Source organism: Lethenteron reissneri, chromosome 21, assembly GCF_015708825.2.
Source record: "Lethenteron reissneri isolate LAM-NWPU_2019-01 chromosome 21, ASM1570882v1, whole genome shotgun sequence".
Classification (NCBI taxonomy): domain Eukaryota; kingdom Metazoa; phylum Chordata; class Hyperoartia; order Petromyzontiformes; family Petromyzontidae; genus Lethenteron; species Lethenteron reissneri.
In genome coordinates, this window is record NC_083799.1 from 15,538,006 (window position 1) to 15,660,329 (window position 122,324).

The 122,324-nt window shown below is 53.5% G+C and overlaps 4 protein-coding genes across 11 annotated transcripts; 1 reads left to right on the forward strand and 3 right to left on the reverse strand.

The window, feature by feature from the left end:
• Positions 1 to 4,977: 4,977 nt before the first annotated feature.
• Positions 4,978 to 51,957, reverse strand: LOC133345304 (catenin delta-2-like). 2 transcript variants are annotated; one of them, XM_061555946.1, is made up of 21 exons: positions 51,812 to 51,957; positions 47,103 to 47,235; positions 28,642 to 28,754; positions 25,511 to 25,545; positions 25,000 to 25,379; positions 22,272 to 23,931; positions 20,498 to 20,728; positions 19,226 to 19,736; positions 18,119 to 18,251; positions 16,531 to 16,744; positions 15,792 to 15,954; positions 14,949 to 15,066; positions 14,184 to 14,372; positions 12,795 to 12,968; positions 12,003 to 12,153; positions 10,415 to 10,640; positions 8,774 to 8,858; positions 7,468 to 7,591; positions 6,646 to 6,786; positions 6,301 to 6,389; positions 4,978 to 5,614 (listed from the first exon to the last, which is right to left on the reverse strand). In XM_061555946.1, the coding sequence occupies exons 2-21, from the start codon at positions 47,223 to 47,225 to the stop codon at positions 5,399 to 5,401; spliced, it is 5,076 nt and encodes a 1,691-aa protein (XP_061411930.1). In that variant the 5' UTR covers positions 47,226 to 47,235; positions 51,812 to 51,957; the 3' UTR covers positions 4,978 to 5,398. The 2 variants fall into 2 exon arrangements, with proteins under 2 accessions (XP_061411930.1, XP_061411928.1); XM_061555944.1 differs by lacking the exon at positions 51,812 to 51,957 and adding an exon at positions 51,106 to 51,361.
• A 2,929-nt stretch (positions 51,958 to 54,886) lies between these two features.
• On the forward strand, positions 54,887 to 63,922 carry LOC133345305 (uncharacterized). Its single transcript, XM_061555947.1, is given in 10 exon segments — positions 54,887 to 54,958; positions 56,361 to 56,815; positions 57,798 to 58,031; positions 59,209 to 59,243; positions 59,734 to 59,825; positions 59,949 to 60,089; positions 60,183 to 60,308; positions 60,554 to 60,706; positions 60,708 to 60,824; positions 61,372 to 63,922. Coding segments are annotated over 9 exon segments (3,006 nt in total). The 5' UTR covers positions 54,887 to 54,958; positions 56,361 to 56,375; the 3' UTR covers positions 63,040 to 63,922.
• A 1,851-nt stretch (positions 63,923 to 65,773) lies between these two features.
• LOC133345306 (uncharacterized) lies at positions 65,774 to 84,334 on the reverse strand. Of its 2 annotated transcripts, none has more exons than XM_061555949.1 (5): positions 83,953 to 84,334; positions 81,235 to 81,479; positions 73,303 to 80,920; positions 70,715 to 70,818; positions 65,774 to 69,592 (listed from the first exon to the last, which is right to left on the reverse strand). In XM_061555949.1, exons 2-4 carry the CDS (start codon positions 81,331 to 81,333, stop codon positions 70,733 to 70,735), a joined length of 7,803 nt encoding a protein of 2,600 aa, XP_061411933.1. In that variant the 5' UTR covers positions 81,334 to 81,479; positions 83,953 to 84,334; the 3' UTR covers positions 65,774 to 69,592; positions 70,715 to 70,732. The 2 variants fall into 2 exon arrangements, with proteins under 2 accessions (XP_061411933.1, XP_061411932.1); XM_061555948.1 differs by having other exon boundaries at positions 81,235 to 81,513.
• Positions 84,335 to 91,022: 6,688 nt separating this feature from the next.
• Positions 91,023 to 108,844, reverse strand: LOC133345307 (cysteine/serine-rich nuclear protein 2-like). 6 transcript variants are annotated; one of them, XM_061555953.1, is made up of 7 exons: positions 108,703 to 108,825; positions 107,871 to 108,067; positions 100,517 to 100,706; positions 98,381 to 98,640; positions 95,869 to 96,165; positions 94,061 to 94,323; positions 91,026 to 93,241 (listed from the first exon to the last, which is right to left on the reverse strand). In XM_061555953.1, exons 3-7 carry the CDS (start codon positions 100,662 to 100,664, stop codon positions 92,011 to 92,013), a joined length of 2,199 nt encoding a protein of 732 aa, XP_061411937.1. In that variant the 5' UTR covers positions 100,665 to 100,706; positions 107,871 to 108,067; positions 108,703 to 108,825; the 3' UTR covers positions 91,026 to 92,010. The 6 variants fall into 6 exon arrangements, with proteins under 6 accessions (XP_061411939.1, XP_061411937.1, XP_061411936.1 ...); XM_061555952.1 differs by lacking the exon at positions 108,703 to 108,825 and having other exon boundaries at positions 107,871 to 108,596; XM_061555951.1 differs by lacking the exons at positions 107,871 to 108,067; positions 108,703 to 108,825 and adding an exon at positions 102,719 to 107,864.
• Positions 108,845 to 122,324: the final 13,480 nt, after the last annotated feature.

The following is a 122,324-nucleotide window of genomic DNA, read 5'->3' on the forward strand; positions in this document are numbered from 1 at the left end:
CATATGTCCCACGTGTGTCATTGTGCACGTTATATTTAATAGCTTCTTACCTTGCTGTTCTGTATTTACGAGTGCCATTAATATAATCCACTTGTCACTGCAACTTGAAAATGGCAAGCATGTTCGCTCAAAAAGAGGAAATGAAAGTGTCATTCTTGCTGTGAGAGATGTCATTTGAAAAATGCCACGCGGGTTCCTCTCAGTAGTATCATGCGGAATATGTTTTATTACTTACTAGATATCCATTGTTCATTGCTCTGATCTTTTTGTATTAATTCGTCACGTTTGTAAAATATACTTTGTGTTCTATACAACCCAGATAAACCCTCCTTCCCCATGTCACGTGTGTTTCCACCTTGGCCACTTCGCCATTGAAAAGGAGCTTCTTAGAAAGTCGCTTATATCCCTATAGAGTCTATCATCCTCCATATTCTCATGTGTAACTCATAGCTTGGGAAACATTTAAAGCTAAATATTGCGAAAGAAAGAATCGCAAAATATGCTCAACTGCCGTTTCGAGTATCGGGCTGCTGCAGATTTCCACACCAGCCACTTTGTTGAGCTGTATTGCTTAGTGGGGCCTGACCTAGTAAAAAAAAACCCCTTTAGTTTAGTCTCACAGCAAAGAGATGATGGGGTTGATTCCCAACTCCGGTGCCTCTCTACGTGGAGCTTGTATGGGCAACCTCCGGGCATTCCAGTTATCTCCCCATAGCTAAAACAAAAACCATACCATGTACAGTAACCAGTTATTGGCCAAATATCTCAATGCTGACAGCTTACACCGCAAATGAACTCAATTGAGATCACGGAGCAACAGCATCGGCCCCCTTATTGCAAACACTTGGCATTGGCATTGTTGCTGCATTGGCATTGTTGCTGCATTGGCATTGTTGCTGCATTGGCATTGTTGCTGCATTGGTATTGTTACTGCATTGGCATTGTTGCTGCATTGGCATTGTTGCTGCATTGGCACTCGTGCACCGCCCGTGTTTCCGAGTTAACCCCCCGCACCCCCAGCTCTCTCGGCCTCCCACTTCCAGCCCCCCCCCCCCCCCCACTTCTCTCCGTCCAGCTTCACGTCCCCTCTCCTCGCGTCCACGCAGCGCCCCCCCCCTCTCTCTCTCCCCCCTTGCCCCCTCCCCCCTCTCTTACCTATGTAACTTCTTATCACGCCATCTCTCTCCCACTTCAGCAAAACAAATTCTTGCTGTGGTTTTCCCACCTGATGATGATTTCTTGTGTTGCAATCGAAACGTCGTGATTTATTTTATATTTTATTTTATGTCTAACTACGTGACTTTACCGAAAGAACCAAAGAGTAGAGTATTGAGACTCAGGCAGGGCTTTGCTGATTCAATAAAGCATAGTGATACATTCGTGGTATAGCAAAGCGCATACTGAGGATAGTTAAGGTTAGGAAAGTGCACTCTTCCTGGTATTGTGTATAAGCATGTAATGAACATACATGTGTTAAGGTGTTATTGGGCGAAGATGCGATATTCCCATGCAGTTAGCCGGTAGTACCGGCCCCATGCCAATAGGGGGCAGAAGAGGGTCTGAGCCCCAGTGCTAAGAGACCATGGCCCAACGGTTAACCCCTATGGAACGGCAAGTCCAGAGGTACAGACTCCTGACCCCAGGAGGGGGCTGGGTGATGACATCACCCCCAGGTCCTTCTGGAAGGTTCAGGAAGGAAGCTGTGGCCGGGGCGGAGCGAGCCACGGCCCTGCATCAAAGCCACAACCTCTGAACGGTCCCGGCAGTCGTCGTTCACCCGAAGGATCGAAAAGCCTCCAGGAGAGAGGAGCCCAACAGGTAGAGCCGTAGCCCTGGCTAGGGTCGGCTCTAGCTTATACCAGTGAAGACCCAAGCTTCACTCAACACGTTGTTAGGTTAGCCAGTTAGAGGCGTATGGGTCCGGAGGGGCTCCCTCCTGAGCGTATCGGGTGTGAGGGGCCGTGCCCCCTCTGTGTTAAGGATTCATTGTTAAATAAATTCGGTGTTTGCCTCAGAGAACTCTCCTCTACTTATTTAACCCACTACACAGGTAAATCCAATCATATTGTTGTAGCTTAGATAGAAGTGAAACAGCCTTTAAATACTTTTGGTATTTAAAATGTCAACTCGTGCCTGTAGATAAACATGGCATTCCACTCGACTTTAGTTACGTCTCTCTGTTGGGTCAATGGTTGGTTCAAGGTCACCCCCCCCCCCCGACACCCCTCCCCTCCACCCCCCCATTGCTTTACCGCACTCGTGGTATGTGTAAGGATTACCCAAAAGTCCTTCAACTAGAATACACTCGCCATCAGCCTGCCACGACTGTTTCTCATCACTACAATCAATAATGATTAGTTGATGACCCCTACATTATGCCTGGGAAAGCAGGAAACCCCGTGCAAGCCACGCCCAGTGCGACGTGCCTGATGACTCCGATTACATCAACAAGCTCCACCCATCACCTCCCGTTCAGCAACACATCGGGGCATTCTTTTCCGCCTCTATTTTTCAAGTGAACGGACCGAAAATCGGGAGCGTAATTGGTTACTTAAATTATCGAATAGCCCAGCTCTATGCTCAGATATATATATCAATAGACAAGTTACTGTTGTAAATTCCCTTGATTGTAGCACAGGGCGCCACGGTGGCGAGATGTTAACTACCTCGCTTGGTCTACAGGTGGTCGTGAGTTTGATCCCAACCCTAACGCCTGCTGCTGTATATTTAGAGTTTGCGTGTCGTTCTCCATTTGGTAGCATGGATTTTTCTCCAGGTCCTCGGGTTTTCCCCTCCATATTAAGAACCAACGTGCATTTAGTGCATTTGTCTGCAATAAATTTCCACACGATGAGCCACTTCGTTGAGCTATCATTTGTGGCCGGGTCTCTTCTGAAAAAGAGCTACATAACTCAGTGGGCCTGGTAAAATAAAACAGGTAATAAATAAACAGGGCTACTCAGAACCCCTGGACTCCATAAAAGTGTTGCCACCGGCCTTAAAAGGTCATTATGGGGTCACGGGTGGCACAAGTTTCCTCAAGGGGCCAGAGGCTTCATATTGGACAACTGGACTCGATGCACTTGTCTCTCCCAGAGCCAACAATGTCTGCTTTTAAAAATTAAAGCAACGTGTGACGGGTGACTGCTCAGCGCTTGAATGGAAGTTTCACGCCTTGCAAGGGCAGGGAGCGCTCTCTGCATGCCATTGTTTGACTTGCATCCCACTGGGATTTTTGCACACATCGTTGGAATGCGGTGTTTTTTCTGGAAGACTTTTGCTGTTTTTTCATGGATGTTTCTGTTGCGTGTAGTCACTTTAAGATGTTTCTTGTTCGTGTTTTTGTTTGTTGCACCCAAGTCAAGAGCCGCATGGCTCACAGGGCTATGCCTAATAAATGAAACTGAAACGAGACGGCATTCGCGGCATATGATGCACGCGTGCGTGGAGAACATTGATCAACGTTGATGCGATTAGGGAGAGGCACGTGAATTGGGAGTCTTGAGAATCGTGGGTGCACGCTGCGTGGATTCCCCAAAGCGCAGTTACTCATCCACGCTGCCGCCCCCCTATAAGCGACGACAACAAAAGAGCGCACGCGTGCACACGGCAGGCATTTCAAAGTGTTATTGGAATCCAGACAAGAGCGCCGCAGGTACAGCTTCCGTCCAGAGTGGAGCGTCGTGCCCTGCCGTGGCGTCGCGGGCGGGAGAACGTTGACAGACTTGCCGCCGCCCGGGATGGCACGCTCGAGACACGACGCATGAAACCGCACACAAACACGACGAAGTTATGCCCGCTGGTAAAAGAGCATGCATTCACGGTTTGTCAGAATGAACACCACGACGGATGGCAGTGGCTAAACATCTAAACGGATTCTCATGACACGGCACTAAGTTCACTTGAATTAGATTCTGTTGGAATATATATTTAATTACAGTCTGTTCAGCCAATTTAAATGAGAACCGTGCAGTGTGCACTCTACAGACCCACGTCAAGGCGGGCCACACCGATGCTTTATGATATTCAAGGCAGAGGGTCATGCACAATAGTGTACCCATTAGCCGTGACAATGTACAACACCGTTGCTTGATTGATGACATGATCAAAGTACCGTACAACACTGTTGAGGCTCCATTTTATGGTACCACTTTGGCTGCATACATTTCTGAGGGTAAAACACAGGCTGGCAATGTTTGCCAACTAACACCGCCGTAAAACGAATTCGTTATAAGAGCGCAAATTCGACAGCTCGGAGGCAGATGTCTGTTAAATGATGACCGTGGCAAGTCGCCGGACCTCCGGCCTGTGTTTTGACTCCACTGCTAAACGCAGTTCCTGAAGTTTTCTTGTTTTCCAAAAAGGCCTCAACGAGTACAGAATAAATGCAGATTATAAGAGGAATGAGATTTAAGACAGTTACATAGTTATCTTTGCTTACGGATGTAGATCAGTCTAAGAACATTTAAAGTCTCCACTATTTCAGTCACAAGTCTTTGTTTAAAATTACAATAAAGTACAGCGCTGCAATTAGCAAGCTGTATTACTGCGTAATAGCTTTCGATAGATGTCCGAAACATAAAATGACTGTGATGTTTTTTTTTAGTCCAGAATGGCAGTTCAGGAGATAACTGTGGTTATCGCTGCTAGAGGCCGATGACTGCAGGCTCAACTGCGAAGGAAGGAGCACATCGCCTTCGAATGGGGGAAGTAAACTCAGGGGGAATTAATGCCAGCTGTGTGAGCACAGCTGGCGCGTAGCGCGCACTGCGACGCTTTGGCACGCCCAGTGCACACCGACTGTGCATCGTCGTGCATAGATTGCCAGTGCCTCAGCCGCACTGCGGAGTGATCTTTCACGAGTGGATGGTCCTCGTCGCAAACAGCCCAACACGCAACCCTAACCCCCCCCCCCCCGAGCCCTGACCCAACCCGCCAGCCATCCTCGACGGCACAGCGCCAACCGACGCTCATCCCGGAACCCAAGGCGTGCCGTAGCGCACGGCTCAGACGTCCCCAAATATGTGTACACGTCGGCATCGACGTGTACACATATTTACCTCCGATTACTAAGACACACGTACACACATTCACACGTGGGACAACCTTCAACGTTGACGGTTTAACAAGGGACTCCAGACAAGTCCGTCCTCAAGCACAGCGTCCTGTCGCCGGCTCGCCGTGTTTTGGTGCACGGTTGCGTGTCCGCCTCCGACACGGCCAGGAGTCGAGCTCTTAACCGGGCTGGCAGACAACTCCCACAACTCCCCCACCGTGGGCTCCACCAGCTGTTCCGATGCGTCCCCTTCGCGGTAGCGTCAGCGAGCCCCGGGGGCCACCGAGCGAGAGGCGCCGCGCCTGCGGGAAGCCCCAAGTCGTCGTCGCGAGGCCGCCGCCTTCACACCCACGAGTCGGGCGAGTGCTGAACGTGGCCGGCCTCGTACGGGGACGCGCCGCAGGAAGGCTGCGCCGCCGGGTAGCGGTCGATGCGTCTCTCCGACCTGGCGTCCCTGCGGGCGGGGCGGTGCGCGTGGCCCACGACGCCGCCGCCGTGCGCGCGCTGCGGGGAGTCGCGGAGCCCCGGCGCGACGGGCGGCGCGGGGGGAGGCGGCAGCTGCGGGGGGAACAAAAAAGACCACGCGCGGCGGTCGTTACGCCGCGCGTTACCTGCTTGGCGCGTGCTCGGCACGCGAAGGGGCGTGCTGCCCACGTGAACACGCGGTGCCTGTCATGTGAACGTGCGGTGTGTGTCACGTGAACGTGCGGTGCCTGTCACATGAACGTGCGGTGTGTGTCGTGTGAACACGCGGTGTGTGTCACGTGAACGTGCGGTGCGTGTCACGTGAACACACGGTGCGTGTCACGTGAACGTGCGGTGCCTGTCACGTGAACGTGCGGTGTGTGTCACGTGAACGTGCGGTGCGTGTCACGTGAACGTGCGGTGCCTGTCACGTGAACGTGCGGTGTGTGTCACGTGAACGTGCGGTGCGTGTCACGTGAACGTGCGGTGCCTGTCACGTGAACGTGCGGTGTGTGTCACGTGAACGTGCGGTGCGTGTCACGTGAACGTGCGGTGCGTGTCACGTGAACGTGCGGTGTGTGTCACGTGAACGTGCGGTGCGTGTCACGTGAACGTGCGGTGCGTGTCACGTGAACGCGCGGTGTGTGTCACATGAACGTGCGGTGCGTGTCACGTGAACGCGCGGTGTGTGTCACGTGAACGCGCGGTGCCTGTCACGTGAACGTGCGGTGCGTGTCACGTGAACGTGCGGTGCGTGTCGCGAGCTGGGCGCGCCCCACCTGTGGGGCGCTGTTTTCCGTGGCTGTCCGCATGGAGGTCGACTTGTACGAAGTCGTTGAGGGGAGTCGGGATGTGGAATGGCTCCTACCTGAGGTACACAAAGCAGTAAATGGTGAGGTCCGTCAACCCCACTGTGCGAGAGACAAATGTGACGCATTGGAAACGAGGCAATAATTATCCACGATCTTCCCTCTGAATTGCTCTGAGGGTACCAGACTTTTAAATGCGCTCTGTAGTGATTATGTGGCTCCGGTCGCTTCTACAACATAAACCAGAGGCGTACTCCAGAGGTGCGCGCGCGCCTTGCGTGACTGCACGTGACGGAACGCGCCCCCCCCTCTCACCTCCGTTGGCGCCACCGTGCACGGCATTGCCTGTGTGAGCGACGTCGTAACGCGACGTAGAGATGCTTCTCTTCTTCTCCGACTCCTGGGACCTCCTCTCCTCCGTCTTGAGGAGCTCGCGAGAGGACGCGATGCTCCCAACTTCACAAACCACCGCAAGAGCATTGCCCAGATTAACACCAGAGCGTCTGTGGGACCTTTTTTTATTTTGACAGTATCTCAAATGATTAAAAAAATTTAAAGAGGTCTTACCCCTCGTGGTAATAGAACAGGCGTTAAGATGTTAAAACACCAAGTAGATACGTTTTGCGAGGCATCAAGTCTGCATTAATTCATGTTTTTTCCAACAAATATGTGTGGTCAGGGCAGAATTGATGCCTCCCGAAAGGCATCTGTTTGGTGTTTGAACATGTTAACGCCTCGATTTAAAACTTTCGTGACTGCAGGGATTCATCTTCTTGGTTCTTTCGGTAAAGTCACGTAGAAGGGAAGTAATAAAATAATAAAAATAAAACATAATAAAATAATATAATTATAAAACATAATAAAATAATATAATTATTTTATTATGTTTTATTTTTATTATTTTATTACTTCCCTTCTACGTGACTTTACCGAAAGAACCAAGAAGATGTTAACGCCTGTTTCATCGCCACGAGGAGTAAGACCTCTTCTTATTTTTCACCAGAGTGCATTCTTCACACCGATGCACCTCTCAAGCCATTGCTCAGCGGTGGCTGCCCGAACGTGCGACCGGGGTCGTCACGCCAAACGGGGCGGTCGTTCGGCAAGTTCCAGGGTCCTCAGAGGAGCGCCCCTCACCTGACTGGGTGGTGGGCGAGGGTCTCCTGTTCGCCGGCGAAGACGAGGGAGTCTCGTACAATTTCACCTTGTCCCAGTCAGAGGACGACAGCGGCGGTGTGAAGTCACCCTGAACCCAGCCATCCTGCAGGGCAACCGTCCACAGCTCACGCCACGGCTCAGGAGGCGGGAGACACGTGCGGGGGGAGATGCACTGCAGCCCCAACAACGTAGTCGACGCTTCGTGGACATTTAAATGGTGGTTCGTCTCACGGAAGGGGGCCTGTCCTCGTCGCAGGAATGTGGAATTTTGATCGCTGACTGATTGAGAAAGGGCGCTGAGCACGTGCGCATGGAGACACCGAAGTTGTGTTGAGAGTGTACATTTTGAAACGGTTTAACTTTTACCATCAGGCACAAAGGCATCTTTACATTCGTGGAGACATAGGTCATCCGAAGGTAACGGGTATACAGCGCTTGCCAGCTGCTATAACTACAGAGTGGGAGTGACAGTCGACGGACATGCATAAGTGGACGCCGAGGGGATTTAACATCCATAATAGAGGGTTTTTTTCGGGGGGGGGGGGGGTTAGATCGCGTAAATATATAAATGTGTCGTTAATTTTATATTTACGCGATATCTAACCCCTCCCTCTATTATGGATGATATTGGTCGCGAAAGTAGGATCAGAGCGAGGTGCTCACGGCTTGGACGGCCCTTCACCCGGCAGCGAATCGATTATTACATGCCGACACAATGGGAGAGTCGGGAAGTCGGTGCAGCTCCACACCCTCTCTCTCCCCTTCTACAACAGCAGCTTCGTATATGGGGTGGTGCCTTACCTGGCTAACAAGCGCCATGACCTCGCCAACTTCGCCTGTGCTCAGGCGAAGATGGCGGTGTACAGAACGAGAAAAAAGATGCTGGAAGGTGACACTGACGGCTGCTCTGTGCTTCCAGTGTTCAGAGGCCTGCTTAAGGCACGGCTCCGGCTGGAGCACGTATACCACACACATGCCGGTGATATGCACGTCTTTTTCGAATGCTGGGGAGACAGACAAGCCCCTCTCTGTACCAGCGTGGACGGCACCCTCGTGTTCACCTTCTGAAGCGCTCGCTCGTCACCGTGGCATGCGCGATGACCACCACCACCACGTGGCTTTTCTTTCGTGTTGTGCGCGGTGCTTTTAGCGCCACAGCGCGTGGATTTGTAGCGTTTATTTTCATTTGTTTGCTGGTGACTTTGCGTATTTCATATCGAAATCGCCTCCAGTGCTGTTGCTGCTGGCGGCAATAAAAGTTGTTTGAAAGTCAAAAGTCTCTCACCTTCTTGTAGAGGCCCCGCAGCTCGCGGTGCTGCCACAGCAGAGTCAGCACCTGTGCCGCCGCACGCACCACCTTCTGCGAGTGCCTGGGGAGGCACAGACAACACGAGGGTGTCACGTGGGTGTCACGTGGGTTGCACGTGGGTGGCACGTGAGTCGCTCGGGCACTCGGGTGAGGCACCGCTCCGGCAAGTGCACACCGCCAAGGTGAGCACCAGAACACGACGCCAAAAGGCGCACCTGGTTCAACACCATGTGAGACTAGGCTCTAAAGAAAGCTGTCGGGTGTGGACCAATCAATTTCAAGGACAGTGCATACATTGTCAGAGATATGTTTTTTGTTTGCATTCCGACTGCAGGTATTGTGGTCAATGCAAAAATGACTCCTTGTAAAAAAAGGTGTCAGTTTTGTTGCCAGATAAAAGGGTTAAAACAATTATCATATTTTGTTACTGGCAAATGAGGTTCCAATGGTGTAAATTTCTTTCCTTGTCCTAGCAACCAGCAGAAAGCATTGCAGCGCGTTCACAGTCCTGTTGCACGTGTGTTCATTGCACGCGTGTTCATGGCACATTCGTGTGTTCATGACACGTGTGTTCATGACACATTCGTGTGTTCATTGCACGTGTGTTCATGGCACGTGTGTTCATTTCACGTGTGTTCATGACACATTCGTGTGTTCATGGCACGTGTGTTCATGGCACGTGTGTTCATGGCACGTGTGTTCATGGCACGTGTGTTCATTGCACGTGTGTTCATTGCACGCTGCCAATGCAGCAGCATATTTTTTTTTGCGAGTTACACTTCCAGTCAGAGGTTGATTCAACCCAGAATTTCTCTGGGGGACAACATAATGAATTGAACGTCAACAATGATCACTCTGTGGAGAAATTCACTCCTTATCTAGGAACGTGTAAATTTATATTATTGTGAAATGGGAACAAATTATTAGAGGAACGCATAAATGATTCCCCCCACCACCAACTAGATCTGAGGAGGAGATGGAGGGTCTCTGTACGTGTCTGTGGGTCTCTGTGTGTGTCTGTGGGTCTCTGTGTGTGTCTGTAGGTCTATGTGCGTGTCTGTGGGTCTCAGATCGTGTATGTGGGTCTATATGCGTGTCTGTGGGTCTCTGTGCGTGTCTGTGGGTCTCATATCGTGTCTGTGGGTCTCTGTCCGTGTCTGTGGGTCTCTGTGCGTGTCTGTGGGTCTCTGAGCGTGTCTGTGGGTCTCTGTGCGTGTCTGTGGGTCTCAGAGTGTGTATGCGGGTCTCTATGCGTGTCTGTGGGTCTCTGTGCGTGTCTGTGGGTCTCTGTGCGTGTCTGTGGGTCTATGTGTGTGTCTGTGGGTCTCTGTGCATGTCTGTGGGTCTCTGTGCGTGTCTATGGGTCTCTCTGTCAGTCTGGGTGATCTACATGTGAGTCAAATAAAAAAAATGAACCCTTGATTCCTTCCGGAACGATTTCAAAGGGTTCAAATTTCCACTCCCACCGAGGCTTTCCAGGGGGTTTCCGGGGCAACATTTCCACCGTCGACCAAAAGGGCACTGGGACTGTCGACTCGTTCCCCAAGGCGAGTCGAGGGCAGGAGGGGGGGTGGGGGGGGGTGAGGCGACCGAGGCGAGGGCGCGAGCAGCACGTGCCTGCCGGCCTTGGCGCGGGTCACTCCCACGAGCCTCTCGATGCCTCCGGCGTCGCGCAGAGCCCTGGCGTTCTCCGCGTTCTTGTTCACCACCTCGTGCAGGGTGCAGCACACGGCCGCCGTGCTCACGTCGCACGCCGAGACGTCCGTGCCGTCTCCCGGCACCGCCGTCACGGCCCCCGGGGGTGGCGGCAGTCGCTGCACCAGGTCTCGCAGCGCGTACTTGCCTGGCACGCGCACATAGACAAAGGCAAAGATCCCCCACGTAGCCTCAACAGACTGTTGGGGCAAGTGCTGTTAGCGAACACTAATGAAGGTTAGAACGGAACACGAGGGGGTGGGTGGCCAGCACCACGCCCGACCGCCTTTGTCTCCCTAGTGGCAATGTTTTTACGCACCGCACCAGGTACTTATTCGAGGCTGAGTCGACCTAGGGGAGGCCCAGGACCGTTTCAGATAATCTTCACCGATTTTGGCCGTGAGCGAGAATCGAACTCGGGTCGCCGGGTTCGTAGCGGAACGTAGCGCTAACCGCTGCACCACCGCTCCATGCGTCATGCACTCGTGCACCAACACATGAGGAATGTTACCCCTCGTATCCCGACTCAATAGACAACAAGGCGCTGTGGTGACAGCACATGTGGACGTATGTGGCCTTGTTAAAGGCAAATCAAACATCACGTGAAGCTTATCTTCCCTGGCGGGTGACATGACAATATTTCGATAACTGCGTGTGGGGCAGTGGGCCGCGATTTACCCGAACCGAGCTCACGACAAGTTGGGGAGAAGGGCTTGGAGGTGACCGATAGGAAGGGGAGATCCGGGAGTTTTAGACTCCACCCAGACAAATTAGGAATATATTTGATGATCATGATGGCAGGAGCCATTGTGTGTGTACGTTGGACTTCTTTCACACCGTACGTAGCCAACTGTGCTGATCGGAGGACAAAAACACTAAACACGAACAGCGCTCGGGGCTATAAAAGTGCGTCAGAGAAAGAGAGAGAGCGGGGCTCACGACGAGAGAATGAAGACCAAGATCCTGAGCAACGTGGCTAGAATAGAAGGACTCCTCGTAGCGCAGGGATCAGTTTCAACTAATTTTGCGAACGCCTACTGATTGCCACGTGTTGTTGTTTTGTAATACGAGTTACCGAATAAAAGTTGTGCCCAGTAGAGTCCCAATCGAGAAAGAGAGAGAATCCATGGCGATGGCTCCATCTTGGCCGGAATATCGCACGTCCGGTGGCCGCTCACAACCGCGGCAACTTTGGCTCCAGGAGCACCCACGGCTAACGGGACATGAGCTGAGAAAGCGGCTGTCATGAACCAGTCTAAAGAAAAACCCCTCGAGGGCTTCCAGCTGCCTCGTTATGAATACCAATAATCACGCCACCCGGCACAACGCTCCAACAGCGAGATGACTCCATCTCTCTCTCTCCCTTCAGCTGCGTGCCACATTTCGGTATCCCGAGCAAGCTCCCTTGGTGCTGACATTCGCGGCGGTGGGTGGCTATCTGAAGTTGCGTGTGCGAGCCCCGCCACCCCCGTGACCCCCGTGACCCCCGTGACCCCGTGACCCCGCACACCGATGAGCTCCTTGTTGCGCGCGTCCAGGGCCATGTTGCGCAGGGCGGTGGCGACGGCGCAGACGACGCGCTCGCTCTGCACGCGCAGCAGCTCCACCAGGATGGGCAGCCCCTTCTCCTTGCGCACGGCGGAGCGCACGTACGCAGCCCACTGCGCGGGAAACACGCAAAACACTTCGGAATCATCAGCATCTTAAATATCCATTTGTACCGCGGGAATCCGATGAGCTGTCAAATCTCTTTTGCACAGATGTCTAGCAGTTTCACAGATGTCCATTTAAGTATCAATGATCCTGTATTATCAGTTAACTGTGATTCATATGGTACTTGATAACTGTCCAGGGTTACGATTATAAACGATCCTACCACGACAACACGGGGGCATCCACCCACCCACCGTGGTAGCTTCAACAGACCATTGGGGCGAGTGCTGTCAGAGAGCGCCGATGAAGGAGTCCAGCATGACGGCCGCACGTACACAAAGATCCCTCTCGTGTGACCGTTGGGGAAAGTGCTGAACATCTACGAAGGCCGGCACGGCACACAAGAGGGCGGGCCGCCTTCGTCTCCCCAGCGGTGATGCTTACACACCAGGTACTCATTTGAGGCTGAGTAGACCTAGGCGAGGCCCAGGACCGGTTCAGATAATCGTCACCGGTGTTGGCCATGAGCGGGAATCGAACTCGGGTGGCCTGGTTCATAGCGTAGCTACGCTACCGCTCCGCACACACATGCACACGGATCCACAAGGACGTACGGCCACGCGGTAGAAGGTGCAACTGTGCTCCCCACCTTCCAGGATCCGGCTGCCAGGTTTTGGAGAGCGCCAGCCGCCCCCTCCAGCGTGTCGGGGTTGGAGCACTGTGCCAGCAGCGCCAGGTAGGGCTTCACCACGGACGGGTGCCACAGCAGCTCCACTCCGCGCGGCGGCTCGGCCCAGTCCGGCAGTGGCCCCGAGCCGTCCCACTGCGGCACCACAGCGGCCGCGTGCATTCATGACGCTGTCGCTAGACAGATCTGGCGGCGTCTTGAAGCTATGAACTGGAAACTAATTTTTTTTATTTCAACAGGTAAGGCCCACTGAGATGTATATCTCTTTTTCATGAGCGACATGGCCACGAATGATAGCTCAACAAAGTGGCTTATCACGTGGAAATTTATAGCAGCCGAATTTCTCTCAACGCATTTTTGTAAATGCGGAGGCATAAAACCGGAGGACCCAGAGAAAAATCCACACGACCACGGGGAGAACATGCAAACTCAAGGCCATCAGGGTCGGGATCGAACCCACGACCTCCTGTATACCAGGTGAGGTAGTTAACATCTCGCCACCGTTTCCCCTCGTGACAAAATTTTGTTAAATCGATGAGCGCCAAATCGAGCGCCTTTCTGAGAAGCGGACATTAAGCAGATTTGGGATGTTTGTACGAAGGATCCAGTATTATCAGTTAACACTGTTTACTACAGTTCTTGATAAATGCCCAGTGTCATTATTACGGGTATAGTATTATAAACGAGCCTCTATTAGCTGACTATGTGTAATACAGTTTGGTAAATGTTCTAGTGATATGGTTCCAAGGATGAATAAAGCATTTGTGAACAATGTATAATACTTCGTAAATTGTCAAGTTGTTTTTTTTGACAACTTTAAGAGGTCTGTCTCGTGACATCTATGGACTTGTTGAGGTTCGTTTGGCTACTTGCCAACCACCCACCACCAGACTGTCCACTTGAGAGCCGGGAACACAACATCAGGCAAGGAAATCTGATGACCAGTAAATTCCACACGGCTGATGTCTGCTTCTCTGGATCCAGGTCTCCCTCGATGGCCTCTCTGGGCTTACACTTTGTTATTAATTCGTTTGTATGTTGAACTTCTTTTGCTCTGTACGTAGCCAACCACGCTTATCGGAGGTGCGGGGAAAGGATAACAAATTCGCCGCAAAAAGCAGTTCGAAAGAAATCAGTTTTCAATCTAGATGATTTCTAAGTGCACATATCCAGTGGCTTTTTAACATTGGTGGGAAGAGCGTTCCAGACGGCTGCACAAGCGCATCTGATAGCGCCACGCGATGCGGTGACTACCATCTTTGTTCGATGGCGAGCCAAAAGCCGCTGCCGCTGCGAGGATAAAGGGATATCTGATCACGGCTGAGACCTCCCCTCTCCTCTGCGCCTCACCTCGAGGTCCAAGTGCTTCCTCCGTGCACGCTTTCCCCAGCAGCTCCCGTTCTCGTCTCGCGACGAGGTCATCCCGGCCCCCGTGGCATCGCCGCCGCGCCACGACGCCCGCAGCTGCTGCCCCTGCCGCGTCTCGGCCTCCAGGCGGTAGGAGAGGTTCCGCATGACGCACACCGCGTTCTCAACCACCTGGGAAAACACAGCAGCAGCAGCAGTGGTGGTATCAGCAGCAGGCGACATTCACCACTGATATAAACTAAACTATACACTTTTTTATTTTATTTGACCCGGTAAGGCCCACTGAGCTGTACAGACAGCTCCGTTTCAGAAGCGACCCAGCCACAAATGATAGCTCAACGAAGTGGCTTATCATATGCACATTTATAGCAGCCAAATACTCTCAATGCCCATTGCTAAACGTGGAGGGGGAAAACCCCGAGGACCCAGAGAAAAATCCACACGACCACGGGGAGAAGATGCAAATGATGCACTAATTGCATGTGACATCATACACTACACTTTAAGGATACATCGTCATCTAACATGAATCTCCACTCGTTCATTGTGTGTGACGTCAGCGGCATGGCTCGGCTTGTGCAGTGGAAAAGCCACATGGTGCGTCCTTAGCTACGCCTGGCTGGATCGGCACGGCCCCAGGGTAGCGAGGTGTAAGTGGCAGTGAGGTCACCACGTAATTGGTCCACTTCTCCAGGAGCAGGGCACAACGGAGGTACCTCTCTGCGCGTGCCGCTCGTGTGAACGCACCTTGCCGTTGATGCTGCTGGAGCCCAGGGCCGCACGCACCATGGACAGCAGCGACTCGAGGAGGCCGTCGCACTCGCGCATCCTCCGGCGAGCCTCCTCGCCCGCGGAGCTCACGTTGCTGCACGGAGGTGGTCGTCGCACACGGGCAGCCGAGCGTCGCACACGTGAATGGCAGCAAACGACCCACGCACGCAAATAAAAACACGCACACCGAGCAACACGCACACACACCGCACCAGATGCTCATTTGTGACTGAGCCGACCTAGGGGAGGCCCATGACCGGTTACGATGATTGTCACCGGTGTTGGACATGAGCAGAAATTGACACTCCGGTCGCCGGGTTTGTAGCACAGCGCGCTAACTACTGCTCCACCGCCCCCCTTAACACGGAGCACCGCACACACCGCACACACACACTGCACACACATACACCGCACACACACACACCGCACACACACACTGCACACACACACACGGCACACACACCGCACACACACACTGCACACACACACACACACACCGCACACACACACACCGCACACACACACACGGCACACACACCGCACACACACACACTGCACACACACACACACACACCGCACACACCGCACATCACACACACACCTCACACACCGCACACACACACCGCACACACACACACATACCGCACACACACACCGCACACACACACACACCACACACACACACACCGCACATCACACGGCAATGCTGTCACCATGCCGTTGTTGAAATCCGCGCGATGTGACCAGCCTGACGACTCGAGATGGCCGCTCACAGTTCACAGGAAGACGATTCCCAAGTGGGAAGTGGCAGGAGCTCACCGCAGGCAGCCCGTGGTGTTGGCCAGGATTTGGCTGTCGACTCCCATCTCCTTGAGGCTGTCCATGTCCTGGGGCACGAGCACCGTGTTGGTGAGCACGGTGAGCGCGTCCTGGATGATCGGCATCTTCAGGGAGTCGCAGGACGACAGGTTCCACAGCACCCCTGAACCGAGGGGCAGAAATTCCTACGGTCAGCGCTTCGGCCACAGACGCGTAGGACTCGTACCCACCGCTCTGTACCCAGCACAGATGCCCGGCGTCGGCAAGTCTGTCACCTGCCCTAGTTGTCCCAGGATTCCTGTTTTTGAGGTGGCTCTCCGGGGACACGTGTAGAGTCGCGTGCGCTCCTCCAACAGAGGAGGAGTAGATTTCGATGTAAAGCTTTCGTGACTGCAGAGAGTCATCTTCTTGGTTCTTTCGGTAAAGAGGAAGAGTAGCAAAACTACGCGAAGCCCTCTCGCGGAAAGCAAACCTCAACATTGTCATTTAGCTCCCGAACCATCCTGCCATACGCAACAATAGAATGTAATTCTTCCCGGGACTTGAAAGAATCCCCAATTTCGTCACGCGCGTAACAACGAACACTGCTCAGGACAATGCAATTTGCACGCAGCTCCCTCTGCTCTTCCATCACCGCGAGATAGACTGCTATTCTCGCGATACACCCGGGGAGGCGGCAGCCCGAGCGACGCATCGCACCGACAGTGACGACCGTCCGACGCCGCGAGCGCCGACCCACCGGTGGCGAGCTCGCGGGTCTCGGCGTCGGTGGCGCGGCGCAGGAGGCGGGCCAGGGCCGCGACGGCGGCGCAGCTGCGCGCCGCCAGCTTGTTGTCGTCGTTGGCGCGGCCGAAGACCAGGTTGCGCAGGGCGCCGCAGGCGGCGCGGCGAACGTCGCGCGCGCGGTGGTCCAGCAGGTCCACCAGCAGCTGCACGCCGCCCAGACGGCGAACCTGCACCTCGGCGCAGACGCGCGGCCCTCTCCGCTCAGCCGCCGGGGGACGACGCGCGAGGTCGCGGCGAACCCTGACGCCGGCGGCGATCACCGCCGCAACCGGTCACGCGCTCTCACTCTCTCTCCTTTCTCTCTCTATTTGCGTCCGTCTGGAACGTGCGGGAAGCCGCTCATCCGCGGGGGCTCCGGTTAATGCCAGCCGGGGGTTGACGTTGTTCAAACAAATTTCACCGTCGGCTTCACGGTGGATGCCTGTGACGCCGCTTGAAGAGAAGCCATTGCGTGCTGGCTGGCGTCGTGGGCCCAATTTGGCAATATTTGAAACACATTCCTGCGGAGGGAGCTGGTAGGAACGTTGGGTTGCTCGGTCAATGGCCAGGGTCAATAGCGGCGTGGTGTATTCCGCAAATATGGCCGACTGTGAGGGCGGGCACAAGCCGGCGTGAGTAGGTTAAACGTTGAGTTTTATAAGGGCACCACGGGGTAACCAGCCCCTCCCCACCCAGCCACACCCCTCCCACCCCCCACCCAGCCCCACCCTCCCCACTCAGCCCTCCCCACTCAGTCCCCCCCACCCTCCCCACCCAGCCCCTCCCCACCCTCCCCTCTCCACCCAGCCCCACCCCTCCCATTTTTGGATTCACGACGCACAGACGGACACAATAATCCCGTGTGGGCTGGTGTAACCAGGAGGTTCCTACCAGTAAAATGACTCTCAAATTACTCACTGAAGACAAACATAGCAATAGCTCAGCAGGGCACTTATAAAAACAAGTCCTGAGGCTTAGTGAAAGGTTCCTTGAAAACAAGCATAATATTAACAAAATATAGTAATAATGATCGCACTGTTATTGCAAAGTCAACACCTCCTGCATACCATCAGCTCCACTGCATACAATATCACGGTCTCCACCACAGGTACGACATCAACACCACCCTCACCATCATACGCCAAAGCCAGCACACACCACGACAACCTAACACCTATTATACACCACGCATCTCACTCACCAAGACACTCCATTGACTACAGTAGAAAATAAATATATTTTTGATTAAAATCATTATCCAGAATCATGAGAATCCATCGGCTAGGACACTGTGAGTGAGTGTCGCTCACGGCCAACACAAGTGACAATTATTTGAACCGGTCCTGGGACTCCCCTAGGTCAACTCAGACTCAAATGAGTACCCGGTGCAGTGTGTAGTAAACATCGCCACTGGGGAGACAAAGGCGGTCGGACGTGGTGCTGGCCACCCACCCCCTCGTGTGCAGTGCCGGGCTTCATAGGTGCGCGCTAACAGCACTTGCCCCAACAGTCTGTTTAGGCTACACGGGGGATCTTTGTCTTGTCGCACCAGGCCTCCTCACCTCCGCCTTGATGCCGTCGTCCCCGTAGCACACGTGCTGCAGGTACGCGGCGGCGTTGGTCTGCACGGAGGGGAACTCGTGCTGCAGCATCTGGATGACCTCCGGCAGGTCCGGGTCTCGCCACGCCGTCTCCCTGCACCCGCAAACCCCGCACCCCGCACGGAGTGAGCGTCCCGGGGCAGCTCCCCCCGTCTCCCGGTGTCCGTTTAGAGGAAATCCCAGGCGGGGGCAGCTCAGGCAGAACCTCCCCCCTACAGCAGCAGATACTGCTCATGGAACCCCTGCAGGATTAATTGCGAGAGCACCAGATATTGCCATTCGGTCCCCTCTGTTCATGCGAATGAGGCCGGCATGAGCCTCCATATGGCTGTCATGCAGATGGTGATCAGGAGCTGAGTAGAAAATAATTCTACTGATCACCTGCTGATCACCATCTCTACCTCTGATTAGAACGGTTGGCTACACATGGCGCAAAATAAATTCAACATATCTGAGTTAAGTCACAGCGCTGCTGATCTCAGCGGCAACAATCCATCACAGTAGCTCGTCTTTAGGCACTACTACAAAGCCTGCAGTGACTAGACTATGAATATATATGCAACTAAACACATATTTTAAAATATTTCTGTTTGGTGTTTGAACATCTTAACACCTGTTTTATCGCCAGGAAGGGTAAAACCTATTCTGATTTTTTCATACGAATATTTAAATTTAATTCCGCACACTGCCCCGATACTTTCTGCGTGTTAGAATTCAAACAGGTGTTGCATCGCCAGCTCACTCTTGGCCAAGACCTCGCCGCATCCAACGTTGAGCCTCCTCTCGTTGGACGTGGTTTATTCCTCGCAGAACTGGGGTTGTGGGATAGCGCTTGGGATACATTTACAAAGCTCTGCGGGGATCCCTCTATCCACTGTTATTAGATCACGCGAAGTAAAGTTGACACGTTATTATCTGCGCGTTTTTCATTGACTCAATTCCGCTCGGCGCATCAAGCCAGAAAGTGGTTCGTAACGTGAGCCCAGCTTCGTCGCGTTCCATTTGCCCTCACTCCGAGACGGGCCCGCGGCACGGCGAGGGGGAGGCACCGTCGAGGAGGGTCCTCACCTGGGGGTGCCGCTCTCTGTCTCGCACGGCACCAGCGCCGTCCCCGCCCGAGCGTAAATCGTGTCCAGCTGGGCGGGAGCGCCAGCCGGGGGCCACCGGAAGGCGTCGTCCCCGTCGCCCGCTCGATCCTCGGGGTCGGCGTCCTCCATCCGGAAGGCCGCATCCGCCTCGTCGTAGCCGCCCCGTCCCAGGGACGCGCCGTAGGGCCCGTCGGAGACCGCGTACGCCCTCCTCGCGTCCGTGACGGGAGAGCCCTGGCGACTGCCGCCGCCGCCGGACTCCGCGCGTCGGCTCGCGAAACCCGAGGGGGTGTCGGGCCGCGGGGGCGGCCTCGCGCCGCCGTGCGCCGGGGGGCCGTAGGGATCGGCGGGGGGCGCCGCGTACTGCCGGCGCGACGAGTAGACGTCCCCCGGCGTCCCGTAGGCCGGCCCGTCCGCGGTGTAACCGCGTGCCTGGTAGAGCGGATGCGCCGGCGGGCTGGCCTGCCGGCTCCCCGGCTGCTTGCATGGAACTGGCGAGCGAAAAGAGAGGGCGATGGTCCGGTGGTGAAGGTGGCGCCGGAGCTGCTCGCTGCTCGTTGAGGCTCGGCTGCAAGGGAGTCGAGCCCCGTGTAATCTACTGCGAGGTTTCCGTGGAGTGTGTAAATAATGTTAAAATCATGTGATTCAAATTACGGTATATTATTGCACGCACTGTTTCTCTACTTAAATAAGCACCTACCGTGCCTCTAGCCTGTGGCAGCCTTGAATTATTGGTGGGCAAAAGGACAACTGCTACTGACCTCCAACAAAGTGGGAATGTTAATTCTGGAGAAGTCAACCACCAACAGGAATGTAAACACTAAAGTTTGGATTTAATAAGCATTTAAATACAACGGTGTCTTACAGATTACAAATTCTACAAAGGATATATATATCATAATCTAACAACATTCAAATCTTGTTTGTTTACCAAGCATACAAATATGACTGGGAGCCGCTGTGAGCAGTCAACGTGAAACGATAGTCATTCAAATCCCGGTGGGAGGTTAACTCCACTCAATCCACCATCCCTCAGGGGGTCCAAAAATGAGTACGATTTCATGAGGCGTCAGCAGTGGCCGTCCTGTTCGAGAGACCGGCCCCCGCCACCACAACAACAAGGATTTAGGATTTGCACCACTTTGCCAATGGAGACGTTGGCTTGCGCAGGCAGACAACCTGACACGACCTGAAGGGCGCAATGCACGCGGTGCGAACGAGCCAATCGCCGGAGGGGTGAGGTCGCCCTCACTCGCACTGCTTGGGTATCCGGGGCTGCCGGGCGGCGAGGACGCTGGCATGGGGCTGGCGTAACCATGGGTGTCTCCGCCGTCCATCAGCTGCCGCTGCTGCTGCTGCTGATGATGATAATGCTGCTGCTGATGATGATGATGATGATGCTGTTGCTGTGGCGCCGGTGGTGTGGGAAGGTCTGCCCTGCACGCTGTTGCGTCTCCCCAGCCATCGAAGCTTCCTTGCCCATCTGTAAGAAAATCGCCGATACCAGCCACAATCACGCCTTGCCACGAGGCACCGTGGCTAGTGTTCGGGCGAGGTTCAGGGTTAGTGGCCGCGTTAAGGTTGGAGCTAGAGACTGGGATGTCGTCGGTGCGGTGCGATGGCTATAGCTGCATGGGAGACACTGCGATCCATCCTCTAATAGCCAAAACAGATGAGGCTCAACCCCAGATCCTGCCCATACAGCAAGGCAATAATAACATGAACAATGTTGACGACTCTTTGTGTATGCAGTCATAGAGGGTCTGAATTAAATGTGCGGACATTTCACACAATTGGAGGGCTGTGGTGCCACGTCCTCGAAGCAACTCTGCAAGCGCCGCGACTCCCCCCTGGCCCCCATACTAAGCACACACGCAGCGCACACACGTAGTAGTGTCCTGGCGGGGGATTGCTTGGCACAACGGGTTTTAATCCGAAGGTTCCCTAAGAGGAAAGTCCCACGGTTTCCCGGTGCCAGGAGATTGACCGACCCTCGCAGTGCCCCTGAGTTGGCTTAACATTGTATGGGCGCAAAAAAGTTCACCATGCCAGCCGCAATGAGTCATTCACGACATCGGTAGGGGCTGGAGTGGATTATTAAGCGAGAAGAGCAGACCATGAGGTCAGGGGATCGCAGCGCTACGATTGGCCGTGCGGTACAACGAGACCCCGGGTTTTTGAAGTGAGGGTAATAAAAGGGGAGCCTGATGCGATTCAAAGGAGAACTCTTCTTCAACATCTTGGTCGCCAAGACCCCCCTCCTCCCTGGCATCCTGTGAGTGCTGCTACGAGGCAGTGATGGGCAAGGTTTTTTCGTCCTCTTCCCTCCGACTCTCACAGCATCCCTGCAACGCCGTGAGTAAAGCTACGAGGTACGTGGTAGGGCGTTTGAGCATCTGGGGACGGGGGCAACAGTAGGCTCGGCTCTTCTCGCGAAATATTCCCTCTGAGTAGTGTGGGGTTTGCGCCAAGAATGAAAGTTAGTACAGAGCATCGGTGTGGAATCTGTGATTTGTGTGTGGAGCGACTGCATGGGGGAACGCGCGGCGAGGGTGAACGCGGAGCCCCAGCGTGTGCGCGCGTTCAGAGTGTGGCTACGAGCCAGCAGCACGAGCGTGTCCCTCAGAGAGGGCGCTAGCGCGGGGAGCCCAATCACTCGGTCGGCGGGGGCCCAGTGGGAGCCGACCGACGCGGTGGAGGAGGGAGCGGAACGGGCAGACGTCGCTCCCCCACCTGCCTCGCGAGGGCGGTGGGGTGGACGTCGGGCCCCACAGGGCCACTCCGCTACAGGTTGCACGCATTTCCCACGATTGACACGCGTTACATTTACACGAGCATCATGTTATTATGAATTGACTCATCCGAGGCATTTGCAGTGCTTAACTCTTTGGTTCGCCCGCAGCTCTGCGGCGACCGGGAACGTTAAACCCCTGACCTTGGGGCGCGCACCGAAATCGGCGCTCTCCTCCGGTGCCGACTCGGCACACACAGGGGGGTGCATGGGGGGGGAGACGACGCCTCCTCACCTGCGAGCTGCCCCAGGAACTCGGCCCCGCGCCGCTCGTACAGGCAGCGAGACGCTCGCCACGCCGGCGGCGAGCCCCGAGTGTCCCCCGGCTCGTCGTCGTCGTCGTACGCGGCTCCCCCCGGCTGCAGGCTGCCCCTGCGCCCGCTCGGCCACGCGTGTGGGAACGCCTCCCCGCGGCCGTGGCGGCTCGTGCCGACCCGCCCGTTCTCCGCCTCCCGGCTCATCGACCCGCCGAGCGCGATCTCCTGATGGCTCAGCCTCCTGCCGGACGAGTGGGTGGCGTCGTGCGGGGAGCGGCGCGCCGCGCTTTGTCGATCGTCCCGCTGCGCGCACGCGTCCGCGTAGACACCCTGGCCGTACAGGCTGACGCTGTGCCGGCTGCCGCTCCAAGCTCGGTTGAGCGTGGAGCAGCGCCGCTCCGACTGACCGTCCGCGTACGCGCCGAGGGCGGGCCGCACGCGCGCCGCGGGATCCTCGTAAGGTCCCTCCGTCTGCTGGCCGTAACGTCGTCCGCTCGATTGCCACTGCTGCTCCGGGCCTGCCGGCGGGCTTTCTTCCCCGCGGTGGCCGTAGCCGCCACCCCCCCTGGCCGCCCTCACGAGCTGCTCGCTCGGCGAGGGCGGGTACGGCGGGTACGGCGAGCCGCCCGCGGGCTCGGCGAACGCCTCGGCGGACTCGTGGCCGTATCGGTCCCCGGGCAGCCACCTGTCAGGAGTCGTTTGCCGCTCCCGGCTCTGCTCGCCCGCATCATTAAAGGGACTCTGCTCCCCGTAGCCCAGATGGTCGGCAGTGCATTGCAGAGGCAGTGAGTCACTCTGACAGCTCCGCTCTGCACGCACGCCACGCCGATCGCTCCCCGGGTGGCCATACCCCTTGGCGGGCTCCGCTCCGTAACCCTGGTCCAGACTGTACCGCTCCCTGCCGTCGGGCGGGCGGTGGCGGGTGGACGAGTCGGCATAGGAGCTGCGGAGGGGGCTCACGGATGCGACATCCGTGTAGAACGCGGCGCCCACTCGCGACGCTTCCGGAGGGGTGGCCGGGCGGGAGACGAATCCCCGCGAGCTGTCCTTGTCATAGGCCGTGCGCTCGCCGGCGTGCCCCGCGTAGGAGGAGCTCGCCCGCCGCGGCGACGCCGCCCAACCGTACACCCCGGGCAGCTCGGGCAGAGCGGCGGAGCTTTTGCTGTTCTTAAAAGGCGACGTCTGCGCGCCGGCGGCTGGGCCGTCCCCGTAGGCGCGGTCGCTCTCTCGCGACGGAACCTCGCTGCCGGGGAGGCTCACCCGCTTGCCGAGCAGAGACTCCCTGCAGAGGTACTTGCCGGTGAGGCCGAAGATCGACTCCTCCTTCCCCAGGCTGCTTCTCCTGGTTACGGCAAACCTCATTCCGCCGAGGCTGTTCTCCGGATCCTCCGGCGGCCGCTGTTGAGGCGCCGAGTCGGCGATGGCGCCCGGTGACGAGCGGGCCGCGGGGCCGTCGGCGGAGAAGGGAGGGACTCTGGCCCCCGGGGGCGATGCGTGGGTCGCCCGGCGGGAAGAGGGCGAGCAGAAGGCGCTGGAGCGCGACGCTGGGAAAGGGCGCGGCGGCGGTGGCGGCGGCGGCGGCGACGGCTCCGTGGATTCGAGGTCATTCGGTCGCCCCGCCGCATTGTCTGATGTTGCCTGCGAATGGGCGGAGGTGGGGTGAAGGGTCGCGTTGTCCGGCGGACTTGTGTGCGTGTGCGCTGCGGCACAAAGCTTCCCGCGTGGCCGTTTGTGTTGCAAATAAAAACTGGCGAGCACTACGGACCGTAATTGTGTTTCTTGCTTCCGACGCGCGCGTGCGAAAAATGTCCTCCCGTGCACAAACAAGCACTTGGCCAGAGCTGATCTCCACTGGTACCTCCTAGTCAATGGTGGAAAATCCACATTCCCATTACAAGGATCGGTCTCTCATCGAACAGCCATTGTCGACTTCCCACTAAGTGGTAGTAACTTTATCCACCCCCAGAGGATTGATATACTGAGTCGACCCCTGGGATTTCAATATAAAATCTTAAACGGTCATCTTAATTTAACATTATGGCTGAATAGCGCATTGTGCTATATCTCCCTCGCACACTCATCGCACCTCCGATTCGCGCGGTTGGCTGTGTACGGTGCGAAATAAGTTCAACATACGTACATATCATTCTTGAGCATGGCTAGCTGAGCGACAGGACCCATTTCAGTTGTGCGTACAATTCTGGGCTAACATACTCTTTGGTTCTTTCGGTAAAAGTCACGTAGGTATAAAATCAAATAAATCACGATGTTTCGGGCGCAACACAAGCGTCCGCCATGAGGTGGGAAAGGTGGGCTAACAGTGACGTCCCGAACAAACACCCGATATCGAACCCGGCCCTGAACCAGCCGGTGCCGACTTTCCCCAAACACACAAACGCAGCACGCGACTCAATCGAATCGGCCCGGACCGACGCCAGAATGTGACTGCGGAGCCCCTGGCCAAGCCGCGGAGCGGACCGTGCACCACTTGCCCACTTTGCGCATTCAAATGGAGGAAAAGCAGCAGCAGCAGCAGCGGTTCACTCAGTCTCAGCTCGGTCCGCTTTGCACGTATGCATGCTGAACCTTCTTTCGCACCGTACGTAGCCAATCGGAGGTGCTTTCACACTTGGATTCACTCAGCCGCGCGCGACGGTTCGCGAGCGGGCCGCGCGTGTGTCAAGGAGGCCATTGCCGTCCCCTCACCTGGCTGTGCCTCCAGCCGCCGGGGAGGCGCCATGCCCCCGGTGGAACGGCGCCTCCGCTCACGCCTCCCTTGCGGCCGCAGAAGCCTCCGACGTCGGCAGCCGCGTCGGCACCGCCGCCGCCGCCGTTGTTGTTGCCGTAGCGGCCGCTCGTTCCGTCGTCACCGCCGGTGGCAGCGTCGCCCCGGTCCCCCGCTGTCCCGGAGTCCCGGGAGCCGCACCGCGCAAGCGGAAAATCGGCCGCGTCTTGACAGGCGACGCCGCTGGTCAGCGAGCGGGTGACGGCGGGGCCTCTGGATGCCCCCGAGCCCCTGTCGCTGGCCCCCGCCTCGGCGAACGAGGCGGCGCGCGGGGAACCGTAGGGGCGGCCCGCGGGCGCGGCTGAGGCCCCCCCATGCAGTGGTGCGCAGACACGAGTCGCCGTTACGTGAGCCGTGGAAAGAGGCTTGAACTACCACAAGGCGATAACAATAAAACACTGCAAGAAATAAAAACAAATGCAATCTGCTCACCTGTCGACCGCCAGTGGAAAGCCTCTTCATTGGAACTGCAAATAGCAAGATTTCGTGTTCACAGCTGTTTTGACCCATTCTCATTCATTAAAAACACACATTCATTTCCTGCTGCAGGGCATTTTGCATGACATTACCGAGGTTTGTTTATCTATAAATAAAACAAAACAACACACGGTGCCAACATGCGCCAGCCACGACATCAACTCGCGGCCGCCAAACCGAGTGCAGGGCTCCATCTCGCAGCACACTCAGAATGATTCACCAGCTCGGTACATCTGAGTTTGCCGCGAGAGCAGAGAGAGAGAGCGAGAGAAAGCGAGAGCCGGTTTACGTGCTGCCAACGGAGCGAAGTGGCGTGGGGCGTGCACGTGCCTGGCAGGCATTCAGGCGGAGGGCGTCAGCCGCGGGAGCTTTGCTCGCGACTAGGGATTGAGGGCCACTGGGCTGCTTGTGTCCCAGTCGCAGTGGTGGGAGGAGGGAACTTTCGTGGTACTGATTTATTGACACGGACAATAAATGTGAATCGTGCGATAACGTTTTCGAATACGGTGAATGGTGTGATAACGCTGTTTAATAATGGCAAATTGTAACTCACTTTTTATTGGTCGTATAAAGAAGTCTGTCCCAGTAAAGTTTTCATACCTCAAGTGGTATAAATGTTTGCTATGGCCCGCTAACTATTACCAATTGTGGTGCCCTTTGAAAACCTATTAATTGGATTTATAATTAAATCTATACGTATAGTACTGTATCTGCATTTATTTACTGGACAACCAGCAGTTGTTATCTCTCTGATCTATCAGCTAAATAAAAAATAAAACATATATTTTATGTTTCTGCCCTCTTAATTTACTGCCACAAAATGTTTACCCAATGAAGCTGGCCCTGGCTGCTGCCTCTGTCTTATTATCGCCCCATAAATTCTGCGGCCGAAAGGAGATGTTCTCCTTTGACTTTGCTCGCTCTCAGCAGCCAGGCTCACAGTCCACCATGGGTGGGCCAGTGACACGGCGCAGTTTGCTGCTCGTTGCAGAGGTTCGCGGTTCTAGCCCAGAAGGCCGCCCTGCATATCCCTTCGGGCGTATTAACCGTGACACACGTGCCGTCTGCGTCACTGGACTTCAACGATCACCTGATATTGTTCAAAGAAGAGCAGGCCATTGTGTGCTGGCATCACGAAAAAAAATTGACAAATTTTGAAATAGTACAATTTTACACATTTTTGGGAAACACGTAGCAAAAACTTGACAGAACAAAGGCAAACGAGTTGAGACTCGCTGAGGCTATCCTGTAAGGCAGAACATCCTGGTCAGGGTTCCCCGTGGCACTGCCCTCGCTGTCTGTCCATGGATGTAATGAGGGCGCATGCCGCATGCACGGCGTTGCTGTTCTTGCAGGACACAGGCCGGAGCATTAAAAAAACCACGAGTTACCACAGCCTCCATCGCAACAGAAATCTGGCAAGTTGCAGTGTTTGTAGAAGGAAGGGAGGAAGGAGGGGAGGCAGCCGTGAACATGGTTTAAGAATAAAGCATCATGATGTTAAGCGCTGTGTAATGATCAACTACACTGCGGCAATTTACGAAAAGCCTGGCTATCGGCTCTCGATCAAAATAAAGCGTCTTTTTTTATCATCCTGCGCCAATAACATACGATATGCATCGTGCGCATTTCACAGCCTCCAATACGTTTAAATATGATCAACATTGCAGTAACACAAGATTGTGGAATTATCGTACGCGTAGCACACCCCAACTGCAGGGCTGCGAGGTAGCCACCACGTGCATGACAGGAGAGCGATTGGGTGAACGGACAGATATTTGTTTGAGCTTTTTCTCCACGTATCCCAGTCTTTCGTAACGGGGAGACACGAAATAACAGGGGAAACGTGCCAATGCATGACGCTCCAGTGAAGAGTCTTTGGGACTCCTAGTGAGGCTTTCCTGGATAATTAAAGTTACGATTTACAAGGCTTTGGTGCTGCCGAAAACCAGGGGTGCTGGCACACTTGAAAAGCTGGGGTTTGTCCTACTCGTGTGCGTGTGTCAGATGGCTGTGTGAACCGGTCTGGGGCGTCCCGTAGGTCAACTCAGCCTCAAATGAGAACCCGGTGCGGCGGTGTGTAAACATCGCCACTTGGGAGACAAAGGCGGCCGGGCGTGGTGCAGGGCCACCGACCCCCTCGTGTGCCGTGCCAGTCTTGTACGTACGTTGAACTTCTTTCGCACCGTACGTAGCGGACCGTGCTAATCGGAGATGCGGGGAAGAACAACAAGGTGATCGCTAACGGGTGACCTTGTGTGTTGGCCACGTGTGCGTGTGTGTGTGCCGAATGTCGTCGTGGGTGTCTCTTAGCCCCGTAGCACACAAACATCGTTGTCGCGGGTGTTTGGACAACGCCCAGGAGGGCGTGTGGCACAGAGGGTGAGGACGAGCTACGCGGCACGGTGGGGAGTGGGTGGTGGTGGTGTGGAGGGGTAGTGTTGGTGGTGGGGGGTAGTGGTGGGGGGTAGTGGTGGGGGGTAGTGGTGGGGAGTGGGTGGTGGTGGGGGAGGGGTAGTGGTGGTGGGAAGGGGGTAGTGGTGGTGGTGGGGGGGTAGTGGTGGTGGTGGGGGGGTAGTGGTGGTGGGGGGTCAGTGGTGGTGGTGGGGGGGTAGTAGTGGTGGGGGGGGGTAGTGGTGGTGGGGGGTAGTGGTGGAGGGGGTAGTTGTGGTGGAGGGGGTAGTTGTGGTGGGGGGGGTAGTGGTGGTGGGGGGGGATAGTGGTGGGGAGTAGTGGTGGGGGGGTAGTGGTGGTAGTGGGGGGGTACTGGTGGTGGTGGGGGGGTAGTGGTACTGGTGGGGGGGGGTGGTGGTGTGGGTAGTGGTGGGGGGGTACTAGTGGTGGTGGTGGGGGGGTAGTAGTAGTAGTGGTGGTGGTGAGGGGGTAGTGGTGGTGGGGGGTAGTAGTAGTGGTGGGGGGTAGTGGTGGTGGGGGGTAGTGGTGGTGGGGGGTAGTGGTGGGGGGGTAGTAGTAGTGGTGGTGGGGGGTAGTGGTGGGGAGGTAGTAGTAGTAGTGGTGGGGAGGTAGTAGTAGTGGTGGGGGGGGGTAGTTGTGGTGGTGGGGGGGTAGTAGTCGCCGCCCCTCACCTGACGCTGCTCGCGCTGCCGGCCTCCGAGTCGAGGCGGCAGCGCTGCAGCTGCGAGGCGACGCTGTGGTGCTCCGCCTCCAGCTCGCGCGTCAGGCGCTCGAACTGCAGCTCCTGCGCACAAAGACAAAGGGTCGGTGGCCCGTTGTATAGCCCTCAGCAGGCTGTTGGGGCAAGTGCTGCTTAGCGAGCGGCAACCGATGAAGGCCGGCACCGTGGCACACGTGGGGGGGGGGGGGGTGGCCGGTAGCCTGGCCCGGCCGCCTTTGTCTCCCTCGTGGCGATGTTTACTACACACCGCACCAGGTGCTCATTTGAGGTATGAATCGACCTGGTGGGAAGCCCAGGACCCGTTCAGATAATCGTCACCGGTGTTGGCCATGAGCGGGAATCGAACTCGGGTGGCTGAGTTCGTAGCGCACGCACACAAGACACAAAGACAAAGATCCCCCGTGTAGCCTGCACACACTGTTGGGGACGACACGTGCTGTTAGCGAGCAGCTATGAAGGCCGGAACGGCACGCGATGGGGTGGTAAAGTCCATGCAGATTGTATTTGAGCTTTAAATGAAAGGTGCAGGCCAGGGTCGGATACCGCGTGCCACTGATCAGCGATATCAGGAATCGATACGGACGGGTGCCCGTCGTGCAGTGGATACCCTGCTATGGTTACCGCTGCCCATCGATAGCAAAGGCAACAACAGCAGCCTCAGTTCATCACTCAATGACGGTGATGTCACCAGAGCGATTGTGCTCAGCTTGAACCTGCTGGCTTCAACGGATATTCCAAGCAAATAGTTTTTTTAAAATGAGTTGTTGTTACCTTTGATGTAATGTTTTATTTAAATATCGGGATGCAGCCGAAGGGCCGCATGTCACTTCGTTCACAGTAGCGTTGGCATCGTCCTCCAGCACACCACTCAGAATTAGAATCTTTACTTAGAGGAATCCAATGAGCCCTGAAGCTCTTTTTCACAAACGTCTAGTAAGGTCGGGTCAGCGAGTTATAACACCAAACAGTACAAACACATATGATAGGGAGGTCAAAATAGGGAAACGGCTAAGCAAGGCGCTAAATATAAATACTTATACATAAATAAACACATTGATTATATAAGTTCAATTTGTCAAGCTTGGGCAAGGCCGCACAAAACATCAAAACAGTCCCAAGACCACACCAAGATAACGCCACACATCAGCAGTAGCCAGCCCCTCAATAAAACGGGCACATTAACATTGAATATACGACGACCGTCATCTGCACACAGCAATCGAATCTCAAACCGAGTGTTGTATATCCATGGCCAGCCTGAAACAAAATAAAGTCATGTTATGACCCCATATTGTATATGTAAACCACAAATATAATTGCGGAGCGAACTTAGGCCGCATTTGGATTATTTTCAACAACAAAAAATTTGCGGTGACGTGCTTAAACGCGTGCAGCACGGAATAAATTAATTAATAAACGCAGAAAGGAGGGGCGTTGTAATTGTCCTGTTTGGAGGTTGTGGCTACTGAGCGCCTCTCCGTCGGAGCACGGTGATGGATCACTGTTTTCCCTTGGCCTGTCGGCCCCGTGAAATGCAGCCTGGCGAAGGCACGGGTGTCGGCATGAGAGGGCAAGCACCAAAGCACCGCCAGCCAGAATCGGAAGTTTGATTTATACTGGAGGAATCCCATGAGCTGTAAAGCTCTTGTTTTCGTCTTCACAGATGTCCAGTAGAGGGCACGGGGTCAGAGCGTTTCGACGACAAATAATACACAAACACGATCGTAGTGCAAAGTATAGGGAAGGTAAGCAGATCACTCACAAAAAAATATTCAAATATAACTCAACAATATGAGACCTCCTTTACCAGTGGCAAAATATAGTAATAGGTTTTTACCCTTTCAACTGGTACAACAACTGACTAAAGGTGTCCGTTTTTGTACCAGTTGAAAGGGTAGAAATCTATTACAATAACTCAACAATGTTTTATTTTACCAGGTAAAGCCAATCACGGATAATGGCTTATTTTTCAGAAGCGACCTGGCCACAAATGACTGCGCAACGAAGTGGCTCATCCCGTGGAAGTGTACAGCAACACACTGGATGCACAACACTTCCCATGGCGCCCAGGGGAGGTGATGGCGATGAAGCTCCCTGATTATTGACTCGGTGGTGCGTGGGTCGAAGTTCCCGAATGATGAATACGAGGTGCTCGATATAATCTCAGTCGTGGTCTGACTCAGCCCATAATCCCACTGGGGTTGAATACAATGAATAACCATTTTGTCTGTGCTTCGCTGGTCGCCTGGCCATACTCATCTCGAAGTTCCAACATTGCTCCGGTCCACCAGCAGAGATGCACATCACCTAAAGCTTACTTCAGCACAGGCACACTTTGAACTGTCCTTGTGGTTGCATGCATCTCTATCGCGATAACTTATGCGCATGAATGTTGGTATCGATCTTGCTTCGGTCATTAGCAGCTCACCCCCTCCGACAGCTCCTGGCCAACCTGCAGCTCACTCCGACCCCCTTGAAATATGGCAAACCTCATCACTGACACCACCACCACCGCCACCACTGCACATCCATCAACAGGCGAAGCGACGCCTGCCACGGGGCGTTCTACTCATTATCACGGGGGGGGGGCGGTCACAGTCCCTGGGGGGGCACGTGCCCCCCTCCTTCACGCCACTACACCCCCCCCCACAAGGTCAGATGTTTTAAAACAAGGTCTACCTTTCACATTTAACACAAGCTTGGTGTATGTAAATTTACACACACACACACACGGGCGCACAATGTATGTTGGCGTCTATATATAGAACGCAGATTTGCATATCCTGCAATAGTGTGTGGAGAGCACACCACACGCACACCGCGCACGAAGAGCACGGAGATTCGTCCTTGCCGATCTGCCCCCCCCCCCACACTCAACTCGATCATGAAGGGCTCCTCCTCTCTCTCTCTCTCGCTCTCTCTGCACCCAGGGGAGCGCTCCACGCTGCACAGAGCACGGCGGTGGTAAAATCTGAAATTGACTGCCACCGTCAGATGCAGTCGCCACTTCTCGCGTCCACGTCACTCCTCGTTGCAGTGGTTCGAGGCGGGCGAGAGGTCTCCGCGCGAGGTTTTACGCAGCCCCGCCGAACGCGCAAATCCGCCGGTACGGTTCTAGATTTGAAGCTTTCGTGACTGCAAGGATTCATACTGTTAGGTTTTTTTCGGTAAAGTCACGTAGATAAAAATAAATAAATAATAAGATTTCTTCGAGAAATAATATTAGAAATAAAATTTAAAAATCACGACGTTTCGGAGGCAACACACGTCTCCGTCATCAGGTGGGACCTCCACAGCTAAATTTACTGTATCAAGTGAGGCAATATTCCAAGAGACAAGTTCTTAAATACAAGTTGAGGGGGGAGGGGCTTATCTGAATGTGGTAGCCAATGAATGGAACGTGTTGGGGGGGATGTGCGGGGCTGAAAGAGAAGAATAGGTGTACAAGTTGTCGTTATACCCCGTGTTGGTTGACAATCCAAATACAAAAAGGAGAGTACTGTTAAACGCTGGGGATGTCAACACTCGGTAAAGTAGAATAGTACCTGTCAAATAAGATGGTCCAAATATGGGTAGTTAAAACGTTTTTGTGCCGGTACGGGTCGCAGCGGCCCCGTGTCGCTGTACGCAATTCCAGGGGCTGAGCTGTAACACTTCCTAGGGACCCCGGGGGGGCGGGGGGGCAGAAATGCCACACGCGTGGTGGCCTCCCACAGCCTTTTGTTAATTCAGCGACAAAGCGACAAATGAGGGCAGATTGTGGAGGCCCTGCTTTGTGTGAGGTCTGGGGAAATGTTTTCTCCTCCATCACCACCACAACCACCCCCCAGCAGTGAGGCGCTGATTGCATCAGTACTACTCAGTGACGTTCACGCACTGGGTGACGTTCACTCGTTTTCTCCGATAAGACATCGTCAGTGTGAGAGCCGCCACACGTGTGACACCTCTCCTTCCATCTTACAGTTACATGCTAATTTCTCATATTAACATCACTAGCCCCGGCCACTTCTTTATGACCCTTGGGCTACACCCATTTCAAACCTTTTTAAACAGTCTGCCTCAGCAGCAGACCATGCTTTCCCACCTGATGACGGACGCTTGTGTCGCGCCCGAAACGTCGTGATTTCGTTTTTATTTTATACCTACGTGACTTTACCGAAACAACCAAAGAGTACGTTTGAAAGCTTTGGGGGTTTTGACAGCAGCACGTGTGGTGTGTGTGTGGTGTGTGTGTGGTGTGTGTGTGGGGTGTGTGTGGGGTGTGTGTGTGGTGTGTGTGGTGTGTGTGGTATGTGTGTGTGGTGTGTGTGGTGTGGTGTTCGTGTTGTGTGTGTGGTGTGTGTGGTGTGTGTGGTGTGGTGTGGTGTGTGTGGTGTGGTGTGCGTGTTGTGTGTGGTGTGTGTGTGGTGTGTGTGGTGTGTGTGGTGTGGTGTGTGTGTGGTGTGTGTGGTGTGGTGTGTGTGCTGTGTGTGCTGTGGTCTGTGTGGTGTGTGTGGTGTGTGTGGTGTGTGAGTGATGTGTGTGGTGTGTGTGGTGTGGTGTGTGTGGCGTGTGTGGTGTGTGAGTGATGTGTATGGTGTGTGTGGTGTGTGTGTGGTGTGTGAGTGATGTGTGTGGTGTGTGGTGTGGTGTGTGAGTGATGTGTGTGGTGTGTGGGGTGGTCTGTGTGGTGTGTGAGTGATGTGTGTGTGGTGTGGTGTGTGCGGTGTGTGTGGTGTGTGTGTGGTGTGTGGTGTGGTGTGTGTGGTGTGTGTGTGTGGGTGTGGTGTGTGTGTGTGTGTGCTGGTGTGGGTGTGTGGTGTGTGTGGTGGTGTGTGTGGTGTGTGGGTTGTGTGGTGTGTGGTGTGTGTGGTGTGTGTGGTGTGTGTGGTGTGTGTGGTGGTGTGTGTGTGTGGTGTGGTGTGTGTGGCGTGTGTGGTGTGGTGGTGTGTGTGGTGTGGTGTGGTGTGTGTGGTGTGTGTGGTGTGGTGTGTGGCGTGTGTGGTGTGGTGTGTGTGGTGTGTTGGGGTGTGTGTGGTGTGCTGGTGTGTGGTGTGTGTGGTGTGTGTGGTGTTGTGTGGTGTGTGTGTGTGTGCGTGTGGTGTGGTGGTGTGTTGTGTGTGGTGTGTGGTGTGTTGTGGTGTGTGTGGGTGTGTGTGGTGTTGTGTGTGGTGTGTGGTGGTGTGTGTGGTGTGTGTGGTGTGTGTGGTGTGGTGTGTGTGGTGTGTGTGGTGTGGTGTGTGTGTGTGTGGTGTGTGTGGTGTGTGTGGTGTGTGTGGTGTTGTGTGGTGTGTGTGGTGTGTGTGTGGTGTGTGGTTGTGTGGTGGTGTGTGGTGTGTGTGGTGTGTGTGGTGTGTGTGGTGTGTGTGGTGGGTGTGGTGTGTGTGGTGTGTGTGGTGTGTGTGGTGTGTGTGGTGTGTGTGGTGTGTGTGGTGTGTGGTGTGGTGTGGTGTGTGCGGTGTGTGTACTCATTCAGACTGCCCATCGACTACCTCGTGTCCCCATTGAGACTACTGGGTGGTGAGTGGCGGAAGGAGGAGGAGGCGATTGAGCAACTTGCCAGATTCTTTGAGCTGCCGAGCCGGGAGATGGTAATTATCGAACCGGAGACCTCCGTGTTGCAAGTCCAGTGTGCTCACGTGTGTATGTATGTTGAACTTCTTTCGCGCCGTACGTCGCCAAACGTGCTAATAACCAGTACACCACAGTGGCAGTTCTCTGCATTTCTCGTTTAAAGTTGTAAACGTGCGATGTTTGGTGTCGGAACAATGCCACGTACGTGTGCGCGGCAGACTGGAAACAGGTTTTTATTTTACTGTGTTTAAAAACGATGTTACCGGTACTGTAATACCATAACTAAGGTTTTAAGAGCCCACGTAAAAAAAACCCGTGATCACCAATCAGTGGGCGACGTCATCAAGACAGCGCTTCAGCTCAAGTTGCACGCGAAGCTGCAACCGATTGCTTGCGCTGGAGAACCCCGATGGATCGAAGCGGCGACCAACACTGATTGCACAATGTGCCCCTCTAGAGAGCGGAGAGATCGGCTCATGGAGGGATCGATCCCTCTCCTCGGTAACCCCCTAGATCTCTCAGAACGAACTGTTTTAACTATTTTGATTTAAAGCTTTCGTGACTGCAGGAATTCATATTCTTGGTTCTTTCGGTAAAGTCACGTAGAAGGGAAACAATACAATTATAAAACAATACAATTCTCACGAGGTTTCGATTGCAACACAAGCAATCATCATCAAGTGTGTTGCAATCGAAACGTCGTGAACATTTTATTGTTTTATTGTTTCCCTTCTACGTGACTTTACCGAAAGAACCAATAATATGTTTAAACTACGTTTTATGTTACCAGGTAAGGCCCACTAAACTATATATATGGAGAGCTGTTTTTCAAGAAGCGAGCTGGCCACAAATGATAGCTCAACGAAGCGGCTTATCACGTCCAAATTGATAGCAGACAAATACTCTAAACGCGTGTTTCTAAATGAGGAGGAGGAAAACCGGAGACAAATCCACGTGACCACAGGGACGTCCAAATATACAGCAGCAGGCGTCAGGGTCGGGGTCGAACCCACGACCCCCTGCACACCAGGCGAGGTAGTTAACATCTCCTAGCCACCGTGGTGATGATGATGATAAGAGAGACACAAACTCCAAATATACAGCAACAGGCATCATGGTCGGGATCGAACCCACGACCTCCTGCACAGCAGGCGAGGTAGTTGACATCTCCTAGCCACCGTGATGATGATGATAAGAGAAACACACAAACTCCAAATATACAGCAGCAGGCGTCAGGGTCGGGATCTAACCCACGACCTCCTGCACACCAGGCGAGGTAGTTAACATCTCCTAGCCACCGTGATGATGATAAGAGAGACACACAAACTCAAAATATACAGCAGCAGGCGTCAGGGTCGGGGTCGAACCCACGACCTCCTGCACACCAGGCGAGGTAGTTAACATCTCCTAGCCACCACAGCGCCCCGTGGGCTCGTGGTCACCGCATCGCAAGCGATCGCTCACAAGCAAAGCGCAGCTTAATGGAACTCCCAACCCCACGCCGTCCCAGGGCCACTGTAGCATCCAGCGTAGTCGTGTTCATGCGCTTCACTGTGAATTTCCGTAATTGGATTTGTCATACATCAGATACAGGGCCTAGATGTGTGTAAGTTTAGCTTCGTTCGCACCTAGCATAGCCAACCATCCTAATCGGAGCTGCGGGGGGGAAAGGACAACAAACTAAACACAAAAAGCGGTTCTAAAGAAATGAGTTTTCAATCGAGGTGATTTAAAAGTGCACAGGTCCAGTGGCTTGCTAATGTATACGGGAAGGAAGAGCGATGGCTGAGCGTGAGTGTCGAGCGAGGCTGCATTCATATCACACGCAGCCTCCCTCCGCCTGCTCGTCCGAGGCGCACACAAATTCGAAACGTTAAATTAAATTTGAGTGGAAGTAAAACTAAGGGAATATAAACACGACATATGAACTTTATTTTCCCTATAAAATGAAATGAATTATTAAGCCATATCAAGAAAATAAAAAAAACACGACCATGTATGGAAAATATTCGGTCTATAACGCACACAGACACAGACAAAACACAAAGATCCCCCGTATAGCCTGTAACAGACTGTTGGGGCAAGTGCTGTGACCGAATAGCACCTGTGAAGGCCGGCACGGCACACGAGGTGGTAGGTGCCCAACACCATCCCCTGCCACCTTTGTTTCCCTAATGGCGATGTTTACACGCCGCACCAGGTTCTCATTTCATGCTGAGTAAACCTAGGGGATGCCCATGACTGGTTCAGATAATCGTCGCTGGTTTTGGCCGTGAGCGGGGATCGAAGTCAGGTTATCGGGTTCGTAGTGCAGCGAGCGGACCGCTACACTACGGCTCCCCACAGACACACAGACAGACACACACACAGACATACACACTCACAGACAGACACACACACAGACAGACACACACACAGACAGACACACACACACAGACAGACACACAGACAGACAGACACACACACAGACATACACACTCACAGACAGGCACACACACAGGCAGACACACAGACAGACACACAGACAGACACACATACACTCTCAGACAGACACACACACAGACAGACACACAGACAGACACACACACGCAGACACACACACACACAGACAGACACACACAAAAACAGACACACGCACAGACAGACACGCTATCACACAACTCCTCCAGAGGACAATTACTCTATTCCTTGCCTCATTCCACCAAATTCCATCGACTTCTCCCCATTCCACTTAATGACTTTCAATTCAATTTTGCCAACCCATTTGCTGTTTAGGACTCTCCTGTGAGGCCTCAATGCTGACAAAAGCCAGCGTCCAACATCAAACACCCACTACACCTTGCACCCACTACACCCTGCACCCACTACAGCCAGCACCCACTACACCCTGCACCCACTACACCCTGCACCCACTACACCCTGCACCCACTACACCCTGCACTCACTACACCCAGAACCCACTACACCCTGCACTCACTACACCCTGCACCCACTACACCCACTACACCCTGCACTCACTACACCCTGCACCCACTACACCCTGCACCCACTACACCCTGCACTCACTACACCCTGCACCCACTACACCCCGCACCCACTACACCCTGCACCCCTACACCCTGCACCCACTACACCCTGCACTCACTACACCCTGCACCCACTACAGCTTATCAACACCCAGCACAACAATCACCAACAGCAGCCAGAGCCCACAGCAATGGCTCCTGCCTTGAATGCTACATTGAATGTAACATATATAAATATAACATACTCGCATAAGCGTTATAGCTGTAATAATACGGCATGATATTTTTTGTTATTGCAAGAGCTAACATATAACATCGGTTATTAAAAACAAAACCATCGCAATGATCGTGGCAATACAGGAAATGGGCGGTCGACAATGATAACCGTGGCGACATTCCCTTCTTCCTCCATGCGGTGTTCCCCTACAAAAGCGATTGGCCATCGATAACAACCGCAACCACAGACCACAACGACGGCGCATCACGATGATGATGATGAAGGGCGGCATGTTGCGCATAACGAGCATCACCCAGCCGTAGAGTCGGGGCTGCGATGAATATTCATGATGCGACGTTTTAATTTGCTTGCAGAGTGACGGGAGGGCCCCGGCTTTGAGTGTCCATCAATCGGCCTGACGTCCTGCGGACAAAGCAGCTACCAGCTGCGGCCCTCGGTGTTTGACCTCCGCCGACATCCACGCGGCCACGCTGCCGAATCGACGGCTGTGGAGAGGAGCCGACGGGAGCTTGTGGCACGGCCATCGTGGGGCACGGAGTTGGCAGTGACGCTTGCGACAGACCTATCCAGGCCCTAACCGGGTGCCACGTCTCTCCTTGGCACGACCATCACCTTGAGACGGGTCGCTGCGGCCGGGCTGTGATTGCGACGAGCCGAGTCGAGCCTGGAGTTGGTGCATCTATATCCAGATAGATAGATATGTTTGACTGGCTTGGCCAATGCCCATCTGAATGCTCAGGCAGAATGCTGCCGTCGATTGGCCTGCATCGCTCGCCGATATTATGATTCTTATTTGTTAGATTATTTAGCTGCTGATGTACATTTGCACGTGATAAGCCACCGAGTTGAGCTATCATTTGTGGCCAAGTCGCTTCTGAAAAATAAGTTAATAGCTCAGTGGGCTTTACCTGGTAAAACATTTTTTATAATATTGAATTTTTATTTTGAAAAACTTAATTTTTTTAGTGATTTGCTTACGTTTCCCAAACTTTGCACCCCTGTCGTGTTTTTGCACCTACTCGACATCTGTAAAAAAAAGAGCTTCATTGCTCATCGGATCCCTCCAGTGTCAATGGAGATTGTGACTCAGATTCTCTGCATCCCATCGTGCGCCACGTGTCCCCTTGCCAGCCCTGCCACACGGGGTGTTGTTACCTCCCCCCCTCCATACACCCCCCTCCCCCGGCCCCCCGTATGGCTGAAAATTATGGAGCTCATTACTCTCCTCTGTCTTCCAACCGAATTTAAACTCGCAATCTTTTAACTAAAATGTAATTCGCTCGCCACTCTCGGGCCGGCATTACTGATGGTGATTAGGTTCACAACGCATCTCGACCTTTTGCGACTTTGAATGTGTACAAAAAAAAATCCTCCACCAATGGCTGAACTTACACGTGCACAACATCACAGCCGCAACATCACAGCCGCAACATCACAGCCGCAGTGCCACTGCGCCGTTCGCGACTATTTACACACGATTGGTGTAGAACTCAGTCGCGCCCATTGCGATTCCAATGGGCAGTTGGTTGGCATGAGACTTAGGATGCGGCGAGGGGGTGGTGGTGGTGGTGCGTATCGCACGAGCAATCAGGAAATGACGAATGCATCCATATAAACCATCGTCACGCGAACTCGGGGCAGCAGCAGCAGCAGCGGCGGCGGCTTTTGGCGAGTCGTCGAATCAAAGACGGCGGTCACCGCATCGCGCGGCGCTTTCAGATGCGCTTCTGCGGCCGTCTGGAACGCTCTTCCGATGTTAGGAAGCTACTGGAGCTACGCACTTTTAAATCATCATCCAGATTGACAAACTCATTTATTGAGAACTGATTTTTGTGCCAGGCTAGGTACGCTTTGAGGCCGTCAGGATGTCACGGGGTAGAGCCGGGTGCCATGGGCTGACTGAGATGACTGGCAGCTGCAAAGCTAATGCTGCTCGACCGATACATGTCAGTACAGTACACGCAAAACATAGAGTCATTGACGCAATGTAGATTGAAAACTAATTTCGTTATAACAGCTTTAGTTGTGTGTTTAGTCTCTTGACCTTCCCCCGCACCTCCCATTAGCGCGGGTTGGCCACGTACGCTGCGTAAAGAAGTCCAACGCACACGTGTGCGCGTACGCACGCCGACATTTCAATGCAGCACCGGCAGCGGCGATGGGATACGAGCAATGGGCGGGCGCGCGGCCCCGCGGCGACACGGGCAGCACAAAGTTCCCTCTCGGCTCCTCGTCCACGCAGACTTCGTCGTAATTGCGAACCGAGCACTCCTCCAATAGCACCGCAGCGAAAGGTTTTTCTGTGAGCCGCACATGGCCGCCTCGTTTTAATAAGCTCTCATCCGGAATTAAATCGACACGATTTTAATAAATTAAGTGGGCCCATCGGAGCCGAGTGCTTTACGCAGCAACGATCCCGCGAACAAAAATGACCGCAGCCTTGCCTCGCGGTGATGCTATCTCAAGTGGGTTACCGTGTCCCGGGGGTGTGGCTTTGGACGTGTTTGACGAGGCATGCGAGGTCATATTTTTAGGTTTTTTTCGGTAAAGTCACGTAGGTAAAAAAATTTAAGCTTGTGTTGCCTCCGAAACGTCGTGATTTTTATTTTATTTTTATTTTACTTTTATTAATTTTAAAATTTACCTACGTGACTTTACCGAAAAACCCTAAGAATATGAATCCTTGCAGTCACGAAAGCTTAAAATCTAGAATGCGAGGTGATCCCTGCAGCACCACGAGCTGCGGTCAATTAGGCGAATGCTGCGTTCCCGGAGGCTGCCCCGCGCTGTTTAATTGGCACCAGCGTCCACCCTGTTCGCTTGGCGGGGGGAAGAGACCCCGCGAATCCTGGGCTCCAGGACGAGGGCAGAAGTGATCGATTTCACTGGACATCAGGCGCGTGAGTGTACACATTAGTCCTGGTGCCGTTTAAGAAAGTCCGCAGTCCAACGGCGCGCACTGTACGAGAGTGAACGCTGCTGCTCAACTCCGTGGAGTAGATTTCGATTTAAAGCTTTCGTGACTGCAGGAATTCATCTTCTTGGTTCTTTCGGTAAAGTCACGTAGAAGGGAAATAATAAAATAATAAAAATACAACATAATAAAATACAATTCTCACGAAGTTTCGGCCACAACACAAGCAGCCGTCCTCAGGTGAAGGACAGGGCTGTCGGAAAGACAGCGTCTGAATGACACCTGAGGACGGCTGCTTGCGTTGTGGCCGAAACGTCGTGAGAATTGTATTTTATTATGTTTTATTATTTTATTATTTCCCTTCTACGTGACTACCGAAAGAACCAAGAAGATGCATCGGTGGAGTAGCTCTAAAATGAGATGCTCTGCCACGTGTAGCTTAGCGACGCTGGCAATGTCTCTGGCTAACGGCGTCTTCGGGGCCACGCGCCCTGCCGACGCGACAGGCTTGCCCAGACAAAGAGCATGGCCCGAGCCGCACGCTCAAAGCCACGGCACCCTGCCTCGGATGCAACAACACAATCGTTGGCAATCTGCAGCACGGGGCCAAGGCACCCCTCGGCTGAACGCCGACGGGAAATCAGTTGCCAATTTGCTGCAGTTAACAGCGTCTATAACAAATAAACAGGCAAAAAAACAACATGAGAAATCACAACAGCGCGAGAAAACGAACGTTCACAACGATTCCTGTGACCTTTGGCGAATCTCACGACAGAGAGGTCAATGACAGTGGCCGTGGGTCTGGAGGAGAGACCTGAGTCTATGCCACCCCGAGGCCGCGTTAGTCCCCTGCCAAGGCGATACCAGGGTGGAATCTGCTCATGCATTGTGAGTGTTCTACGAACATGCCAAACGAATGAGAGCCTGCGTAACATGCTGTGCTGTGTGATGAACTTCTTTCGCACCGTACGTAGTCAACCGCGCTAGTCGGAGATGCGGGAGGAAGGACAACAAACTAAACACAAAAAGCAATTCTCAAGAAATGCCTTTCAGATCTCGACTGCGTGAACGATGATACGTCTGTGTGTTCAGTGCTCAAGTATATCAGTCGAGCAGCATTCTCTTTGCAGCTGCCAGTGATTTCAGTCAGTCAGCCCATAGAGCGCCCGACTCTACCCCGTGACATCCTGCCAGCGCCGAGCCTTACACGCTTGACGCAGAAGCGCACCTAGCCTGGCACAAACGCCGTGGCGACATCACCGCCACGTATTTGTGTTGTTCTTGTTGTTGCTTTTCAATTTAAAGCTTTCGTGACTGCAGGGATTCATCTTCTTGGTTCTTTCGGTAAAGTCACGTAGAAGGGAAATAATAAAATAATAAAAATAAAACATAATAAAATAATTCTCACGACTTTTCGGCCACAACGCAAGCAGCCGTCCTGCGTTGTGGCCGAAACGTCGTGAGAATTGTATTTTATTATTTTTTATTTGTATTATTTTATTATTTCCCTTCTACGTAACTTTACCGAAAGAACCAAGAAGGTTCTTGTTGTTGATGTTGACAAAGCGGCTGCATGCATCGGCGTGCCCGATCTCGCTGCGCTCCAGGCGCGTGCACGCTGCATCAAGAAAGCGGCAGCACAGCTGAGCAAGCGCTCACCTCTGCTCCGCCAGGTGCCACCTCGCGTGTCGCGAGTGTCGCCCTTCGCGCCTTTGTAATGCGGCGAGCGATTGATTGCTGCTGACACCTTGCAGCCTCTCTCTCTTTCTCTATGTCCCACTGCCCGTTACTCCAATTGCCAGGGACGTCAGTAGGTGGGGTGGAAGAATTACATCTGACACCACCGTGACGTCAAAACGCGCGGTCCTCCTCCCCACCTACCCCCACCCCGCCCCCCCAAAGCGCGGGGCCCGGGCCGGTCGCCCCGAGTCGCCGTGTACCCTAGGGACGCCTCCGCCAGTGACATTCCCGTCGCTCGGCTTGCACTGTGGGGAATGATCAGACGAGACTGCTCGTGGCGGGAACTCGCGGCAACCCTCGTCGAGTGAGTGGCCCACCGGCCACGTGGCGCAGTGGCAGGGCGAACGGCCCGCACTGGGAAGGTTGCGAGTTCAAAATCTTTGGTGCGGGCCTGACTCGGAACACCATCATCCCTCCGAGGTCAACAAAGCACGGGTGGGGAAGTCGACGGGGTTATCCCATGGGATGGACTGATTCCCCACCGCCATAGGAATGTGGAATTGTCCCCACTTGCCCAGAGTTGTAAATGGGAAATGAGCATTGCCTCAGTGCCTCGGTAGTGTTCATTGTAGCGGGATTGTCCTGTTGACTCGTACTGCCAGGTATTGCAGTTTTAGACATCCAGACCAGGGGGTCAGCACTGTTAGTCCGGCAGGCCGCGGTTTTACTGTTTCGCTCGTTGTGAGCAGCACATCATTCCGAGCCAGTGGCCGCGGCCGCAAGCTCACGACGAAGGTCCCAGCATGGAACCCTGCCCACGCATTTGATGATTGGCAGTGCTCAACGATGGCAGCTTCACCACAGCAGCGGCAGACGTTCCGAGCAGGGCTCGCGGACAACGCGGGCGAACGAGGCCACGCGCACGCCGCGTCGGCGAGCGGGCGCTCTCATCGTTCACGTCGGTCAATTTGAAAAAGGAGATCCACGCTTCGATCCGCCGTTGCGTGCGAGAGTCCATCTTCTTCGTCGTCACCACCACGACAGGATGAATGTCTCCCCAAGCTGCGGCCACGTCTCACGACCTTGTACGCGTGTGCACGTGGAGGTGGTGAGAAGAGGAGATTGGAACCTCATTTGCCAGTAAAAATATGATAATTGTTTTTTTACCCTTCTATCTGCAGGTATTGTGGTCTATGCAAACATGACTCCTTGTAAAAAGGTGTCAGTTTTGTTGCCAGATAGAAGGGTAAAAAGCCAATTATCATATTTTTTACTGGCAAATGAGGTTCCAATGATGTAAATGCTTACCCCGAGCTATCATACTCTGATGGTGCATTGTCTTTGAGTTGTGCGCCTTTTGGCGTCATCTGGTCCAACCCATGTGAGACTAGGCTCTAAGGAAAGCTGTCTCGGGTGTGGACCAATCAACTTCAAGGACAGTGCATATATTATCAAGTTGTGTTTTTTTGCATTATGGCTGCAGGTATTGTGGTCTATGCAAACATGACTCCTAGTAAAAAAGGTGTCAGTTTTGTTGCCAGATAGAAGGGTAAAAAAACAATTATCAAGAGGAGACTGGTTATGATCTGAGATTTCTACATCAAGCCCAAGAGTTGCTCACCATGCAATGATGCAATCGGCAAACGTATGTTGAACTTATTAACTTCTATTCACCTACTAAACCCGTAGGTGAAATAAGGTGCAAAGATCTCTCCAACTCCGGCACAGAAACTGATTCCATCGTTCCATCTCTTCGGTGGACGAAACCTTCTCGGATAGTCCATTCGTTGGCTGCCGGTGTTCACGTGGTTGCTTGTGCATGCTCTCTCGTCCGTGCACTCCTCTGCCTCCCAGTGTCATTCCAAGCGCGCGTCTCTCCACGGTTCCTCGTGCACTTTTCAGTTATTGTTGCATATTTTTGCACTCACGACCACGGCGTTTGTGAGCCATGTGCCGCAGCCGGGAGCAACACACCGATTCAAATGTGTTTTTTTCAGGCACATCAGCACGCTATGCTTCATTCCCATCACCAACGCGACTTAATTATGCGTCCGCGTGTACACTAATACCGTGCACAAGCTGTTACCCGACTCCTCGACTCGCGCTCCTTGATTGATGCCCCCCCCCACCCCCGGCTGGAACTCCGCGTTAACACTCGTGGCGCTCACGGCAGCACCAGAAGCCTTCCTGAGTCGTGAGCTAAGGGGCCGTCCATAAAGGACGTCACGCAGCTAGGGGGGGGGGGGGGTCAGATATTTGTGACGATGTGTGACGAGCGGGGGGGGATGTTTGAGAAATGTGACGTCACATCAAAATGCGCGACTTTAATAAATATAGAATTGTTATAACAACACTAATTGTTATAACAACACTCCTACAACATCAGAGTGCAGCGCCATATTAAATACGCACTACAATGACAATAGTTAAAAGCGATTTGAAGCATGCTTTATTTTAAAAATGGAAATGTTTTTTTTTTTGGGGGGGGGGCGAGCTTTGTGACGTCATATTTGTGGGGGGGGGGGGTCTGACTTTTTGTGACGAGGGGCGGGGGGTCAAAAATCGTCCAAAATCGCGTGACGTCATATATGGACGGCCCCTAAGGCCGTGGTCTCTGTGTACGACTCGATATGTCTCGTTAATCTAAGAGCCGAACAAGTTGCAGATTCAAACGTTCAAACAACAATGGAACGGGGGCTATATTACTAGTGCCGCGCAATGGCTGTTTCATTAATCTGGCTTCGTGTTACAGCCTTTGTCTTGAACTCTGAACAATTATTACTGCTGCTGCTGCCGTACGAAGCGCACATTGCGGCGATATCACAGCTGGGTTGGAGCACTCAGCTCCCACCTCGCTGCACTTGAGAACATTCAACGTGAAGCCGGTTGATTGGTGTTACAGCATCCATTGAGAACATTCAATGTAAAGGCGGTTGATTGGTGTTACAGCACCCAGTGATTCACACCGATCACTCGCTCACCGGTGGTCAGTCGACCCCTTATCACTCTATCGCTACTGCAACTTGTTCCTGTGAACTGCACTCGCTGTTCCTTCACCCATGTTGGAGACTCGGTCGACTAAACTCACTGTTTTGTTTCATCCACAATGTTCAACCATCCAACTGCAGGTCACAGCAACTCACTCACTCACTCACCTCTTAACTCACTCACCACACTGCAGGTCACAACAACTCACTCACCTCTTAACTCATTTACCACACTGCAGGCCACAACAACAACTCACTCACCTCTTAACTCACTCACCACACTGCAGGTCACAACAACAACAACTCACTCACCTCTTAACTCACTCACCACACTGCAGGTCACAACAACAACAACTAACTCACCTCTTAACTCACTCACCACACTGCAGGTCACAACAACTCACTCATTCACCTATTAACTCACTCACCACACTGCTGGTCACAACAACAACTCACTCCCCTCTTAACTCACTCACCACACTGCAGGTCACAACAACTTACTCACTCACCTCTTAACTCACTCACCACACTGCTGGTCACAACAACAACAACAACTCACTCCCCTCTTAACTCACTCACCACACTGCAGGTCACAACAACTCACTCACCTATTAACTCACTCACCACACTGCAGGTCACAACAACAACAACTCACTAACTCCCCTCTTAACTCACTCACCACACTGCAGGTCACAACAACTCACTCACTCACCTATTAACTCACTCACCACACTGCAGGTCACAACAACAACAACTCACTAACTCACCTCTTAACTCACTCACCACACTGCTGGTCACAACAACTCACTCACTCACTCACCTCTTAACTCACTCACCACACTGCTGGTCACAACAACTCACTCACTCACTCACCTCTTAACTCACTCACCACACTGCAGGTCACACCACTTCTCTTTCTGCTTCTTTCCTCGCCCTTATCGACTTTAGAACATTCTTTACATTGTCTGTTTTCCCAAACTCGAATGAGCTTGCGCAAACCGAAAAGTGGAAGCTCTTATCCATCACATCTCTTAACAGTGCTGCTTGTTGCTGCAACTTGGCGTTGTTCGAGCCGTGCACCCGGTGCCCTGCAACTGAGTAAAAAAACAACAACCCAAAAGCCAATATTTTGAGCAATAAATGTAATCCCATGGGTAGGTTGAGCTCTAGAAGCAATTCGGAGGCTCGTCTGCATGGTCTGATGGCTCGTTGATGTGTGGCGCTCTCATTCCGTCGAGGGCTAATAACGATCATCAGATAATAATATTGGACATGCACGACGGCCCAGGCGCGGTGTGATGTCGCCTTCAATGAGCTGGCATGAGAAGGGAGACGGTGACAGACGCAGGCAGCAAACGGCACAACCCACAAGTTGTACATAGCACGTACACAAAACACACACAAATACACAGTCTGTGCCCACGCGGTACATAACGTACACATACAAAAACACACAAAGTGCACGATACCACTTATAACACACAACACACACTACACACAGCAGCAGCTCCCAAGCCGTACAAAACACACAACGTAGACGCAGTCACAGGCTGCACCCGTCACACACACACACAACAAGACAAAGATGCCCCGTATAGCCTTACCAGCCTGTTGGGGCAAGTGCTGTTAGCGAGCACCTATGAAGGCCGGCATCGCACACGATGGGGTGGGTGGCCAGCACCACGCCCGTGCACACAACAACAACCGCCATTCGCCACTAAGTGGCGGTGACGTCACCACGACGCTTGTGCCAGGCCACGTGCACCTTGAGGCCACGTGAAGTGTCGAACGCCTGCTGGCAGGAGGTCACGGGGCAGACCCAGCAGGTGCCACGGGTCGACTGATCGAGATGACCGAGATGACTGGCTGATGCACCACCTGTGCCCCCTACTATACAAACTTGCTGTGCTTTAGCCGCAACAAACACACACAACAACAACAAGTTGCGCTCGCGCTGCGACTCACGAGTCGGCACACCCACTGGGGTCGCAACGCGCGCGAGGGGTCCCGCACCTGCTCCTTGACGGAGGCGAGGATGAGTGAGGCCCGCACCGTCTCCTGCGCGTCCCTCGGGGCGCGTCGCACCACCCCGGCTCCGGCCTCGGCCCCTGCCACGGCCGCGGGACTGGCCTGCATGTGTGCCCGGCTGTCGAGACACAGGGCACGTTACGTGATTGCATGTACGTGTGTACGTTGAACCTGTACTCTTTGGTTCTTTCGGTAAAGTCACGTAGGTAGAAACATTAAACGAAATAAAAATATCTTCTTGGTTCTTTCGGTAAAGTCAAGTAGAATGGAAATAATAAAATAATAAAAATAAAACATAATAAAATACAGTTCTCACGACGTTCCGGCCACAACGCAAGCAGCCGTCCTCAGGTGAAGAACAGGTCTGTAGATAAGATATGTTCTTCACCTGAGGACGGCTGCTTGCGTTGTGGCCGAAACGTCGTGAGAATTATTTATTATGTTTTATTTTTATTATTTTATTATTTCCATTCTACGTGACTTTACCGAAAGAACCAATAAGATGAATTCCTGCAGTCACGAAAGCTTTAAATCGAGAAATAAAAATAATACATCACGACGACTCGATCGCAACACCAGCGGAAAAAAATCATGCAGCAGTGGAACTGTTGAACCTCTTTCGCAACGCGCGGAATCAACCGCGCAAATCGGAGGAGCCTCGGCAAGGACAACAAACTAAACACAAAAATGAGTTTGTCAATCTGGGTGATTTTAAAGCGCGTAGCTCTCAGTGGCTTCCTAATACTGGAAGGAAGAGCGTTCCAGACGGTCGCAGAAGCCGCGCATCTGAACGCGCGCGATGCGGTGACCACCACCGGCCTTTGTTCGATGGTGAGACAAAAAGCCACCGCTGCTGAGGATGACCGGATTTCGCGTGACGGTGGTTTACGCTCCTCGGCGAGAAACGACGCAGCAGCCTCCGTGAAGGTCCGCTGGTCCTTTTTGTGCGGACCGCAATAAAGATCTCGCTTTGGTCGCGGAATTGTGCCGAAGCGGTCTTCTCCGGAACCACCGAGCCAAGCGCTCGGCCTCCCTCCTCGCCGCGTCGAGCAGTGTCACCGTCCACACGCAGCACGCGCACCGGACCGATGGGACAGCTGCCGCGATTGTCACGGTTAGCGACGCTGGTCGCTGGTCGGAGTCGATCTTCCGGCGCGGCAGTCAAGGCAACGGCGACGAGGTTTCTTAAATCCCCTCTCCTCTGCCTATCCAGCGGTATAAACGGATACACGACGGTGGATCGATAGGTCGGCGTATGTTGAATGTACATAGCCAACCGTGATAATCGGAGATGCGTGATGGAGTAAAGTGTGGATACTCATGATTCTTCGAAGAGGCCAGCATGGAAGAGTAGGCCAAATACCACCCATATGGGCTCCCATGAGCCCCCTCTTTGTGGAGGCCCTTATACGAGCAGTGGCACGTGCGCGTAGATTGCGGGGCCGCATCGTTACCCCTTTTAATCAAATCAATACCGGTCTGAGATTATAACACACGGGGAGTGAAACCTTCACACCTTACCGCAGTTCACACTGCGGATTACTTAGAGCAATGTGATACGGGGTGAATGAAGGATGGGCCGTTAAAACTGCGTAAAATTATTGTGTTTGTCGGTTTAGGATTTAATATTTAAACACACTGCCACTGTAAGGTTGGTTTAATGGGCGGGTAAAGGATGCATGAGCTCAGTACAAGTGTTACATTTGTTAGTTTGTACTTCGGGTAAAGTGCACGCACGCACGCACGCAGCAGCAGCAGCGTGTTCATGCACGAAGCACTGCTCCCAGTGTGAAATTTCACGGGAATATAGTTTAAAATTCCATTATTGATGAATACTGATGAATGTTAATGGAACCAATACATAAGAGGCACAGTCCTGGTGAAATCGTATTGAGTTATTGGTAAAAAAACATGCTGCATTAATCAGTTGTATTCGTATAAGCAGATTGCTTTATTTATTTGTTTGGCTCACATTGAGTGAAAGCCTGTCACAAGTGTGTCTTGTGCCGCCTTATCTTCGCATTATCGCCCATTCTTTCCATCTCGCAGCAGGACAATGTTAGTCATTCTCCACTGGAGCTACGCATAAATAAAGGCGATGGGGTGGGATTCCGTTTCACGGTCTCCCAACCGGACATTATTAAATCCATAACGACCACGACACGACATCAGCCTCGAACAGCTCTGCGCCTACACCACCATCCGACGTCAGAACACCAGTGCTTTGTGACACAACGCGCACGGTGCCGTCTCTCGCAGGGGCAGGCAATCAGCTGACCCCATCACGACGCAGGACAAACGCTGCCCCCTCTCCCACTATCCAGGCACACAGAGCATCAGCCGAATGAAATCCTACACCAATCACTTCCTCGCCCGTTTCCTCGATGCACGCATTTAAATTAACGCGTGTACCCTCGGGGTATGGCGTGGTGGGTTGAGCCGTTGTATAATATTGTGAAGTGAGTGAACCTGACGATGCACCATGATTGCCATGTTTCACTGCAAGAATGAGCAGATAATTCCATCTTATATACAGCACCTCCTCTCATCCTGTCTCACATACCCATGATTTAGTTCCCTGTCTATGCCAACCTTCTACGTTAAGATACATGAGAGTGTAAAGCGCACTAAACGTCTGGAGACAGAATCTGAAATCTGAGCAGTGCTGGGGGGCCGCGTGCATAGGAGCCGGTGTTGTTTTGACAGCCAATTGAGGCTGCTCATCAAACCAATGTTGAGAATAAATCATCAGAGCAGTTAAAACATCGCAACCGGCGATCGCCAGATGGGTTTTTTTTGTGTTATTTCTAGGCCGGTGTTTTCGTTCGAATCCATTACATTCGTGTGGCCCCCACCCACGCCTGTGTTTACAGCGCTCCTGAGTGCACGGTGGGCGTAATGTGCCCCTGCTCATTACTGCCGCATTCCTCGAGGAAACAAAGCGCACTAATTGAAAGCGCTCTCGAGCCACTATCGTGGGACGTGCACCTGCTCGCCACCGGCTCGCACGCACGCTGCCGAGCAAGCGAAACGGCGTGCTCCTTGGCTGCTCGGTCGTGCCGAGGTTGCCCCCTGTAGCGAGATAGCGGGCAGAGCGAAATGCAATCTGCCGCAGCTCATGGTGGACGGCGGTGTGATAAGCGTCGCTCAGCCACCAATGGTCACGAGCAGCGTCCCACGGTAAAAAAAAAACCGGGATACGACCACGCGCGGGGCTCGAACCCAGGTGAGTTTGGCGGCGTCATTCGTAGCCAGGAGAGAGACTCGCAGAGAGGACCAGCAAAATGGAGGCAGGGGCCCCGTGACCCCAACCCCCTCCTTACGCATCACGGCACATGATGGATGCCTTTGCGAGGCACGATATTGAATTAAACGTCATCCGGCAACCGCACGGAAGTCCGACGATGATGTCCGTGTCGTACGTGGGCGGGTGCGCGCACGGCGAAACGCAAAGGAGGCGCGCACGCTGCCCGGGCGGCCGGCCTCTGCGGGAACACGGCGCAATTCATCATCTCGGCTCCCTTGCCGGGTCTCTCGCGCTGAGATTTCATTTCCATCGGCCGTATGCATTTGACCCCTACGCATATGAGCCACCCCCCACCCACCCCCTCCCCAAAGCACATATTCAGATCCCTGCCCCGAGGGCGGAACTGAGAACGAGAGCCGAAGGCATCAAGGCGAGCCGAGTTCGTATATACCATAGAACAAGCCCGACACGGCCGACGCACTCCAACAACCGACGCGATGGCCAAACACAGCCTCCATTTCCCTCCACGAGTCGCCCACAGCGGCCGCCCCACACGTACAACCCCACACCGACCGCCCCACACGTACAACCCCACACGTACAACCCCACACGTACAGCCCCACACGTACAGCCCCACACGTACAGCCCCACACGTACAGCCCCACACCGACCACCCCACACCGACCACCCCACACGTACAGCCCCACACGTACCGCCCCACACGTACAGCCCCACACGTACCGCCGCGCTCCTTCGGGGGCGTCTCTGTGCGTGCTCTCCGCGCAGCAGCTCCCCCGCCTGCGCCGGCGAAGAGCCCCTTCGCTCTCCCCGTCCGTCCCCTCCTCTCTTCCCCTCACCTCGCGGCTGCGCCTCCCTCCGCCCAGCCCCAAATCAGAATCCTTCAGCCTCCATCTCCCTGCGCCCGCCGACTCACGGCCGCTCCCTCCCTCTCGCCTCCTGAACGGAGGAGCCGGGGGGGGTGGGGGCTGAGCGTGGAGGAGCAAGATGAGAAGGGGGAGCCGATGGGGTTGCTGGCCAGCACAGGGGCCGTCCCAGGCAGGTCCCCCCCCCCTTACCCACCCTCCCCTCGCCCCTTTCTCGGTGCTGCGCAATGGACGGCCGAGCCGCGCGGGCAACAGCAGCACTATCGTAAGGGGGTAATCACGAGCTCGGGCTGCGGCTCCATTAGCCGGAGCACAAGCACAGCGCACCGGACCCCAGCAACAGCAGCGTCTTGGCACGCAGGCTTGCGAACGGCTTAGAGCATAATAGACACACACACACACGCGCGCGCGCGTGCACGTAGGCAGCACGAGTGCACATGCACGCATCCCTTGCCGCACGCTCTCATGTTCGATACCCCTCGTGTTGTGTTCAACATCGACAACAACAAACAACGGTGGCCGTGCCGTTCGCGAACAAATTGCCGAAATCATGACTCGCTCACCTGACAAAACACCGGCGTAGTGACTGCAGCGCGTAACGCTGAAGGTGTTGCCGCTGGGCCCACGGCTCTGACGGCTCGCCCGACAGTCACCCGCGTTCGCTGCGTGTGGTGGCCAGCTCGGTCGAGTATTCAGCACCCCCACGCCGGCGGACAGCGACTGCACCACCTCTCCCCTCCCCGCGTGAGCGCCCACCCACCCACCCACCCTGCAGGCCACGTCCACCGGTTTGTGATCGTATAAAACAAAAAAAACTAAAACATTTATTTGCGGCGTGATGTCACTGACGCTGGCCGTTCAGATCTTTCGCAAAGCAGCGCGTTGTAGCCTGCGTTTGTAGGACGGTCCGCTCAAGGAGGTGATGTCACAATCCTGCTTCTGCGATCACCCCCTGCAAGTAGCCGGCACATTCACATTGGGGCGGGGGGGAGGCGGCCGCTGCACTTGCCACCGCCGCCCGTACAGAATTATCGTCGCACCGACGTGGTTGGAATTTGTTGTTGCTGTTGTTGTTATTGTTGTTGCCACCACGTGAAGCGAACCACCGAACGCGATGGGGGTGGGAGGGCGGCGTCTTCTCGTTGAGCGCGGTCGTTTGTGATGAGGCGTCCGTCCATCGACTCGCTTGACCGTGGAAACTCCGGTGCACTGTATTCACAAGGCGAGGGACTGAACCCCAGATTTGAATACAGCTTTCAGCGGTGCCGGCTTAGTGACGTAACCGCTGCGGTCGAGCGGTTGACAGCTCCCCCCGCTTCACCTTTATAACGCCCTTCCCCGCGGATTGCAATCATCACAGCAGAATTAGAATATTCATTTATCCGGGAGGAATCCGATGAGCTATGAAGATCTGTTTTTCACAGACAGTTACAGCGAACAAACAATGCATTAAACGCGTGCGGTGTATAGAAAAGGTAAGCAAGTCTCTGAAAATACATACTTGAAATGAGTGTGTGTGTGTATAACACTGGACATACAGATTCCATTGAATTAATGTCACCAATTCACCGGGAACAGGCCGGATCTTGCCAAATCTCCGAGGCTAAGCAGGCTGGGGCCTGGACAGTGCTTGGCTGAGCGAACACCGTGTGTAACAGGCGTTATAGGCTGGGCAGCAGAGGACAGTTGATTGTTGTACTGTACGTGCACGCCCCCTCCCCTTCGTCTATGCTCCCCGCCTTCACCAACCCGCAGTGACCAGCGCGGCGAAGTATGGTCAAAGCAACCTCTGCCCCCCGTAAGGTGTGTCCACGTGGCAGCGTGCTGAAGAAGCGTTGTAGAACTAGACGATGTTCACCGACGAACAATCCGCAGGGGGTCAGTGTCTCCGCACCCTTGGCGAGTGGCGAGCTAAAACCCTTACGGATTAAAGCTTTCGTGATTGCAGGAATTCATATTCTTGGTTCTTTCGGTGAAGTCATGTAGAAGGGAAACAATAAAATAGTAAAAATACAACAATCAAATTCTCACGACGTTTCGATTTCAACACAAGCAATCATCATCAGGTGTGAAAACCACACCGGAGTTCCGCGCGATTTTTGCCGGAAATTCCACCGCTGTTGTTTTCCCCAATAAAAGTCTTTTTTGTGTGTGTTTTTTTTATTTCAACCGATAATAAAGCTTCCACGAGTTCCTGCTTTGAAAGGCTCGTGTCTGCCCCGAAGTAAATGGTTGTTGTCACCGGTTATAAAATGTCGCGTGCTCGTTGTCGACTCGTGCGCAATAAAATAAAAATAAAGCATGTGTACGCGTGCTTGAAATTAGCGTGAGAGACAGAAAGAGGGACAGATGGGTAAGAAAACATTTCTGCGTGAGACAAAGTGATTGCCATGTAAAGTTGTAAGCGATGACGACCGGCGGTGGAGCTCAATGACGGAGTGACAGCCAAAGGTGTGGAACGCGCTCGAGAGTACAGTTACCACGGAGAAAACAAGAATGAAATCGGCTCTAGTGCAGCTGCTAGACAGACGGTCACATCGAAGGTCCGTGGGCGATGGCACACATCAACGGCAGAGCAGGCGTCGTGGGTGTTGTAGCGGCGCGGGCTTTGGCAGCGGTGTGTGTGCATTGAGTTTCTCCACGACTACAGCTGCTGCTGCTGGATACGAGTGGGGATGGGGCTGGCTGAGGGATGGAGGGGATTCCGGATCGCCGCGTGTGTGTCGTCGTCCCCCCCCCACCCCCGTTGAGCCTTGGAAGAGTCTCTGATGTCGTGAGGTGTGGCGTCGTGGTGCGGTCTCCTCTATTCGACACGGATGGTCTCCTGTGAAGCCCTTTCGCCATCGAAAGTCTGCCCTGGCAGATCAACTGAACAGAATCAAGAATATGAATTTATTTATTCTGGAGGAATCCGATGAGCTATTAAGCTCCTTATATATATAGCTGCGTGGATAGGATGTCTATCCTGGGCCGTTCAACACCAACGTGAAGTTCCGCTTGTGATTTTGAACGAGGGCAACGCGTTCGCTCACGACATTGAATTGAAGAGTTGTTGCGGAGGTGCAGCTGCAGCGCATTCGAGGACGTGATTTGAACGTCATTATTTCTCTCTCTCTCTCATTAGCAAAGCCAAGCAGTGGTTGGCTATGTCGCACGCGGCCTGTAACCCAGCACTGTGGAGGCAACGAGGGGGTTGGTGGACCACGCACAGATGTTACCAAACTCTCCTTCCATTGTCCCTGGCTCGCCAGGAGAAGGCGGTACAGCAAAGTGGACTCATCTCCATCTGTGCACATCGGTACGGGGAGGGAGTGTTTCCCTCCGGTTCCCCCCTCCCACGTGGTATAATAAACACAACTCGTCATTTATTGCCCGGACATTTAAAAAAAAAATTAAAGAAAAACAAAAATTATTAACGAATCAGCGAGCCTTCTTGCTGGATAAATAAGTAAATGACACTTTGCATGAGCACCTGAAGACAGTGGTAGTGGTGGTAGTAGTGGTGGTGTGTGTGGCCCACGTCTGCGAAGGAGAGACAAACTCAACGAGCAAAGAGCTTCACAGCTCATCGGATTCACGCCTCCCTCGTGCCGGGCCGCCGTGACGTCACCGCGTAACGCGCGCCACGTGACCGCTGGCGCCCACTGCTTCCGGGTGAGAGGAGGAGGAGGAGGTGGCGGCGTCGTCGTCGTCGCGATGATTTCCTGGCGGTGAGTGACGCTGCCCCATCGCTGCCCCATCACTGCCCCCATCGCTGCCCCATCGCTATCCCCTCGCTACCCCCCTCGACTGCTCGCCCCATCACCCTCCTCACTCGTGTCGCCTATCCGTGCCTCTCCCGCTGCCCCCCGACCCTTCGCCCTCGTTGAATCGTCTCCGAGCTGCAAGGCCGACACCCGCGCGCTCTCGCGGCTGCCCTTGCTGCCCTCGCCTGCCCCCTGTCCTTGTGAACTGCGCCCTCGATCCCCCCCCCCTCGCTACTCTGCACTGCCCTCCCTCCCTACACTTGCCCTCCGCCGCCCTCAACAATTCTCATCCCCAAGGGCCTGAACATCAGGGCGAGTTTCCTTCCTCGTCCCCGACTAGGCCGCTGTTGTGATCACAGGTAATAGGGGCGAGTGTTGTAGTGATCACAGGTAATAGGGGCGAGTGTTGTAGTGATCACAGGTAATAGGGGCGAGTGTTGTAGTATCACAGGTAATAGGGGCGAGTGTTGTAGTGATCACAGGTAATAGGGGCGAGTGTTGTAGTATCACAGGTAATAGGGGCGAGTGTTGTAGTGATCACAGGTAATAGGGGCGAGTGTTGTAGTATCACAGGTAATAGGGGCGAGTGTTGTAGTATCACAGGTAATAGGGGCGAGTGTTGTAGTATCACAGGTAATAGGGGTGAGTGTTGTAGTATCACAGGTAATAGGGGCGAGTGTTGTAGTATCACAGGTAATAGGCTGAGTGCTGTCGTGATCACAGGTAATAGGGGGCGATTGCTGTAGTGAACACATGTTATTCGTGTGTAATGGTGAGTGAGTGAGTGCTGTAGTGAACACATGTTATTCGTGTGTAAGGGTGAGTGAGTGCTGTAGTGAACACATGTTATTCGTGTGTAAGGGTGCGTGAGTGCTGTAGTGAACACATGTTATTCGTGTGTAATGGTGAGTGAGTGAGTGAGTGCTGTAGTGAACACATGTTATTCGTGTGTAAGGGTGAGTGAGTGCTGTAGTGAACACATGTTATTCGTGTGTAAGGGTGCGTGAGTGCTGTAGTGAACAAACATCTGGGGTCAGCTTTGTGTTCACGGGTGAGGTGTGGAGTTGTAGTCGTGGCTATGGTACCAATGTGAAAGTTGTCATCGTTCTAAAATTCACGAATGTCCTCTGATGTCTGTGAATAGATTTCTGAATGCGCTCAGTTTTACACATGTTGCTCAATACGTCCAATCATTTTCATAGTTCTGTCAAACATTTTAACTTCATTGAGGGATAAAGATGTGTTGGCGATTTTACTGAAATGAAGGAGCCATTCACTTGTCTGACACAGGTGACAGGTAGAGCTGAGTATATGAAATTACAATCACTTTGGTTCAGTATCACTGATGTGTGTCTTTTGGCTGCAGGTGGTGACTCAAGTAATGGCAAGTGTTGATGAAAACTCCAGCCTCGGAGGCAAGGTTGGGGCCAGGAAGGACTTTGCTAGCTCGGAAATTGACACCAACAAGTCAGAAGTGAAACCTTCAAATGTTGATGATTTAAGTGACACAGCTGTTGGCAACAGCCATTCAGCCATTCCCTGTAAAGTCTGTGGCACGGTAAAGGAACAGGGCGACCTTACCCCCCAAGACTCGGGACAGCAGCGCCGACTCGCTAAGAGCAAGAGTTACGCTAACAGCAATGAGAATATTGCCTCTGAAAGTCCACCCGAAGAGAGCGATTTGAAGGGAGACGCAGGCACATACGACTTGAGCACTGAGCATTGGCCTGAGGCGGCAGGAGAGTCGGAGATGGGTCAGTCGTTAACTGGCTGCATTGGGAGCAAAGTTTTTCACGACGATCGCGAAACAATCCACCAACGGTAAAAACAAACACCTTACATACACCCTCGTACCGTTATTGTTAGAAACAATTGCACTCTCTTTAATTTAATTCGCTGAGCAGACGGACGTCTGAGATGCTTTGTGTGTGTTTTGGAGCCGTAACCGGGAGATGTTGCATATTCAACGTGATTTATTGTTTAATATGATAGGCCCAAATAATTTAACACTCTATAAGATGCGCTACTTATTACATTGGAATAACAATCAAAACATAAATTTCGATTTAAAGCTTTCGTGACTGCAGGGATTCGTCTTCTTGGTTCTTTCGGTAAAGTCACGTAGAAGGGAAATAATAAAATAATAAAAATAAAACATCTAATTAAATTCTTACGACGTTTCGGCCACAACACAAGCAGCCGTCCTCAGGTGAAGACAGAGCTAGCTGAAAGACAACGCTCCAATGAACACTGCTCAGCTTGGCAGCGTATTTTAAGCTGGGTGGTAGGAGAAGAGCGCCTTGACAAAGGAGTTTACATATCAACAGAAGAATTTAGCATTGAATAAGCTGTGTTAACGTGAGAGAATTAGCAGGATGTTAAAGTCAGAAATTAGCATGGAACTGGGGGATTAGCATGATGTTAATGTGTGGAATTGGCATGTAACTGGTCACGGAAGTGGCTATATTAAAGTCAGAGTTTACATATCAACAGAGGCAAAACATTGCACAGCATTGAACGCATTATTACTGATGTAATCAAGTACATGCTGTTCTCAAAGTATCCCCCCTGCTCATCTCTCATTTCTTTGAATTTGTGTACCCAAAGTTTAATTTGTTATCAGAGAATCTCACTCATTACACCTTTTCTTTTAAAGGTATTTAAAAAAAAATATTTTCCATCAACAACAATTATAATTAATTGCATTGGAAGTGGTGCATAAGCACAAGGTGACATAAAAAAGATATATATATAAGGTACCAACAATATAATAGTATTTTAATACAAAACATATTGACCACAGCGGTGAAGGCGAGACTGGAAAAAAGGGCGGCAAGGATGAACTCCACCACATGGGCAATGCTGCCAAAGGCCACAAAGACCTGGATTACAAAGAAGATTATCCTAAGAAGAGGGAAAGACAGCACATTCAGGAAAGGTGGAATGACACCACCGGCAGGCCGCCGCAGGGCGGGGGAAACGGGCCTCATACCGACGACCAAGACGAGAGTGGTTTGGTTCAGAGCCTCTCCCACCAGTGAGTTGTGAGCTCTGTCTCTGACTATGAATGTGTGCCATCACCCACGAACCTTCAATGTAACCGTCTATCTAGCAGCTGCACAAGAGCCGATTTCATTCTTGTTTTCTCCGTGGTTACCGTACTCTTGAGTGCGTTCCTCACCTTTGGCTGTCACTCCGTCATTAAGCTCCACCGCCGGTCATCATCGCTTCCGACTTTACTTGGCAATCACTTTGTCTCACGCAGCATATTTTTCTCACCCATCTGTCCCTCTTTCTATCTATCACGGTAATTTCAAGCATGCGTATACATGTTTTTATTGCAAACTTTTCAGCGTATGACTCTTCTTCTGATTTTCAACCTTTCCCACCACTTTAAATGCACAGTCCATAACATTGATATGCCAGTATGTTATCTATTACATTATTAGGCTACCATAAAAGTGGTGACATTCGTTTTATCGGATTTGCTTATCGAAGACATTTTAACCTTTGTTATTTTCAGGTAGTCTTTGAATTTGTTGGGACAATGATATGATGATAAAATACGCTAAATGTATACATAAAGTATCCCCTACTAAATTAAGATGAAGTGAATTATAACATCATAATGGGTGTCTAATACAAACGCAAATCAAATATGCAGAGTCGATAAGATTGGTTAGTTTGTCGTTCATGAGGAATTAGAGATGAGAGTGCCTTTGAGAATTCACAGCCAGCAAAGGCATGAAAATATTGACTACCCTTTTCAACAGAAGGAATATTGTATATAGATGTGGAAAAGCCCAAATGGTGAAATTCGTAATGAGATTAACTTGATTGTAAAGGGACAATCCCCAAACAGTTTATTTGTTTATTTTGTAATCACACTTTGTTTTTAAACATACTGTACATTATTCAATTAAAACATCTCCAACTAATTTTTTTGGAACATGTAGAGTGGCGAGTTTGGCTCCCAGCTATGGCTAATATCAAAGCAAGTGATGTATGAACTGGTGTGGGCCACCTTTTTACCATCCCTGCACTGACCAGCATGATGAAGCTTAGTAAAACAATCCCAATAATCGATGTGGCGTTGGGAGCCCTTAATCCAGAAGTGAGTTGACAATGGCCTGTTAATTATTTTGTATTGCCTTATTAAAATATGTTGTGCTTTTGAATTGTTTTAATGTTGCTGTGTTTTACGTTTCTTGAAGGGAGGAAGATATGTATCGGAGTGAAGGTACAATAGGTAATTGCCATCCTTATTACCAGTTTAATTGAAGGATTGTTTTTAGTAATGTACCTATTGTATTGTTGGAGGTACTTCAAAACAATGGTAAAACGAGGGTTGGTAAATAACGGTTTAAACTATTTCTGCCACCCATCTATGCACGTAAAGCTGACTTCTGCCAAGTGATTCTGGTACAAAGTTAAATTGGTGAATTACTTGGGCCACTACTGATCTCTCATTGCCGTGCTGCGCCGCTTGTGCCGCTGTCTCCGAGGCAGGGTCATTGATGGGTGCGCCATCCCCATCGGAGAGGATGATTATGCTGTTTATTGTGAATGATCCCAATGCGTCCCAAGAAGCCGAGGGGCATTTGTTTGCAGTCTCTGTGAAACATTTCCTCGCAGAGATATTGTGCTAGCAACCCAAACATGTGCATTGATTGTGTCGCTTGGTGTATGCTTGAACATGCACTGTTGTTTTAATCACATTAACATGAATTATCCCCCAGACAAAATATCGATTGGAGAAAGGAGAGAATTGGTTGATTATTCGTGTCAGGAATGGAAAGGGTCCACGGCTAAAACCAAAAAGATTAAAAAGGTGCACGCACGGACGCAGATGGCACATGCTCATTTTCCTCTCCGATTTATGAGTTTTAGTTGAAGTCGTTCAGGCAAGTCCTGTAATTACATCCCAGTGTCGTGATGTTTCTCACCCATGCAGGCGTACCTGGAACTGTCCAGCAAAGGCTACTTTGACATACGGAGAGTGAGGGGAGACAACTACTGTGGGCTGAGGGCCACGCTCTTTCAGGCTTTTTGTAAACAAATTAAGATATTTGACTCCACGGTGCAGATAACCGAGGTGGGTAAAACTTGCGCACGTGCCCTGCAGTGGACATCGTTTCGTGTCTATCCAAAACCCCAGTCTGAATGCCGTGTGGTTTTGTTTTTTCAGCTTCCAAATTTATTAAATCAGAGAAATAAAGGGCTCATTGAAAATTGGACCTTTGCTAATCGTGAAGCCAAGGACAGGCGCAACCAGGCGAGCTTGGTTATCTGCTTGCAAAACCTAAAGAATGAGGTAGGGGTCCCGACAATCCCTTTCACTCTGACACTGTATACAATCTTTGGAGTTTTTGTTAAATCTATGTTGAGATATATTTTGGTTTTTCTGTTAATAACATCGAATTATTGAAGTATACACAAGCTAGTGACATTTACACGTGTGAATTCATTTCATTAAGCAGTTTAGGTTCGTTATATGATTAAAGCAGTTGATGCGTTTTCTCATATTACCCTTCGTTTGTGCACAATGATGACCCGCAGTGGCTGAAGGCATACACTTATCAGCTAGCCGATACAGAGAACTTTTGTAAGGATCTCTTCAACCAGCTGGGCGTGACTGAGTGGCGCCTTTATGAGGCTGTGAAGCTGCTCATGCTGTGGAAGGCGATGGACCTCTTTGAAATGCAGAAGCGTCGGGGAGGACGTGCCGCTCTTTGCCACGCTCATGTTTGCGCGCGAGACGTCGCTCAACCCCCACTCTTTCCTGCTCAATCACCTCAACCACGTGGGCAGCTCCGGCGGCCTGGAACAGGTGAGATTGTGGTTGGCGCACATGCTGAGATGGACGAACCTTGCGCCGCGTGCGTGAGCGCGGGGCGCCTGGCGACGAGGTTGAGCCTGCGGCGATGCAAGTCCAGCCATCGCCATCCTCGGCCTGGCCTGGCCTACGTGTAGCGATTCTTACCGGGCAACACAAAGCAACGCCCGCGTAATGGTTCACCTGTTTGAACCGGCGAATCGCTGCGAGCGTCTTACGGAACATCCAAGTTAGAATAGAGAATCGTTGGGTATTTAAAGTGATGCGATGTCACTTTACGTGACCCCTCCTGAAACGATTGCACGGTTGTCTCGTGTGGCATCAAGCGTGCTATACATGATCATAACTGATTGGCCCATGCCAGACCCTACCTTGAAATATAATTCGAAACAGCAGTTCATCAGCCTTCACAGACTGACTCGGGCAACAATGTTTGGCAACAGCTCACTGTTATCGCTTTAACAAAAAATCGCTACGTATGGACCGGGGTTCACACTTGCTTTTGTCGCTGCCTTTGTGGTGCGCGTACACTTGTTCGCAGGTGGAGATGTGCCTCCTGGGCTACACTCTGGGCATCACCATCCGTGCCTTTCGGCTGTACATGTTTGGCACGGAGGAATTTCAGGTGTGCTACCCGGAGAGCGAACCTGCACGTGGTGGGGGCGCGGTAGAGCGACCCGAGGTCGCAATCGTCACCGAGGACGACCGACACTACAACGTGCTTCTGCCGTCGCCCGACCAACCACCTCTTGGTCACAGCAAGCAACCACCGTTTGGGAACAGCAACCATCCACCACTTGGTGACAGCAACCAACCACCGCATGGGCATAGCAACCAACCACCGCATGGGAACAGCTACCAACCACCGTTTGGGCATAGCAACCAACCACCGCATGGGCATAGCAACCAACCACCGCATGGGCACAGCAACCAACCACCACTTGGTGACAGCAACCAACCACCGCATGGGCATAGCAACCAACCACCACTTGGTGACAGCAACCAACCACCGCATGGGCATAGCAACCAACCACCGCATGGGAGCAGCAAGCAACCACCGCTTGGTAACAGCTACCAACCACCGCATGGGAACAGCAAGCAACCATCGCTTGGTGACAGCTACCAACCACCGCATGGGAACAGCAAGCAACCACCGCTTGGTGACAGCTACCAACCACCACATGGGAGCAGCAAGCAACCACCGCTTGGTGACAGCTACCAACCACCGCATGGGAACAGCAAGCAACCATCGCTTGGTGACAGCTACCAACCACCGCATGGGAGCAGCAAGCAACCACCGCTTGGTGACAGCTACCAACCACCGCATGGGAGCAGCAAGCAACCATCGCTTGGTGACAGCTACCAACCATCGCATGGGAGCAGCAAGCAACCACCGCTTGGTGACAGCTACCAACCACCGCATGGGAGCAGCAAGCAACCACCGCTTGGTGACAGCTACCAACCACCGCATGGGAACAGCAAGCAACCATCGCTTGGTGACAGCTACCAACCACCGCATGGGAACAGCAAGCAACCATCGCTTGGTGACAGCTACCAACCACCGCATGGGAGCAGCAAGCAACCATCGCTTGGTGACAGCTACCAACCACCGCATGGGAGCAGCAAGCAACCACCGCTTGGTGACAGCTACCAACCACCGCTTGGGAGCAGCAAGCAACCACCGCTTGGTGACAGCTACCAACCATCGCATGGGAACAGCAAGCAACCACCACTTGGTGACAGCTACCAACCACCGCTTGGGAGCAGCAAGCAACCACCGCTTGGTGACAGCTACCAACCACCGCATGGGAGCAGCAAGCAACCACCACTTGGTGACAGCTACCAACCATCGCTTGGGAGCAGCAAGCAACCATCGCTTGGGAACAGCAAGCAACCATCGCTTGGTGACAGCTACCAACCACCGCATGGGAGCAGCAAGCAACCACCGCTTGGTGACAGCTACCAACCATCGCTTGGGAACAGCAAGCAACCATCGCTTGGTGACAGCTACCAACCACCGCATGGGAGCAGCAAGCAACCACCGCTTGGTGACAGCTACCAACCATCGCTTGGGAGCAGCAAGCAACCACCGCATGGGAGCAGCAAGCAACCATCGCTTGGGAACAGCAAGCAACCACCGCTTGGGAGCAGCAAGCAACCATCGCTTGGGAACAGCAAGCAACGGGCACGCTCGCCGCACACTTCGTAGTTACGTGGAGGCGAATGTCTCGTGACAAAAATAATTTAACAGTTTCTGCATAGTTGCCAATATGACGATTTGGTGTATTATTGTTGATATATATACACACTGGCTGGTGCAGTCGGACGTGCGGGGCAGTGGTGGTAAGCGCAGTGGTTCACACGGCGTGCTGCAAACCCCCCCCCCCCCCCCCGCGGGCTGAATTGTGATTTGTGACCACGGCTAAAATTGGTGGCGAGTGACATTGGAACAGATCTTGGTCCCCCCCTCTCTTGTGAATAATGCTTAGATGACCACCATGCATACGAGGAGTTTCAAGGCTACAGGGCTACATTGTGGGCAGACAATGTTAAACTGCACTCCCTCACCCTCGGGAATTAGCTCACTGCCTTCAGCCCACATTGCCACGAGAGTGTGGTGGCCTTCATCCAGCAGTGGATTGGTCATGGCTGAAGACGAAGTGAAAAAGCGGTGGACAGTACACCCACCTGTTGCCATTTGCACATCGTTCAGCAACTTCATCTCAATGTCTCGATTTTGTACAGCGAGGAAGTTATTGTACTTAGACTTTTTTTTGGTGGTTGAAAAAAGAATGTGCTCCAGCATGTTTTATCTGATGCATTCATCCGTTTCACACAGAATAGTATTTTTTTAAGGCATTACAATTCGCCGAAGCTCTTGCAAGCTTGGCAAGAGGTACGGGACGTGTGCTGAACGCAGTGCGGGTGTTTCTTTTTGTCGTTGCGCTTAAGAAATTGTTTAGGGTATCTTTTTTGTTGCATATTTTCATGCAGTTACTCTGCCAGAATAACAAATAAAGGGATAAAGGAAAAATCTGTTCTCGTGTGATTATAATTGATACATAAGTATTAATAAAGTCAACTTAAAGTGAATTAAACACGGCTGCAATCGTCATTAGTTGATTCACATTCAGTATGTTTTCCCTAATGAGACGGTACTTTCAGAGGCAAGGGGCAGCGATGGCAATCGTTGTCAATTGCTATTAATTATTCACACTTCAAAAGTATCTTCATATCCAACACGGTGGTGTGACGCATGCATGTGTGTCTATGCATGGAAACATTGGTCATTAGGTGAGTGACCGATTTTCAGAAGTTCTCAGCACTGCAGTGAGAACATGTAAGGTGACGCCACTGCCATATCAGGTGGGAACCCTTTCATACCAACACTGCACAGCCCTGCTAACTCTGTTAGAAGTATTCGTCTAGCTTCCATTTCCCTCGAATTTAGGCTCGCTCATAGCCGGATACAGGGCTGGGACTTTCCAGCTCACTGCACGTGGAGTTCCTGGTGTGCTCTCGGAACCTGGGTTAACACATTCCTGCGGGGGGAGCTGGAAGGAACGTTGGGTTGCTCGGTCAATGGCCAGGGTCAACGGCGGCGTGGTGTATTCCGCAAATATACCCAACTGTGAGGGTGGGCACAAGCCGGCGTGAGTAGGTTAAACGTTGAGTTTTATAAGGACACCACGGGGTGACCAGCCCCTCCCACCCCCCACCCAGCCCCACCCTCCCCACCCAGCCCCTCCCTGCACGACGGACGGACGGACACAATAATCCCCTGTGGGTTGGTGGAACCAGTGGGTTCCTACCAGTAAAAGCCAGGTTTGTAGTGCTTACTGTATGTACTCTGAGATGGACCTGAGCCTTCTTACGTTCCTCAGTTTATTTCAAACATTGTCACATTTTTTGCCGCATTTCACAAACCTGAAGGACCGGTTTGACTTTTAAACAATGTTTGTTGTATTCGTGAATACCGCGGATGGACCTGGTGGTGCCTATCACAAGGCAGAGCCACTCACATTAGGACTCTCAACTCCCCCTGTGGGCAACCCACGCTTTGTTGAGGCTGGGCTCCCCTCTCGTGTGGCGCGTGCGTGGTGTTGTTGTGACATGGTGGAGATGTGTGGTATTGTTTATAGTGCTATGGTATTGTTTGTAGTGATATGGTGGTGTTTGCAGTGATATGGTGGGGAAGCAGTATAGCGATTAGCGCACTGCGCTACGAATTCAGATGATCCGAGTGTGAGTCTCGCTCGTGATCAACACCAGTGACGATTATATCTGAACTGGTCCTGGGCCTCTCCTAGGTGGACTCAGCCCTAAATGGGTACCTGTTGCGATGTGCAAACATCACCACTGGGGAGACAAAGGCGGCCGGGCGTGGTGCTGGCCACCCACCCCCTCGTGTGCCGTTCTGGCCTTCATAGGTGCTACTCGCTAACAGCACTTGCCCCTACAGTCTGTTAGGGCTATGCGGGGGATCTTTGTCTGCGGTTTTCGTGATATATCCTCGTCACTGCTCCACACTCGGTCACAACCTAACCCCTCATCACAACTCCACCGAGACAGATCTGCCGTCGTCATCACAACTCCATCCTTATGACAACTCCATCCTTGAGCAGGTACTCCACGAAGAATGTATCGGGGGGTTCTCAGAGGACCACGTGGAGATGGTGCTTGTGAGGTCCAGAATGGGTGAACAGGAGCACGTGGTGAATGAAGATGTAAGGGGAGAGATGAAGAGGTTGTGAGAATAGGAGGTTTGGTTATGAGTTGAGATTTCTACATTTCAGCTCAACGTGTGCCCGCTGTACATTGATGCAATCGGAAGACTTGACCTTGTATGGATGTTGAACATCTTTCGCGTCGTACGTAGCCAACCGTGCTAATCGGGGGGTGAAAAAACGCTTAACATGTTAAAAGATCACAGTACGGGGGACTGAGTTTCAAAGTTTTAATGCTTATCATTCTAGCTGCGATACAAAATACATGCTCAAAGTTCTGTAGCTGAAGTAATTTCGAAACACGAATCATCTCGGATCAAAGTAAACTGCAAGTTGTGCAAGCCCGTGGTGTGTCAGCTGACACAATCTGCTTCGCTGGGCCTCCTCGGAGCAGGCGATTGCGAATCTCCAGATTTTCAGCAGCGAAGTATTTGAACGTTAAAATCTAAAGTACCATTACAACGCCTTCGTGTTAAACAGAAGCTCTACGTTTTCGTTTATTATTCCGAACAAAAAAAAATACGTTCACCAAACCATATAAATTATACAAACGAGTTAATTGTAGCTCTACGATCTATTAGCTCCCGGCATTCCATTAAATGTTTGCGGCAGTCTACACACCTGGTGCATGCCCCCGTTACAACGGACGGTATTCAGCCCCACGGCACAATCGTTATTATTATTGTTATTATTATTAAGATTTTTAATTCAATCTCGAATGTCCCAGCGCAGCCTTCCCCGGCCAATGCTGCCTGCAGCGGAATGAACGCTCAGGGCAGGGAGCGATGGTTGTGTGAAGCGAAACTCACCTGCCGTGTTCCACAGCGACGCGACCCCCGTTGGGGACACGTGTTGTATTTGGACCGTAAAGTCCACTTAGAGTAACTGCAATCGACTAAATACGATAAGTAATTGTTATCACATATAAATAAGCCCCCTCCCCATCCCTTATATTATTGTTGTTGTAAAATCGTAAATACAAATGGTTAGATATTGCAAATCTACTCGCGACCCGATGGGCATCGCAGTGGTCGTCGTCGCACGAGCGGCTCGCAAGGCGCCACTTGGAGCCCTCGTGGAGGTCGCCGCCTTGAACGACCGAGTTTAGTAACAAGCTACATGGCCTGCTTGTTCCTGGTAGCACAAGCAACCACGGGATCAGTGCTGAATGGTGTAATGTAGCTTCCCCCAATGGTGGTGGTGATGGTGGTGGTGACTGGTGGTGGTGATGGTGGTGATGGTGGTGGTGATGGTGGTGGTGATGGTGGTGATGGTGGTGGTGATGGTGGTGATGATGGTGGTGGTGATGGTGGTGATGATGGTGGTGGTGATGGTGGTGATGGTGGTGGTGATGGTGGTGATGATGGTGGTGATGATGTTGGTGGTGATGGTGGTGCTGATGGTGGTGGTGCTGATGTGGTGGTGATGGTGGTGGTGATATCCGACCGCGCGCTATTCGGCGCGACGTCCCGACGATTTCGCTTCTCAGGGCGGGGGGGGGGGCTTCTTCAGGAACTAAAGAAAAACGTCGGACACCGCGTCGAAGAGCACTCGGTAACACGCGGCAGCGCAACTGCCGAACACCTCTGGCAGCGGAACACAGCAGCCATAGGTGCCACCCATTGAGTAGGTTACGCAGACGATCTGTCAGAACTTAACCCCTCCCTGTAGGCACGCGGACTCTTTACCCTCCCCTCCACCTGCGTACGTACGCCTGACGCACCCCCCCCCCCCAGAATCTTATAGAACGGCCGATATTTAATCCACCGCCGGCTGCATTAAAGACTTAAGTTGCGTACTTTGGCCACTGATGTTGCTGAGCTGCGTGATAGTTAGCAGTCAGGGGGGCACGGTGGCACACGAAGTGACACCTCTCCCACAGTCCCACTTCTCCCGGCAGTACTTGTTGTCTGACAGCTGGAGACACTGAACTGTGGCTCATTTGAAGGCCAATGTAGACAAATTATTAGCGAGGCTTCACCCCCCCCCCCCCCCCACGTTTCCTATGCGTACGCACATTGTCAGTAGACCCCCTATACGCTAGCGTACGCATTTGGGTCCACCTCCCCCCCCCTCCACTCGTACGTACTCAATGGATGGCCCTCATACCACGACACGGGGATACATTGGCCGCATTGTCCGTCGGCGTGCTGACGACTCTTCAGAGCTATCGTCGTCATTCGTGCTGCATGCCACGACCGCCATGCCTTTAACATAAAAATCCCCCCCCTCCACCCCACCCCCATGTACTTTCCTTAGCGGAATAACAGACAGGACACGCGGATCTTAAGCAACGATATCGTGAGAGCGGGACCTTAATCAAACACGGCGATCCATTCAGAGACGGCCAGCTCAAAATACAAATAGGAGACTATGGAGAAAGCGCGTGTTGGCTCCCCGCCAATCTCCCAATGCACGCTGACAAAAATCCTCTGCAACGTTTTTGGGGGCCACCCTCCCTCCCTCCCCTTGCGTCTGTGGAGAAGCAACTACGTCGCGAAATGACTTCTATGGGGGGTCTACAAGTGGATCGCCCTGCCTGCGGGTATGTCGAGCGAGCGCTGCGTCGAGGCGCCGCTCCCAGCTCGAAGCTGCCGTTCGCGCAACATTCGTGGCCCACGGGCTAAATGAGCAAAGCGGCATTTAGCCCGTGGGGCACAAACGTTCTTTTTTTTACTTGTTGATGCCACCCGACAGCAAGCTCTTTACGTCGTGATTAAAAGTAGCCCGTGCGGTAACCTTGCCTTGTCATGTAATCCACTCTTATTGTGACGCCACAGGAGCGATGTACTTCTTAATCGAAGTTGCGAACTCATGTCTTTAAAACTCATTTTTGGCACGGCTGGCTACGTGCGGTGCGAAAGAAGTTCAACATACATACATACATAGATAAATTAGTATCACTAAATGTCAGCTGTATTGGTGCTGGATACTGGTTTGGCCCATGGACTTAAACGTCTTGGCTGCGTGGGCGTCACGCCGCCACACTGCCGGTTATTGGAGTGGCAGAATCACTCCCCTGCTTCCCCATCAGCCGCGCATCACTACCTCCCGTGTTACTACCATCAAGGCAATCGAGTATTTTGTATTAACTTCATCATCATCGATGATTTCCTACACCACACTGACATTGTCAGCAATGAATCGCGATGGCACAAGGGTTCTACGACGTATGGCACGGTTTCTATGATATCTCTCTTCACACGCGCACCGGATGCCCCATCGGTCACGTGGCTTTTGCGCGTCACAAAGGGGGCACGCGGCTTCCGCGTGTTTCTCTGCAAAAAAAAGAATCAACGAAGCGACAACTCGTCGACTCGTCGTCGATCCGCCGCCGCCCTCGCGAAGGCATACTCCGCCGCACACGGTGTCACATCGATGAGGTTGTTTTACCACAAGCCTAACCGCGTTGGTCGGCGTGGGTCGGTGAGTCGGAGGGAGGGGAGGGAGGACACCCGGACGGACATGTCACATTGGCACTCGCTGCTCGTGTCCGCGGTGACGGGGGTAAGGGGGTTGAACTCGAGGCCCCCCGGGTTCAGGGCGCAATTGCCGGACACCATTATGCCCTCACGGAAGGTAAACTCAAATAAATAAAAATTGAGAAACTTAAGCTGCCATTGCTTTCGCACTCTAATAGTATCTGCTACACCTGCCCAGCTCACCCACGTGACCTACCTACTTCTCAGGACGCATGAAAATTCTAAATGTAGTCCCAGTACATGCTTGTGTTGTACACGGACGTATGGTATAATCCCCTTGGTAACAATATTTCAAGTATTATGGCGACGGAGAATGTGGCGTACGGCCGAATGCATTGTCTACAGGTCCGTGGAAGGTTCTGATCAGCGTTTGGTTGTTTGCTAGATCAGTGCAATTTGCTGCGTCCTAGAATGTGACGTGGAGCAGTTGTGAATGTGATGCGTCTTGTGTCAGCTGGACGATTTGATGTCCAGACTCTCGAGGGAGGAGGAGGAGGCTTCCCTTGCAGTCAGGTGTGGGTCCAGGCTCACCTCAGCCACCACCGCCTTCATCCTGAAATTAAAACGAAGTTGGGTGCGTGTCAGCTGGAGATCTGTGGATAGCGACATTTTGCCGCGACATATGTAAGAGATGGTCAGTTTAACGCGTAGGCTTTCGCGACCAATATCATCCATAATACATGTTTTTTTTTGGTTTAGATTGTTGAAATATATAAATGTGTCGTTAAACCCGCCACCACCCGACACAGCCAATTAGTAAGGTTTGTCCCGTAACATTGGCATGTTCCGTTTACTGTGCACTGTGCAAATACATAGAGCAGATTACGGCTTTTGGCAGTGTCAAAGGGGTTGCGTAGTGAGGACTTGAGGGTCATGGGCACAGCATTTGAGTGCTTTGTAGTTTTGTTTCGTATTGTTTATAAATGCCTACCGTTGGTAGAAAATACGGTTTTATCACTTTCGCGGGAAGGCCAAAAACACGACGAGGTTTTTTTTTTAATGAGAACACCGTCTTTTCAGAGGTCACTCACAACAGCCCCATCTGGTGGACATGTCACGAGCCGCCACCGATTACCGAGCGGGCTTTTCAGGTACGACTCGCGTCGCGAGCGTTCGAGCCTGTCGTTGATTCCGCACTCTGCAGCACGTGGGTTTACAAGTGAGGAATATCACGTGTTGTGCACTGCTGCACGTGGTGACGTGGTGTGTGTGTGACGCGTCGCCTTGGGGAGCGTCCATAAATGACGTCACGCGATTTTGGACGATTTTGGACCCCCCCCCCCATCGTCACACGACGTCACAAAAAGTCAGACCCCCCCTCAAATTTGACGTCACAAAGCTCTGCCCGCCCCCCCCCCCCCAAAAAAAAACATGCTTCAAATCGCTTTAAACTATTGTCGTTGTAGTGCTTATTTAATGTGGCGCTGCACTCTGATTTTGTAGGAGAAAACGTTTATTAAAAAGTCTATTCAATTAAGTAGAACGTATTGTTTATATTTATTAAAAGTTGTGCATTTTTATGTGACGTCATATTTCTCAACCACCCCGCCCCTGGTCACACATCGTCACAAATGTCTGACCCCCCCCCCCCCCCCCCCCCCTAGGTGCGTGACGTCATTTATGGACGTCCCCCTACCACGAGCAGCACACGGAGGGGTCATGGAGGGTGACTCACCTTCCTGCAGTGACGCCGCTATGGGAAGCTCGCGGGACCCGGTCCGGCCGAGTCGCCCTCCCTCTCCTGGCCGCCCAGAGCCGCCTCGTGGCTCGAACACGATCCTGTTCCCACCCCACCCCCATCAGCGACGCATGGAATTCAACGTTAGGAAGACATTGGCAAACTGTCAAGTGCAGTCAAAATGATCTCCTGCTGCTCAAATGAGCATTGAGGTGGTGATCAGCTCCCTGTTTACAGCTCTCCAGGGATAGTGGTGGATTTTTCATATTCCCAAGGCGGGCGGGGTGGAGGGCGAGTTTAATTTGTCGGATAACCACTGTTAATTCCTCCACCCAGTGGTACGTATTGTATCGACCCTGGGAGGTATGATGTGCTGATTCAATCCATAAACAAGAATTTGAACTTGCGACCTTCTGATTGCGAGCCGCTCGCTCTACCGCTGACCCATCTGGGAAATTGTCTGCCAAGAAGAACTCGGGGCAGGTTGCATTAAACAACCGAAGTGAACATTTTTTTCCCATAATTTACATTTATTTCCATACGAGACTCGGGGGGGAAATGTCCTTCAAAGTTGCCTTCTGCTGTCCGGCCCAAGTCTTCTGCACTTAAGTAATTCCAAAGGGGTATTATTTTAACAACTGTAGGCAGGCCACAACGGTGGGATTAGTTTTGTGGCAGGGGAATTGGGAGGGTGTCAGAGGAGCACAGTGGATAGAGGGCTTTCGTGGTGCTGAGTTACACAAAATAGATGAGAATGCTGTTTATTTTTAGCATATATTTTTAAACAGCTGCTTCTGCTGCTGCTGTCTCGGACCGTGAAGATTGTTGTCTGCGTCTGAAAACGGAATCCTGACAAACTGTAAATGTTTGTAAATGTTTGGCAGGGGTTACGTTTGAAAGTTGACATCGTGCGGCGATGTAAAACTGTTAGAGTGAAGTCAGTCTTTTGATTTCCCGCAGCGGCGCTGAATTACTTAGTAAACATAATTTTCATCGGCGTAGCTCCGCTGATGAAATAACTCCCTCGTATGTTGTAGAAGCTGCCCGCAAACTTGTTACCCCAACAGTAATGGATTTTCAAAAGAACTTGGGCATGGATTTGAAATTAATACCCATCACAATTATTGCTTCCACTAAAACATGTGTTAATTCACGTCATACCCACACAACGTGTGTAAAAGCAGATTGTTTTTAAAATTCCGTCGTCTGTCGCTCACCGATGACACACAAAGTGCAGCGAACAGATGGAAAGCATCCGGCCGCACCGCTGCTCTGCCATTACCAGACACTGCAGCAAGCCCACGATAGAGCAATTGCAGGTGCGTCGCAGCAAAAGCCACAGCGTGCGCATCAACTGCAAAGAGCAGGCGGGGGGGGGGCGGCCTTGCGTGCTTCATGCTCACTGCAGCCAGCCGAGGACGTTTCCGAAAGGTGTGAAGCTCGGAGCTCATTCCCAGCCAAATGACGCGCATGCTGCTCAGCTGTGCGTCTCACGCGGACCTGCTCGCCCCCATCCCAGCGGCACAGACCTGGCGCCGAGGAAGCCTTGTGCTGGTGGGCCCCGGCGGCTAGGGACGCCTTCTGTTGGGAACTCTCACGCATGCTTTGCAGCAGCTGCTCTGTCTCTCGCAGGCTCTGCTCCAGGAGGACGAGATCCTCATCCATGCTGCTCGTTAAAGACGCGTTGTTAGTCGGGACATTCTCTTTATATGGATCGCAGGAAGTGATCCAGACTTGCTTTGAAACATTTCTCTTGGGTGTCGGACTCCCTTGAACGCCCATCGTGTCTTTGCCCCTCCACACCGCTCTCTTTTCCGCTATATTGTCGTCCTTGCCGTTCCTAAGCTTCAACAGAATTGGCAGCGACTGCTCTTTGTTCATTCTCTTTGCGTCCACTGTCCTGGCACTGGCTGTGGAGATCGTGGAGTGAATATTGAGCTGTCTCCTGAGCGTTAGCGGCGCCGAAACCGCCGCAGATCGTTTAGCGGCGACGGGACCCACGGGCGGGCTGCAGGCCATGCGAGATGAGCTGCTTTGGCGCTCATCCCCCAGGCTCGGTGCGGTGCCTCCTCCTCCTCCTCCCCCCGCTCGACACGCGGTTGGCGAAGAGCGTGGCTCGTGCGTATCGTGCGGCGGACGAGGCGACTGTGCGCACGTCCTGCGGGAGAAACCTCCCAGCAGGGGCAACGAAACCAATAATGTGCGAGGAAGAGGTGGGACCTCTCTGACTATTTCCCTCGGTTTTCTCGCAACGGATCTAATCTCAATGAAGGTCGGCGACCGCCACGACGTCTGTTGCCGACACCCTTCCCTAACCCCTCGTGCCACGTTCGCTTTTGCTGAGGAGTTCATCTCGCCAACCGACTCTCCGCGGCTGTCCTCGCCGCGAGCGGCAAGCGCGGGTTGCGTGGTGGCCGCACCGCGTGCCCCAGCGGCGCGTGCGTCCTCGCGAATCGCCGGCGGCTTTGGTGCCGTCGCGACGCGCTGCGCAACCGAATCCTTCCAATCGCACGCCCGCAGCTGACGCGTGCTACAATGAGTGCGCGCGCCAGCGTGGTCGTCTCTCCTCGCCGCGAGACACTCACCTTGTGGCTCCGCGCCAGCAGCGCCCTTGCCTCCTCGAACGCTCGACTCGCACCGCAGGCGACTGAGCTCGCTGCTTTGCTGTTGAGTGCATTCCTCCGTCGCCGTGCGCCGAACGCCGCAGGCAGACCGCTGCTCCACGTGCGCCTGCGTCGACGTGGGCTGCGTCCCTGCCTCCAAATGCCACGGGGTTGTCGCTGCCGCCTCTGTGGGACGCTGCGGATTTTGATTGAGCTGCTGATTATTCGTGAGTGCTTTGTTGGTGAAAATAACGCACTGCGCTGCGCCCTCAGCGGCCATCAGGGCGCCCGTGTGGGCAGAACTCGTCCTCTCGTCACACAGTGGGTTGTCGTGCGGGTACGCGGCCTCGTTTGACAAAGTGCGGTCGGCGTCATCGTCTTGGCCTTTGTGCACGTCCCTCCACTGCGTGCTCGTCGCCAAGCCGGCAGTCTTGTCTTTCTGTTTCTCGGCTTGCTGTCGCTTGAAGTTTTCCTCGGCGATCATCAGCGGGGTCTTGAACGCTCTCTTGGTGACCGGTTTTGGCTTCTTCTGGGGGCTCGTGCGTTGCGGGCTGATTACGGACGTCTCGAGCGGATTGGATTTGTCGGGTTTGAATATGACCGGACGCACTATTGGGCCAGATGTAATGTGAAAATGTTCTACGTTTGATTCCAGGTATTTGTTGATGGCGTTTATGTCTCGCAATGTGACAGCAGACGATGACTCCTGGTTTTTCAAATGTTGCTTCAACTTGTTCGGAGAGGCATTGGCCACGTCGGCATCGTTATTTTGCCTAGGCACAGACGCGTCGCACTGCACTTTGTCTTGCGACGGCTGAGCGTCCGCAGCCTTTTTCCTAAACGGAATGGGGGCGTACGAAGATATCGGTGGACCTGGCATGTCCAACGTCCTCACTCGAAAGGGCAGCTTGCGGACGCCCATTGGTTCCTGGCCATGCTGGCTCGCGTGCGTCGGAGACGAGGGGTACGACGGCGGCCTGGAGTCGTCCTTGAGCGTGTCCGGAGGTGGCGGGGGTGGCAGTGGCAGATCTTCTGCAACGACCGCGGCGAGGACTTCGGGCGGCGGAGGCGGCAGTGAACCCTCGAGCTCGCATTCGAATGGAGGAGCGGGCAGGGGTAGCTCCTCTTGAAGGGTCGCGTGCTTAGCCTGGGCCGCCGGCTCCGGTGGAGGAATTTGAAAACGCGGCTCCCGTGCAGCCTGCTTCGGGAGGCCCTTCTCACTCTCATCTCGCGGCCCCGTTGTGTTTTCGTTCGCGCAAGTAAACGCACGCGACTTTGTATTCTCTGTAGATGACTGTTCACTGGTTTCTGCGCTTTCTTGAGGAGCCTTGCGCTCCTGTAACTTCCCTCTCGTGTTGTGGGCGTCTTTGTGGACTTCGCCACGGCACTCGGTGTGCCGAGGCGTTGGATCCTGAGTTTCTCGATGTGCGTTTGCGTCGATTTCTTCATTTTCCAGTGTATCACTGGCCTTCAAATCAGAGGGAGTTCCTGCCGATGCAGGGGAGCCCTCCTCGCCGGAGGTCCGATTGTTGTTATCGTTGGTCACCTCGACCAGGAGGTGGCCGTCGTGGTACACGGAGGCAGCGTGCTGGACCAGTGGCGCATTCCGCTGAAGGGTCTGCAGATCTTCCGCGATGTCGACCTGGCGCACGACCTCCTTCCCGCGGCTGAACGATTCCATCAAACTTTGCTTCGCGGCTTCCACGTTGCCCCTGACCACTTTCTCCCTTTGTACTTCTCTCACCAGTTGTTTGGCTTCTTCAAAACTCCTGCGCGCATCTTTCACGTTCACCTTCGCGACTTCTTCGCATTGGACCCGACTCTCTGTAATAGGGCCCGACTCTGGGGTGTGCGTGCTCTGTGTTTCAAGCAGAGTTTCGCTTGCGTTCGCTTGAGCTGCACTCTGACCCTCTGCCTCTTGGCTCGCAGCACATCCGTCAGCACTTGCAGGCGCCTCCGAACGTCGGGGCGTAGCATTCACCGCTTCGCCGGGCGCTTTTTCACTCGCCGTCCCCGACTTGATATTGGAAGCGCAGTACTGTGGCCAAACGGGAACCTTGATGGCATTTTCATTTCCAGACTCTTTTAAGGCTGCCTCAAACGACTTGCGTATCGCCTTCACATCCACCCTCTCTTCCGTGTCTGCGAGCACGGGACCGGCACGGCTCGCGTCACAGGATGCAGCCGCTTCAAGCTGCTCCCCCTGGTCCTGCAGGAGCTGCAGGTAGCCCAGGGCACCGCTGTTGATGCACGTTGTGTAGAAGCGTACGTTTCCCTTGCGGATGTAATCCAGCTCGAGCTTTCTCGGCGTTGGCTTCTCTGCAGAGGCCAAGAGGCTCTCCTTTGCCCCTTTAACATTGCCAGCTATGACTTCTTCTTTCTGGCCACTGCCGTTGTCATCTTGGTTTTGCAGCGAGTAGACCGTCATCTTGACGCTGCCCTGGAGACACTCCTGTATAAGGATTCCGTTCTGAATCCCAGATGTGTCAGTGTCGGGATATTCTCTCGCTGTTCCATCAACTCGGTCGCCTTCTTTGTCATCCTCACACGTGCTTGACTGCGTCATCAACTTGTCCAGAATCTCCTTCAGGTTGCCCCTCTCCTCCTTCTCAATTGCGACCTCCTGCCTCTGGGGCTCCCTGTGGGTGAGCAGCTCGTTGAGGATACTTCCAATGTCGCCATGTATGGTCTTCTCATTTTGAATCTCTGGCTGCGAGTCTGGGTTCATGAGCTTGTATTTGGATATGTGCATGTTTCCTTTCTCGCTGGGTTCCAGGATCATGCCGTGAGACGATTCCACCACGTTGCAGTGAATCAATGACTGCAAAGTATCCTTGATATTTTTCCCACTAATTTCTGGATCTTTTCGTTCCGGCTGATGACCTGACGAGGTTTCAAAGGGCTGATCCGTGATTCTCACATTCCCCTGCACAGCACACTCGTTCCCCAGAGAAGGAGACGCCGTGCCCTCTCCTGGTTCATCCTGTTTAGGATTCGTGTCTTCGTTGGTCAATATAACCTCGGTCAACTGTGGAACCTCTGTGGGTTCATCTATAACCAACTCTAAAGGTGGCTTAAACGCCGCCTCTGTTGCATCCTGGTCGTCAGCATCATCATTCCCCTTCACTGTCTCCATGCTCTCTGCAGACTCTGGTTCCTCTGGTGGCAAGCGGCCTACTGTGGTCATGTGCAGAGGTTGTTCCCGGCTGTCCTCTGTTTGACAGCGTTGATCTTTCTCAAGGGCGTCAGCAGACTTCGCCATCTCCCCTTCTGTAATCTCGTCACACTGCGATGTCTTCTCTGTCTCCTCAGCCGCGGGATATTCCGGCTGACGGCGCTCAGCATCTGCCCTTTCCTGAACAGCTACTTCTTCGGTGTGTTCAACTTTCTCAGCTTTTGTTACCGTCTCTGAAACATCCGTGGAGCACGACATCTCCGATTGACCATCTGTATACGCACTTGACGATTGGGGCTGTGCGTGATCTGCCCTATCGTGGTGACCTTCCTGCCCCGGCCCTTGCGCTTCATCCATCTCCCCGTCCGTTTCTCTTATCGCTGTCCCATGTGGCACCTCCACCTCTATTATCTCAGCAGACCGTTTGATGTCCGTTTCTCCCTCGTTACCCCCCTGGCTTATGGCTTCATCCCTCCCGGCGCCTCTCGCCGTGTCCCTCATCTCCGTGGCCTGCACAGTCTCTGGCTGTTCGTTCCCAGTGGCTTTTAAAAACTCGACCTGTGTCACCTCCTCCTTCATCTCGTCGTCTTTATTTTGCAGGTTCGCACACTCATCAAGCTCATTGGCTATCTCCGTGATCTGCGTCGGCTGCGACGTCTCCAACTCTAAAGGCTCTGCTTGTTCCTGGCTATCTACCGGTCGTGCGCTCTGATCCTCATCGACCGCTTCAGCCGAACCTGAAGCAGTCTCGTCAGCGCGTGACGCCTCCGCTTGGGTTATCTCTGCGGACTGCGCCACTTGTGCTACGTCGTCCGCAATTGGTGCCAGGGACTGAAGACGCTCTATGTCCTCCCGCTCTTGGCTCTTGTCTCGCTCCAATTGTTCAGCCTCGGCGATGTCATCTTCTGTTTTGGTGGTCTCAGTCGACGCTGGCATCTCTGGCGGGTCGTGGGGCTTACGTGTGTTCTCCTCGCCCTCGTCTTCTCCTCTTAGGCACTCTTCCTTCTCCAGCCTCTCGGCCATTTCAATGATCTCAGAGGGCTGCGATGTTTCGGACCGCTCATCTGTGACTGGATTCTGGGGCTCTACCCTTTGCTGGATGTCTTCCTGTTTCAGGTCTTCAGCTTGGCCCGTCTCGTGCTCAACATCTGCATTCCCAGGAGACTGGAGCTTCTCCAAATCATCGTCTGTGATCGACCTTAAATGCTGCTGCTTGTGCATCACCACCGGTGCACCATCGTGGTCTCCTCGTTGCAGGCGCTGGTCTTGTCCAAACCCTCGAGACATCTCTGAGACCCCAGTAGGCTCCTCCTCCACCGCCTCCTGCTCGCTTGTAGTTGGCATCACAGACTGCAGGTGCTCAACCTGTTCACTTTCCTCACGAGGTCCTTCCATGTACCCTTTGTGATCAAATGGCGAAGGCTGGTCTAGCTCCTTCGGCCACTTGTTACATTCAGCTTTTTGAGAATCCTCTGACGTCGTGTCAGCTGATTGCTCAGCGTGAGCCTGATACGTCGAGTTGTCATGCTGTGAGGATTTATTCTCATTTTTTTCCACTTCTAGCTTAGCATCTTGTTCCAGAACGTCAAGTTGCATTGCTTCTTCTACTTCTGTGATCGCGTGCATTCCACATTCGTTGGCATCTGGTTCGACGTTTACGAGCATCTCTCTTTGTCTAGGGGGATCGTTTCTCTGAGTGTGCCGCAAATTATCGGTCTTCTCTGCGCTATTCGAATCGTCAAGTTTATTCAGTCGCTTCGTACTCTCAGCTCGCCCCAGATTGCTGTCCATTTCTAAATTCCACACGAGGTTGCTCTCCTCAAATTGCTGCAAGTATTGGTCTAATATTTCGGTTGGTTCAAGACTCTCGACTGAGCCAATCAGTGTCTCTGCAGACGGGTCTAGGCTTTGGGGTAATGTTTTGTCTAAATCATTGGTAGCTTGTGGCACCAATGCATGGGGCTGGTTTTCTGCTTCGCCTGTGCCCTCTGATTCAATCGTGTTTAACTGATCCAGATCCTCACGTGCTAACTGCATGTCAAAATTATCATTGCTTTGTGTGTTTTCAAGATTATTTGGGTCATACTGTTCATTCATGTTGACGTCCTTTAAGCTACTGGCATCTTCAGTTACCCCAGTTTGAACCGATAGATCTGCAGACTCCAGTTCTTCGGTTGGAGCCAGAGCTTCGGACATTTCAGACGGCATAAGTTGTTGCTGCTGCTCCTCCCGTGGGTTGTCTATTCCAAGATTTTCACTCCTCTGCATTTGTTGATCCTGCGGCTCTTCATTCGGGCTCAGCTCTGTTGCTGTACTTTGTGATGGCACAAGCTTTTCAGGTCCTGTATTTTCTGTCACCTGCTCTTGCTCGTGAACATGCGTTCCCATGAGTGGCTCTACGTCCATCGCTTCGTTCGTTTCCACTCCTCGTTCTTTATCGTCGACTGGATCCAGGCACGTGTTCAATTTGTGGATTTCAATTAGATTCACTTCTTCGGAATGCATCACTGTTCCGACGTCTTCGACCGTGCCGACTGACTCTCGGTCAGCGGTGTCTCCGGGCACGCCATCGGGTTCTGCGATCTTTGATTTCTCTTGCGCATATTCTTGATCCGCACCTTGAGGCAATTCTCCTTCTGGTGAGTGTGCCGCCGGTACGAGTTCCTCCATTGCGTCTTCCTCTTTCTCATCATCTGCCTCGGTGACATACACGGCAATCCCAGCGTCACCATATTCCAATTCGGTAGAGGTTCGGACTGCTGGGCATGAACTCTTTCGTGATTGTTCTACATCTCCTGCTTCCTCTGCGACATTGGTTTCTTCTCGATGTGCAGTATCTACCGCGACCGAATCCGCAGTTTCGATTTCATTCACGTTGTGCTTAGGCTGCACATCACCCATGTCTTCTCCTGTTAGCTGTCTCTCTTCAGGTCCATGCTCGATGTCTGCGCCCTTCTGCTCCTCTGCTGTCTCAACATTCACAGCTGCCCGCACTTCATCAAACTTCTCCTGTTCGGTTGCTGGGAACGGTCCACGCTCCTCCAATTCCATTGCACGTTTTACGTCCTGCTCACACTCGGAGGTCGTTAAATCTTCTGAAATCTCCACCGGGTCATATTCTTCACGGGATCGCAGAGATACTATTTCTTGCTCAAGGTCCTCAAATGCCTGCTCTTTTTCTGGACGTAAAGTGTCAGCTGGCAAGAGTATTTCGGGTTGCTCCTCTTCAGCAGCTGGCTCCAGTGCTGCGAGTATTGCTGGTGTGTTATTGTCATCTTTTTCTTCTGCATTCGCCACTTTTTCCAGTGCCTCTGCTTGCTCCAAGTCCTCAAATTCATGCTCATGCACTCGAATCGCCTCTTCGTCTGATTGCAAATTCTTCAATTCCTGCTCGAGATCCTCAAATCCTTGCTCCACACTTGAGTCCTTAGGTTCGGCTTGCCCTTCTCTTTCTTCACCCGCTTGCGGATGGTGGATGTCTGACTCAGTTGCTGGAACGGTATCTTTCACGTTCTTCAGACTGCCCTCTGAGCTCTCCGTCTCTGATTTGAGTCGAGTGTATCCGGCCTTCACAACACAAGCATCGTCTAAGACCTTGCTTTCTTGTGTCTCAGCTTCGTCCATTTGCGGAATGTGTATTTCTAAACTATCAGCTGGTTCTGTGCCTCCTATGTCTTTCAGCGAATCCGTTAAATCTCCTGTCTTTGATTCGTCACGAGCGGCATCTGCCTTCTCAACGCAAGCATCGTCTAATGCTCTACTGTCTTGTGTCTCACCCTGATGCTCAAGAGCTTCATCTGATGCTTCTGTTGGTTTGGAATCCTCTAACTCGTCAGCATGATCTTGTTGATCTGAGATCGCCGGTAAACTCTCAAGAGCTTCATCTGATGCTTCTGCTGGTTTGGAATCCTCTGACTCATCAGCATGATCTTGTTGATCTGAGATTGCCGGTAAACTCTCAAGAGCTTCATCTGATGCTTCTGCTGGTTTGGAATCCTCTAACTCATCAGCATGATCTTGTTGATCTGAGATCGCCGGTAAACTGACTGTGCTGCACTGAGTCCCTTGGGCCTCACCGGGAGCCTTTGTGGGCTGCGGTGCAGGAGGTCGGTCATTCTCGCCACTTGAGGCGAGTTGTCCGTTTCGCTGGATCTCCATGCCTCCTTGTGTGTGATCTGGTTCCGGCCCTCGAGTTTCCTGTGGATGCGAATCCTCAGTTGCCTCGGCCTCCTCTGCGTGCCGAGTTGTGTCAGCCTGCCGAAGCTGGGGACCTTGCTCAGTGTCTCCACGCGGTGGAAACGTCTCCGAGTCGTCGTGCCTCCCCTCCGTCGCCGGCGTCTTCTCGACGTCTTCCTGCCCAGCAGCCGCCTGCTCGCGCCGCTCAGCTGCCTCGGGTCGCTCGGAACTTGCGGCGTCTTCGTTCAACTGTTGAAATTCGCAAGTGACATCACCGTGTGTTATGACGAGCTTTCGTACGATGCTTACGCTTTAAATAAAAAAAATCTGCCATAGACCTCGCTGCGTCCAATGCACTTTACCGTTTCAGCAACATCTGCTTGTGCAAACGCAACGTCTTAGAGCTGTGAATGTGTTACATCGTGGGTTCGATGTCCCCATAAGCCTCGGCTCGGGATACCGCTAACGCCGCAGCGTGACGCATAAGCTCACAGTCGCAGCTGTGTTTACGGATGGAGCTGTCGAGGCTTGGGCTGAGTGAATCATTATCGCGCCGTGCTCACTCTGCGCGTAGCCGCGTCCTCCTCGTGCTCGCACCGCTCGCTGGCGTCCGTCCGGCCGCCCTCGCCCACCACCACCTCCTGCTCCAGGCCACGTTCCATGGCGTGTATTCCTCTCGCGGGAGGGAGCTTCTCCGGGTCACGCGGTCTCGGCGGCCTCGTTAGCGAGGGGGCAGCAGCGGCGGCGGCGGCAGGCAGAGTGGAGCGCCGCTGCAGCAGCTGACCTCGCGGCCTGGCTATTTGCGGCGCTGTGAATACCATAAATTTAAAAGCGGACAAAGACTGGAAATGCAATTAGTTTGTGAGAAAGGGCAAGCAGTGGCGTGGTTGGTTGGTGCGCAGTAGCTCACTAAAATGTCTTCCGTGTATACGAGAGCGTTAACCTGGGTTTTTCTCAAGGTTCTCAGATTTCCTTCCACATGGCAAATACTCATTCATGAAAACAGCCCATCATCTCCAACGCAGGATCCTCCTGAAAGAAAGCCTCGAGGCAAAGGCTCCTGCTGGGTAAATAACGAGTGTTTGGCACGTGGGCTGAAACCAGAGTGCCCTGGGAAATCCCACGCATATGAAGGCGTGTTAACATTCAACAATCTGCACAGGCGTATTCGAGAATAATTTGCCGCACAATCAGTGACTGTAACTGCCATCTCCCGGTCACCTCGCAGCCCAAGCCGAAACCACATCTGGTGCTAACCAGGCTGAAAACCTGCTGAACTTCCACGATCTGACAAGATCTGGCACATTCAGGGTGATTGGGTCATAGGAAACAACCTCAGCATTGGGTACTCGTCACGAGTAAAGGCAACCTCTGATTTTCATCTCGTGTATTTAAGAATACAACGATATTTTAAGACTTATTCTTTCCATTGTTATTACCTCCCGTCATCGTACTCAATTGGCTTCCAGACAAGTGTGTGTGTGTTTATATATAAAATCTCCCAAATAGCAAGCTGGCGCGACACAGCCCAGCAGGGAACGCTTGCGGGACGAGCGGCCCAAATCTATTTTGGCGTGTCCATCGCCAACAGCACCAACGCCTCGTGCCCTCCGTCCAGCCGCGTTCTTTACAGCAACGCCATACAGAGTAGTAGTAGTAATTACGAATACTGTGGTAGTTAATTATACACTGGTTAACTTTTGCAGCTGTTTTAGACTAATTTCAGGGTGCTGATTCCAAATCTGATCTCAGATTTGCTCTATCACATCTCATTTTTATGCTATCGGCATACCCCATTTTCATTGATTTGACCCGAAATTAACTCTGTCACTTTTGATTGCAAGTTGTTACGAGTCAGTGACTGCTTTAGTGTTTAAATATGGTGATGTATTTTTAGGATGGTGTGCTTATAATATCATTTTATGTAGATAGCCACATTTATTTAATATTTTTCTTCTGCAGTTTTTATTGAAAATGCAATATTTTATATCTCAAAAACCTGATGTGATAGACATCAGGTTTTTTTGGAATCAGCACCCCAAAATTACCTTAAAACCGTTGGAATACCTTGTGCCAGAAAAAGTGTGTTGACCAGTGTTATTGTACATGCCATCACAACGACCATCATTCAAACTGTTCAGAAAAGTCATGTGGACTTGGACAAGGCACGTGACGGCTGGAAGGGCTGGATGACGCCCCGATGGTCGAGACTAATGACGGATTGACAGCCACGAAACGGAGTGCGTCCGAGAGTCGTGCCCCCTGCACGAGACGAGTCGTGTGCACGTGCTGCGTGGCTTCATCGCATCGCAGGAACGCCGAGAGATGGCCAACGCCCGGCGGAGGCCTTCATCCAGCAGTGGAATGATCACGGCTGATGATGACGTTTGCCGAAGGACCAATTTCGTGCCATCCACGTATGACCGGTATGACATTGATACCCTTAGAAATTCATGAACCCGCAATGAGGGCGCTGTGCGGCATCTCGCTGCTGCATCGTTCTGCGACGCGGCTTTATGAATTGCGTCTCTTGCGCCGACACGGACCGAGGGCCGCGTGCGGATTTTTGCAAGATCGCTGTCGCGCACACTCGGGAAGCATTGCCGCATCGTAGACACACGGGATGAGCGCTCGCGCGTGGCATTGCCTTGTTCGGTTTTAAGTAGAGCGGCGCGAAGGAACGGCTCCGGTTACCAGACCTCAACCCGAACTTGTAAGTGAGCGCTGCCTTGGCTTCCATCTGTCCACCCACACGGGCACATTAATCAAGCCGCAGCCCCGGCACGCGCTGATGCGCCAACAGAAACAGCGGCAGCAGCAGCGGCCGCAGCGGCGGTAGCGAACACTTGAGCGGCCTCCAAAAATACCCGCGTCTGAAAAAGAGCTGCCCCTGTAACGCGACCGAGGGATCGCGACATTGGAAACGTTTAGAAGCGAAATCGGTCAGCACCGGACCGGACCTCACTGCGCCAAAACGCAACGACTGCCTCCCTCCTCCCTCCCTCCCTCCTCCTCCTCGTGCGTGACTGACGCGAATGCGATCACTCGCCTGGGGTCAAATCAATCTCATCGATCAATCCCTCCCGAGCCCTCCTTCCCCCACCCCACTGTGACATCGCGAAAGGCAAAGACGAGGAGCTGGGTCCGCGCGCGAGCGATGTTACTCCATCCCCCTCTTGTGCAGGGACAGCAGATGCCGCTGCTGCTGCTGCTGTCACAGCTGCTGCTGGTGCTACCGCTACCGCTGGTTGTGTACGATGCGCCCGCCCGGTGCAGCTTACTGGTTTTCTGTATTCGTCCTTCTTGCTCCGATGGTCCCCTCGGGGTGGAGCGTGTGGAGGAGAGGATGGCAGCTTGGCTGCGACGCGCTTCGAGCCTCCTTTGTCCTCCCGAGCCGAGCTGCGCGGAAAAAAAAAACCTCGTCGCGTCTCGCGTCACTCGCCAGCGAGTGATGGTGACGATGCCGGAGAAGACGACGACGAAGATGACGACGACGACGACGACGGCGAGTCGCCGATGTTTCTCGACACGCGTGTCGCGCCGACCGTGCAATGGTGCGCGCTCGTCAGGAGCTTGCAACACGCGCGCCCCCCTCTCTCTCTTTCTGACCTCTCTGATTGCGGAGGGGGGGCGGGTGGTGGTGGGCTTCTGTCAGTGTGCTCCCCTCCCGAGCTCCGCACCATTTGTGGAGAGGCGAGGAGGAGCTGCCCCCCCCCCCCCACGCGGCTTGCGGGCATCCGCGGCGTCCAATCCTGGGGCAGACACTCCGGAGCGCGTCACGCCAACACTGCCCCCCGATGTTTATTCATCAGCCACTTCTGTCTGTTTGTTTGTTTTGTCCGTCAGTAATTGCGGAGATGACAGGCCCGGCTTATTGCACCGTGACTGAAAACGACGCTGTCGTGTCGCTGAATATTGGCAGGGGGGATGGCACGTGTCCTGCTGTCGGTCCTGCCGCTAAGTTTCTGAATTCTTCTTCTTCATCATCATGGCCTCCGTGACGCACCATGCCCCGTTATGTTGTGCGGCGTCTTTGAACGCGACGTGTGTGCCCACGTCGTACGCTTCTTATTGCTTCGTCGTCATCATCAGCAGCAGCAACAGCGGCAGCAGCCATGCTCAATCCACTGCTGGATCAGCAGCCATCGTCTTATCACTGCGCGATACACGACCAGATGCCAGAGTGTCTTAGACGTAGTTGATTTGTGTTTTCGCACATGTACGGTATTCCGATGTTCGTGCTATCGGCGTCATTCCACGCCCATACGTCTCGCAGAGCGATGCAACATTACCCTGTGATGCAGTCCTCGAGAACGACCTCTGGAATTTAAACAACAGGGGTGTTTCCGTGGCCCCCTTCAAATTGCCTCTCGCCTACGCTAGGTGGTGCATCTCAATTGCCCTGCTGTACATATTCAGTGCCGGCATAGCGAATTAAGAACCAATTTGAATGCAGTTGGTCGGTGACCAAATTGAGACAATGCACCCGCATTACTGCAGAACCAGCTGAGGTCTAGAATCGATGTACAGGGTCGAATACGATTTCTCCTCCCCCCGGGAACTATCCCCATGAGCAATGCGTCTCCCGCTGCACGGAATCTCAGCGGCTCTGGCTCAGGGTTTCCATCCGCCAGCCGAGTGTTCGCAGCCACACCAAATGGGCATTTCACTGTCGCTCGGCAGGGCCACCACGGCACGGACGCATCACGCAATGTTCCACCCCGTGAGGAGGGTCATCCACAACCACGGGGGGAGCCCCATCTGCATGGCCACGTTTGTTGAGTGTGTTGTGTACGGATGCACGTGGGCAGCAGTAGTGCAAGCGATTAGTTCGCGCTGCGCTACGAACCCGGCGACCCCAGTTCGATTGCCGCTCACGGCCAACACCAGCCGCGATGATCTGAACCGGTTCTGGGCCTCCCCTAGGTTGACTCGGCCTCAAATGAGTGCTGTACCTGGTTCGGCGTGTAGCAAACATCGCCACGAGGGAGACAAAGGCGGCCCAGGCGTGGTGTTGGTCACCCACCCCTCGTGTGCCGTGCTCGCTAACAGCACTTGTCCCAACAGTCAGGCTATACTGGGGGGGGGGGGTCTTTGTATGTACGTTGAACTTTCTTCGCACCGTACGTACGCCAACCGTGGCTAATCGGAGGCGTTGTGAGTTCGCTTGTGCCCTCACGTGTGGGATTCGCAGTGGTCCAGTAACGCATTCAGAAGACGTCGTTACTCAACAACGCGTGCCATTAGCTCAATCCCCAACGACTTCATGCCGAATATCAACACCGCACCGCAGGGCGCGCACCCAGCGCCATCGAACACTAACCACGCGGCACGCCAGAAACACGCGCGCATATCAAATAACAATCGTTAATAATGAATAGAGTCCGCGCATCACACGTCTCGTTAATTCGTTCGCAATTGATTACATGTAATATTTCACGGCGTCAACACGCTTGCAGGGAAGACAGCGGTGGGAACGGAACATGTTTTTTAAAATTTGTGTCTGTGTAGCTGCGGGCGCAGAGCAAGCACGGCAGAGTGGCCCAGTCGAGTAACATATGTACGTGATATATATACTGTATTGATGTTCTATTATGGAGAACGCGATGTTCCAGCGCCTGGCATGGCGAATTCCCGTTGGGCTGTACGAGCAGTACACAGCATCGTGCAACAGGGGGGAGTGGAGGGTTTTACTAGGTTACGGCAGTACGTACTGCAACCGCCTGAACATGATACGGCAAGCCATTATCAGTGCCCTACCTTATTACAGACCAATTCAGACCTTGTTGGTCACCCCCGTGCCCTTATAAATAGCAACGTTCATCCTACAATGTCCGTATTGAAACGGCTGTACGCCGGATGGACCTGAAATCTGAACCGTGTGGATTGACAGATATGGGTGAGTCTGTGGGTCTGTGTGCGGTGAGTCTGTGGGTCTCTGTGTGGTGAGTCTGGGTCTTTGTGTGGTGAGTCTGTGGGTCTCTGTGTGGTGAGTCTGTGGGTCTCTATGTGGTGAGTCTGGTCTCTGTGTGGTGAGTCTGTGGGTCTCTGTGCGGTGAGTCTATGGGTCTCTGTGTGGTGAGTCTGTGGGTCTTTGTGTGGTGAGTCTGTGGGTCTCTGTGTGGTGAGTCTGGGTCTTTGTGTGGTGAGCCTGTGGGTCTCTGTGTGGTGAGTCTGTGGGTCTCTGTGTGGTGAGTCTGTGGGTCTCTGTGTGGTGAGTCTGGGTCTTTGTGTGGTGAGTCTGTGGGTCTCTGTGTGGTGAGCCTGTGGGTCTCTGTGTGGTGAGTCTGTGGGTCTCTGTGTGGTGAGTCTGTGGGTCTCTGTGTGGTGAGTCTGTGGGTCTCTGTGTGGTGAGTCTGTGGGTCTCTGTGTGGTGAGTCTGGGTCTTTGTGTGGTGAGCCTGTGGGTCTCTGTGTGGTGAGTCTGTGGGTCTCTGTGCGGTGAGTCTGTGGGTCTCTGTGTGGTGAATCTATGGGTCTCTGTGTGGTGGATTGACAGGTATGCGTACATGTTATAATTTATGATTTTGAAAGGTATGAATGTACTATGATACTATTCATACACAGATGGTATAACACCGGTCCTTCAGCAAACGCCATCAACCGTGATCAATCCACTGCTGGATGAAGGCCTTTTATACAGGCGTCGCCATCTCTCACGATCCTACGATATCAACTAAACTATTTTTAATTTTACCAGGTAAGTCCCACTGAACTATCTAGCTGTATTTCATAAGCGACCTGGCCACACATGATAGCTCAACGAAGTGGCTCAGCATCGCGTGGAAATTTATAGCAGCCAAATACTCTGAACGCGTGATGTCGATTAGAAACGTGGAGGGGAAACCAGGAGGACCCGGAGAAAAATCCACGCGACGAGAGAGACATCGCAAACTCCAAATATACAGCAGGGTCTGGATCGAACCGACGACCTCCTTGCATAGCAGGCGAGGGAGTTAACATCTCACCACGGCGGCGATCCATCCGGCACCTGCACGCGAGCTGATCGCACGGCACCCATCATTATTCTCGACTTCTAAGGACGTGTTTCTGTCCAATCCCACTTGCCCTCACGGTCACAATGGTGCTCGTAACCTGCGTGTGTTCCCTATTTTGTGAATTCTTGGATAAAACTTCACCGAGTAACGATTCAAACTGAAGTGAGCGCAAGGCAGCCTGGGAGATATTTGGCATTCCCGTGTCGGGAGCCATGCTCTTAAGTGGAGGTGTGATATTGACTAATCACAAAGAGGGGCAGTATGTTACAAGGGTGACGGCTCGAGTCGACCCCTGTCTGGGATTAGAACTCATGGGATTACGTTTGTGATTTGAGAGCTTTGCCGCAACACCAAGGGGCTAGACTAAAAGAGTCCGATTTGTCATTTTTTAAAAAATATATAAATGTGGTGCATTTAAATAATCAACCAGCCGTTGATTCATTGACAGAACGTGTTCATTACAAACCAAGGCAATACGCTGGTCTTGCGCTCGTATTGCCGCTTGTTTGGAGAGACCGGTGATCACATTTTCCTATCGATCGACACTCGATGGAAATAAGCCGCATCATGTGGACATCACCACTTCCACGCTCGGCCTGCAGATGTAGCCAGAGCGTCGAGCAGCGCAGCCAACAGTGAAAGCTTTGCCGCAATGCACTTATCGAGCGGTGTTGTTCTTTACTCACTTTCAAAGGTGAAGAAGCCACTTTCGCCGACATCACGTCATCGCGGTGCGAGGTTGCGACACAAATTTGAAACCATTGGGCCAGTGCCGGATTAAGCGAGTGCGGGGCCTGTAGCATATGTTATAATGGGGCACTAAATAAAAAAAACACAGAGATATTAAAACACACATTTTTAACTTGCACAGTTAAGTCATTGTAATTTTTTCATTTGCTATACAGCCAGATAATACGACAAATCGCTAACCTTAAACACCCAGTCGTTCATAACGGTTGAAGGCAGTATAGTACTATAGTAATAGAGCAAGTGCAGAATCACTGAACCGGAATTGATAGCTTGAAAGCATTGAGCGCGGGGCCCTTGAAAGTGCTACTACATAAGTAGCTACTACATATGTAGTAGCTATAGTAGCTACTGTTGCCACTATGATAATCCGCCACTGCATTGAGGGGGGGGGGGGGGGGTTGACAGCAGCACGATGATGATGATGGGTGGGGGGGTGTCTTTCCCATGTTGTGTATTGTCACGGGGCAGCACTGAAAGACAAACCAGGTGACCGCCAGTGGCCCGCGAGCCTTGCAATGGAGAAGAGCGCTGCTCTGGAGTTGTGGTTGTTGTTGTTGAGCCGTCTTCTTCACCCGCCGCGTGTCAAGGTGACGTTTAACGAGGTGATCACGCCACTCGGTAGCCACCGTGGGGGGGGGGGGGGGGCATCTCGGTGGGTGTCGGTGTCGCTTGTCGCGAATTGCCGGCGCTGGGGTAGTTGGGGAGGGGTGTTTCCCGCACCTCCCGATTACAGCGGAGTTGGCTGCGTACGGTGCGAAAGAAGTCCGGCGTGCACATACTGCACGCACGTTTGCGCGGGACGTGGACTACGCACGCGCTGCTGTGGATGTCGCCAACGCTCGGTTCAAATTGGGCCGACCAAGTGCAGACGGTGCTGAGCGTGAATATTCTGTGAGCGTTACTATTCTGTGAGAGTTACTATTCTGTGAACATTAATAACATTCCTACGGAGGGAGCTGGTAGGAACGTTGGGTTGCTCGGTCAATGTCCAGGGTCAACGGCGGCGTGGTGTATTCCGCAAATATTTCCGACTGTGAAGGCGGGCACAAGCCGGCGTGAGTAGGTTAAACGTTGAGTTTTATAAGGGCACCACGGGGTGACCAGCCCCTCCCCACCCAGCCCCACCCATCCCATCCCACCCCCCACCCAGCCCCTCCCTCCCCACCCAGCACCTCCCCACCCCTCCCCACCAAGCCCCTCCCTCCCCACCCAGCCCGTCCCTGCACGACGGACGGACGGACACAATAATCCCCTGTGGGCTGGTGTAACCAGAGTTTCCTACCAATATTATTCTGTGAGCATTACTCTTCCGTAAACGTTACTATTCAGTTCGCACTCAATCGCCGTGCGGTGCCCACATCGTGGAAGGGAGGCGCACTTGACTAAGCGAGCCACGATTCCATTCTCCTTGAAGAGGACTTTTAACGGTGAAATCGTCAACCGCCCACGTGGCACGCACGTCCGTTCACCTTCTTTGGAACCCGTACGTAGCCAACCGTGCGAATCGGAGGTGCGGGATCTGTGAACATTCACACGAGATACAGTAAATTTAGCTGTGACGGTCCCACCTGATTACGGAGACTTGTGTTGCCTCCGAAACGTCGTGATTTTTTATTTTATTTCTATCATTATTTCTATTATTTTTATTAGTTTGATTATTATTCTTTTTGTACCTACGTGACTTTACCGAAAAAACCTAAGAGTATGAATCCTTGCAGTCACGAAAGCTTCAAATCTAGAATTCACACGAGACACCACGCTGTCCTCGCGGTTGTGGATAAGCGGCTCCGCGATGGATATATTTAATCGGCGACTCCAGCAGAATGATTGGCACGAATAAAAAAAGGAGTCGCACCTCTGACACGTTCTGCGCTCTCCGTGATTGCCACCTCACGCATTGCACGGCGCATCACGAATTCCAACATCGCGCACAGAACGTCGTGTGCCAGACACTCGCCGACCCCCCCCCCCGCCCCTTGATCGTTGCGTGCGGCGCGAGCAGTGAAGCGCAAAGCGGCGTTCCGATGACACCGTCGCAGTTCACGATCAACTTTCACAGCGCGCAGTAATTAGACCCGGGTTACACTCGGCGCTGCATCGTGACACGCTTTAGCCATTGCTGCTGCGACTGTGGCTACGGACGTCACCCGTGTTCCAAACGGGGACTCGAATGCCACCACCAGTTCGGGTTCAGTTCGTGGGTTCTGAATCACAAGCGGTTGGAAGTTCCACATTGTTATGGCGAGGGCCCTAATCAACAATTGATTCCCCCCCCCCACCCCCAAAATAAATACAACTGCACAGTCCCTTTGTCAATTCAGTGATGGATGAAAAATGTCGGCTATGATAGTTTGGTCATACTTCACCACTGTGGTCAACGTGAGATGAGTGGGAGGGGGGGGTTGCCGTCTTCCCCCGTTTGTGGAAGTGTGGGAGAGTCAGCTGCCGTCTTTGTGATGAAGCCATCGCGTGAGCATAACTCTGCTACGTGATCCTGCGTACAAGCAGCTATACTGCTATTCTGTGCACATGTGAACAGCTAAACTGTTATGCTATGTGTACATCTGAGCAGCTAACTGCACGAGTTATGCTATGCGCAGCTGCGTATTGATGATTGTCCGCGCAGGCAGGCCTCATCGATGGTTTCGTTCCGGTAAAATGGTAAACGAAGACGCGACCTGGCATCTGCAGCCACACGAGTGGTAAACGAGTGGTTGTGTTTTCACATTTTTTTTTATTGACAAGAATATCCCCAGCCGAGGCCGCTGGTCACGACAGCCTCCAGGGTAACACGAACCTGGCGAGGACACGCGTGTCCCTCTGCCCGCTCGCTGCCCGTCCGCGCGCGGGACGAGGCGGCGTGCTCGAGACGAGCGAGCGCTCGCGCTCCGAGCCATTGCACTGTGTTTTCGCTTCACGCACACAAACACGGTCACAGGAGTCGATCACGGCTATAGCTAGAGCCCACCTGGGCACACGCACAGACCCGCGTCGTCGTCGTCATCATCATCATCATAAATAGCGGCGTCATATAAAACTAAAACAATGAAACACAACGGTGAAATAAATATAAATGCTTTCCAGGTTTTTTTTTTCATCAATTCGACAATTGTAAGGTATACATTTGAAATTACAAAAATTAAACCATTAAATGAAATGTCGACGGGTACGAGAGTTTAGATTTTTTTTTCTTTCTCCTGTAGTCATCATCATTTCGTTGACGCCACACAAACAATTATGGTACATTCTAAAATCACTACGCACGGCTCACTTACACCAACACACGAGGCTGCGCCGTCTGACAGAGCCACGACACTTCTCTTAAAACACGGGACACTTAAAATTCACGTGAAGCCACGCCTTTGAAATTGCATTTCACTCGAAGGATGGGGGGGTGGGGGGAGATTTTTTTTTGTTAAAACGAGGCGGCCGTCGAAATTCTCGGAGCGGCGCCGTCGCCCGAGCCTCGGCGACGCCGTGACGCCCGGCGAGAGATTCCGCGGCGCTTCCTTTGATTCACAGCGAGCGGCAGGGGAGAGCCCCCCCCCCCCCTTCACTCAACGACATTGCTCTTGGGTTGCGAGGGACAGGCTCAGATATCCTTCTGCTCCATTTTAATCATTTTAACGGCTTCCTCCGTCTCAAGTCTCTCCTCCTCCACGCGCGCCTCCGGGCCGGGCGCCGCCGGCGATCCCTCGGTGCCGCTCGCGCCGCAGCCAGCCCCGACTTCGCGCGGGAGGACGCGTTCAGGTTCGTTGGCGACGAAGGAGGAGAACGGCTCTCCTTTTGAAACGCGCGCGTTGGGCGCAAGGTGCCGACCCGCGAGTCCGTACGTCGGCGCGTCGCGGCAGGCGTCGCGCTCGTCCTCGATCCCGTGCGTCGCCACGTCCGCCGCGTTCGCCGGGGCTCGGGTGCTGGCGACGAGCCCGCCGCTCTCCGCGGCGCTCGCGCCGGAACCGTTTGTCGGCGGGGACGCGGCCTCCCCGCCGCCGTCGGAGCGACCCGCGGGCGGGGAGCGCCCGGCCGACAGCCGCTCCAGGGCCGCGTCGCCCTCCGCCTCGATCTCGAACGCCGCTTCGCCGCGGCAGACGATCCGATCCAGGCCCCCGCCGCCGTCCGCGACGTCGCCGCGAGTCGAGGGGCCGACAGCTCCGTGCCGGGGGCGCGTCGGCGCCTCCCGCTGCTCGCGAGCGAGACGCGGCGGCTCCTGCTCCCGGCACGCGCCGGGCCGCGGGGGCCCGTCCCGCCACGCGGCGCCGAGCTCCGGGCGAGTCTCCTCGTGCGCCACGACGCCCGCCGGCGCGTCCTGGAGGAGGGCGGCGAGCGGCGGCGGCGTCGCGTCCGCGGCGTGCGCCGCCGGAGACGCTCCGGGGCGGTCGTGAGCGCAGTCGACGGCGGGGGACATCTCCTGCAGGGTGGGCGCGTCCTGGGCCCCGTGCAGCTGCACGCAGCTCAGGCCATACTCCTCGCCGTGGAAAAGGCAGGAGGCCGAGGACGAGTTGCTCGGGAAGAGGGACATGGACGGAAGGTCGTCCGACGGGAAGCTGAAGAGCGAGGAGTCGAGGCTGTAGGAGGACATCTCTCCGACTCGCTCGCCCTTCACGTGAAGTTCTCCCTCCACCCTGCCCAGGTGCAGCGCCGACGGTATCCGGTACTCGACGCCCGTCGTGCCGTCTCCCCCGTCTTCGGACGAGCAGAGCGTCGAGGCGAACCCGCTGCTGGGGCTGTCGGGGTCTCCGTCCTCCCCGCTCATCACGTCGCCGCTCATCACGTCGGCGGCAAATAGCTGCATCATGGGGCTGTTGTCTCTGCCCGACATTCTGCTGGGACGGGGTGGGACAGACAGCGAGCAGAGGCTTGACGTGACGCGATGGCGATCTCACAGCGCACCACATCCCGGGCAAACACCGTACTCCAGTAAACACACACACGCAAAAAACCCGACTGCTTTGGAAACAATGGCACGGAGATGTTCGTATCTGGCAGGCGCTGTGATAACCTCTCCTCATCAATCAATAAAGTGAGTACCATATGAAGTTCATCAACAGTGGTGATTCTATGTAGAGACTACCCTCCACTTTGAAAATGTTCAACTTCCACCACTGGTTCAGGGCTGTCAACAGTGAATGAACGAAGACAAAGCTGTACCCAGACTGCTGGGGCAAGAGGGTATATATGTCGCACCAGGTACTCATTCAAGGCTGAACTGACCTAGGGGGCAGGCCTAGCAACTCGGATTGCCGAGTTTGTAGCGCGGCGCCACCGCTCCCCACACTGCGACAACGCCGGAAAGCGCCGGTGAAGTCACCACAGCGCTTGCGCCAGGCTAGGTGCGCACTTCGAGGCATTTCACGTGAAGCGTGGAAGCTGCGCCGGCACGCCTCTGTGGCCGTCTGGAACGCTCTTCCTTCCGATATTAGGCAACCACCGGAGCTATGCACTTTTACATCATCGTCATCTAGATTGACAAACACATTTCTTGAGAACCGCTTTTTGCGTTCAGTTTGTCCTCCTTCCCCCCGCACCTCTGATTCACGCGGTTTGGCCAAGTACGGTGCGAAAGAAGTTCAACGCACGCACGGTGCAGACCCAGGCCCCGTGGGGTCTACCGAGCGGCCGGCAGGTTCGCGAACGCCGCTCACCCGAGCATTTCTTGCGGGAGCACGGATTCGCCGAAGGAGCCGCAGGCCCTCTCGACCGCGCCGTGCACCAGGCCCCCATCGACGCCGGGCCCCCCGAGCGGGCCCCCCACGTCGTCGCAGCCCGCCTGCTTGCGCTCGAGCTCCAGGCGCATGATGGTGTGGATGAAGTGCGTGCGCACGCGCACCGGGTTGAACTCGATGCGCCCCCCGGGGTTCCCGCAGCCGTCCTTGGTGCAACCACATGGGAACGACAGCCGGTCCACCTGGCGGAGGGAGAGAGACGCGGCAAGGTGAATATATTGGTGGTGGGGGGGGGGTGCGGGGGGGTGCAGGAAGCGGACATGGTGGGGGGGGGAGGTTGTACGCAGTTTATTATCCTCGGGGTTTGCTTTTCACCAGGAGGGTCTAGTAGTCACCGGGCCTCTCATGGCCGGAGACGGGTCACCTTGGAACGACCTTGCGGGACTCTGCAGTGCGGCGTGGAAGGCCGCGTGCCCCGCTTGCCGGCGTTACCAAAACCCGCACCGGCGCGTAAGCTTGGCCACGTGACGTGCGGTGCGTCACACGCGCCGTCCCGACGGGACCTCGTCCGGGTCTGTACCACGCGCCACGTGCACGGCTCTGCTGCACCCGACTGGGGTGCCACCATGGCGAGACGTTAACTACCTCACCTGGTACACATGGGGTCAAGGGGTTTGACCCCGATGCCTGTATATTTGGAGTTTGCGCGTTCTCCCCGTGGTTCGCGCGGTTTTTTTTCCGGGTCCTCCGGTTTTTCCCTCCACATTTAGAATCAATGTCGCCACTCGTTTGTCCCCAAGAAATTGTTGAGCTGTCATTTGTGGCCAGATGCCTCCTGAAAGAGAGCTACATAGCTCAATAGGCCTTCCCTGGTCACAATGCAACATTTATTAGTTTAAACTGCAAGCGCAGCTGCGGGTCTGGGGCTCGGCATGGCTCGGAGTGGCTCGGTGCGGCCCGGCGCGGCACGCTGATGCCGGGGACCGGCAACGACGTAGCTCAGTGCACCGCGCACGCCTGGAGTGGTGCCACTCACTCTAGAAGCCGCGTTTGCCAGTTGTGGTGGTGCTGGTGTGTTTTATAGAAAAGTTATTTAGTCATCCGGTATGTGTCTCGCCGAGTCTCAAGACACTCCAGTTCTGCATTGGGATGTTCGGAAAATTCATTTTTAAACAGCGTTTGGTATGTGGGAGAAAAAAGCGAAGAGCTCGGAGAGTACCCACAACGTACCAGCGGATAAACTCAAATGTCTGCACAGATGGGTTCATTAACCCACTTGCTGTTCTTACATGAGCAAGAGCAGCAGGCCAGGGTGATGGTTTGAGTGTTTTCCAATCAGTGCGATCTGCCAACCCGATCCTACAATGCACCCATGTGTGCATCACCTTTGCGGTTTGTCTGTGAGCGGCGTTGGTTTGGCGTGGGTTCGTGGTATAGCTCGTCAGAGTGTGGTGTTATAGGTAAATGTAAAGGAGCAGCCGTGCTGTCACTTGCTCACGCCACAACCAGCCAAACGAGCCTCCGAGAGGCTAGATTTGAGGCTTTCGTGACTGCAAGGATTCATACTCTTAGGTTTTTTCGGTAAAGTCACATAGAGGCTATTTTGGCCGCACGTCAAAGCATGGCGTGTTGCAGGCGTGGCCCATCGCGGTTCAAGCGTGGCTCATCGCAGCGTGGCTCATCCCAGCGTGGTGCGGTTGCGATTCATCGGAGCGCGGCACGGGGACAGCAGGTGCGGTGAATCTCGGCGCCGGCGTTGGTGCGGTTAATGGGGGCGCGGGCATCACCTGGCAGGAGATGCCGGCCTGGCTGCACGGACACGTCTCGGGGTCGCAGTACGCGCGGCAGTCGCAGCCGCACTCCTCGCGCGACACGCGGATCGCTCGCAGCTGCTGCTTCTCGTCGCCGTCGATGCGCCGCACGCCCGAGGCGCGCAGCATGGCGCGCCGCTTGCGCGTGGGCAGCGGCTGCAGGAAGAAGTAGTCGTCCACCTGCACGGCCCGCACGTCCACCTCCTCGTCCGGGATGTCCTCCACCGTGAGGGCGCGGGCACGGTCGCAGTCCTGCGTGCCGTTCTGCGTCAGCTGCTCCCACGGGGGTGGGGGGTAAGGGTAGGGGGTGGGGGGTAGGGGGTATGGGTGGGGGGTAGGGGTGGGGGTTAGGGGTGGGGGGTGGGGATGAGGGGTAGGGATTGGGGTGGGGGTAGGGGTGTGGGGTAGGGGTGGGGATGGGGGTAAGGGTGGGGATTGGGGTGGGGGTAGAGATTGGGGTGAAGGTAGGGGTGGGGGGTAGGGGTGGGGGGTAGGGATGGGGGTGGGGGTAAGGTGGGGGTAAGGGTGGGAGTGGGGATGGGGGTAGGGTGGGTGGGGGTTAGGGATGGGGGGTAGGGGTGGGGGATGGGGGGTAGGGGTGGGGGGGTAGGGGTGGGGGGTAGGGGTGGGGGTGGGGGGGTAGGGGTCGGGGTGGGGGTAGGGTGGGGGGTGGGGGTGTAGGGTAGGGGTGGAGGGTAGTGGTGGGGGGTAGGGGTGGGGGTGGGGGTAGTGGTGGGCAGTGACGGAGTGGTGAGCACGCTGCTGCGTTACGAACCCGGCGACCCCAGTTCAGTTTCGTTGACCCGCCCACACTGCGCCTCTGTGACAAAGAGCTTCATGGCTCATCGGATTCCTCCTGCAGTCGAAATTAAGATTCAGATTCTGATTCACGCTCGCGACCAACACCAGTGACGGTCCTGGGCCTCCCCTAGGTCGACTCTGCCTTAAATAAGTACCCGGTGTGGTGTGTAAACATCGCCACTGGGGAGACAAAGGTGGCCGGGCGTGGTGCTGGCCACCCACCCCCTCGTGTGCCGTGCCGGCCTTCCCAGGTGCTCGCTAACAGCACTTGCCCCCCCTACAGTCTGTCGAGGCGACACGGGGGACCTTTGTCTTTGGGGTGCCGGGTTGGGGTTGAAGGTCGTGACACTCGGCCGAGATGGAGGGGGGAGGGAGGGATGGGTGAGCAGTTGCGGACCGATCCCCCCCCCTCCTCCCACCGCCCCTTCCCCTCCGCGCCGTCAGCTGCTGTTGCCATGTGACTGTCTCCACCGTGCGCTTGTGCTGCTGCCGGAGCAGCGCTTGTGCTGCCTGGCCACACACACGCAGTGTTTGGACATTCTCTCTGCCATGCGAAGAAGCACGCTCTCGTGCCGGGCTCTTCATTCGCACGCTCGGTGTGGTTACGTCGGTCGATTCGCTTTCTGGTTGATCCACATTGCCCGTCGATGCGGGAGTGGAGGGGCGGCACACAGCACCCCACCCGGCTCCTGTCGACTTGCTCATTTCTTTTTTCTCTGCGCGTTTAGTTCGTCGTCCTGCCCTCCCCCACCCCTCCCCCGCACCTCCGGTGAGCACGGCTGACCCCGTACGGCGCGAAAGAAGTTCAACGCACGTACACTGTAACACCGTACGCCCGGGCGCATTGAAGAGCCACCCTCGAGGCGACGCCGCTCGTCGTTCTTGCCCAAGCGCGACGGTTCGAATTCCAGCGGCCGCCCTGGGTAATACCGCGATGCGCATTAATCTTATAAATGCTACGCGCTGCCTGCTACGCTGTGGACGTTAACGATCCTGTGACGGGATTCACAAGAGCAGGCCACTGCGTGCACAACGCCACGGTTCAACTTTTTTTTTAAATTACCACGTTACTCAATTCATAATACGGTCGCAATAATCACTCCTTGCTTTTTAAAACTCGGCAGGACCCTCCTGACAAAGAAATATAATGGAGAAATCCGATGAGCTATGAAGCTCAGCAAGAGTCACGAGACTCGGTGAGGCTTTCCTGGCAAACAAACAAACAGAAAATAAAACGGTGCCTGTGCATCTCTCGTGCCGATCACCGAGTGGGCGAGATCGTTTTGTGAAGAGACGAGCGAAAGCAGCAGCAGTTGCTGCCCCCCCCCCCCCGAGCCTCCCCCCACTGAGCCTCCCCCACAGGCTTCGCCCTGCCCTCCCCCCTCGCCCTCCCCCCTCGCCCTCCCCCCTCGCCCACCCCCTTGCCCTCCCCCCCTTGTGCCGCCCGCCCCCAGTGCCTCACTCGACGGTCGCTTTCGGACGCGGCTCCTGCGGCCGTCTGGAATGCTCTTCCGATGTCAGGAAGCCACTGGAGTTGCGCACTTTTACATCATCCACATCGACAAACTAATTTCTTTAAAACCGCTTTTGCGCGTTCAGCCATTGCCTTTCCCCGGCACCTCCGACCCGTGCGGTCGGCTACGTACGGCGCGAAAATAAGTCCCAACGTGCGCGGGCGCACGCGTACCTGCATGCGGAGGGCGTTGAGCCTCTCCTCCTTGAGGTGCTGGCGCAGCACGTGCTGGTGCGCGTTCTCGCGCTCGCGCGCAAACTCGCCCAGCGAGTAGACGGCGACGTGGTCGTGGTGGTTCGCCATGCCCAGCGTGCTGCCGCCCTGGCTGGGCACGCTGGTGAAGCCCTGGCGCCGCGGGAAGTGGAACACCGTCACCTGGCCGAAGCGCACGCTCTTGCCGCGCTGACGCTTTGGCGGGTGCAGGATGGAGGAGGCTGCGGAGTAAACGCCGGCATCACGAACGAGCGAGCGCGTCACCCCGCGTCACGCTACGGTGCCTCCCGGTGACCCCCGGCTTCGAACTAGGGTGTCGTATGTGTACGTACGTACGTAGAACTTCTTTCACACAGTACGATGCCAACCGTGCTCATCGGAGGTGAGCATCACCACCTGCCTCGATTTTCCCAGGACTATCCTTTTGTTGAGACGGCTGCCCTGAGAAGCATGTCTTTCCGGGGGCGTTAATAATTTAATCTCCTGGCTTTGTCAGTTGTGTAACGACGCACCACTCCACACGTAGTGCTGCCATCTTCGAGGATTGCGAGGCAGTCTTCTTCCCGTAGCTATGTCCCGGTTTTTATGTACCTTAGATAAGGCAACACTACTCCGAACTTGAATTGATGAGAGAAGGTGAAGCTTTGTAAAGGGCACTGACGGAGCCAGTGGGGGGGGGGGGGGGGTGAGGTGGTACTTGCCCCCCCAATGATCCAATCGAAATCCCTAATTTCGATAAGATCATTGGGGTTTATTAGTAATACATCGGTATTTTGCGACCCCCACTGCCACTGTGTAGCATATTATTACATGCCAGGGACTCTATGAGATGATAGGACAATAGTCTGAGTCCATAATTGGCAATAAGTAACGGCAAAGCAGTTATAAGTGACTCAGAATTGTGCGCAGTTGCGTATACAGTGCACGACTTCCCTGAAGGCATCAGCACCTTCAGCGAGCGCGATGCCGATCACACGACGCGGTTCGAATTCGACCCTCGATCGATGGCTGCGCTGTCGCCGCACGCGCGTCGAATAAAAAGCAAGGGACAAGTCCTTACTTACTAACAACTCCACTATCATTTTTCATTGCTGGAGGGGTTGCCCCCCCCCCCCCTACCTGAAAACCCTGGCTCTGCCATTGGTAAAGGGTGCGCCTACGAGGTTCGATTGCGCAGAGAGACGACGCCGCTTGGCTGCTCACTTCCGAACGTAGGGGGCGTTTACAAAACGGGAAACGATGATTCTCTCCGCCCCTGTGTGTGGTTGGCAGCGCTCCACAGCCCCTCGCCAGGAACTCCTTGCAGCAAAAACGTCGTTGGTGCATTAAGAACAAATTCATTGTTATTGTCACGGCCGTGAGTCATCGATTGCCCGCTTACTCAACAACGCACGTCAGTGACTTATTGAAAACGCAGCTTGCGACCGATGGGTACACGGAGTTCGGGAGCGGATTACGCGAATCGCTAATAAGAATCTCTGCGCACGTCCGGCCCCCTCGGCAACCTGCTCGTGGATGAGCGCGTCCCTACGGGGGACGTGCGAGTCGTCGAGATTATTTGACCATACTTCACCACGCCGGTCACCGAGGAGTGAAGGTGGGGGGGGGGGGTGAGCACAGACGTAACACTCCGCTGCCCTCTGCCGACCGTCACATAGCTGAGCCCCACGACAAGCTCGTGGGCATGATGGCGATCATCACTCATCCAAGCACAACCCCTGCTAAGGCTTCTGAGATCCGATGAGATCGGGGGTGCGCTCCAGGTGACGGTAGTCACAGGCTCATCAATAAAATGGTAAACGAGTCACGTTCCCATAATGACAGAATAACGTTGCGCTGAAGAGACTTATCTTGTCCGAATGCTACGCGAATAACAAACGACGCCCGCGACGATGACGGCGACGGCGATCGCGGGTCCCTGGGATTGCCAGCAGGCGCCGAGCCAGACGAGCCACCCCAAGGCGCTGGCGAGCGACCGGCGAACGCGCTGGCCGCTGGCCCACCGCCGGGAGCGGTGTCATCAAGCGGATCACGGGGATCGGCGGGAGTTTGGAAGCGGAGCGACAGGGCGGGGAGCGGTGCATGCAGGGGCCTCACGTGTGAAGTGCGTGTCTGCCGGAGGGTTGACGCTGTCTCCGCTGTCGACGCTCTCGCTGCCCGAGAGCTCCTCCTCCGAGTCCTTGGAGGAGGAGCACGGGGAGTCGCCCTCCACCTCCTCGAACTTCCTCTTGAGCACCTCACTCATCGTGGCTCCGCGTGGGCCGCCCGCCGCAGAAGCCGCCGCTCACTGCCGGGATATCGCACAGCGAGCGCCCGCCGTTAACAGCCGCCACCAGCCACCCGACCCGCGGCATTACGCGTGCACCGTCATGTGCTGCATAGGGACTCCAGGCATAGCAATGTGGAATTTCCACCGCCGGCTCAGAACCGCCGACGGAGATAGACCGTGTCCCCCGTACTCGCTTGAGACACTTTTGGCTTGAATCTTTCCGAGCGGTGCTTGCCACCGGGTAGGATTCTCAGCCACGGCGGCTAACGTCAGCAGTGACAACCGCAATGATTCCGCGCGATCGCCACCAAATCTCGCACTCACCCGCGGGGGTGAAGTACGGTCAAACAGACAGTCGAGTCTGGGTCACGGCTCTAAAACGAAGGAGGAATTTCCACCCCGAGTCGAGGACCACCAACAGTGCTCTGAACAAGGTGTGGAATTCGAGTTGCTCATTTGAATATTGAATCCATCATTCGGCACGCGCCCTGTGTACGAGCAGGCAGGCTGCACAATGGGAGGGGTGGCTCGCACACAGCCAGGATGTTTGGGGGCAGGTGCAGGCGCAGCAGGTGGCGGAGGGAGGCAGGGATGGAGGCAGGGAGGGGGGGTCACACGAACATCCCCCGTGGCCTGCGGGGCAGACTGCGCGCGCTGTCTCAGCGTGCAGTCTGCAACAGCGGCCCGTTGCAGGCTCGTGTCGAGCCCTGACTGCCATCAGGAGCAGATGCCGCTACCGCCGCCGCCGCAGGGTAACGGCTGCGTTCAGTCCCCCCGACTGGATCGGTGGCCTCTCTCGGTGAGCTTACGCTGCGGGGGAGGGGGGGGGAACGACTCTGAATGTTATTTTGTCTCAATTTCGCATCGAACTGACCGGAAATCTCAGTGGGAAAGGCACGAGGGGTCCGACCGGTGCCCCCGTCTCGCCGAACGTGGACCGGCTCGCGAGCCGAACACCGCCAATTGTGGTGTGTGTGCCCGAGCTTGAATGAAAGCCAAGCCGTGATTTCCTGCTCAAGCAAGCGTGGAGGCGGTGTTCATCTCCTGTTTACAGCACGTGGCCACAGTGAAAATTCCGCTTTCATATGGCAAGGGCAAGTTTGTCTATGGATAGAATACCACCGCATCTCAATCTAGGTCATTTAGCCACGCGATTGGTGATGCCGAGTGAAGACCTGGTCATTGCAAGGGTTGCCACCTTTTGCGCAGACCAATCGTGGACATGTTTCTCGATGAGCCTAGAGCTATCAGGAACTCGCAGTATACGGTAAAAACGCTCCACCCAATACCACCAAATCTCAGCACAAATAAATTCGTGCCACGAAAACAACAGATGCCAACTCCCCCGACTGTGGGTGAAGCCTGGACAGGTGGCCACCCCACACCATCAAGAGACCAAAGAGACATCGACTCTGCGTCCGCACAATGGTGTGGGGGTTCCAGACAACAACAATAAACAACAAAAACAAGCAATAAACAACAAGCGTGCAACTCAGACGCTTCACTACACTACCCCTTTCGCTTATCGTAACGTCTGCAGCTATTTTTGCCGTTGGGAAACCTTGCGCCCCCCCCCCTGCCCGCATCTCTAAAATAGAGGCGGCGCTCGTTCTGTGCGGGCGGCTCTGGCGTGCCGCACGCGGCTCCGCCAGAGCCGGGTTTCCCAACCCCGAAACGCGCCAACGGCCTTGATCGGCGCAAATCGGTTCCACGGACGCAGCGTGGCTCGCGGACGGCCCAGTCCACGCACTCAACACTCGTCGCGTGTTTCCTGCGGGAGTTTTTTTTTGTTGCGAATTAAAAAAGTCCCAGAGGAAACATTCCGATTGAAACCATTCAGGCACACGGGTAACAACAACACACGCCTCCTGCGCCAACTCTCCCAGGACACGCACAACAAAACCTGACCCCCCCCCCCCCACTCCTCTGCAACCTCCCTCCTTGTGCCAGCCTCAATCACATCCAGGGCCAAGAGTTGTGCTGCTTTGCACCGGGCATCTGTCAAAGAGAACTGTTGACCAACTGCGTACCCAGGCTAAATGTCTTCAGAATTAACAGCGGTGAGTCGGTTCACTTGATTTGACCAGATGGGAGCCCACCGACACCAAGCAACCTGTTTGCAAGTAAATACAATGTGTAGAGAAAAAGTGGGACAAATGATTAAGACAGAAATTGCGGAAAACGTGTGCAGTTATTTGAACTGTGGAAGCTAATACAGAGAAAAAAAGCAAGCTTTAAATGTGCATCTATGGACAGAACTCCATTTATCCGCTTTGTTGTGGGCGGGTAAACCTCCGTTAATCCGGTTTATCCGTGAGGTTATCCGCGACCGTATCCTTGAGAAAACACCGTGGAAAACCACGGATAAGAGAACGTCTCTGCTGATCATATCCATTTATCCGCAAATAATGTTGCAGATATAATAGGTCACCATTCAGCAATGAGCAGCAGGTCAAGTCATAGATGATCACGGATAATGGGAAGGAGAGGATTGCAGATTAAAGGATCCGCCACCAAATTGGTTCCACGGATAACAGGCGTCGTGAGTAATCCAGCCACGGGCGTGGATTTATGAAGTATTTTACACGTAACAATTAACAAAAATACACAGGAAAATATGACGAACAAGAAGCCGGGCATGACAGCAAATGAAATACATAAAACAGTTTGACAATTGCTGCAACTGGCGGTATCTGATGCAAAGCTCTTGGGTAAATATCAACGAGAGAGAGCGTTAATGGAAGGAATGCCACGATCGCCGACATGTTTGACAAAGGCCACGGGTCGCACAGAGAGCAGAGATGTAAAACTTCCTTTTTGAAACAAGCCACGATGGTTGCCTGCATCATGAACCCAAAACACATCCCCGTCGTGCCCTACTGGGGATACGTGGCCGCCGAATATCCACCGTGGCGTGTTGAGCATCGAGAGAGACCTGCGAGCGGCCTGAAGGCGCGATGATTAGCGGCACCGAGAAGTGATTAGCGGCGGCGATGAGGAGCGGAGGAAGGAGGAGCAGCGCTGAGAATTGCGACGACGACGACACCCCGGGACGGCCTCGTCACGCAGAGTGCAGCGGTGACCGTGAAGATGTTTCCGTTGCCATGGAGCGGGACCGATGTTGCAGCAGAAAATTCATCGCAAACCAATAGCCACCGATCCTTATGCTGAAGCCATATCTGTGTGTCTTAGTACAGTGTGTGTACACGTGGATGAGTGGAGTTTCATATACACGCAGAGAAGGTATGTTAACCGCTTGTCTGGGGTTCTTCCTAGCTCGTGGTCCATTGGCTTCCTCCCTCCACCTGATACCCCACCGATTTTATTTATAATCTATAGATGTAGCAACTCCACACCGATGCCACTTGCCTGGGCAGCACTTGCATCTATTATCCCAATTTTCTGCTCCATCTTATTTGCCCAAAGATAATAATTATTATTAATCACACATCTGAAAGTCTTGCTTGATCGGAAATATATTTTCATCCAAGGCTCAGCCTCCTCCGAATGTATCGCTGATCCTGGCACGAGATTTACTTGAGAAGTTTGCGACGTTGCGTATATCCCCGCCCTGTGCCACACTCTCCGAAACCCTTCCCTGTGAAGCGGGGAGCGCCCATCGCTCTTGCGAGGGAAACGTTCCCAGATGCGCCGTCTCGTGTCGTCCAATTCTGCAGCTCTGTTAATTAGGCCATCACCACTTTTGCAGCCAATACGCTCCCACGCGAGCGCAATACTGTGCCCACAAATAATTATCCATTCCATGCAAGCGTCCAGATACATTATCACACGATTAAAAACAGTTTCCCTTTGGCCAGTTTTTTTAATTAAATAATCATTTCCTTTGTTTTCAGGCTCAGGTCTCATTCCCGAGAGGAATGCCGAGTCTCATAGGATCCTCGTTTAGCGAAAATTGCAATTTTTATTTGCCGCGTTAGGAGACGCCGTACAGCGGAGACGTGCGTCAGGAGGAGGCGACGAGACAGAGCATTTTTCTGTCAAATAATAGACAGTGTGCGTGGCGTCGTGTCGTGCAGTGCGCACGAAACGCAACTCCGCGGGGGAGCTCTTTGAGATGCGCGGGGCCCTGTGACATGAGTTAGATGTGGCCCCGAGTGCAGTAAGATGAATGAGAGCCGCTGGGCGGTGCGAACAGCAGCAGCCAGGAGAGGACTCGAGGCCAGAACCCCAGTGTCGTCGACTGCAGGTGATGGGGAGGCAGCAGACTGCGTGGTGTGCGCGCGTGCATCATCCTGTCCGCTTATCTGTTCCCACCGCTTACACACAGAACAGAGTCCTGGGGATGCAGATAAGGGGCCTAAATCTTGAGTCAGCGGAAAGGCCGTTTCCACTGACATGTGGACAATTTCCTGCAGTTTTTCGCTAATCTGGCCATTTGCCACCCCACCCCCCACATCAAATTGCAGAAATGGGGCTGCAGATGCAGATGATACGAATCAGATCATAAGCGCTTCAACACAATCGCATATCATACTTTGCAATTGCAATATGACGCCCCCCTCCCCCCACCTCTTGAGAGAGCAAGTGAAAGCAGCAGGCCTCTAAGTGAGCACCACGGTAGCCTGAGCAACGCTCGGCACTGTCAGTGCCGTCAGTGGCATCGCGACTCACACATTTTGCCGATTCGCGTCATTCCGACGGCTCGGTTCAGACGCAGCGGCGTAGCGTCGCTTGGCACGCGTTCTGGTGCAAGCTCGTCCACCCTGCCCCCCCCACCCCGCTCACTGTGCGCTGCCCGGTGTCTGGGCTTCCTTCCGACCCGTGCAGTTGCACCACTCGCGCCTGGCGATCGCTGCGCCGACGAGCACGGACACGCTTTGTGGCTGCGGCGGAGAAGAAACGTCCAGCGCGTAATGTTCCTAAGATAAGCCGCAGTTGTTTCGGCAGCTACACGTGAGGTTGAAAACACTTTTTTTTTAAGAAATAAATGTTTAGTCTTATGGTGGAAGAATGGAGTCAAAGTTCTGATCTGAAATCAAACGCGTTCTTTGCCCCCTGGAGGATCGCCCGTCAGCGAGAACAGTGAATTATTGTCCGCGCGAACGCAACTCGGGCAAGCCGCAGAGTGCCGTGCGCGCTGACAGCACTGGGAACGGGACTCGGTGTCTTTTTGGCCTCTGTGGACAGAGTAAAAAAAACGTGAAAAAATTTACAGCCTTCCATCAATCCACTGCTGGATAAATGTGTCCCTGCGCCCTGTCACGGGCGGTTGCCCGACCATAATTCACGACACTGGTTAGCGCTGTTTCGTGAAGGTGGGTGTGGGGAGGGTGGAGGGGTCAACCCCAGAACTGGTTCAGACATCAGTACCCACCCTCTGATGCTAGCCGTGATTAGGAATTGAACCTCGGGTGACCGATGTGCCACAGCTGCACCCTCACGTCGAGAGAAAAAGAAAACCCGAAATCTGCCCGTGTTCAAAGAGGCCACCCTCGACGACGCACAAGTGGGGAAGGGGAGCAAAACCCAGAACCAGTTCCGTAGGTGCCGTCTCGCCACCCCAGCGGGTGACCCCCCCATCGGCCCGCAAGCCGAGGCTCCCACGCAGGCCGGCGAGCCTCCCTCTCACTGCCACCGCAACGTCTTCCTGTGCTAAGAATAAACTCATTCAAAAACGCACTGTACACGCGCTGCAATACACACACACACACGCGCACACACACGTGTGTTGCCGGGCCATGGCCCCCCGCTGCCTTCGGGGCTTGTGTGTTTATGCGTTCTTGTACGATTGCGTGCTCTCAAAATACAAAAAAATAAGGCCGTGCTGGGTAAACGGTGGCAGAGTGGGCACCGCGCTGCGTCGCGAACCCGGCGACCTGCGTGCAACAGCGGCGGCGGCGGCGGGTGGAATCCGAGCCGGTGCTCGCCCACGACGAGCAAATAGCAGCAGTGGGAGACACGCCGCTGGCCATACCGGCGGCGTATCGCCCTGCGTCCCGCGCTTGCCAACAGCACCTGCCTGCCCCCAATGGACCGCGGCGGATATAAAGCAGATCTTTGTTTTGTACAAATGTGCAGTGAGCAGTGGCGGTTCGAACACACGCCACGTTTGTAATGTCGAACACCTGGGTTATGTTCTTGGCCATTGCGCCTCGGTGGCAAATGCCATCTGAACACGTTGGTGCGTCTCGAATAGGTCGACTTAAATGAGTCTACCTGGTTGTGCTTGTGCACCGCTGGCAATGCGGCATCACCAAAGAATCTGTTGAAGTGAACAGCCGGTGTGATGTGCGAACAGCAGCACTGGGGAGACGAGAACGTTGCAAGCCACGGGATAATGGTGTCGCTACCCCGTCTTGTGCCATGCTAGCCTTAACGTGCGCTTGCTAACAGCACTTGCCTCTACAGCAGATGAGTCGAGATGGGAGGAACTCTTATGCGACGCATGACTAGAACGACCAGAAATGTTTAACACGTGAGAATTATTCAGATTTTCACAATAATCTCGTGTGACCCTTAACCCTGTGCCATTTCCTCTGACATGGGTTGGTGCCACATTGTCCACGATTGCGCCATTAGATTTCACCATCTTAAGCACTTTCCCTCTCGACATGTGCCATCATTAGGCGCAGCCTCTTGCCATGTGCACATTAAGGTGGCGGATGGATTTCTCGTGGCAGCGAGTAAAGTAAGGGTGCCTCCACTTATTCCCACCCATCTGAGCGGTGTTTACACTGCGGGCTAAATGGCCCTTGGGAGAGGGAGGCTCACCCCTCCAGGAATGTTCCCACAAATGACCTCTGCCAATCTGCCGTCTTTTGCCGAATACTGTACTCATTACCGGCCATTCTCACTTCACCGCTGGAGAGGTTCGCTTTTGTTGATGGCAACTGTTCACAGATACCCGTTCTCATAAAAAACACGATGGAAATTCCCCACAATTTTAAGTGGAAATGCACTTTTGTACGATTAAAAATTAAGCTCCGAACATTTAGGCTTTGGGACCGATTACAATTACACCACCCGTGCCCGAAGACACTCGTCAATTCGTTTTGGTTTTTAAGAGAGGCCTTTATTTATGAGGCTGCCGTCAGGAACCGAGCCACTCTCGAGGGAATGGGCGCGCAGTGTCCTTGATCGGGAGGGTCGTTGGCCTCCTCCCCTCCTGCGCGGATCGTCAAAGTGGCCGGAGAGAGAGAGAGAGCAAGAGAGCAGACCCGCCTGGAGATGAGAAGCGATCATCAATAATCCATGACCACCTTCCTGCACAGGATCGCGCACGCCGACCAACGAGTGGCGCCCGTGTGGGGCACGATCCATCCGCAGCGGTGCCACCGCATCGTCGCACGGACCTCGAAAGGCGGCACGAGTTGGGTGCACGAGCTGTAGCGTCAGCTGTTCCGCCGCTGCTGCTGATCCTGCACACGGGATCACATGACTCATCCGAAAGATTCGCGGCTCGGCATTTAAATGTTACCGGGAAGTCGGGCACTCTGAGATCACCGCGCGAAATGTCGCAAAACATCAGGCACCCCCCAAATATTTTTTTTTGGAAGAAAAAAAACCCCCCACACCGGTGGCAGGATGTCCATACATGGCATGGAAAACAGTCTGCTTGCCGGCGCATAAAGTGCCAATTGGAACAACGTGTGTCCATGCAGCGTTACACGAAGTCAGCCGGGGAGAATTGTTAAACGTTTCTTATCCAGTCACAGGGGCAACATCATTCGGAACGACGCGAAACACAACAATTGTGCCCAGCTGCGACCACTCATTCCCTCCTCCTCCTGTGACTGTTGTGCAGTGGGGGGGGCGGGCGGGGGGGTAGAGAAACGGAGCGGCAGGGAGGAAACAAAGGAGGGGGGGGGGGCATTTAAAGCGCCAGACAAAGCCACAGCGCATGACGGAGTGTGCCGGACGAGGCAAGCGAAGGCCGAACCTCTTCCCTGCCTCGGCGCGTTCCTGCGGGGAATGAACGAGGGTTGTGGGTGTGGGGGGGGGGAGACCCCCTTCGAGGTGGCTGGCTGGCTGGGTGCAGGGGGGGGTGGGTTACCTGTACGGGTGAGCCGAGCGTGGCGGGTGCGGCGACGTCTCCCGCTCCTGCCGCCAGCAGCACAGAGAGACGCCAACAGCCGCCAGCCGCCGCCGCCGCTGCTGCTGCTCGGGACAGACAAAAGCCGCCCCAGAGGAGGTATGGAACCAGCCCACTTCGCACGCCGCGCAAGCCCCGGCCAATGCGCGGCCTCCCCTCCCGGCGCATTAGCATCGCGGAGGCCGGCCGGCACCCCCCCACCACCACCACCAGGCTAAGCCTCCTCCCCGGATAGGGCAGAGGGAGGAGTGGGGGGGGCTCCATTGGACCGGCGTCTTTGTGGCGTCACCACCAACACCCACCCACCCAGCCACATCGCATCCACCCCACCCAGCCCGTGGTGGTTGGTGGATGGGTGAGTGTGTGGAGGGTGGGGGCAAGGCTGCTGAGGCTGCGGGTATCGGTGGGGAGGGAGGGAGACATTCCTGCTGAAGGCGCCACTGATAGTGGAGGTTTAACTCGAGGGGAGTTCGCTGCGAGTCTGGGTCTGGCGGCGGCTCTCGCGAGATCGTGCCCGCGGAGGGTGGCTGCTGGGTGGTGGTGGCTGTGGCAGCCCACCCACACACCACCACCCACCACTACCAAAACCACCACCCACCACTACCACCACCCACCCACACACCACCACCACCCACCACCACCACACCACCACTACCACCCACAACCACCACCCACCACCACCCACACCCACCACCCACCACTACCACTCACCACCACACACCACTCACCACCACCCACCACCGCTCACCAAAACCACCACCCACCACCACCCACACCCACCACTCACCACTACCACTCACCACCACACACCACACACCACCACCCACCCACCACCACCCACCACTCACCACCATTACCCACAACCACCACCACCCACAACCACCCACCCACCACCACTACCCACCACCACCCACCACCCACCACAACCACCCACCACCACCACCCACAACCACCCACCACCCACCACAACCACCCACACCCACCACCGACCACAACCCACCACCACCCACCACCACCCACCACAACCACCCACACCCACCACCACCCACCACCACCAGCCACCACCACCGCCCACCACCATCACCTACCACCCACCTACCACAACCATCACCCACCACCACCCACCACAACCACCCACCACCACCGACCGCCACCCACCACCACCCAGCACCACCACCACCCACCACAACCACCCACACCCACCACCCATCACCACCCACCAAAACCACCACCACCCACCTCCACCCACCACCACCCACCACAACCACCACCCACCACCACCAACACCACCCACCACCACTCACCAAAACCACCACCACCCACCACCACCACCACCCACTACAACCACCCACACCCACCACAACCACCCACACCCACCACCACCCACCACCACCAGCCACCACCACCGCCCACCACCATCACCCACCACCACCCACCACCACCACCCACCACCACTACCCAGCATCCACCACCACCCACCGCAACCACCCACACCCACCACCCACCAACACCGACCACCACCCACCACCACCCAGCACCACCACCACCATCAACCACCACAACCACCCACACCCACCACCACCCACCACCACCCACCACAATCACCACAACCACCACCCACCACCACCACCCACCATTTCTCTAGACACGTGCTGTGTGGTCAATGCAAGTTCCAGTTCAGCCCGACAGCAAACATCGTGCCCGTTCGTTTGGCGAGCACAGAAAGCAGCAAAAATAAAACACACACACAACACGTAACACTGGAGGCATTTACACAAAAAAGTTAACAGTTGGTATACAAACAGCGAGCGGCTTAAAGGCCACGAGAAAATTTGCTTACAGGAGGACTCGCAACACGAGATATTGCGATGGGAGTGACAGCGAGCGAGCGAGCGGCTTTCTGTCACTGTCCTAATCACGCGCATCCACAGCGCCGTACAATGTAAGCGGCGTTGCTGTTGCACATCTCTCTCTCTTTAAGCGTCCCCAGCAAACTCGACGAAATTAGCAGAAGGCAAATCACGAGACCCTTACTGGCTCGCGCGCGCGTTTATTATCGAATGTCCCGGCTAATAGGATAAGTGCGATAATTGTTTTTTTACCATTTTATCTGGCAACAAAACTGACAACTTTTTTTTACAAGGAGTCATGTTTGCATAGACCGCAATACCTGCAGTCATAATGCAAACAAAAAACATAACTCTGATCATGTATGCACTGTCCTTGAAGTTGATTGGTCCACACCCGAGACAGCTTTCCTTAGAGCCTAGTCTCACATGGTGTTGGACCAGATGACGCCAAAAGGTGCCTTTTTGGCGTCATCTGGTCCAACATCATGTGGGACTAGGCTTATGACTGCAGGTATTGTGGTCTATGCAAACATGACTCCTTGTAAAAAAGGTCAGTTTTGTTGCCAGATAAAAGGGTAAAAACCCAATTATCATATTTTTTACTGGCAAATGAGGTTCCAATGGAGGATAAGTGCGGTGTACGACTTCGGGGCCGTCCATAAATGACGTCACGCACCTAGGGGGGTCAGACATTTGTGACGATGTGTGACGAGGGGGGGGGGGGGTGAGAAATGTGACGTCACATCAAAATGCGCAACTTTAAATAAATATAGACAACACGTTCTACTTAATTAAATAGACGTTTTAATAAATGTTTTTTCCTACAACATCAGAGTGCAGCGCCACATTAAATGCGCACTACAATGACAATAGTTTAAAGCGATTTGAAACATGTTTTATTTGGGGGGGGGGCAGAGCTTTGTGACGTCATATTTGAGGGGGGGTCTGACTTTTTGTGACGCCGTGTGACGAAGGGGGAGGGGGTCAAAAATCGTCTAAAATCGCGTGACGTCATTTATGGACGGCCCCTTGTCGTCTGCGAGATGTCGCTTTCGAGATTCGGGTTGCCCGCTGTGGCGTCCTGACGGGCGAGTCACGGGAATCGCGAGGGGCCACGCCTCGTCAGCGTTCAGGAGCCGCCTGAACAGCAACACGAGAGAGCTCGTGTTGCTGCTCCACCATCCACACACACACACCCACATATACATACATACACACATACACACACACATATACATACATACACACACATACACACACACATACACACACACATACACACACACAGACACACACACACAGACACACACACACATACACACACATACACACACATACACACATACACACACATACACACATACACCCACCCACACACACACCCCCACACCCGCACACACCCCCCCCCCCACACACACCCACACCAATCCACCCACGCGGCCAGCGGCTTCTGCCTGCTTTAACAACCTGCTCCCATGTGATGCCATCCACGTGGCTTTCGTTAGCCCCCCAGTCTGAATTGGCACTCGCGTCTTACTTGCCGCGGTCAGCACCCTCCTGGATCAACAGCGATTGCTCAGATTGAAACTCCGTACAGGGCCCCAAAGGCACCGTATTTTTTTTTGTTCAAATAAATTACAGAACTCCACGTATCCACGACCCTGTTATCTGCGGGATCTGTAGAATGCATGTGTATATATACGTTGAACTTCTTTCGCACCGTACGTAGCCAACCGTGCTTATCGGAGGTGCGGGATCTGTGAACATTCATATGATGCGCGGCCCTATCCTCCCCTTTTACGTTCTTTTATCTGCAACAGCAACAACATCTCCTGCGGATAAGTGGATCTGCGATATTCGCGAAAGCCAGGACTTGCGTCTGAAAGGCATGCCTCGATACATCAATTCACGGATAGTATAAATAAATCCACGAATAAATTAATGGACAAGCAAATGTTCTTTCTCACTTTGCCAGCGAAACGCTGCTCGGAGAATGAATGAGCGCGCTGGTGATGGGGGGTGGGGAGGTGAGAGAGAGAGAGAGCTCCGGCAAGACTCGTCCACCGCCTTGCGTCGCTCCCTCGAGACGGCGGCGTCTTTCGTGAGCCCAAGGCCACAACAGCAGACTGGGAGCACACGGCACGGGCGGCGTGATGAGCGCAGAGCACTGTACGGCGAGCAGCACACGCTCGCCACGCCGGGTGCTGCTGCTGCTTACTGCTGCTTACTGCTGCTGCTGCCTGCCTGCTACTGCTACTGCCATAGATCTCGCTCATTTATTTTTCACCCCAGAAACAAGAAAACCCAACCGAATGTTCTCCGGTGGAAGAAAAAAAACTCCTCCTCCACCACAGAAGAGACTGCATCCTGCATCGCTGCTGATTGCCTCGTTGGAGAGGTGTCTTTTAATTTGGCGGCAGTGAAGGTTGCAACCTGGATAATACTTTGTGCAGGAATGATACCGATTAAGTTAAGGTGAATTGATACCTCCGTCGATAAAATAAAATTGACTAAAATTGGCACTTCAATTGAAAACAGGAATTGCGGTTCTTAGGTATGTTTTTGATGGTTGTGATGTTGGTATCTGCGCTGCCGTGGGTAGGCAGAGGCATTACGCCTGGCGCAAGCTGCAGCTGACGGAGCTCCGGTGCTGCTGAGTAGTGACGAGTCCCTGCCACCAATATATCAGCAAATCACAATTTTATGTCATTGAGCCTGTCGACAGAGTCACATTCGACTGCCAACAAGCCTGGCGCTGTTTGACAAGAGATTGATCTCGCTTGGCGTGCCCTCCTCCTGACTGCACATTGCACTCTCTCACCTGTTCCACGCACCTGACCTGCAGGCTGTGTCGTGCATATGGGCCCATCATCAACATGCATATTTTCCTCGAAACAAAATATGTATTTTTACTGGATAAATCCGATGAGCTGTAAAGCTCTTTTTTCCCCACAGATGTCCAGTAAACCACTGAGCCACTCCCTTGAGTGTTTCTACACCCAGGAGCAGCTGCGATTCGCATCGTCACACGTCCGATTAAATGGACGTGCACGATAATGGCGTGGCCTTTAGCTAATTGGTCGGCAGAAGACGAATATGTTTTGACCTCGTGGTCGTGGTGACCCTGACGCTGTCCCCTACGCTGAGTCGTGCTGGCAGTAGGAGGAGACGGAGGCTTGGGGTGTGAGCAAAGGAATGGGAAATACCACATCCATTAAATGACCGCGAATCCGTGAAGCAGCTCCAACAGCTGCCACCATTGGACCCAGCCCCGGTCTGGCAAGGCTCCGCTGTCAGGCCCAGCTGTAGCAGGTTAACATCGCTGCAATTTAATAATCACAGTCGTTGCGTAATAATAGTCGCCGCATTCCGTTTGACAGTCCCACCACTGTAACGCATTAAGTGGCTGCATTTGACACGGTCGTTTATTCTGCAATTATTTGTAAATTAAGGATTAACATCGGCGGACGAGCGGTGTGCGTGTGGGGGGGGGGGGGGATGGTGTGGGGGGGAGGGCTGCGGGCTCCCTGTTGATGGATGTGAAGGTGCTGGCTGGAGTCTGCTCGGGTTGGATCACGCCGGGTGCTTTCAGGACAGCCACTGGGAGATGAGGACTCGAAACTGGCGGATACGGGGAGGCGCTGGGACCGGGTGACGAGATATTTAGATACTATGGCATTGTGCTATGGACCAGAGAACGTAACCAAACCGAAAACCGGAAAAAAGAACCGGGTTTAACCTAAATAAAAATTCCCAGAGAAAAACTGAAGGATACATTTTGGCTCAGGAATGAATTCCCCTCACCGTAAAAAAGGGATGCGGTTACGGTGCAAAACCGGTTCGAAAATATGTAGACACCGCGCATGGCAACTTGGATGGTAGACACTCACCACACTCACAGAGACACTCACCACAGACACAGAGACACTCACCACACTCACAGAGACACTCACCACACTCACAGAGACACTCACAGAGACACTCACCAGAGACACAGAGACACTCACAGAGACACAGAAACACTCACAGAGACACAGAGACACTCGGCACAGACACAGAGACATTCACCACAGACACAGAGACACTCACCACACAGAGACACACAAACACATCAGTCACAGACAGACCCACACACACATAGATACACATGGGGCTAGATGCTCAAATTTCCGATATTTTAACCGGTGATTTGTAATTTTAAGGGGGTTATACGTAGCAATAATCGCAGTCTATTACACACATTTGAATAGTTCCTGAATGGCCACGGTGGCTATGCACGCGGCCACTAGTCCAGCACTGTGGAAGCAGCAGCAGCGAAGGGTTCGTGAATCACCGCACGCGAACGTCGCGAAACTCTCTTCCCGTTGGGTGTCAGGCGAGCAGCCATAACCCTGGCTCGCCAGGAGATGGCGACACAGCAAGTGTGGACTAATATCAGCCGTTTCTTCTGCATGGGATAGAGCGTTCCACCCTCGCACGCGTGGGTTTTCTAGAGCTGCTGTTTTAGTGCGTGAAGGACGATGCAACAGTTACGATGGTCACCAGCCTGTGTGCACACTGTGCTGTATGTGCACACTGTGTGCATGCTGTTTTGTGCACGAGCGTATTATGTACGTGCTGTTGTGAATGCCATTCTATGCACTAGCATGTGTGCATGATGTGTTTAGTATGCTGTTCTATACAGCAGCCTGTGTGCATGCTGTTTTCAACACCAGCCTGTATGCATGCTGTTCTATACTCTAGGAAGGGCGCATGCTGTCCTGTAAACCATCCTGTCTGCATGCTATTCTGTACACTATCCTATTTGCATGCTGTTCTGTATGACAGCTTGTCTGCATGAATGCTGTTCTGCACACCAGCCTGTCTGCATGCTATTCTGCACACTATCCAACGCGCATGCTGTTCTGTACACCAGCCTGTCTATCTGCTGTTCAACACGCGATCCTGTGCGCATGCTATTCTGTACGCCAGCCCGTGCGCATGCAGCGCTATAGACCAATCTGTCTGCACGCGTGCTCTTGCTAGACACTAAAGCCTGTGCGCATGCTGTTCTGTACACCAGCACGCGCTGGCGATGTGCATTTAAATGACCACAGTGCAGCAACGCGTGCGTGCGTGCAGCTGCCTGTGCGTGTCGTACTGTAAGCGGCGGGGGGCCGAGGGGACGGCGAGTGCCGGGGAGCCGGGCCCGGCTGCAGACTGCTAATGAAGGCGGCGCGAGCAACGAACGCAGCAGCAGCAGACTCCACGTGCTCCCCCCCCCCCCTCCTCGACCCACGTGCGCGCACACGAATGCAGATGTGCACGATTAATTTCCGCAACAATTGCGCAAATGTTGAAATGAAAATACCCACTTAACACGTCGTAAAATACTTTTTTTTTTACAACTGCCGAATTATTTCAACGTCTATCTAAAATTTACAATTTGTAATTTGCTTTGAGGACACGTGCAATAGTGTGGCTTAATGAATAGTCATAATCTAGCCGTGTTGGACTATGGGTTATTGAGGCCCCAAATGAATGGACAAAGAGTGCTGGGACACCGGCTCCGATAAACCTCGTCTGGGCACGCTGGGGCTCACCGCAATAGAAATGCCCTCAGTCCTAATTGTCAAGGCAAGGCACACACAATGTGTGTGTGTGTGGCACGGCGAACAGTGACATCACAATGTTTTTTCTTGCTGCTCTGTTCCGCAGAAAAAAATCTTTGACGGACACACACATCACCTGATCGGGCTTGGATTAACCCTCGAATTCACTCGATCTGTCGGACTGCTACTTAACCCAAACGTTCCGTGCATTCCCAATCTCGTCACACCTGAGAGCCACGGCTCTTCCCACCTGTGCCCCTTGCTGTGTCCACGCGTCCGTACCAGTTCACTCGATGAAGGAATTCCTCATGTGGGGGGGGACGGTCAAAGGTCACGTCGTTTCCGCGGCAACGTGCACACCGCCTCCATCGAAACACCATCACTCACCTGTCAAATCGCGGTGCCACATAGCCATGGCAACGGCGGGGGGAGGGGGGCTGCAGAAGGCAATGGGATGGACCTGAGTGACGCTGGTTAATTATCATACGACGCTGCCATGTGCCACGACTGCTGTGCCTTCACACCCTCAGCGGCTTCGCCGCTCGTGCCAGGCTGTGCCACGTGGATGGGATGCACGTTCAGGTAGCGCTGAAGAAGTCCCTGCGTTGAGTAACCCACGTGGCATGGCAGTCACTTCGGAAACCGCGGCTGATACACAAACATATCTATAATCACGTGTTGCTATTCAACTGAAGTGGATATTACTGGAGTGAATGCAACGGCATCCTTCGTCGAGTGGCAATGAACACTATTTCCGAAGGCTTGTTCATTTTCTTCTTGGTTCTTTCGGTAAAGTCACGTAGAATGGAAATAATAAAATAATAAAAATAAAACATAATAAAATAATTCTCACGACGTTTCGGCCACAACGGAAGCAGCCGTCCTCAGGTGGAGAACAGGTCTGTCGAGAAGACAGAGTCTGAAATGACTCTGGTGGAGAACAGGTCTGTCGAGAAGACAGAGTCTGAAATGACTCTGTCTTCTCGACAGACCTGTTCTCCACCTGCGTTGTGGCCAAAACGTCGTGAGAATTATTTTATTAAGTTTCATTTTTATTATTTTATTATTTCCCTTCTACGTGACTTTACCTAAAGAACCAAGAAGATGAATCTCTGCAGTCACGAAAGCTTTAAATCGAAACTTGTTCATTTTGTTTACACATGGCGAGGGCGGGAGGAGGTGGCTGGACAGCCAAGGCGTCTTGGAGGGACGTGGTCGTGATGGCAGCATGCGTGTTCAGTCGCCCCCTGCCAGGGATATAAATAGCGGCCGCGGTAAATACCTCGTTGGGGAGTTCAATTATTGAATTGGTCCGAGTCAGTGGGTGTTATATTAAGGGAAACTCAATTCCAGATTTAAAAACAGCCTCACAAGGAGGCATTAAGTCCTTGCGTAATTCCAGGAGGCTTCCTTTTGTTGTTGTATGTGTGTCCCTCATCGCAGACGCGCTCCGACCGCTACATTCCGCACACGTAACGCAGCCGCGATTGCAGCCGCAACGCTGGCAGATTAACTTCCCGTGCCGTGAACAGCAGCCGCAGTGTTACACTTCAAACAACGCACAATTGGCGAGGATGTCTCACAAGGAGGGCGGTGCATTCGCCACGTTGTGAGCTGCACGAGCAGTGCAGAGAAATACCTTGACCCCACACAACCTGACCCCATGTGACCTTACCTTCATTGTAGATGACCCCATCATGAGCTCAATCCACATGACAACTCCACACCTGACCTCGCAGAACACTACTCCGAATGACCTGACGCCAGGTGACCTGATCCCATATCATCTGAACTCACGGGACATGACCCAAATCTCACTCGAATCCACATGCCGGCAGCTACAATATCCGCACGTTTTCATTCCAATGGAAATGCATCGGTACAGCTGGCACTGAAACTGAGGAAGGCCTTTTCTGTTGTCCACTGCTTACACATGGATGGAGGAGCATGGTCATTGATTCAAGACACACGCATATGCAAATGACTGACCTTGATTACAGAAGCTTTCACGGCCATCAACAACACCCTTCACACGGAATGCCCTTTTCCTCAACACAAGCATGAGCTTCTTTCACGAGCTGTCACTTTGACATTTCTGCATCAGTGGGCAAGATTGTAAGGCCACACGGTTGTAGCTATGGGGTACTGTTTAAACCGTCGTCATTGATATTCATCTCTGACTTTGATGTTTGACCCGGGTTTTCTGTTCATATTGCGAATCGTAACTCCCCTTGCTCAGACCACCGTTGTCCAACCCAACCCACACCCCTGCAAGGCATGAAGTCACATGACATCTCAGCGGCCCATGCCAACGTGTGCCCACATTTAAATGCCCCCCGACCCGTTAATTCAACTACTATATTTTTACTCCGTCAATAAATCTGCGTTTCGGTTTCAAAATCTCAATGTAACCGTCCCGAGGGTGAACATCTGAACGGACAATTTCTCATTCAGACAATGAGCCGCATCTACAAGGTGGAGCGATATTAATGTGGCGGCTTGCAAACGCGTGCGGCGCCTTATTTAGGTCACCAGCTCAAATAAAATCAATGTGTGGCCATTTTGTCATTTATAAGCACCAACTCAACGCGTCGGGGAAATGTGGCTATCCAACAAGGCAGCAGTGAAGCAAGGACACAGCCGAACTGTATACCGGCTTCATCTTCATTCGAACTCATCATTAGAGGGCAATAATCAATGTTCGTTGATGCCACGTGCTTCCGGAAGCCACGTATATGGAGAGGGCTGAAGCCGTGGTACACGCAGGGGAACCCCACTGGTACTGCCTGAAGGTGACGATCATTCAAATCTGTAAATGATGAGAAACCCCATCACAAGAGAACAAAGTAGTGCGGGCCGGAAGAAAAAAAAATACTCCATATAACACAAAGATCTGCATTGCATGTACTGTACAAACACTCTCAGCATTGACCAGACCACCAGCGCAAAATAACTAACGCGTGGGGCCATTTAGTCGTTCAAAACGATCTCCCCAGACGCACTCTCCAGCGCGAGCCGCTAGTCCCAATGTAACTTAAGTAATTGAATCGAAGCTCACGCACACGACATCTGCGACTGTTCCAGCCGGGATGCATGCCACGTGGACCGGCGTTGTGCACCACTGCATTATTCACGAACACACTGTATTGTATTGTGTGTTTGACTGGGGGTGGACGTTTATTTGTGTATTAAAGCGTACTGTGTAATGTTTGTAGCCGTCTCTTTTAAGTGGTTTGCGATGCGCCGATTGATGTCATAGACGCGCTTGCAAACGAGATGAACGGGAATCTCAAAGGATTAGGGGCCGTCCATAAATGACGTCACGCGATTTTGGACGATTTTTGCCCCCCCCCCCCCCCTTCGTCACACGGCGTCACAAAATGTCAGACCCCCCCCTCAAATATGACGTCACAAAGCTCTGCCCCCCCCCAAAAAAAAACATGCTTCAAATCGTTTTAAACTATTGTCATTGTAGTGCGTGTTTAATGTGGCGCTGCACTCTGATGTTGGAGAAAACATTTATTAAAACGTATATTTAATTAAGTAGAACGTGTCGTCTATATTTATTTAAAGTTGCGCATTTTTACGTGACGTCACATTTCTCAACCCCCCCCCCCCCTCGTCACACATCGTCACAAATGTCTGACCACCCCCCCCCAGGTGCGTGACGTCATTTATGGACGGCCCCTTATCCCTAGGTAAAATAAATATATATATGAATACCACATTCCTTAGGTGAAATACGGGGCTCCACTCTCCGTTCTACCCTGGGTGGATGCACACATTTCTCCTCCTCATCTCCCTCCACTGTCTCAGCTGTGAAGTGTTGAACAAATAGAAAAAATCTACGAAAATTTTAAGAGGGACGTCGGGAAAGTTCAGGAGGTTATGGACTGCGAGTAGGGTAAAGGTCAGTTTAAAAACATTTTTAGCAGGTAAAGTTCGCTAAACTACATAGCTCTTTCTGAAGAAGCGACCTGGTCACAAATAATAGCTCAACGAAGTGACTGGTCGTGTGGAAATGTATAGCAGCCAAATACTCTTAACGCGTGATGTTGATTCTAAACGTGGAGGGAAAACCTGAAGATCTGGAGGAAAATCCACACGACCACAGAGAGAGAGAGAGAGACACACAAACTCAAAATATACAGCAGCAGCAGGCGTCAGGGTCGGGATCGAACCCACGACCTCCTGTAGACCAGGCGAGGTAGATAACATCTCACAGTTACCGTGGGGTGCCAGTTGAAATGACAATACTAGTGGCTGATTGGCTAATTGGCAAGGGGAAATTTAAAGGCTAATACGCTGTTCGTGGCTGTTTGGTTAGGTTTAAGCTCAATTGTAGGACTGGTACGAATAGCTGCTTTGTTTTATTACCCTACTCCGTGTTGCTACGATTTGTCCTTTTATTGGGCCAATTCTCTGGCCAGATTCGCATCGTGACGAGTGTAAACTTTAACGTTCTCAAGCTTAGGCCAACGCCTACCATTGACGCCATCACACAATCAGAAATGCGCAGGCAACACGGCCGAGCGATAGGCTTGGGGCCGTTTCGTCTCGACGTGAATCTGACCCCGAGTGTCCGGCAGCGCACAGACGGTGACATCTGCGGGAGAGCTCAGAGACGAGCCAGGAGCTTGGCTCCTCGAAGCCCCCTGGAGTTGAAGCGTGCTGGTGGAGGGTCATACCGCGCCCTCTAGCGTCGGCGGGAGGCACGGGGCCACGCCACACAGAGTCAGTATTCACGCTCAGCTGTCCGCATCACGCAAGAACACCTCTCTCACCTGTCGACGTGACATGGCCACATGTCACCCCCATACCTCTACAGCACCTGTCCGCGCTCGCGGGTGGCTTTATTCTAGGCATTATTAACACAGCTCCATCGTGAAATTGAATGGCTGCAAAGTTTGGTCGTACATGTTGTATACAGTATATCGTTTGTTGTTAAATTTAAATCACAGTTCCTATGATTACTGTTGTTACATTGTTTGTATAGCGTTATTTTGGTGATTTCGAAAACATATGGGTAATTTTAATTGTATTATGGTTGTTATTGTTTGACTTGCATCACACTGGGATTTCTGCACACAGCGGTTTTTTTGTGTGGAAGATTTGCTGGTTTATCCAGGATGTTTCTGTTGCGCGTCGTCGCTTTAAGATGTTCTCCGTTCATATTTTGTTTGTTGCGGTTGCACCCGACTTGAGAGCCGCATGGCTCACAGGGCTATACCTAATAAATTAAACTTGAAACTTGAATGTCGATCTTGTAAGACGAATGCACGTCAGTGATCGGTCAGACGGACCGAGTTTCTGAGTTCACGTGGCCGCTTTTGTCATCAGCGATGGGGGTTCTGTATCTGCGGGGCAGCCGTCACTCGGGGCTGATGGCAAGCTGAGAACCCGGTGTCACTTGAAGTGTCTTGTTGGTCTCATGTAGACGCGTCCACCGGCTTATCCTGCGATGTCGTTTCATGACTTACACAACAGGGGTCGCTGTGCGATTTCAAAACTCTGTCACGAGTGTTGTGCGTTGAACTAAACATTTTTTTTATGTACCAGGTAAAGCCCCCTTAGCTATATGTAGCTATTTTCAGAAGCGATCTGGCCATATATTATAACTCAACGAAGTGGCTTATCACAGTGGAAATGTATTTCAGCCAAATATTCGAAACGCAGGATTCTAAATGTGGAAGCAAACCCTGGAGGACCCAGAGAAAAATCCACGCGACCACGAGGAGAACACGCAAACTCCAAATATACAGCGGCAGGCGTCAGGGTCGGGATAGAACCCACGACCTCCTGCATACCAGGAGAGGTAGTTAACATCTCCTAGCCACCGTGATGATGATGAGAGAGAGAAACACCGCAAACTCCAAATATACAGCAGCAGGCGTCAGGGTCGGGATCTAACCCATGACCTCCTGCATACCAGGCGAGATAGTCAACATCTCATAGCCACCGTGATTATGATGAGAGAGACGCAAACTCCAAATATACAGCAGCAGGCGTCAGGGTCGGCATCGAACCCACGACCTCCTGAATACCAGGCGAGGTAGTTAACATCTCCTAGCCACCGTGATGATGATGATGATAAGAGAGACACCACAAACTCCAAATATACAGCAGCAGGCGTCGGAGTCGG

What these genes read in the sequence shown, in the direction of transcription:
- LOC133345304 (XM_061555946.1), bottom strand. Translation starts at nt 47,225, where the DNA reads ATGCAGGCCAGTCCCGCGGCCGTGGCAGGGGCCGAGGCCGGAGCCGGG. An exon ending in GGAAGCACTTGGACCTCGAG is followed by an intron (nt 12,969 to 14,183) that starts GTGAGGCGCAGA and finishes GTGGTGCCGCAG; the next exon opens with TGGGACGGCTCGGGGCCACT. An exon ending in TGCGGGGCCTCTACAAGAAG is followed by an intron (nt 7,592 to 8,773) that starts GTGAGAGACTTT and finishes GTTGCCCTGCAG; the next exon opens with GATGGCTGGGTTCAGGGTGA.
- LOC133345306 (XM_061555948.1), bottom strand. Translation starts at nt 81,492, where the DNA reads ATGGTATTCACAGCGCCGCAAATAGCCAGGCCGCGAGGTCAGCTGCTG. An exon ending in AGGACGCGGCTACGCGCAGA is followed by an intron (nt 80,921 to 81,234) that starts GTGAGCACGGCG and finishes GAATTTCAACAG; the next exon opens with TTGAACGAAGACGCCGCAAG. An exon ending in TGCTGGCGCGGAGCCACAAG is followed by an intron (nt 70,819 to 73,302) that starts GTGAGTGTCTCG and finishes GGGTGGGAACAG; the next exon opens with GATCGTGTTCGAGCCACGAG.
- LOC133345307 (XM_061555955.1), bottom strand. Translation starts at nt 100,664, where the DNA reads ATGAGTGAGGTGCTCAAGAGGAAGTTCGAGGAGGTGGAGGGCGACTCC. An exon ending in AGGCCGGCATCTCCTGCCAG is followed by an intron (nt 94,324 to 95,868) that starts GTGATGCCCGCG and finishes TCCCTCCGCCAG; the next exon opens with GTGGACCGGCTGTCGTTCCC. An exon ending in CTCCCGCAAGAAATGCTCGG is followed by an intron (nt 93,242 to 94,060) that starts GTGAGCGGCGTT and finishes ACCCCGTCCCAG; the next exon opens with CAGAATGTCGGGCAGAGACA.